The sequence below is a fragment of the Lepisma saccharinum genome, chromosome 9, assembly GCF_977018435.1.
Source record: "Lepisma saccharinum chromosome 9, izLepSacc3.1, whole genome shotgun sequence".
NCBI lineage: Eukaryota > Metazoa > Arthropoda > Insecta > Zygentoma > Lepismatidae > Lepisma > Lepisma saccharinum.
The window spans coordinates 70942058-71086236 of NC_139237.1; the positions used below are offsets into that span (position 1 = coordinate 70942058).

General features: G+C 39.9%; 2 protein-coding genes across 4 annotated transcripts; both read left to right on the plus strand.

Annotated features, from left to right (window-relative positions):
* The first annotated feature begins 990 nt into the window (after window positions 1-990).
* Window positions 991-70057, plus strand: LOC145992465 (uncharacterized). The gene is made up of 5 exons (XM_083128848.1): window positions 991-1041; window positions 58574-58796; window positions 63074-63159; window positions 68612-68741; window positions 69939-70057. The coding sequence occupies exons 1-5, from the start codon at window positions 991-993 to the stop codon at window positions 70055-70057; spliced, it is 609 nt and encodes a 202-aa protein (XP_082984974.1).
* A 5295-nt stretch (window positions 70058-75352) lies between these two features.
* On the plus strand, window positions 75353-120047 carry LOC145992724 (uncharacterized). Of its 3 annotated transcripts, none has more exons than XM_083129107.1 (3): window positions 75353-75438; window positions 116053-116246; window positions 119518-120047. In XM_083129107.1, exons 2-3 carry the CDS (start codon window positions 116060-116062, stop codon window positions 119793-119795), a joined length of 465 nt encoding a protein of 154 aa, XP_082985233.1. In that variant the 5' UTR covers window positions 75353-75438; window positions 116053-116059; the 3' UTR covers window positions 119796-120047. The 3 variants fall into 3 exon arrangements, with proteins under 3 accessions (XP_082985233.1, XP_082985232.1, XP_082985235.1); XM_083129106.1 differs by lacking the exon at window positions 75353-75438 and adding an exon at window positions 109103-109217 and having other exon boundaries at window positions 119518-120046; XM_083129109.1 differs by lacking the exon at window positions 75353-75438 and adding an exon at window positions 111435-111500 and having other exon boundaries at window positions 119518-120046.
* The last annotated feature ends 24132 nt before the right edge of the window (window positions 120048-144179 follow it).

A 144179-nucleotide genomic window follows, 5' to 3' on the forward strand; every position in this document is an offset into this window, starting at 1 on the left:
TTCTACAGTCAGCTGCGAGGCTCGAACATCACCAACGAAGAATATCACCATGCCCAGTCCATGTGGCGCGAGCTGGGCTGTCGAACTCTCGGGGGCTACCACGACGCCTATCTCAGACTTGATGTGACGCTCCTCGCCGACGTGTTCCAGACGTTCCGTGCAACTGCGAAGACCATCTACAAGCTGGACCCTGCATACTTCTACAGTCTTCCTGGACTGGCATGGTCGGCCATGTTTCTGGTGACGAAGATCGAGCTTGAGCTTCTTTCGGACGTGGACATGATGCTGTTTGTAGAACGTGCCGTGCGGGGTGGAATGGTCCAGGTCTCGCAGCGACACTCGCGCGCCAACAATCACCACATGGCCACCGGCTACGACCCCTCACAACCGTCCAGCTACATCATGTACACGGACGTCAATAACCTCTACGGACACTCCATGATGCAGCCACTCCCCTTTAGAGGCTTCGAGTGGGCTGACCCCTCCAACTTTGACGTTGAAGGTTTCGACGATTCGGAACATGGGTTCTTCGCCGAGGTGGACCTTGAGTTCTCCGAGAAGCTGCAGGATTTGTTCTGCGATCTTCCCCCTGCACCCGAGTTCAAGTGTCCACCCGATTCCAACCAAGCAAAGCTCGTCATGGACTTCGAGTCCAAAGAGCGTTATGTCCTGCACTACCAGAATCTCCGGTGGTTGATGCAGCGAGGGGTCACGGTCCACGCAGTTCACCGCATCCTCAAGTTCGAGCATTCTCCGTGGTTGCGTCCATATATTGAAGTCAACACCAACCACCGCACCGCAGCCACGTCCGAGCTTGATAAGGATTTCTTCAAGCTCATGAACAATGCGGTGTTCGGGAAAACCATGGAGAATGTACTGAATCATGTAGATGTGAGGCTAATATCAAACAAAGCACAATGTCGCAGGCTCGTAGCAAACCCGTTATTCAAATCGAGGACCATTTATAATGAACAGCTTGCTCTGGTGCATATGAGGAAGAGCAAGGTGGTGCTCGACAAGCCAATTTATGTTGGAGCCACGGTACTGGATCTGAGCAAGCTTCACATGTTCGAGACGTACTACGACGTATTACGTCCACATTATGGCCACAACTTCTCGCTTCTCTACACGGACACGGACAGCCTGGTGTACCACGTTCGCTCACCCGACGCGTACAGGGATATAGCCACAGTTCCATCTTTGGTTAACCTCTTCGACACCTCGGGCTATTCCCAGCCGAACCAGTACGGTATCCTGGCCCGCAACAAGAAGGTGCCCGGCAAACTCAAAGACGAGAAGGACGGTGATGTAATTCTCGAGTTTGCAGGTCTTCGCGCCAAGGCCTATGCCATCAAAGCCGAGGGCAGCGTTACCAAGAAGGCCAAGGGTGTAGGTAGACAGGTTGTACAAAAGCATCTCGCATTCGAGGATTATGTTGAATGCCTGAAAACTCGCTCACCTGTTCTACGAAAAGAGTATCGAATCCAGAGCGTCAACCATAAATTGACAACCAACATTATCAGGAAGATTGCTTTGGATGCGCACGATGATAAGAGGTGCATCCTGAAGTGCGGAATTCACACACTGCCATGGGGGCACTATCGCTTAGCAGAAAGCAAAACCTGCAACATATGCCCATCTTCAACAGAAGATTCATAAAAACAAAACAAAACAAAAAAAAAAAAATCATTTTGTTAGTCATTACAAAAAAAAAACAAAAAAAAAACACTGACTGTCATTACAAAAAACTTTGACCGTATTCTTAAATAACCAGCATGCCTATGAATTTGTTCGGTTTCAAAAAACAGATCATTATGGAAACCATACCAGATCATGAAGTCTTACCTTCCGTGTTACCTAAACTCAACGGTCTGTTGATCATTCACCTCAACAGCATTTGGACGAAATTGGATGAGGACGTGGGCAAAACTTTTTACGTCTTCAACAACAATTTACATTTCTACGAAATTCCGATCGGTGGGAAACTTCAAATCACTGTGAATCCGGAAAACGTAGGCGAAATCAAAATATCTACCGGCAAGAACATTTTTCGAATCAAGCACGACAAGATGCTTTCCAACATTGCGTACGATGTGTCTGCAGGAGATTATCTTTACATGGAACTCCTCGGAGATTACGACAAACTCATTCCTCTCTTCGTAGAATTACGAATCGTCTATCCTATTATAAATAACCGTTAACCAAAAATGCCTAACGACATTTTCGGCAACACCAAGCGTGTAGACCATGCAGAAGAGATTCTCATGTTGGACGTTCGAGTTAAGAAGTTGAGGACCGATTTGATCGCTTTGCAGGAGACCTTAAACAAAAGTTTAGAGTCGGAAATCGCTACGCTCCAAACGCAATGTCTCGACCCCATTCTGAAAATCGATTCCGAACTGAAAACGCTCATAAAAAATTATGTCGACGTACCTTCTTACGACAACGTTCAAAATATACAGTTGAGCGTGGATTCGCTTCAAAATGATTTGGCCAAATTACAGCAATTTCAATCGAAAAATGAAGATTTGGAAAAATTGAAACTCGAAATCGAAGAACGAACTTCCGCAATCGAAAAGAATTTCTCCGAACTTCAAACCGTGGTGAACGATATTGATATAGAACGCTTGCACGTCGTCGTTTCCAAATTACAAGAAGAATTCACCGGCACGTTGGAAGAAATTAAATCCAAGTTACAGACTTTGGAAGATACCATGACGAACCTACCATCGTCGGACGAACTGCAGGTCATCGGTAAAAGCGTCGCGAACATAAAAATTCAATTGGAGGCCTATCAAGATTTCGAACACATTCAAACCACCATCGCTACGCTTCAGGCGTCCTTGGAATTGATCAACGACGAAATTTAAAATATTCACGCCGAAGCGAGAGCGTTGACGAGCATTCAAGACACGTTGAGCACGGTTCAGCAGAAGATCGAATATTTAGAAAATTTGAACGTCGAATCCAATCTCGCTCATTTTCATCACGTACTGGACAACATACAGGGTGACTTGGAATCGTTACGGACGAGCGTACCTTCGAGCGAAGATTTGGAAAAATTGAAAACGGCGGTGGCGGCACTATCCGATTCGAGCGACGTCAAAAGTTCGTTGAGCCATCTCGAGAGTAGGGTGGCCAATCTCCCCACCTCCAAAGAATTGCACGGTTTGAAAAGGAACATATCACGTATGCTGAAACGGCTGGAAACGGAAACGGCGAACGTGGAACAGATTCGAGACGAAATCAGTTCGCTGGTGTCGACGCTGCTCACTTCGCAGAGCGTAGCCGATCTTCACACGCAGTTTACAGAGATGCGAAGCATCGTGAACGATCTTACCGAGAAGAGCTCGAAATTGAATCAAGTCGAGAACCTTCAGAACATCGTCGACAACATCAGAGATCAAGTCGGAGTGCTGGAATCCACGCAGGAATCGACGCTGGCTTCTTTCGGTGCCAAGTTACAAGAACTCAACGAAAACTACAAGCAGTTGAACGTGGAAGTGAAAATCAAACCGTCGTTGTCTGCCGTAACGGATACCATAGTCGAGCATTTGCTGCCTATCGAAAATAAACTCGGACACGTTCACAGTAATCTGCTCGGCGTCGACACTAAATTCGCTAAACTGCATTCTCTGCAAGCCATCGAAATCAACAGCGTACCCAATCAACAGAGAATCTCCACGTTCGTCGAAGGTAACAAACTGTACATGTTACATCCTTATCATCCGCACTACAAGTTTCTCCTCGATGGCACGATTCAGATAAACGAATTCTCGTACTGGTCTCACGGCAGAAAAGCTAGCGTTCCCACCATGACTTTGATATCGAATCGTGGTGTCCAGAAAGCTGGAAACATTCCTCTGGCACGTTGGAACGAAACGCGCAACATATATGAAATACACGAAGACGAAGATCTTACCGTTTTCGACGTGAGTGCCGGCGATAAGCTGATCATTCAAAACACAGGTGAGGTACCACCCTCGTTGAATCCCATCACGCTGGTGCTTCTTTTGAAACGTAATCTCTAAAAAATGTCTAGGCAAGCCATCGTCGAAGAATTGCATAAACCTGCACGCCGTAACTACGAACGTTTGGCTGTGGTAACCAAGGGCGTCGACGACCTCTGGCAAAGTGACCTCGTGGAGATGAGTAGCGGCAATTTGAAAAACGTACATAAATTGAACAAGGGCAACAAGTACCTCCTCACCGTCATAGACATATTTTCGAAATTCGCATGGGCTCTACCTTTGAAGGCGAAAACGGGAACATGCGTCACGGAAGCATTCAAGACAATTTTTCGCGAAAGCGGCGGCAGACAACCACGGTTTCTGCACACGGACAACGGTAGAGAATTTTACAACGCCGTATTCCAAAAGTTTATTCAAAAACATGACATTCGACATTATTCGACCTTCAGTCACATCAAAGCCAGCATCGTGGAAAGATTCAATCGAACCTTGAAAACACACATGTGGAAACGATTCACGCTTCGGGGAAATTACAAATGGGTCGACATCCTGCCGGAACTCGTCAACACCTATAATGATACGGTACACAGAACGATAGGCATGAAGCCAGCCGACGTTACGAAATCTGACGAGCAGCGTTTAATTTCTACCGTTTACTGTCCAAAGTACACACCCACGACAAAGAAAGCTAAATACAAAATTGGAGACCAGGTGAGGATCAGCAAATTCAAACGCACCTTCGAGAAGGGATTCACAAAAAATTGGAGCACGGAACTCTTTACGGTGGTTCGAGTTTTACCCGGAAACCGACACACGTATATAATAAAAGATAGTAGCGGCGAGATTTTGAAAGGAAGATTTTACGAAGAGGAACTCTCTAAAACGAAACACCCCGACACGTACCTCATCGAGAAAGTATTGCGTAGGAAAGGTGACAAACTGTTTGTCAAATGGCTGGGACTTCCGGAAAAGAGTTGGATCGACGCGAACGAAGTGATCTTGTGAGTACGTGGAACGTGGTGAAGCGTCTACTGGATCCGGAAAGTCAAACGAAGAAAAAGAACGGCGAGTTGCTTCCCGACAGCATCCGCTGTCTGATCGTAGGTCCTTCGGGGTGTGGGAAAACGACACTGCTCGTGGACAATTTTCTCCTCGCACCGAATTGGTTAGATTGGAAGAACAGGCACCTGTACGTGTTCTCGAAAAGTTTGGAGCAATCCAAATACCAGCAACTGATGAAAGGGTACGATGGTCTGGACATTGCAACGTTTGCTTCGGAAATAAAACCACTCGACGATTGTCGTGAAAATTCAGTCGTTGTGTTCGACGACGTCATCCTGGAAAATCAAAATGAAATTCGCAACTTTTTCACGCAAGGTCGTCACAAAGAAATGGATTGCTTTTACCTAGCTCAAACGTTTTCCAAAATTCCAAAACAGTTACTACGCGACAACGCTAATTTCATATGTTTGTTTCGTCAAGATCACACCAACCTCAAGCACGCGTACGATGACTACGTAGGCGGAGACATGAACTACAATCAATTTTCGGAACGCTGCTCTTCTTGCTGGAACAGTGACGATTTCGGATTCGCGACGATCGACATGACGAGGAAACCCATCGACGGAAAATACAGAAACAAAATCAACGACTTTCTAAACGTTGCAACGTTGTGAGAAACGACGTGTATAAATAACGTCATGACGAAACGAAAAATCGAAGACGAAAATCTCAAGCTTCGCGATTACCTCGCGAAACGCTTCAAAGGTTGGAAATCCGAGAATCGCGGATTCTACGAAGAGAAGAAACGTCAGGATCAACCCGTGATCGATGCCATCAGCGGTCTAGGTAAAGAAATTAAAAGTGTCACGGAACAAAATAAAAATTTGATCAACGAACTCGTACCACTCGCAGCTAAAAGTTACGCTGTACCCACGCCCATTTCGAGCATTCCTTCGACGCCGTTCGAACTGAAGGACGTACCGACACGACGTCGAGCCATAGGCAGCACGTCTTCGGATAAGATCGAGTTGGGACCTTTGGCACGAGACTACCTGAGCACGGGGAAGTTCGACAAGGATGAAGTGTTCGGATTGTATCCGAGCATGGAAAGCAACGAGGGCGGCGGTGTGGTGTGGAAGATTGGGAAATCGAAGGTGACCTTCGAAGGCAACGACATTAAAGTCAATTTAGGCGACAAGGATAGTTGGAACAGGTATCCGGGTACGGTGGGACTGTGGGAACTCGTCGCCAAAAAGCAGCCGAAAGATTACACCGACGAAGATTACCAAAGTTACAAGGAAATTCTGATCATGACGGATGCCTTGTACCAGAACAACGACGCCTCGCAGAATAGGGTGAAATCGAGCAGCGGCGAGAAGTACAGGAATCTCATCAAACCGATTTGGAACCAGGTCAAATCAGGCAGCGGCGTCAAACGCTACAACACGTTACCCAAAGAATTCGTTTGGGTGGACGACGTTAGGAAACTCGTGGACCGATTGTTGGTGATAGCCGGTGAAGAGAATGCAGGCAATCGTAATTTCTACAACGAGAAGGTTGGCATCGTGGACATGATCAGCACGAAACTTTCCAACTTCATCGTGAACGACGACAAGGGCATAAGTAGAGGCACTTGGCCGGTTGACAATAATCTTTTGAGGCTCGAATCATCATTTGAGGCTACCCTAACCTACCCTAACCTACCCTAACTAATCTACCCTAACCTACCCTAACTAACCTACCCTAACTAACCTTACTAACCTACCCTAACCTACCCTAACTAACCTACCCTAACCTAACTAACCTACCCTAACTAACCTACCCTAACCTAACTAACCTACCCTAACCAAACCCAACCCAACCTAACCTAACTAACCTACCCTAACCAAACCCAACCTAACCTAACCTAACCAAACCCAACCCAACCTAACCTACCCTAACCAAACCCAACCCAACCCAACCTAACCTAACCTAACCTAACCAACCTAACCTAACCTAACCTAACCTATCAAAGGGCCTGAGGGGTCCATGTATTTTTTATGTCTGGCAACACTGCTGGGGGCCTAGTGTTGGCAATACTGTGGGCCCTTACTGTAGCCTTTTATGAGGGGACTTATTGTCCCCTTTTTTACATTTGGCAACTCTATTGGATGTTCCTCCTTTGAGGCTTGGGTTTTGCCAACCCATCCGAAGAAAATTCTACTATATGATCTTTCACAGGCTAAGCTAACCTACAAATAGGAGTTGGCAGCACCGACGAGGCTCGAATCATTATTTTGAGACTCGAATCATCATTTGAGGCTCGAATCATCATTTGAGGCTCGAATCATCATTTTGAGACTCGAATCATCATTTGAGGCTCGAATCATCATTTGAGGCTCGAATCATCATTTGATGCTCGTCGGTGTTGCCAACCCACTCTACAAAAATTCTGCAATATGATATTTCACAGGCTAAGCTAACCTACAAATAGGAGTTGGCAGCACTGACTTATAAACCCACTGGGTCCTCTTGGCATGTTTTTTCATGATGTGTTGCTAGGCTATTGGGCATCTTGGCGTATACAATGTATATATTTTGAGGGGGGTTATGGCTTTTTATGCTGTACGAATACTGGGAGCTTGACAGTGAGAACCAACAGAATAGGTAAACCTACATCCAGGAACTGGCAAAACTAGTTTCTGACAGTGAATTTGAAATAAAATATTAAACAAAATACATGAGTAAGCACTGTGGGTACAAATAGTACCAGTGTTGTGCCCCCAACTCCAACTGGGGAACTGGGGGAAATAATTGTACAACAATTTGTACCTAATTGTACAATACTTGTACCTAATTGTACAACATACATATACACAGACATAAAAGAGAGAGCCTTCCCGCAACTTACTTCATGTACAATTTATATGATTTTACAACTGTAAAAAGAAAGCATATGTGTTCTGTATGTACACATTTATTCTTATTTTTTGAAGTTGAATGAAAGCACATGTTTTTACGTTCTCGTAATAGTAACCTTGCTCCACTAATTTTAAATTGCTTCCATCCGCTTTTTTTTCCGTGTTATTTCCGTATGCACGCAACATTCGAATGAAACACGGAAGGAATGTTAGTATAGCAGGCTCCGAGTTTACAATTTATTAAATTAAACAATAATTTATGTAAGAATATACTTGGACTTACCGAACACAAAATAATAAAAGCACATGTGAATGTTTGCGTGTGTTCATGTTATATGACGACTGAGTAAAAAAATAATGTTGACTCCCCGAAAGATAAAGTTCCTGGTTCGACATCAGATGCATGCAAATTTTATGTTTTGCTCTCCAAAATCTTGATTTTATGTTTGTGCTATTTGTCATACAGCAGAGGAGGAGAGGGGGAGAGAGGGGAAGTACTATCAGCGCCATCTATTAACAAACAATAGAACTATTTCCATATGCACACAACATTCGCCGTCAAACTTTTTCAACACCCAAACATTTTAAACGTCTTTACGTAGTAATACGATTAGCTGAAGATGTTTAAAAGAGTACTCTTAGTCGACGTAGCTAATTGCTAGGGCCCTTATATTACTAAAATATTCTTTAATTTACATATTCTCATACCGCCATATGTTGTTCTAGTTGACTTCTTCCAAAAAAATGCTAATTAGCGAGAGTTAATTAAGCAAGGCAAGTAAAAGAAGCAAAATAGAACAACATACGGACCGGCGTGAGGATATGTAATAATTCGATTCAGAGGTGGATGGAATTAATATCAGGGGATATTTTGCATTTTTTCCCTATAATGTACAAAACATTTACCGTACATAATCTTTTCCATTTACAACAGTATAAAATAAGAGGCATGTGTGACAATATCCATATTAATTAGGAAGGTATGTTGTATGCTAGGTTAGCTAATTGCGTTTTTTTTTTTTTACAGCTTTACTGTATAGAGGGAGGATGGAAAAAGAGAGCTCTACGGAAACTGACAATATTGTACGCCCGTGAAAATTATATATAAATAACACTTAAGCGTATTATCTGCTCTCATGTCAGATTTAGCCAACCTGTGAGCTGTAGTGTTTAGGTGACAAGCAACCTGCTCAAATATGATACTGTTGACAATATTGTACGCCCGTGAAAATTATATATAAATAAGACTTAAGCGTATTATCTGCTTTCATGTCAGATTTAGCCAACCTATAAACTGTAGTGTTTAGGTGACAAGCGACCTGCTGAAATATGATACTGTTGACAATGTTGTACGCCCGTGAAAATTATATATAAATAAGACTTAAGCGTATTATCTGCTTTCATGTCAGATTTAGCCAACCTGTGAGCTGTAGTGTTTAGGTGACAAGCGACCTGCTCAAATATGATACTGTTGACAATGTTGTACGCCCGTGAAAATTATATATAAATAACACTTAAGCGTATTATCTGCTTTCATGTCAGATTTACCCAACCTGTGAGCTGTAGTGTTTAGGTGACAAGCGACCTGCTCAAATATGATACTGTTGACAATATTGTACGCCCGTGAAAATTATATATAAATAAGACTTAAGCGTATTATCTGCTTTCATGTCAGATTTAGCCAACCTATAAACTGTAGTGTTTAGGTGACAAGCGACCTGCTCAAATATGATACTGTTGACAATGTTGTACGCCCGTGAAAATTATATATAAATAAGACTTAAGCGTATTATCTGCTTTCATGTCAGATTTACCCAACCTGTGAGCTGTAGTGTTTAGGTGACAAGCGACCTGCTCAAATATGATACTGTTGACAATATTGTACGCCCGTGAAAATTATATATAAATAAGACTTAAGCGTATTATCTGCTTTCATGTCAGATTTAGCCAACCTGTGAGCTGTAGTGTTTAGGTGACAAGCGACCTGCTCAAATATGATACTGTTGACAATATTGTACGCCCGTGAAAATTATATATAAATAAGACTTAAGCGTATTATCTGCTTTCATGTCAGATTTAGCCAACCTGTGAGCTGTAGTGTTTAGGTGACAAGCGACCTGCTCAAATATGATACTGTTGACAATATTGTACGCCCGTGAAAATTATATATAAATAAGACTTAAGCGTATTATCTGCTTTCATGTCAGATTTAGCCAACCTGTGAGCTGTAGTGTTTAGGTGACAAGCGACCTGCTCAAATATGATACTGTTGACAATATTGTACGCCCGTGAAAATTATATATAAATAAGACTTAAGCGTATTATCTGCTTTCATGTCAGATTTAGCCAACCTGTGAGCTGTAGTGTTTAGGTGACAAGCGACCTGCTCAAATATGATACTGTTGACAATATTGTACGCCCGTGAAAATTATATATAAATAAGACTTAAGCGTATTATCTGCTTTCATGTTAGATTTAGCCAACCTGTGAGCTGTAGTGTTTAGGTGACAAGCGACCTGCTCAAATATGATACTGTTGACAATATTGTACGCCCGTGAAAATTATATATAAATAAGACTTAAGCGTATTATCTGCTTTCATGTCAGATTTTGCCAACCTGTAAGTTGTAGTGTGTAGCAACAAGTTATTACGTAATATAATGATGTCATATCAGTCGTGTTGTTTTCTGATTGGCTTAGTGTCTCGACTAAAAAAACAGAGATTTTGATTGGCTAATAATTTATATGTGGTGTTTTCTGATTGGTTTAAGTAAGCAAGATTTCTATTGGCCGTCTAATTCTATATAAGCCGGAGCACAGCGCTGATTTCTCACCTCTGCTGGATTGGCAGAGGAACCCACGTGGCGGGGGATAGAACCTGAACGGACTCCACCAAAGTATAGGAGACTAGAAGCATATAATTTGGCGGAAAAAACCCAAGTAAGGTCATAGAGAATATTTCAAAAATAGATTTTTTTTAAAAAAGTTAACAATTATATTTTGCATTGCACAGCATTCGGTATTAAATAACATACCCCCAAAAAATCTGGGGATAGAACCTGAACGGGCTCTACCAAAGTATAGGAGACTAGAAGCATATAATTTGGCGGAAAAAAACCAAGTAAGGTCATAGAGAATATTTCAAAAATAGATTTTTTTTTTAAAAAAAAGTTAACAATTATATTTTGCATTGCACGGCATTCGGTATTAAATAACATACCCCCAAAAAAATCTCTGCATTATGCGTTCTGTAAAAAATTGCCCTACGTGCCAAACTGCTGTGTCAAGTAAAAATTTTCAAAGACACTGTCGTACTTGTGTGCCGGGAAAGCGAATATGTGCGACCAAACTGTGCTCTAAGTGTGGAAAAAATATTACTATTGCCAACTTCAAGCGACACCAGCTTACTTGCAAGAGCACTGAAACATCTCTACCGCAACCTTCCAAGCGAAAGGTAGAAGTAACCTCTCTCGATGCATCGCCACCTGCCAAACGCGTCAAGCTGGCGAAGAAAGCAGACCGATTTGCGTTTGAGTATTTATTAGAAGATTTTGACATAACATCAGACAGCTTCTGCGATGTGCGTAGTTTTCTGGAGAGGGAGCGAGCTAAGATAATATCCATCCTCAACGATGTATTGGCCACACACTCCACTAAATTCTATGCTGTGCTATGCTGCAAGTATAAGAAACCGACTGATGAAATATATAAATTCTTCCATGCCACAAAAGCAAAAACACTGCATCAGGCAGATGTCACTGACCTCGACAGCATCTACGACAAGTTTGTCGAGGAGCTTGTGGCAAAGCACGAGGAGCATCAGGCTGAAGGCTCGGGCGGTTCGCTGTGTGGCGACCCCCACGAACTTTGTCTGAAACTTAACAAATTCCTGCCACTGGCAGGGTCTAGCTATATTGCCCTGCCACCCGAGGTTGAAGCAAGGAAAGCGGTTCTCAATATTCAGAACAAAGACACCAAATGCTTCCTCTGGTCGGTGCTGGCAGCATTGCACCCTATACCTTGGGAAAACAGTCCACGCTATGTTGCACACTACAAGCAGTATGAGTCGGAACTGGAGGATGCAATGACCGGGATTGCCTACCCTGTAGAAGTCTCGCATATTCGCAAGTTTGAGGTTCGTGCTCGTGACTTGTTGGGCCTGCAATTAGCCATCAATGTTTACGGTCTCACCGAGGCAAACAACGTCTACCCTATTCGGGTAAGTGATGTAGATGATGATAGTGCACAGCGAATTGACCTCCTACTCATCAAAAACGAAACCCATCACCATTACACCCTTATCCGTTCCCTCTCTCGGCTTGTTTCGAGCCAACGGAGCAGTCATAGTCACCATGTTGAGGTGTGTCGCAGGTGCCTGTCCACTTTCGACAACCGAAAACAATATAAATTCAAACACTCTCGAGGACCCAACATTGCTGCTGAGAAGCTAGCTCGCCACATGCTCTACTGTGGTACCAACAAGCCTGCACGAACTATCCTGCCCGAACCTGGTGCAGTAGAGAGCTTTCGCATGCACAGTGCTATGGTGAAGCATCCTGCCTTTATTGTAGCAGACTTCGAGGCCTTTCTTCAACCTCTGTCTAACTGCGAGCCCAACCCCGAAACATCCTCTACCATTCCTTTCCAAATCCACGAGGCCTCGAGTTACTCCTATGTTGTGGTGTGGCGAGACCAACATATTGCCTCCGAGCCCTATGTGTATCGCGGTCCCGACCCGGTCAAACACTTCCTGGAGAGAATGCAACAGGAAGCCATCAAGATAGGGAAGGTGCTGTTGGCCCCCAAGCCCATGCTGCCTCTGTCTCCCAAAGACAAGCATCAGCACGAAATAGCTCTAAATTGTCCTGTTTGCAACTCAGTCTTCACTGACGATAACAAAAAGGTCCACCACCATGACCATTATGAGACCGGAAGCTACATTGGCCCGTGGTGCAACAGATGTAACTTGAGAGCCAGGGACCCGCGCTTCATACCGGTCTTTTTTCACAATGGCTCGGGATATGATTTCCATCACTTGGTCACACATCTAGGGTACGACAATGCGAGAATCAAGGTCCTGGCGCAGAACGAGGAGCGTTATATTAGCATCAGCAAGTGGGTGCCGATCCCCGACTTAAAAGACAGCAGCATCGAGCTTCGGTTCCTCGACTCTCTGAGGTTCCTCCAGGCAAGCCTGGATGCTCTTGCTGGGAAGCTCAGAGACGACCAACTAGCCATTACCACATCAAGTTTCCCGAACTTAGATGTCGCACTCATCAGACGTAAAGGGGTCTACCCCTACGAATACGTCACCGACCCTTCCAAGTTCGAAGAAAAGTTGCTGCCTCCCCAGGATAAGTTCTACAGCCAGCTGAGAGGTTCAGGTATTACCGACGAGGAGTACAAGCATGCTCAGTCTATGTGGGTCAAGTTGGGTTGCCGAACTTTTGGTGATTACCACGATGCATACCTGAAGCTTGATGTGACGCTTCTTGCCGATGTGTTCCAGGCGTTTCGGGCGACTGCGATAAACATTTACAACCTGGACCCTGTATATTTTTACAGCCTTCCTGGACTGGCATGGTCGGCCATGCTCCTGCTGACTAAAGTTAAACTTTCACTTATCTTCGATGTTGATATCATGCTTTTCATCGAGAGAGCTATCCGGGGCGGCATGGTCCAAGTGTCGCAACGCTTCGCACACGCCAACAATCACCACATGGCCACTGGTTACGACCCCTCCCAACCATCAAGCTACATCATGTACACTGACGTGAACAACCTTTACGGGCACTCCATGATGCAGCCACTCCCAACAGGACAGTTTGACTGGGTTGATCCTTTATACCACGACATCGAAAAAGAGTGCGACAAGTTTGGGTTTTTTACCGAGGTGGACCTTGACTTCCCCGAGAAGCTGCAGGATACATTCTGTGACCTTTCGCCTGCTCCGGAATTCAAATGTCCACCTGGCTCGGATCAACCAAAGCTCGTCATGGACTTGGAGCCCAAAAAACGTTATGTGCTACACTACCGGAACCTCCAGTGGTTAATGCAGCAAGGGGTCTCGGTCAAAGCAGTTCACCGCGTGCTCTTGTTCAGGCAGTCTCCATGGTTGAAGTCGTACATCGAACTGAACACCGAACATCGCACTGCCGCCATTTCGGAACTTGATCGTGATTTTTTCAAATTAATGAACAATGCGGTATTTGGGAAGACCATGGAGAATGTGCGAAATCGCGTTGATGTGAGGTTGGTGACGAAGAAAACACAGTGTCGTCGACTTGTTGCAAGCCCGCTGTTCAGGTCTCGAACAATTTACAAGGAACAGATGTCTCTGGTTCACATGAACCGGGGCGAGGTGTTACTCAAGAAGCCCATCTATGTGGGAGCTGCAGTTTTGGATCTGAGCAAGTTGTGCATGTTCGAGACATATTACGACATACTACGTGCACACTACAACCACAATATCTCGCTCCTCTACACAGACACAGACAGCTTGGTGTACCATGTTCGCACGGCCGATGCGTATGGTGATATAGCCAAAGTTCCAGCTCTTGTCAAGCTCTTCGACACATCGGGCTATCCCCAGCCAAACCGGTATGGAATTCTGCCCCGAAACAAAAAAATACCCGGCAAACTCAAGGACGAGAAAGACGGGGATGTGATTGTGGAGTTTGCTGGACTTCGGGCCAAAGCCTATGCGATCCGGGCTGAGGGTTCTGTAACAAAAAAGGCAAAGGGTGTAAGCAGGCAAGTGGTTCGGGAGCACCTCAAGTTTGAGGATTACCTCGAGTGCCTCAGAACAAAATCGCCCATTCTACAAAAAGAGCATCGTATCCAAAGCGTTGATCATGTGCTTACAACTAATATTGTTAGGAAAGTTGCTCTAGATGCACACGACGACAAGAGGTGTATTCTTGAATGTGGTATTCACACATTGCCTTGGGGGCATCGTCGTTTAGAAATAAATAAGAATTGCGCACAGTGCAAATAATTAGCACTCACCGCCACACACAAGAATTTTCACTAACTCAAAAAAAAAAAAACATTTTGTTACTCAGTAAAAAAAAAAAAACACTTTGACTGTCATTACAAAATAAAACTTTGACCGTAGTCTTAAATAACCAGCATGCCTATGAATTTGTTCGGTTTCAAAAAACAGATCATCATGGAAACCATACCAGATCATGAAGTCTTACCTTCCATGTTACCTAAACTCAACGGTCTGTTGATCATTCACCTCAACAGCATTTGGACGAAATTGGATGAGGACGTCGGCAAAACTTTTTACGTCTTCAATAACAATTTACATTTCTACGAAATTCCGATCGGTGGGAAACTTCAAATCACTGTGAATCCGGAAAACGTAGGCGAAATCAAAATTTCTACCGGCAAGAACATTTTTCGAATCAAACACGACAAGATGCTTTCTAACATTGCATACGATGTTTCAGCAGGAGATTATTTTTACATAGAACTCCTCGGAGATTACGACAAACTCATTCCTCTCTTCGTAGAATTACGAATCGTCTATCCTATTATAAATAACCATTAACCAAAAATGCCTAACGACATTTTCGGCAACACAAAGCGTGTAGACCATGCAGAAGAGATTCTCATGTTGGACGTTCGTGTTAAGAAGTTGAGGACCGATTTGATCGCTTTGCAGGAGACCTTAAACAAAAGTTTAGAGTCGGAAATCGCTACGCTCCAAACTCAATGTCTCGACCCCATTCTGAAAATCGATTCCGAACTGAAAACGCTCATAAAAAATTATGTCGACGTACCTTCTTACGACAACGTTCAAAATATACAGTTGAGCGTGGATTCGCTTCAAAATGATTTGGCCAAATTACAGCAATTTCAAGCGAAAAATGAAGATTTGGAAAAATTGAAACTCGAAATCGAAGAACGAACTTCCGCAATCGAAAAAAATTTCTCCGAACTTCAAACCGTGGTGAACGATATTGACATAGAACGCTTGCAGGTCGTCGTTTCCAAATTACAAGAAGAATTCACCGGCACGTTGGAAGAAATTAAATCCAAGTTACAGACTTTGGAAGATACCATGACGAACCTACCATCGTCGGACGAACTGCAGGTCATCGGTAAAAGCGTCGCGAACATAAAAATTCAATTGGAGGCCTATCGAGATTTCGAACACATTCAAACCACCATCGCTACGCTTCAGGCGTCCTTGGAATTGATCAACGAGGAAATTAAAAATATTCACGCTGAAGCGAAAGCGTTGACGAGCATTCAAGACACGTTGAGCACGGTTCAGCAGAAGATCGAATATTTAGAAAATTTGAACGTCGAATCCAATCTCGCTCATTTTCATCACGTACTGGACAACATACAGGGTGACTTGGAATCGTTACGGACGAGCGTGCCTTCGAGCGAAGATTTGGAAAAATTGAAAACGGCGGTGACGGCACTATCCGAATCGAGCGACATCAAAATTTCTTTGAGCGATCTCGAGAGTAGGGTGGCCAATCTCCCCACCTCCAAAGAATTGCACGCTTTGAAAAGGAACATATCACGTATGCTGAAACGACTGGAAACGGAAACGGCGAACGTGGAACAGATTCGAGACGAAATCAGTTCGCTGGTGTCGACGCTGCCCACTTCGCAGAGCGTCGCCGATCTTCACACGCAGTTTACAGAGATGCGAAGCATCGTGAACGATCTTACCGAGAAGAGCTCGAAATTGAATCAAGTCGAGAACCTTCAGAACATCGTCGTCAACATCAGAGATCAAGTCGGAGTGCTGGAATCCACGCAGGAATCGACGCTGGCTTCTTTCGGTGCCAAGTTACAAGAACTCAACGAAAACTACAAGCAGTTGAACGTGGAAGTGAAAATCAAACCGTCGTTGTCTGCCGTAACGGATACCATAGTCGAGCATTTGCTGCCCATCGAAAATAAACTCGGACACGTTCACAGTAATCTGCTCGGCGTCGACACTAAATTCGCTAAACTGCATTCTCTGCAGGCCATCGAAATCAACAGCGTACCCAATCAACAGAGAATCTCCACGTTCGTCGAAGGTAACAAACTGTACATGTTGCATCCTTATCATCCGTACTACAAGTTTCTCCTCGATGGCACGATTCAGATAAACGAATTCTCGTACTGGTCTCACGGCAGAAAAGCTAGCGTTCCCACCATGACTTTGATATCGAATCGCGGTGTCCAGAAAGCAGGAAACATTCCTCTGGCACGTTGGAACGAAGCGCGCAACATATATGAAATACACGAAGACGAAGATCTTACCGTTTTCGACGTGAGTGCCGGCGATAAGCTGATCATTCAAAACACGAGCGAGGTGCCACCCTCTTTGAATCCCATCACGCTGGTGCTTCTTTTGAAACGTAATCTCTAAAAAAAAATGTCTAGGCAAGCCATCGTCGAAGAATTGCATAAACCTGCACGCCGCAACTACGAACGTTTGGCTGTGGTAACCAAGGGCATCGACGACCTCTGGCAAAGCGACCTCGTGGAGATGAGCAGCGGCAATTTGAAAAACGTACATAAATTGAACAAGGGCAACAAGTACCTCCTCACCGTCATAGACACGTTTTCGAAATTCGCATGGGCTCTACCTTTGAAGGCGAAAACGGGAACATGCGTCACGGAAGCATTCAAGACAATTTTTCGCGAAAGCGGCGGCAAACAACCACGGTTTCTGCAAACGGACAAGGGGAAGGAATTTTACAACGCTGTATTCCAAAAGTTTATTCAAAAACATGATATTCGACATTATTCGACCTTCAGTCACATCAAAGCCAGCATCGTGGAAAGATTCAATCGAACCTTGAAAACACACATGTGGAAACGATTCACGCTTAAGGGAAATTACAAATGGGTCGACATCCTGCCGGAACTCGTCGACACCTATAATCATACGGTACACAGAACGATAGGCATGAAGCCAGCTGACGTTACGAAATCTGACGAGCAGCGCTTAATTTCTACAGTTTACTGTCCAAAGTACACACCCACGACAAAAAAAGCTAAATACAAAATTGGAGACCAGGTGAGGATCAGCAAATTCAAACGCACCTTCGAGAAGGGATTCACAAAAAATTGGAGCACGGAACTTTTTACGGTGGTTCGAGTTCTACCCGGAAACCGACACACGTATATAATAAAAGATAGTAGCGGCGAGATTTTGAAAGGAAGATTTTACGAAGAGGAACTCTCTAAAACGAAACACCCCGACACGTACCTCATCGAGAAAGTATTACGCAGGAAAGGTAACAAACTGCTTGTCAAATGGCTGGGACTTCCGGAAAAGAGTTGGATCGACGCGAGCGAAGTGATCTTGTGAGTACGTGGAATGTGGTGAAGCGTCTACCGGATCCGGAAAGTCAAACGAGAAAAAAAAAGAACGGCGAGTTGCTTCCCGACAGCATCCGCTGTCTGATCGTAGGTCCTTCGGGGTGTGGGAAAACGACACTGCTCGTGGACAATTTTCTCCTCGCACCGAATTGGTTAGATTGGAAGAACAGGCACCTGTACGTGTTCTCGAAAAGTTTGGAGCAATCCAAATACCAGCAACTGATGAAAGTGTACGATGGTCTGGACATTGCAACGTTCGCTTCGGAAATAAAACCACTCGACGATTGTCGTGAAAATTCAGTCGTTGTGTTCGACGACGTCATCCTGGAAAATCAAAATGAAATTCGCAACTTTTTCACGCAAGGTCGTCACAAAGAAATGGATTGCTTTTACCTAACTCAAACGTTTTCCAAAATTCCAAAACAGTTACTACGCGACAACGCTAATTTCATATGTTTGTTTCGTCAAGATCACACCAACCTCAAGCACGCGTACGATGACTACGTAGGCGGAGACATGAACTACAATCAATTTTCGGAACGCTGCTCTTCTTGCTGGAGCAGTGACGATTTCGGATTCGCGACGATCGACATGACGAGGAAACCCATCGACGGAAAATACAGAAACAAAATCAACGACTTTCTAAACGTTGCAACGTTGTGAGAAACGACGTGTATAAATAACGTCATGACGAAACGAAAAATCGAAGACGAAAATCTCAAGTTGCGAAAATACCTCGCGAAACGCTTCAAAGGTTGGAAATCCGAGAATCGCGGATTCTACGAAGAGAAGAAACGTCAGGATCAACCCGTGATCGATGCCATCAGCGGTCTAGGTAAAGAAATTAAAAGTGTTACGGAACAAAATAAAAATTTGATCAACGAACTCGTACCACTCGCAGCTAAAAGTTACGCTGTACCCACGCCCATTTCGAGCATTCCTTCGACGCCGTTCGAACTGAAGGACGTACCGGCACGACGTCGAGCCATAGGCAGCACGTCGTCTTCGGATAAGATCCAGTTGGGACCTTTGGCACGAGACTACCTGAGCACGGGGAAGTTCGACAAGGATGAAGTGTTCGGATTGTATCCGAGCATGGAAAGCAACGAAGGCGGCGGTGTGGTGTGGAAGATTGGGAAATCGAAGGTGACCTTCGAAGGCAACGACATTAAAGTCAATTTAGGCGACAAGGATAGTTGGAACAGGTATCCCGGCACTGTGGGACTGTGGGAACTCGTCGCCAAAAAGCAGCCGAAAGATTACACCGACGAAGATTACCAAAGTTACAAGGAAATTCTGATCATGACGGATGCCTTGTACCAGAACAACGACGCCTCGCAGAATAGGGTGAAATCGAGCAGCGGCGAGAAGTACAGGAATCTCATCAAACCGATTTGGAACCAGGTCAAAACAGGCAGCGGCGTCAAACGCTACAACACGTTACCCAAAGAATTCGTTTGGGTGGACGACGTTAGGAAACTCGTGGACCGATTGTTGGTGATAGCCGGCGAAGAGAATGCAGGCAATCGTAATTTCTACAACGAGAAGGTTGGCATCGTGGACATGATCAGCACGAAACTTTCCAACTTCATCGTGAACGACGACAAGGGCATAGGTTACCTGATCAAAATCATCAACACGCTGCCTCCGAAATTTTGGAACGTGGCTGAAGGAAAGGGACTCGTGAACGACATCATCAACAAGTTACCTTTCGAGATGCATCTACCTGGCTACCAGTACTGCGGACCGGGTACCAAACTCGAGAAAAGATTGGAGAGAGGAGGCAAGGGTGTGAATCCGTTGGACGCGGCATGCAAAGATCACGACATCGCCTACAACACCACGCAGACGAATCTGGACGCACGTCACGAAGCAGACAAGAAATTGGAACATGCAGCTTTCGAAAGGTTCGTGAGCAGAGACGCATCGTTGGGTGAACGGGTCGCCGCACTGGGTACCACCATCGCCATGAACACAAAACAAAAATTGGGGTGGGGTATATAAATAACATACAGTAAAAAAAAAACAACATGGCTTGCATAACTGATTTGCCGCACGAACTACTATCTAAAATATTCAAAAAGGTAGTTAACGGAGATGTTAATAAACTTGTGATCATAGCCGGCATTTCACATGGGATGCGAAATAGTTCTCAAGGACCGTCTTCGGGAGATCAGTGGAATGAGGTGTGGCGATCTCGACACACTTCTGTCGGCTGCAGGGGAAAAATTGAACGAGAGGTTGGACGAACTGCACGAGGCGAGGCAGGGGAGAAGACGGGGCACCGATGATTGGAGAAAATCTTAGCAGGAGACGGAAGAAATCATCACGCACATCATCGCGTTTTCGGAAGCACGAACTTTCTTCCTCTGTTAAAAAAATATTCGATACAAAAAAAAATCTCGTGAAAAAAAAATATATATAAATAACACACATTGTGAAAAATTAAAAATTCTTTAACACCCTGAAATTTCTCTTTGATATGACGAGTGAAAAAATGAGTGACCTCCAAGCATTAAAACAAATGCTAAATTTGTCAGTCGAGTATGTAAAAATTCAGGAATTGGAAGTCGACAAACCTTACACGATAACTTCTGGTTCAATCGTTTCTACCCAGTATGGTCCCAAGGTGCGTCTGTTGCTCAACGGACAATACAGTCTATTTTTACCACATCGATACGCCAGCATGTTATCCGACGAGAAGCTAGCTATCTTAATCGAGAACAAAACTCGAATCGTGTACAAGGGGACAAAGGAACTTCTTGGTAAGAAAACAAAGCATGTAATAGAATTTGTGTAACGGGGCTACGCGGAGTATATATAAAATAACATCCATTGAAAAAAAAATCTCAGAACATTTATATATAAATAACATACCGTGAAAATAACACATAGAGCATCAACATGAAGCCCAAGGGTGTCGTGTACCAGATACCATACTCCAATTTAAAAAATCTAGGTGCCCTCGATGGGTTACTCACCAAGAAACAACGCGAGAAGAAACGTTCTTGCTTGTCGAAAGGACACGGAATGAAATTGCTGCTCAGCACACCTCAATTGAAAAGATTGCAGCGTTCGCGGAAACAGCAAAAGATCGGAGGTTTCATATTCAGCATCCCGGCCATCCTGGCAGCATTGGGGGCCGTTGGAAGTTTGGCCGGCGGAAGTGCCGCCATCGCGAAAACCGTCATCGACTCGAAGAAGAACAAGGCCGAGTTGGAAGAACAGAAACGTCACAACCTGGCCATGGAGAAGAAAGGAGGAAAGGGCGTGGTGAAAAAGTTTAAAAAAAAGAAACAGCAGCACTCACCAACCGAGACATTGAATCTCTGATCGAACCGTTACGAATCAAACACTTCAGAGGAGTTTTCATGTCCGACTCGTTACCTTCAACCGTCAAAAGAAGAGAATGTGGAGTAGTCAACTTGGACAATCAAGAAAATCCTGGCACGCATTGGATATGTTACCACAAAAACGATGACAATAACAAAGCATTCGTTTTCGATTCTTTCGGAAGCGTTCCACCTACAAATTTAGCCCATTATCTGAAAACGAACAAAACCTCTATATACTACAACGACGAACGCATTCAAGATTTCGGAGACGTGAACTGCGGTCATCTCTGCCTCTCCGTGCTCGCGTTTCTCTCTAAAATAAATAACCCTACGATCGAAGATTTCCAGAAAGCACTGTGGAACCTGAAACACGATGGGCCTGTTCCATCTCACGAGCGAATCTTCAATCTTGAAACTCACGCTGCACGACGACATCGTCTATCCTAAATCCGTGGCTCTGCGTGCATTCTACAGCATGTACCTCATACCTAACGTCACGCATCACAACAACAAAATTAGTGTCGGAAGCGAACACATCGTCGTCACGCCAGGCCAATACAATCTTTCCACTTTGCAAGCTCAGTTACCCAAAGGCACGTACCTTTCTCAAAATTCGGTCACGCACAGAGTGGAAATCCTATCCGCGACGGAGACCGTGGACCTTGGCACCATGGGAGAACTTTTAGGTTTCGACAACGACACGAAACTCGAAGCTGGCATCAAGCACGTAGCAGTCAATATTCCTAAATTTCTAGCCATAGAGACTCTGAACGTACACTGCAACGTGGCGGAAGGAATGATCACGAAATCCTCGGACGGATTGTTAGGAAGTCACAAGCAGACGGGAATCATAGCCACGTTCAAACCAAGTTCCGAGTTCATGGAACCGATCATCTACACGCCCTCTTCGCCGATCTATTTTCCAGTATGTCGTAACCGCATAGACGACATAGAGTTGGTGGTGACGAACGAGAAAGGAGAGGTGGTGGATTTCGCAGGTGCAACGACCACTGCCATCGTGGAGATCAGCGTATAATAAATAACACACATAGTGAGAATGGAGCAAATCGAAAGTTACGAATTGCAATCTTTCCCTCCCAACCGTCGCACGTTCGCCAATCTCAACGAGGCGAACAGGGAGATCGAATACGATGTGGACGTAGGCGACGGGTTCGTTCATCCTCACAGAGCGGACCTCTACCTTCAATTCGACGTGGTGAAGAAAGAAAGCGGAGAAGCCTTTCCGCCCAATGCCAATTTGATACTCGTGGACAACTTCGTGCCTCACCTGTTCTCGCAGGTGGAGGTGAGGAAACACGGTACCGTCATCGACAGAATCGATTATCCAGGCATCACGTCGACGGCAGTGGGAACATTGAAATTATCCAAAACGGACGCAGCGTACTATCAGGACGGGGGCTTCGAAGCAGGAACCAAAATATCGACGACAAGTCACACGGCGCTCTTTCCCATGCGTCTGCTGCCCGGTTTCTTCTCCGACTATAAGGAGATCATGTGGAAGGGAGGACTGCGCGTCACGTTTCGAAGAGCGGCCAACGACAACGACGCACTGATGCGATACACCAACTTGAACGCCGACGGCACGCCGATAGCCAACACATTACCCGAAGCGGCGAAATGCGTCATCCGGAGCATGGAATTGAGAATGCCGATCGTGGAATACGAAACGAACTACGCCCTCAAGTACAAAGCGGAGATCTTGAAAAGTCCCCAGGTGTCGATTCACTTTCACGGTTACCAGTGCGTGCAGAAGTTAGCGTCCGGAAGTCACATGGGATTCGACGTGACGACGCAGTTCAACAACATACAGTTCGACATGCCAGATTTCGTCGTGGTGCTCTTTCAGACCGGGCGCGATAATAACCAGGAAAAAGATTCCAGCAAGTTCGACGACTGCAAGATCAAGAACATTTATCTGAAGAATGGTAGGAACGAAGTGTTCCCGCGCGAAAATTACAACCTCGACATGACCAAAGACGATTACCTCAAACTTTACGAAGCGTTCTCGGCTTACAAACGCGTGACCGAGGGAAACGTAGACATGTACTACACGCCCAGCGAATTCAAAACCCACAGGCCGATGTTCGTCATCAACACATCTAAGAGAAAGCAGGTGGTGGTCAACGATCGCACCAACATCAAGATCGTCTGCGAGTTCAACAGTCCGCTGCCCGCCGATACTCTATGCAGCGTCATCCTGGTCGCAGAGAAGTCCTTCGTCCACGACGTGAAGAACGAGAGGGTCACAGAGCAGTTTTAAAAAATAATTCGTAAAATAATTGCCACATACTAAAAAAATCAACAAAGTTATATAAAATACAATGTAAGTTAGTTCGGTGCGCAAATAAAAAAAATTAATAATTCACAAAACTCTCTACAGAGGCATTGTTGGCGGCTTTGATAGCCCCACGACCATTATATAGAACTTTTTTGGTGTTGGGCACCACGCACTCCTGGCGGGGTTATAGAGGCCAGAAATCCTAAAAAAAAAAAACAATTATTATTATTATTTTTTTTTTTTTGCTTGCGTCACAATACAGGCACGCGCGCGTGTGTGTGTGTGAGTGTGGCACATCGTTCCCGAAAAAAAGAGAGGTTTACAAAGGTCACGATATACAAACATTTGACCGGGACTTGGAAAATTACGATATGGCGCATTCGCTCACCACTGTTGCCAGCTATAGGTCTCTCTCTCTCTCTTCATCTTACAGCAACGTTGGCATCTCTCTTTTTTTTTTTTTGGTTGTAGGTGGGTTGCTAACACTCTCTAGTTAATAATGCTACATATCATACACGCACACGCACACATATACTGTGTTGCCATCCATCCATCTTTTTCTTTCTCTAGCCCTTGCCAAGTAAAAAAAGGGGGTGTAGGTAGGAGTTGGCAACACTGCAAGAAAATGGAGCTCATGCCTTACAAGAGAAAACCATTAAGGCGAGCTCCACCGAGCTCCACTTTCGGTTTGTGAACCGGGCTTATTGCACTACGACGAGTTGGAAACACTGCTAGTGGGTTTATAAGTCGGTGCTGCCAACTCCTATTTGTAGGTTAGCTTAGCCTGTGAAAGATCATATAGTAGAATTTTCTTCGGATGGGTTGGCAAAACCCAAGCCTCAAAGGAGGAACATCCAATAGAGTTGCCAAATGTAAAAAAGGGGACAATAAGTCCCCTCATAAAAGGCTACAGTAAGGGCCCACAGTATTGCCAACACTAGGCCCCCAGCAGTGTTGCCAGACATAAAAAATACATGGACCCCTCAGGCCCTTTGATAGGTTAGGTTAGGTTAGGTTAGGTTGGTTAGGTTAGGTTAGGTTAGGTTGGGTTGGGTTGGGTTTGGTTAGGGTAGGTTAGGTTGGGTTGGGTTTGGTTAGGTTAGGTTAGGTTGGGTTGGGTTTGGTTAGGGTAGGTTAGTTAGGTTAGGTTGGGTTGGGTTTGGTTAGGGTAGGTTAGTTAGGTTAGGGTAGGTTAGTTAGGGTAGGTTAGTTAGGTTAGGGTAGGTTAGTTAGGGTAGGTTAGGGTAGGTTAGAAAGGTTAGTTAGGGTAGGTTAGTTAGGGTAGGTTCGGGTAGGTTAGTTAGGGTAGGTTAGGGTAGGTTAGGGTAGCCTCAAATGATGATTCGAGCCTCAAAAGATTATTGTCAACCGGCCAAGTGCCTCTACTGGCATAGGTTACCTGATCAAAATCATCAACACGCTGCCTCCGAAATTTTGGAACGTGGCCGAAGGAAAGGGACTCGTGAACGACATCATCAACAAGTTACCTTTCGAGATGCATCTACCTGGCTACCAGTACTGCGGACCGGGTACCAAACTCGAGAAAAGATTGGAGAGAGGAGACAAGGGTGTGAATCCGTTGGACGCGGCATGCAAAGATCACGACATCGCCTACAACACCACGCAGACGGATCTGGACGCACGTCACGAAGCAGACAAGAAATTGGAACATGCAGCTTTCGAAAGGTTCGTGAGCAGAGACGCATCGTTGGGTGAACGGGTCGCCGCACTGGGTACCACCATCGCCATGAACACAAAACAAAAATTGGGGTGGGGTATATAAATAACATACAGTAAAAAAACAACATGGCTTGCATAACTGATTTGCCGCACGAACTACTATCTAAAATATTCAAAAAGGTAGTTAACGGAGATGTTAATAAACTTGTGATCATAGCCGGCATTTCACATGGGATGCAAAATAGTTCTCAAGGACCGTCTTCGGGAGATCAGTGGAATGAGGTGCGGTGATCTCGACACTCTTCTGTCGGCCGCGGGGAAAAAATTGAACGAGAGGTTGGACGAACTGCACGAGGCGAGGCAGGGAAGAAGACGATATACTGATGATTGGCGTAAGTCCAAACAGGAAACTGAAGAAATCATCACGCACATCATCGCGTTTTCCGAAGCACGAACTTTCTTCCTCTGTTAAAAAAATCTTCGATACAAATCGTGAAAAAAAAATATATATAAATAACACACATCGTGAAAAAAAAAATAATCTTCGGTATATATAAATAACACACATCGTGAATAAAAATTAAATTTCTCTAACACACACACTGAAAATTTCTCTCCTTCGATATGACGACTGAAAAAATGAGTGACCTCCAAGCATTAAAACAAATGCTAAATTTGTCAGTCGAGTATGTAAAAATTCAGGAATTGGAAGTCGACAAACCTTACACGATAACTTCCGGTTTAATCGTTTCTACCCAGTATGGTCCCAAGGTGCGTCTGTTGCTCAACGAACAATACAGTCTATTTTTACCAGATCGATACGCTATCATGTTATCCGACGAGAAGCTAGCTATCTTAATCGAGAACAAAACTCGAATCGTGTACAAGGGGACAAAGGAACTTCTTGGTAAGAAAACAAAGCATGTAATAGAATTTGTGTAACGGGGCTACGCGGAGTATATATAAAATAACATCCATTGAAAAAAAAATCTCAGAACATTTATATATAAATAACATACCGTGAAAATAACACATAGAGCATCAACATGAAGCCCAAGGGTGTCGTGTACCAGATACCATATTCGAATCTAAAAAATCTAGGTGCCCTCGATGGGTTACTCACCAAGAAACAACGCGAGAAGAAACGTTCTTGCTTGTCGAAAGGACACGGAATGAAATTGCTACTCAGCACACCTCAATTGAAAAGATTGCAGCGTTCGCGAAAACAGCAAAAGATCGGAGGTTTCATATTCAGCATCCCGGCCATCCTGGCAGCATTGGGGGCCGTGGGAATTTTGGCCGGCGGAAGTGCCGCCATTGCGAAAACCGTCATCGACTCGAAGAAGAACAAGGCCGAGTTGGAAGAACAGAAACGTCACGACCTGGCCATGGAGAAGAAAGGAGGAAAGGGCGTGATGAAAAAGTTTAAAAAAAAAGAAACAGCAGCACTCACCAACCGAGACATTGAATCTCTGATCGAACCGTTACGAATCAAACACTTCAGAGGAGTTTTCATGTCCGACTCGTTACCTTCAACCGTCAAAAGAAGAGAATGTGGAGTAGTCAACTTGGACAATCAAAAAAATCCTGGCACGCATTGGATATGTTACCACAAAAACGATGACAATAACAAAGCATTCGTTTTCGGTTCTTTCGGAGGTGTTCCACCTACAAATTTAGTCCATTACCTGAAAACGAACAAAACCTCTATATACTACAACGACGAACGCATTCAAGATTTCGGAGACGTGAACTGTGGTCATCTCTGCCTCTCCGTGCTCGCGTTTCTCTCTAAAATAAATAACCCTACGATCGAAGATTTCCAGAAAGCACTGTGGAACCTGAAACAGCATCACGACAATGGGCGTGTTCCATCTCACGAGCGAATCTTCGATCTTGAAACTCACGCTGCACGACGACATCGTCTATCCTAAATCCGTGGCTCTGCGTGCATTCTACAGCATGTACCTCATACCTAACGTCACGCATCACAACAACAAAATTAGCGTCGGAAGCGAACACATCGTCGTCACGCCAGGCCAATACAATCTTTCCACTTTGCAAGCTCAGTTACCCAAAGGCACGTACCTTTCTCAAAATTCGGTCACGCACAGAGTGGAAATCGTGTCGGCGACGGAGACCGTGGACCTGGGCACCATGGGAGAACTTTTAGGTTTCGAGAACGACACCAAACTCGAAGCTGGCATCAAGCACGTAGCAACCAACATTCCTAAATTCTTGGCCATAGAGACTCTGAACGTACACTGTAACGTGGCGGAAGGAATGATCACGAAATCTTCGGACGGATTGTTAGGAAGTCACAAGCAGACGGGAATCATAGCCACGTTCAAACCAAGTTCCGAGTTCATGGAACCGATCATCTACACGCCCTCTTCGCCGATCTATTTTCCAGTATGTCGCAACCGCATAGACGACATAGAGTTGGTGGTGACGAACGAGAAAGGAGAGGTGGTGGATTTCGCAGGTGCAACGACCACTGCCATCGTGGAGATCAGCGTATAATAAATAACATGCATAGTGAAAAAAAAGTATGGAGCAAATCGAAAGTTACGAATTGCAATCTTTCCCTCCCAACCGTCGCACGTTTGCCAATCTAAACGAAGCGAACAGGGAGATCGAATACGACGTTGACGTAGGCGATGGGTTCATTCATCCTCACAGAGCGGACCTCTACCTTCAATTCGACGTGGTGAAGAAAGAAAGCGGAGACACGTTTCCCGCAGCAGCAAACTTGATACTCGTAGACAACTTCGTGCCTCACCTGTTCTCGCAGGTGGAGGTGAGGAAACACAACACCGTCATCGACAGAATAGATTATCCAGGCATCACGTCGACGGCAGTGGGAACGTTGAAATTATCCAAAACAGACGCCGCATACTATCAAGCGGGAGGATTCGAAGCAGGAACCAAAATATCGACGACAAGTCACACGGTGCTCTTTCCCATGCGTCTGCTACCCGGTTTCTTCTCGGACTACAAGGAGATCATGTGGAAGGGAGGACTGAGGGTCACGTTTCGAAGAGCGGCCAACGACAACGACGCACTGATGCGATACACCAACTTGAACGCCGACGGTGCGCCGATAGCCAACACTTTACCCGAAGCGGCGAAATGCGTCATCCGGAGCATGGAATTGAGAATGCCTGTGGTGGAATACGAAACGAACTACGCCCTCAAGTACAAAGCGGAGATCTTGAAAAGTCCGCAGGTGTCGATTCACTTTCACGGCTACCAGTGCGTGCAGAAGGTGGCGACGGGAAGTCACATGGAATTCGACGTGACGAGTCAGTTCAACAACATACAGTTCGACATGCCAGATTTCGTCGTGGTGCTCTTTCAGACCGGGCGCGATAAGAATCAGGAAAAAGATTCCAGCAAGTTCGACGACTGCAAGATCAAGAATGTTTATCTCAAGAATGGACGCAACGAAGTGTTCCCGCGCGAGAATTACAACCTCGACATGACCAAAGACGATTACCTCAAACTTTACGAAGCTTACACCTCCTACAAACGCGTGACCGAGGGAAACGTGGACATGTACTACACGCCCAGCGAATTCAAAACCCACAGACCCATGTCCGTCATCAACACATCTAAGAGGAAGCAGGTGGTGGTCAACGATCACACCAACATCAAGGTCGTCTGCGAGTTCAACAGTCCGTTGCCCGCCGATACTCTATGCAGCGTCATCCTGGTCGCAGAGAAGTCCTTCGTCCACGACGTGAAGAACGAGAGGGTCACAGAGCAGTTTTAACAGGCTTTTTTACATCTTTTCTCGCACAATAAGGAATTTTTTGTACTAGCACAATCAGTTACAATGGCACAATACAAATTTCACTAGTTCAGATCAGTTACAAATGTCAATTTCATCAGTTATCAATTACAATATCTTTTTTTTCATCACTAAAGCACGAGACAATCAGAATTTGCACAAAATTTGTTGTTGTTTTTACACGTGAAAATTAACAATAAAATTCTTTCTTTTTTTATCGTTTCAGATGCTGTCGAACGTCAAAAACACATACACACACTAGAAAAAAAAAGCATGCAACTTTATTTGTAACACACACATATTCTCCATCTTCATCAAAAAATATTATAATAAACATAATTATTTTTATCTATCTCACAATAAAACTCTATATCCAAAAATATTACAACATCAAATAGCACTAGAGTCGTTAGTACACGTTGCATGCATTACGGAGGTCCTCTGTAGAGTTTCATGGAAGTTTGAGAAAAAAAAACACGTGAAACTCTACAGAGGTGCGGTTGTAGATAACCGCAGCCGTTAGAAAACCTTTTACTTTTTTGGTTGGGCACCACGCACCCTGGCGAGGTTATAGGGGCCAGGTATCCTAAAAAACAACAATTATTATTTGTTTGTTTGCGTCACAATACGGAAATAATGAGAGGCACGCGCGTGCGCGTGTGTGGCACATCGTTCCCCCGAGAGAGGTTTACAAAGGTCACGATATACAAACATTTGACCGGGACTTGGAAAATTACGATAAGGTGCATTCGCTCACCACTGTTGCCAGCTATAGGTCTCTCTCTATCTTCATCTTACAGCAACGTTGGCATCTCTATTTTTTTTAGTTGCAGGTGGTTTGCCAACACTCTCCAGTTAATAATGTTACATATTATACACACACACGCACACACATACTGTGTTGCCATCCACCCATCTCTCTCTTTTACGGCAGTGCCGGCTATCCTTGCCCAGTGTGTGTAGGTTGGCAAAAATTGCTTTATGCACTGTAAGGCAAGCCTCAAGCAAAGTTGCCAGCTCCTTGCTTTAGGTTAGGTTAGACCAAGAAAAAAAGGCTGTAGGTAGGCTGTCGGTTGTTTAACTCTTCCCTCTCTCTCTCCCCTCTCTTTTTTTGTAAAAGGCTATGGCAAAAGTACCAGTAGGTTGGCAACCCTGCTTTATGCACTGTAAGGCAAGCCTCAAGCAAGGTTGCCAGCTCCTTGCTTTAGGTTAGATTAGACCAAGAAAAAAAAGCTGTAGGTGGGCTGTCGGTTGTTTAACTCTTCCCTCTCTCTCTCCACTCTCTCTCCTCTCTCTTTTTTGTAAAAGGCTATGGCAAAAGTACCAGTAGGTTGGCAACCTTGCTTTATGCACTGTAAGGCAAGCCTCAAGCAAGGTTGCCAGCTCCTTGCTTTAGGTTAGGTTAGACCAAGAAAAAAAGGCTGTAGGTAGGCTGTCGGTTGTTTAACTCTTCCCTCTCTCTCTCTCCTCTCTCTTTTTTGTAAAAAGCTATGGCAAAAGTACCAGTAGGTTGGCAACCTTGCTTTATGCACTGTAAGGCAAGCCTCAAGCAAGGTTGCCAGCTCCCTGCTTTAGGTTAGGTTAGACCAAGAAAAAAAAAGGCTGTAGGTAGGTGTCTGTTGTTTAACTCTTCCCTTTCTCTCTCTCCTCTCTCTTTTTTGTAAAAGGCTATGGCAAAAGTACCAGTAGGTTACCAAAAATTGCTTTATGCACTGTAAGGCAAGCCTCAAGCAAGGTTGCCAGCTCCTTGCTTTAGGTTAGGTTAGACCAAGAAAAAAACCTTGGTGATTTTTTTCGAGTAGGTGTTGGCAACACTGCGAGCCCCACTTCCGGTTGCAGAACTCTCAAGCAGTGTTGCCAGCTCCTTGCTTTAGGTTAGGTTAGACCAAAAAAACCTTGGTGATTTTTTCGAGTGAGGAGTTGGCAACACTGCGAGCCCCACCGAGCCCCATTTTCGGGCGTAGAACCCGCCCACCACCACTACTATCTTCGAACGCAAACCACCGAACTCAACAATGATATCACCGTTACATTCATCTTTGAATTTGCCGAGAACCTTCTTGTTGCGGGAAGGAATTCCAAATTTGTTAGGTTGAGGGTAGGAAGAAGTGTCGAAATACCCAAGCATGGAAGGATGTTTAAGATCTTCGTAGAGGTTAGGTGTTTGTATGTCATAAATAAAACTATCGGTGTGCATGTACAAGATTGACATCTTATCATTATAGAAGGGTTTTATAATATTATAATGAAATTCGAACATGTACAGTTTCGACAAGTCGAGAACTGTTGCACCAACGTAAATAGGTTTTCTGAATTTTATTAATTTTATATCTAGATTAAAAAGTGTTAAATTCTCGTTGTAAATTTTTCGCGATTTGAATCTAGGATCAGATACTAATTTTCTACATTTATTGTTATCTGAAACCAAATTTATGTCTATATGCTTTCTGACGTTTTCCATTGTTTTTCCATAAACGGCATTATTCATTAGTTTATAAAAATCTTTATCTAATTCTGAAATGGCAGCTGTTCTGTGTCTCGTGTTAGTCTCAATATAAGATTTTAACCATGAAGAGTGTTTGAACTTGAGAATTCTTCTCACATTTACTACCTGAACACCCTTCCCAATCAAAAACTGGAGATTCTTGTAGTGGACATCATATCTCTCTTTTCTCTCTAGAGTTAACAGAGTTGCTTTGATTAGAATCAGGTGGACATTTAATTTCGGGAGCCGGAGGTAAATCGGAAAAAATATCATGCAAATTATTTGGAAATTCAATATCCACCTCAATAAACAGACCAAATTCACGATCGTCGAAATGATTAATATCAATTGAAATGGGATCTATCCACTCGAATCCTCCGTATGGAAGTTTTTGTATCATTGCAAACCCGTAGAGATTGTTTACGTCAGCGTAAAATATGTAATTCGATGGTCGATTTGCATCGTATTGATTATCAGATATGTGAATATTGTTTGCCTTTGCGTATCTCTGCGAGCATTGCACCATCCCCCCACATATCACCCTTTCTATAAAAAGTAACATGTCCACATCCGATATCAATTCCAACTTGATCCTGGTCTGGAGCAATATAGCAGACTACGCCAAACCAGGAAGACTGTCGAAGTATGTTGGATCTAATTTATAAATATTTATTGCTGTTTTTCTGAATACCTGAAATACGTCAGCAAGTATTGTTATGTCTAATTTGAGATACGCATCGTGATAATCGCCGAGAGTATTGAATCTCAATTCCTTCCATATTAATTTCGCATGTTCGTATTCTTCGTCCGTGATTCCGGTTTTTTTCAGTTGACTGAAGAATTCTTTTTGAGGTGGGAGAGTGTCATCGTCAAATTTAGATTCATCGGTTACATATTCGTAAGGATAAATGCCTTTACGTTTAATCAGTTCTACGTGTATGTTGGGAAAACTAGCTTTTGTAATATTAAATTGTTCGTGAGTAAGTTTACTCGCTAAAGCATCAAGACTTGCCGATAGGAATCTAAATGCATCTAGAAACCTCATCTCTATGATTTCATTCGTTCCTGGAATTTTAACTTTTTTACTTATAGAAATATAACGCTCTTCGTTTTGATCAAGAATATGTACTTTTTGCGTATCGTATCCAAGATTCCTAATTAAAAAATGGAAGTCGTAATTGGATCCAGTGTGAAAAAATATTGGTACGAATTTTGGCTTCTGGATCTTGAGCTTGCAGGTGTTACAGATTCCACTAATGTAGTTTCCGGTGAAATGATTATGGTGAAATACTTTCCGATTCTCATCCGTGAAATGTTGATCACACACTGGACACGTTTCAATGTTATTGTAAGATTGAAGTTCATCGCTGGATAATGGAAGCATTGATTTCGATTGGCATAAGAGGCTGCCAATGTTCTCAACGTCCTCCACCATCTTTTTAAAAAAGAGTTCAATAACATTCGGTCCGCGATATATATATGGTTTATCTATCCTATCCTGCCAAACAACAACATATCCAAAACTATTTGGATCATGAAAGTGGTACGGTGTTGTGGAAGAAAATTCGGGATCCGGATCGCAATAAGACAATGGTTTGAGAAAAGCCTCAAAGTCTGCAATGATAATGGCCGGATGTTCCAACAAGGCCTTGTGCATTTTAAATTCTTCGAATTCATTTGCTTTGGGCATTAACATGCGAGCATGTTCACACCAGAGTAGATTTTATGTTCAGCAAGTTTTTGTTTGGCAATTTCTTGATTTTTGAAATGTTGGTGATTACGTCGATCACGATCGTCGAATACGGTTAAACACCTTGGACAAACTGCGATGTGTGCTTCAAGCTTGGTTGTTTGGCTTCTGACTAAGCGGGAGAGTGAACGAATTAGCGTGTAATGATGAACATGATCGTCAGCAATAAGAAGCAGATTGATTTCCACGGCTTCGTCTTCAACAATATTAGTTATCCTAACATAACATAACGTAACCCACAGCGCTACAGCTTACCTACCGACTGCTGGTCTCCCTCCCACACTGTTCCGCCGTCACCTGTTATAGCGTGGAGGTCTCAGACCAGTGTTGGGGTGACGGGTGATCAGCCCGACGAACCCCCAGCCGTTATTGTAGGTCTTCTTGACCAGGTTACGCTCACTCACTCAGAGCTTCCCAATATCCTCACGATGGTGGGTTGCCACCGGCCCTATACGTAGGCTGAATAAATTCCGACCAGAACCGGATTCGAACCTACGCCGTCCCGCAGCGAACGATCTCAGGACGAGTGAACGCCTTAACCCGCTCGACTACGGAGGAGGACAGGATGCACAAAATTCTTAACTGAAGCATACGAATATACATTTGTAGCTAATCGTTTTCCTTCTCCATTTCGTACCCTGTTTTCAAACTTTGTTATGTCTGAAATAGCAACAGGGTATTCGATGCCTGTCATAGCATATTCAATCTCGTCTACATATTGTGTGTAATGACTAACCTGTTGCGGATGATTTGAACAATGAACCGGGTGAAGTGCCGCTAAAATGCACCACATAAAACACATATTGTCAGTATTATAAATGTTCAGCACAGCTTTCTTATGCTGAATTTCTACCGGAAGTGGAACATAGCTCGAAGCAGAAAAAGGTGTAAATTTGTTTACATAAGCGATTAACCTGTGAGGACTTCCGCATAGAGACCAACCTGATCCCTTAGCCTCGAATTCATCGTGTTTCCTAATCAATTCACTAGTAAGATTAGAATAGAAAATATTCAAAATAATCAATGTCTGCCAAATAAAGAACTTGGTTTTTCGTTTTGTGATAAAAAAATATTTCTTGTACCATCGGTTTTCTTATATTTACAGATTAGATCAACATATACTTTTATGGAGTTGTTTTCCAGTTTATTTTCTAAAATATTTATGATAGATGTTTTAATTTCACTCAAAAAACTAGAAATATCACAACCTGGTTTCGAAATAGAAAGAAAATCCAGGAGTTGGTTGTTGAATGCAGATCTAATCGGCTTTAGGTCATTAGACATCTTAATTTGTTTGGAAGTAGAAGCTTCAGTTTCAGGATGATCAATTTTTCTTTTCAATGTTCCATGTCCGGTTGATGCAATGGAAATTTTCATGTGTTTACTTAAATTAGCAATGCTAATTATTTTTCCACATTGAGTACAAGGCTTAGTAGGTAACGAACGATTTATTGTTGAACCTGTTTCGCTAAACGAACGATTTATTGTTGAACCTGTTTCGCTACATCTTGCCCTATGTTTGCTAATATTAGTTTTTGGAGATGAATTTCCCACAAATAGCACATTCGATGAACTTGGTAGATGACATTGTTTTAATATGCTTTAAGTAAATAACAATAAGACGCACAATCAACTCAAAATTCAATAAGATTGTATTTACTAAAAAAAACACTTTTAAACTTACGATAATTGATAGAATGTAACTTAAAAAAAACAATAGTTATAATTATAATATTTTTTTCAGCTCTGGTATTTATATATAAATTTTCTCGCGGAGTTCACCGTCTTCTATCTAGCGTGTCGGACCACCGTCTGTCATACCATAATAACATTACATAGTACACTATAATTATTACCAGTACTTGTCGTGGGTTCGAGTACCGGGACCGTCCTAAATCGTAATCGGACCTTTACCATTACCAACATTCACAGCGTTCCATAAACCATAAAAAACTTATTTTCAAAGTATAAACATTAATTATTAACATTTTATACATTACATACTTTACAGTAATGAATATAAAACCATATGCATAACATTTAGTACCTCTAATTACCTTCTATTTACATGTTTGTGATAAATATGCAAATACATAAATTTTAATTTTTCTAATAATATGCAAACATATTCCAAATACATGCAAATAAATTCTAAGTACATACAAATAAATTATGAATATTAAACACCGATCGAGCTTGGCGGGGTCCAATACTACTTGTGACTGCTGTAAATATGTATTTGTGATTGTCCCTCATCTATAGTATATATCGTACCACCATTGTTCCTCGTCTTCGCAATTAGCCAGAAATGGTAAGAAAAAACTCCCAGTAAAATAAAATAAATCGTCATTTATATATTATCATGCAAGAGACAAATGGAGTGATTATATTATTATTATTATTATTATTATTATTATTATTATTATTATTATTATTATTATTATTATTATTATTATTATTATTGCATCCAAAGTAAATATATATGCCCGACCCTGTGGCCGAGTGGTTAACACATCGCGCTGCGACGCCAAGGGTCCCGGGTTCGAATCCCGGTCGAGCTTGGTTGTTTGTGAATGTCCATTCATCAATTTCATAATTTCATCACTCATCCCCATCTTCGCAAATTAGTCAAGAGGCACAAAACGCGAAGTAAAATAAACTAAATCAATCAATCAATCAATCAAAGTAAATATATAAACGTCTGTCATTTCAGGAAATTATTGTTCTCAATTGCAACTTAAACGAAAAGAACTGACCGCAATGTATTTTTTTTCTAAATTTTCTGACCACCACTCCTTCCTCTTTACCTATTGTTTACAAGGTGTAACAAAGGATGGATTGTCGTGTATACTGTCGCAGCAGGGACTGAGTCCCGCCAACAAACTGAGTTCCAGAGCGTTCCGGCTCACTTTAAACCCTGATCATACTGTATCTTGCTTATTTAATTTTAGTACTTGGCAACTTTTCCCGGGAAGTTTGACCCCCCCCCCCTGACCCTCCCTCTATATACAACTCCAACAACAATTGCATACATATAGTTCTGTACATGGGCGTCCGGAAGGGGGGGCAAGGGGGGGCCGTGGCCCCCCCTGGAAAATGAAAGTCAACCAAAAAATATGTATTTCATACAGTAGAGAGGCAGCACTTCATTCCTACGCGTCAGCAAAAATTCGATGCCACTGGTGTTATGTTACATCCGGTCGTAGCGGGCCACGAGCGATTTTATTGTTGAGTCAGCAGAACGTGACTGATCACCTTGAAGACACCGGAAGCGGTGGGGGAGGGGGGGTCAATGGATTTGTCACGTTGTTTCTTGATGTATGCTAAACTAACACGTGCATATGTTTGTGTGTGTGTGGAGGAAATGCGCGCGCAACCATTGCGTATGATGCAAACACATGAAGAAATGATTTAAAGATGGCGCCGAAGGTGTTGTACCCCGAAAGCTTAGCGGCTAAGGTTATTGCTCTGTAAAACAAGAGGCGTCGAGGGTTCGATTCCTGGTAGAGTCAATATTGATTGATTGATAGATTGAGTTAGTTTTTTTTAAGTCCACTTTATGCACGGCAAAACTAATCAGGATTGGAGCTACAGTTGAAAAGTGGTGATTCGGACCACTATGTGCCTCCACCGAGTATCGAACCTGGGACCCCTTGATTACAAGGCGACGATGTCAATATTGAATGGTCTCGATTAGCCTGGGTGTAAATAAAGGCAACAAAATGGTTGAGTTCGAAAATCGAGTTGGGTTAGTGGTTAATGTTGTCACCTGGCAATGAAGAGGTCGCGGGTTCGATTCTCTAGGTAGTTAAATTAGGCCAATTGTTTAGTCCCGCCATTATAGGTCCCCGATTAGTCCATCTGTGCATAAATAGTGTTTGAATAAAATCAATATGGCGGCCTTTTGTTAGTGGTTATTGTTGTCGCCTGGTAATGAAGAGGTCGCGGGTTCGATTTTCTAGGTAGTTAAATGAGGTCAATTGTTTTGTCCCGCCATTATAGGCCCCGATTAGTCCATCTGTGCATAAATAGTATTTGAATAAAATCAATATGGCGGCCGCGTTTTGTGTTTAGCGGCGGCGGCGGCTGCGGCGACCGGGGCGCGGCGCGGCGCGGGGGGTGTTTTTTATTCCGCGAGATGTTTTAACCAAGTGGTTGAGGGTTCGATTCCCAATGTTGGTGAAAATTGGATATTCAATTGTATTCGTTTAAAAGTTCCGATTAGCTTTTTGTGCACAAAGAGAAAATGAACTAATTGGAAATAGGATGTTTATGCTGTAATGAAAAGGTCCCCTGGTTCGATTCACAATGTCAAATTGGCTGATAATGATGTTGTTTTTAAAATAAAATAAAAAAGAAGTGTGTTGAGTCCCCATTAGTATTTAGGCAGGAACAGATATTAAAAATCAAAACAAAATGCCTTTTGATTATAACGCAAAGACTTTACTGCTAATGTATAAAGATAAATTAGAATCTGTTGTTTTGCCGTGTGGGGCCCCAGTACCGATTAGCTTAAATGCATAAAGAGTAGGTAAAATAAGCAAGATGGCCGTCACTATTGTTTTGTGATCAAAGAGGAGTCACAGGTTCGATTCAATCAAAGGAGGCAAGATTCTATGTTTCAATTCCATGTAAAAGTCTAAAGTTATGTTTCGATTAACCTCAATGCATAAAGAAGAATTAAACAAAAACAAGCAAAATGGCGACAGATGTGATAAAAGAAAAATTGAATTAGTTTTTTATAGTGACAAGAAAAAATAGCGAATTATTGTTAGAAATAGAATGAAAATAAAGATACTTGCCTTTGCGTGTCCAGCGCTGTGCAGAAAAGCTCTCATGCTTTATCTCCGACAAGTCCACAATACACATTTTTTTTATTGTATAGTTAATTATTAATGTTGTTATTAACACAGATTCTTACCAGTGTGAAGAAAAGCTCTCATGCTTTATCTCCGACAAATCCACAATACACACTTTTTCATTATATAGTTAATTATTAATGTTGTTATTAACACCGAGTTTTACCAGTGTGAAGAAAAGCTCTCATGCTTTATCTTCGACAAGTCCACAATACACACTTTTTCATTATATAGTTAATTATTAATGTTGTTATTAACGATTGTTACCAGTAAAAATATAAACTATGAGGATTTTTAAAGGGGTGATAAGTGAAAAAAAGCCAAGACATATATTTTATCCCTGTTTATTACCAATATTTACAAAATTCAAAAGAGCCGCACACACACACACACACACACATACATATGTAAAATGTTTATATTGTGTCACCAGTTTATCAGCATGTTATTTAACAAGTTTTTATTCTTCAAGTTTGTTCACTCACCCACATAAGGAATTGTGTCACTATCATATCCATTTTCTGCTGCCACCACTGAATTAAAATGTTTCACTATTTTATCCACAAGCATGTTCTCGCAAAAAACAAACACTTCTTTGGAAAGTCTTTTATTGTATAGTTAATTATTAATGTTGTTATTAACACAGATTCTTACCAGTGTGAAGAAAAGCTCTCATGCTTTATCTCCGACAAATCCACAATACACACTTTTTCATTATATATTTAATTATTAATGTTGTTATTAACACCGAGTTTTACCAGTGTGAAGAAAAGCTCTCATGCTTTATCTTCGACAAGTCCACAATACACACTTTTTCATTATATAGTTAATTATTAATGTTGTTATTAACGATTGTTACCAGTAAAAATATAAACTATGAGGATTTTTAAAGGGGTGATAAGTGAAAAAAAGCCAAGACATATATTTTATCCCTGTTTATTACCAATATTTACAAAATTCAAAAGAGCCGCACACACACACACACACACATACATATGTAAAATGTTTATATTGTGTCACCAGTTTATCAGCATGTTATTTAACAAGTTTTTATTCTTCAAGTTTGTTCACTCACCCACATAAGGAATTGTGTCACTATCATATCCATTTTCTGCTGCCACCACTGAATTAAAATGTTTCACTATTTTATCCACAAGCATGTTCTCGCAAAAAACAAACACTTCTTTGGAAAGTCTTTTATTGTATAGTTAATTATTAATGTTGTTATTAACACAGTTTCTTACCAGTGTGAAGAAAAGCTCTCATGCTTTATCTCCGACAAATCCACAATACACACTTTTTCATTATATAGTTAATTATTAATGTTGTTATTAACACCGAGTTTTACCAGTGTGAAGAAAAGCTCTCATGCTTTATCTTCGACAAGTCCACAATACACACTTTTTCATTATATAGTTAATTATTAATGTTGTTATTAACGATTGTTACCAGTAAAAATATAAACTATGAGGATTTTTAAAGGGGTGATAAGTGAAAAAAAGCCAAGACATATATTTTATCCCTGTTTATTACCAATATTTACAAAATTCAAAAGAGCCGCACACACACACACACACACATACATATGTAAAATGTTTATATTGTGTCACCAGTTTATCAGCATGTTATTTAACAAGTTTTTATTCTTCAAGTTTGTTCACTCACCCACATAAGGAATTGTGTCACTATCATATCCATTTTCTGCTGCCACCACTGAATTAAAATGTTTCACTATTTTATCCACAAGCATGTTCTCGCAAAAAACAAACACTTCTTTGGAAAGTCTTTTTCCGTCGATGTTTTGTATAGACAAAGGCTCAGGTTTTGTACATCCATGTAGATGGGAAAGCACAAACTTCTCCTTATTACATGCATGGACAGGGGAAATATCTGTGCAACCGAAACATTGTTCGCGAAGGTCGAGAATGCAAGATTCCACACAGTTTCCAAAATATGATTTCAGATACGGCGACACTGTTTCACACATAACTTTCGGATGCTCGATGCACACAAATATCTTCATAAAGTTCCGCCACGAACTTTCTGCGATGAACACTATCTCCAGGGAACCGTAAGCTGGTTTTTTCCTTATAATGATCTGACGGCGATTGTACAGTGTGGTTATCAGCAATTCATGTTGCTCACTTAGTGGGTAGGAAACACGAGGCTGCTCCCCGCTTCTGTGTAGCCTGACCACAGGTTGGAAATCCAGATGAGAGGAAAGTCCGATTGAGATAACTTTTGTTTTCGAAGCATTCAAATAGTAGACGTGATCAAATAATATCGACTGGCGTATAAGACTAGTTACTTGTTTTTGTTCTTCAGGTAAATGCTGATCGCTCTCTTTCTGAAGAACCCCCTTGAAATTAGTGTACGGTTGAAATCTTTTTTTCAGCGGCATCGAAATAGAGGATTCCATGACTAAGAACTGCGAGATACTGCATGTCGCAGCGTGCAGGTATACATTTGAAGAAATGCGTGGGTGTGTTTTTGAGACGCATGCGCGCGTAGCAAACCAAGCATGTGCTGGACAAAAAGGTGGAGGGGGCGGGGCATTACAAAGATCAATGGTGAGAGAAAAATCAGCAGAATATCATAAACGTCATATTGAGGAAATATTGGATAACAAATATTAATTAATTTAATTAAAGCATCAACCGCATTGTCGATCTGAAATTAGGTTTATAGACAGGGGGCAAAATGGAAAATATCGACGATGTTCTAGTATTGGATTGTTTCTGTATTTCCATCGGTATAATCCTCCACCACATTTGAAGCATACTGTTTTATCCTCTTTTTGAATGTAAAATAATCCTGCTTCGGACAGAGCTTCTACAAACGGGAATTCTTTTGATTACCAGTTTCTGAAAGAGGACAATCTAGCATTGAAAGACCCCATCTCTGGATATTGCGTCATTGTTCTGTAAAGACACAAAACAAGATAAATATTATAAGTAAGCTGTTGTAAACTGTAACGCTACAAAATTATTAATATACTATTAGGACTATATGTAACTTGTATAAAATTTCAAACAGTATTTACTGTCAATATTTTCTAGTATACGTACCGAGTATTATAAATTTAATTTACGAGTCAGCAAATAAGTTGTTATAATATTGTCGTTTTTTATCGGTACTGGGAATAAAATTTGAAATTTATGCATGGGTTTACCAGAGGCTCTATGGAATAAATACAGAAAACAGTAATGCCCACAGTACACAGACCCGTAACTTTGTATCTGATGAGTGTTGTACGTATAGAATTTAGAGTTATTTTCCAAAAATCGCAAATGGTTATGCACATGTGGAGGTTTTCCGTAACTATCAAAAAATTCCCCCCGGGAGTTACTGTCTATGTAAATTGCTACCCAGTGCTTCCCGGGGCTATCTTTGGGATCTGTATTTACAATCAACGCTGCTGGTAGTTCCACATGTACAGGTAATTCATTAGCTGCGAAAACCCCAACATGATGATTGTCAAAGGCTCTATTTGATATTAACCCGTGAAGCAAATTTAAAGTCGACAGCATTGCTGGACACTAAATAGTAATATTGTGCAACTCACCTTTTTATACTTCAAAGTAGACGGTACACGTCACAGTAGATTCCAGAACCAATTTGATCTGGGCCACCAAACTGTTTATCGTTGTTGAAACAATGGAGATCTATCTAACACAACGCTGATGCTCGGAATATGTAGGCGGGGTTTACAAACGCGCATTCGTACAATGCTATCTGGCATTTGTTGTGCTGTTGTAAAATGAATTTTGTACTATAAGAAAATTGTCTGTATGTGTGTGTGTGTATATATATATATATATATATATATATATATATATATATATATACAGACACACACGCATATTTGTTTATTGATGAAGTGTATATATATATATATATATATATATATATATATATATATATATATATATATATATATATATATATATATATATATAATGCAATACAATATAATATATATATAGGTATATAATTTGAGGATACAACATATCAGTAAAATCTAACAACTAGAAAAATATTCATAACATTCGACTTTTATATTATATGTAATTTAAAACATTCTTCACAGTTTGAGAAATGGAGTGCTTGTGGAAACACCCGTTCTCTGTAATATTGGCTGGTCCATCAGGATGTGGAAAGACATATTTTGTGAAGCATTTTCTCCAGTGTTTACCCCAAATGGTAAATGTAAAATTCAACAATATTTTGATGTGCTACGGGGAATGGCAATCTGCATACAATGATTTCCCTGGTTTTGTACAATTTCGGGAAGGAATGCCTAATATTGACCAATTTGTGCCAAATTCTGGACCTCATCTTATTATTATCGATGATCAGATGAGGGAATGCGATCAAAGAGTCACAGATTTATTTACAAAAGGGTGTCATCATCGTGATATTAGTCTTTTCTTTATCACTCAAAATCTATTCCATCAGGGAAAAGGGAATAGGGATATATCTTTAAATAGTCATTATATTGTATGCTTCAAAAATCCCAGAGACAGAGCCCAAATTAATTATTTATCTAGACAAGTATACCCGGAGAATCCAAATTTTATAAAAGATGCATATTACAATGCCACCGCTGAACCCCATGGATATTTGCTGTTTGATCTGAAGCAGAACACTCCGGAAGAAGTACGTTGATATTTCCCGACGATGATATCAATTATGTATATATTCCTACAAAAAAAGCAAGCATAATCACTAGTCGTTTATTCTGTCATCATGGCTCCAAGAGTGAAACACGCTAAAGTGCTCCAAGTTTTGTCGGATGCTAAACCAGCTCTTCGCACAGCGATATTACAAGCTGCTGATTCTTCCTTAGTTAATTCAATCTGTGAGTGTTGTTACAATGTTCTAAAAGGGAATGTTCCTCTTTCAACACCTCAGAAAACAAGATTGAGCCGGTACAAGAAGGTGATACGTAATCTCTCTGCCAAAGGACATTCTACAAAGCAGAAGAAACAGATACTAGTGCAACACGGAGGATTTCTACCTGCGTTATTAGCCCCTTTAATAGGAGGTGTGTTATCAAGTTTATTTAAGTAAAAAAAAAAATCTGAACATGGAGCATGCCAAAAAAATGGTTATAATACCTCAAGAATTTATGGATAACATGAGACATCCTGTTATGTCTGCACCGTCTACATCCTTATCGCAATTGGATCAGGATATGCAAGTAATTTTGAATCTCAAAGGTCTTTCGGATGATGAAAAATGGAATCGTTACAGTATTGTGCTCCAAAAATTTCTGTCTATTACTCGAAAACAAAGAGAACCTGTGTCGCTACCGATTACAGAATCTACTGAGAAGTTGACTGATATGAAAGAAGAAATTCTAGCTGCTACACCTAGCATGTATCGTAGAAAAGCCGAACTGTTGTATGAACGTCTTTTACATAATAGTAATATTGATTGGGATAAATATGGGACAGTTTTAATTAACAATAATAAAATTGAAGGCTCAAATATTGTCGATCTAGTATCGGATATAATTCGACCACGAAAAACAAGCAATCCTGTTGGGTGGCAACTATTCAATAGAGCTCTGGCGTTATCTAATATTCCTCAAGGATATATTGGAAACCCCCGGAGACAGGAGTTTATTCAACAGATTGTTTTTGGCAACCCCGGACGCCATGTTCCGCTGTCCGGAGCTAACCAAGAAGAGGCACAAGAATTAACAGAAGCAGAAGAAGAAGAAGAAGAAAAGGAACCAATTTCTTTTGTATCATCATTTCCAGGGCACAAACGTAAACGTACTGTTCCAGTTTGGTCAAGATACAAACCATGAGCGAAAAAATATTAGAGAATATCTGGTACAATCCATCTCATCCAGCATCCTATTCTACAGCTTCAACACTATGGAAAGCTGTAAAAAAATCCATACCATTGTCAACAATCAAACATTGGTTGACAAAGCAAACTGCATACACTTTGCATAGACCTGTAAAGCGTCGATTTCCGAGAAACTTTTATTTTGTGCATAACATCGATGACCAATGGCAGGCTGACTTGAATGACATGCAGAGTTTGCGGAATCACAACAAAGGGTACAGATATATACTCACAGTTATCGATATTTTTAGCAGGCATGCTTGGGCTGTCCCTGTAAAAAATAAAACTGGTGTATGTATAAAAAAGGCTTTCCAGCAAATTTTCAAACAAAGCAAAAGAAAACCTTTGAAATTACAAACTGACAAAGGCCGTGAGTTTACTAACAGTATTGTGCAGGAATATCTCAAAAAACAAAATGTAATTTATTTTACAACAAAGAATCCTGATATTAAAGCTAGTATTGTTGAAAGATTCAACAGAACTTTAAAGGAACGCATGTGGAAGTATTTTACTAAGCAAAGAACCAGCTGTTATGTTAATGTACTCCCAAAGCTTTTGAAAGCTTATAATCATAAAATTCACTCGAGTATTAAAATGGCACCAGCAGATGTTACTTCTGAGAAGGTTTTGAAAGTATGGCACAATATGTATGACAAAAAACTCAAATCTGATTCATCTGCACTATTGTCATTGAAGATGCCATTCAAAATAGGAGATACAGTGAGAATAACAAAAACCAAAAAACGCTTTGACAAAGGTTATATGGAAAATTGGACAAGAGAAATATTTGTGGTCGAACGTATTTTGAAAAGAAATCCTCAAGTGTATGAATTAAAAGATCTACAAGGACATAAAATCGATGGAACATTTTATACGGAAGAGTTGCAATTGGTCCGCTTACCGGATATGCATGAAATTGATAAAATCCTTGCGACCAAAGGTAAAGGAGCCAGTAAAAAGTTGTTAGTTCATTGGAAAGGTTACTCCAGATTATTTGACAGTTGGATTAGCGCATCGTTTTTGGAGTCAAAAAAGGAGAGAGAGAGAGGCATAAATTTTTGTAGGTATTCTCATCAGTGGTACAAATAACCTTCATAACACATCATGAGAAAAGCAAACGCTTTCTACCTTACTTTGCCTAGTAACAGTTCCATGAAATATTTCCCAAGTAATACTCTAACTAATTACACCACAAAGCTTCAGAATCGTGTGGAGTTGGACACCAACAAATGGGAGATGGCATTGGTAGAAGTGCATTATCCTTATTCAATACTAAACATTACAAGATTTAACAACTATATTCAATATAAATCTATGGATGATGTCAAATGGAACGAACTTCGAATATCCGAAGGCTATTACGCATCTATAAACAGCATTGTTGCAGAAATCAATAAATATTCTGAAACATTAAATTTTAGTCTCCGAAATCATCCTGCGTACAAACATGTGACTGTTGATATATCTACCAAGCAGAGAAACATAAATGTACGATTGTCACCTCAACTGTCACGGATATTAGGTTTTAAACCGACCGATGATATATCAGAAGTAAAAATTGGACGCTCGCCTCCAAATGTTGTGAGAGAAATTCCTTCCCAGATGTATATTTACACAGATATTGCGGAATCACATATGGTGGGAGATGCTGTCGCCCCTCTATTACGTATTATAAACATTAATCCTATGGAACATACTTTTGGAAGTGATGGTGTGCAAATTTTCGATTCACCACATTACATCCCAGTGCAGAAACATAATTTCGAACAAATAGAAATTGACTTAAGGGATAGCACTGGTGCACACATCCCATTCTCCTTCGGACTAGTGTGTTTGAAACTTCATTTTAGACGTTGTGGTGAAAAGCTCTGATTATGAATGACCCATATTTTCAATACTACCATCAACAAGCTGGATCTGGTGTGGGTAACATATATTACGGTGCTGCCTATCAAAAAGGACATGGCATTGGAAGTTTTCTTGGAGGACTTTTTCGGTCAGCTTTGCCTCTTATCAAAAAAGGAGCGAAAGCTGTAGGGAAAGAAATGTTAAAAACAGGGGTAAATGTGTTAGGTGATGTTGTAGACAAAACACCCCTAAAACAGTCACTACAATCCAGAATTTCGGATGCCAGATCAAATCTTAAAAGAAAAGCTGAAACAAAGCTAAAGGAAATGATTGGTTCAGGTTATCAGGGGCATAAACATTTCAAAAGGAATCACTCTGCTTCGGGACAGCGAACTGGAAGGATCGCTCAGAGAAAGAAGAGATCCAGTGCCAATACAAACACCAACAAAACAACCAAACGCAACCGTAAGAAAATTCAAATAACATCAGATATTTTTGATTAGATATGGCGCTAATTAGGGAGAAATCATGTGAGTGTTTTAAAAGTGAATTGGATATTTTCTCGGTAAAACCTTGTTACGTACCCAATAGGACCAAGTAATGTGAATAGTTTGCCAAAGACGAATAGAGATGGCAGCACCAGGCGTGCAAGGTTAAGAATTGGCATAATATATGTGAATAACTTTATAAATAAGAACAAAGCAAATCGGAAAGATGAAAAACAATAGAATATATTATAAGAAGACAAAAAATAAATATGAAAGAAGTAAATTAATATATATATCTTATAAATCAAATCAATGATCACATGTAAGTTAATATGAAAATTAAGGAAGTCAAAGCACTGATACAAGTTTGTGTCTTTGAACAGATATTGCATCTGTTTGGTTGATTTACCATTCCTATAGGGGAAATTTTGTTTACATCAGTGGCGAGCGCGTTCTGATCGACGCCCCACAGCACTTTTTGGTTGCGCAGTTTAACTGTAGCACCTACTTGGATGCGCATGTCAATCGGCTGCACCAAGTATACACTCTGTTGTACCTAGTTAGTGGTGGCGCGTTCCGATCGAAGCCCCAAGGGAGGATATTAGTATTATTCCCAAAGCTTAGAGGAAAAGGTTGGAAAAGGATAAAGGAATTCGTTAAATAGTCAAAACCGAAATAAATTGAAATCCAGAGGGAAGTCCAGATCCTCCATATTGAGAAGGAAGTCCAGATCCAGACCGTCCATTGAGAAGGAAGTTCCGATCCAGACCGTCCACCAAGAAGGAAGTCCCGATCCAGAACGTCCATTAAGAGGGAAGTCCAGATCCTCCATATAGAGAAGGAAGTCCAGATCCAGGCCGTCCATTACGAAGGAAGTCCCGATCCAGATCTGCGCATTACGAAGGAAGAATATTGAGATGAAAATTGACTGTAAACGAGAAAATTATAGAAGAATGTAGCTTATCATGTAAAATTCTTATTCCATGTATCCTGTGTTTACATAATATATTCGTTTAAACGTCTCCATTGGAAGGCATCCTGTCTGGTTTCGTTGTCTACAAAGAACCATACCCTGTAGATAAGATAGCTGAGTTTTAAGATTAAGGTTTATGTACCTTTGCACCAAATGAAGGTAGCATAAATAAATGGCGACCAACTTTTGGGGCTAGAGAATTAGGAACCAGACAGCGAAGAGAGAAAGAATAATTGAAAATGGAGGAAAAGGATAAAGATGGAAATGAGAATGGAGAAGCTACAATGAAGGAAGACGGAGAAAAAAGGGAAACTTTCATTTGTTGCGGAGAGGAAGGAAACAAGGAAGAAATTATTTTCTGTGTCACATGTAAGGAAATGAAACATTGGACGTGCGAAGGAATAAGAAAGGAGAAATACATATCAATAAGTAAAAGGGAAGAAGACTATACATGTAAGGAATGCAAGAAGGAAAAGCTAAAAGAAAAGCAGAAGAAAACAGAAGAAATAAACTTGATGGAAATGTTCCAAAAGCTGTCAATGCAGATAAATGAAAATAACAGAGAACTGAAGAAGATTGAAGAAAATAACAAGGAAGTGAAAGAAAAGTTAGAAGAAAATAACAAGGAAGTGAAAGAAAAGTTAGAAGAAAATAACAAGGAAGTGAAAGAAAAGTTAGAAGAAGTAAGAAATGAAAGCAAGAAAATGTACGAGAAAATAACCGAGACATGTGAAGAAAATAGAAGATCATTGGAAAAGAAGATAGAAGAAACAACACTGCTAATTGAAAACAAAAGCATGGATATAAATAGGACGATCAAGGAAGAAGTTTCAAAACTTAGAGAGGAGAATATACACAGAACCAACAGTATGGAAATAAAAATTGTTCAAAATAAATCGCAAATAGAAGCAGTATCTTCCAGAATAGAAGAACATGAAAACAAGATAGAATTAGCCGTTTCAAGAACAGAAGAAAATGACAGCAAGACAGAAGTAGATGTTTCCAGAATAGAAGAAAACGAAAACGAGATAGAAGAAGGGAAGGTCCTTATAGAAGATAGAAGTTGGAAGATGAAGGAGGAAAGTTCCAATGACGAGCATGACAGCAAGGTAGAAGAAGATGCTATAAAGTTAAGCGAAGTAAACAAAGAAGAGACAGATAAGAAAATAGAAGAAGAAGAAAGAGGAATAGAAAGAGATGAAAAATTTAGTTGTCAATATAATGAAGAAATCCATGTCAAAATGAAGATGAAAGAAGAAATTTCCAGTGACGAGTCTCTGACGGAGGAAGAAAAGAAGCATACGCCTAACCGAAGATGTAAACAAAGAAAGAAGAAAAGTAAAATGAAATTTAGATATATTCACGTAAAGACATGGAAGAAGAAGAAGATAAAGAAATTAAAAATAGAAAAGAACCTGAAGAAAGCTAAGAATATGCTAAGAAGGGTCGACATAGATCAAACGGATTTTGATTCTACTTCGCCAAAGAGAAGGAAGAAGAAGACGAGACGGAAAAGACAAGGAGAGCATGCATTTGATGAAGATATAGAACAGAAGAAGTCTTGGCAGAAACCAGATTGGAAGAAGAGAGAAATGAAAGTAATTTCTTTATTAGAAGAAAGTTGGAAGAGGAGGAAGAAGGATCTTGAGAAGAATAGAAAAGAAAATAGAAGAAAGAGAAGAAAAAGAGGAAGAGAAAAAGAAAACAAGATAGTGACAAGCCACGAGTATTTGGAAGAATTGGAAGAAACAAATAAGACTGACTAGTGCAAAGGAAGGAGATGTTATGATTTACAGACTGGCAAGCGTACGTTTCTAAAATCATTAAAGTTCTATGAAGAAGTTCCAGTTCATCAGAAGAAAAATTCGTGGAATTATTAGTTTGGGCAAATAGTAATGATCTATTTGAAGGAAGAAAATTTTAGTTCTTTAATGTTAGTTCCTGTAAGAAGATATATAGATATGATAGTCATCGTTGGAGGAAAATCTATTCTGCAAGTTATATCTAAAAAAGAATAATGAATGCTAATTTATGTCACCACTCCATTGAACAATGAGACTGATAGTGAAAGATCAAACCTGTAAAAGAAGAGATGCCAAAGAAAGTAAGAAAATTATATGGAAAATGGATGTAAACTTTTCAATTGTACGAACAGCAGAGAAAGAAGAGAACAGTTAGGTACAGAAGGAAGTTAATTACGAAGAAAACTCTCAGGAAAAAGGAGAAGACAATATGAAAGAAGATCGAATAGTATCAGTAAAATATATTCTTTGTAAGCTTAGACGATTAAAGGTCATCGTGTATTTAGAAAAGTGCAAATGAAATGGGCTGTAATCCCAGAAGTTGAAGAAGAATCTGTCATATTCCGAGAATTGGGTTGTAATCCCAGGAAATAAATATATCTAGATACATGCTGATATGAAACTAAGGCTGATGTGAAGAATTATTGTAACTGATGGAAACACGTAGATGGTCAACTTGGAGAAGAGAGAGAGTTCTTTGAAACGGAAAAATCTGAGCTAACTGATAATCTGTAGAGAGATTGCTGAAAGAAGAAAAGGGTGAAACGAAAATTACTATTTTTGCAGGACATCGTCAAGTAAAGACTATCTTGGAGAGAACAGACGAGCAGACTTGCAGGAGATGAACTATTGAAGAATTATATTTTGTATCTAGAAATAACTTAAGATGTCACGAATATTTCCGGAACGGTGAAAAGATATCTAGGAACGAAAACAGAAAGAAGAGATAAATCGAGAGATGAGGAAAAATGCTGCATGCCAGGAGATATAATTTCACAGTGAAAGTGAAAAGCAATGTAATCAGAGAAAGCTATCAAAAAGCTATTTTTCATATTTGAAGGCCCATATGAAGTGATAAGTACTTTTAGAAATACAGTTCTTCTAAAGCACATAAAAACAGATGTAGAAAGGAGAGAGAATTTATATAACATTAGAAGATATAATTGTACAGAAGAGAAGAAAGAAAGCATCAAGAAGAAATAATAGAATTGTACATATATAATTTGAAAAAAAAATGTATCTGCATATATATATATATATTACGACAATTTTTTTTTATGGCCAACGGGGGGAATATTGTGTTACGTACCCAATAGGACCAAGTAATGTGAATAGTTTGCCAAAGACGAATAGAGATGGCAGCACCAGGCGTGCAAGGTTAAGAATTGGCATAATATATGTGAATAACTTTATAAATAAGAACAAAGCAAATCGGAAAGATGAAAAACAATAGAATATATTATAAGAAGACAAAAAATAAATATGAAAGAAGTAAATTAATATATATATCTTATAAATCAAATCAATGATCACATGTAAGTTAATATGAAAATTAAGGAAGTCAAAGCACTGATACAAGTTTGTGTCTTTGAACAGATATTGCATCTGTTTGGTTGATTTACCATTCCTATAGGGGAAATTTTGTTTACATCAGTGGCGAGCGCGTTCTGATCGACGCCCCACAGCACTTTTTGGTTGCGCAGTTTAACTGTAGCACCTACTTGGATGCGCATGTCAATCGGCTGCACCAAGTATACACTCTGTTGTACCTAGTTAGTGGTGGCGCGTTCCGATCGAAGCCCCAAGGGAGGATATTAGTATTATTCCCAAAGCTTAGAGGAAAAGGTTGGAAAAGGATAAAGGAATTCGTTAAATAGTCAAAACCGAAATAAATTGAAATCCAGAGGGAAGTCCAGATCCTCCATATTGAGAAGGAAGTCCAGATCCAGACCGTCCATTGAGAAGGAAGTTCCGATCCAGACCGTCCACCAAGAAGGAAGTCCCGATCCAGAACGTCCATTAAGAGGGAAGTCCAGATCCTCCATATAGAGAAGGAAGTCCAGATCCAGGCCGTCCATTACGAAGGAAGTCCCGATCCAGATCTGCGCATTACGAAGGAAGAATATTGAGATGAAAATTGACTGTAAACGAGAAAATTATAGAAGAATGTAGCTTATCATGTAAAATTCTTATTCCATGTATCCTGTGTTTACATAATATATTCGTTTAAACGTCTCCATTGGAAGGCATCCTGTCTGGTTTCGTTGTCTACAAAGAACCATACCCTGTAGATAAGATAGCTGAGTTTTAAGATTAAGGTTTATGTACCTTTGCACCAAATGAAGGTAGCAACCTACTCAGACAAGCATCTTAGAACACCACACCATCGGATACAAACCTGTTAGTTCTCTGGCAGATAATGCCCCACCGAGTTTGTAATACCTGGACATGGTGATGATTATATGGATTTAGCACACACAATGTTGAATATAGATGCCAGAATTGTAAAAGCGAATGGTCAGTTATTGCTACCCACAGATAAAACAATTGGACCTGTCAATGATTTTCTCAATGCAATGTTCAGCGAAGTACAAATCTACTTAAATAACAAACTCATCTCGTTTCCATCTCACATGCACCCATACAGGTCTTATTTTGAAAAAGCACTGAACTATGACATATCTGCAAATCATCTCATCTCCAAAGTGCACTGTGGTACAAAGATACAGCAGGCGCTTTTGATAACGTTTCGGAAGACAACAAAGGCTTTACAAAACGTAACCAACTAACAAAACAGAGTAAAACATTTGATATGTTTGGGTACTTGCATTCTGATATTTTCAATCAAGAGAAATTTTTGATCAATGGAGTGGAAATGCGAATAAAACTGATTCCTTCGAAAAACACTTTCTGCTTGATGGGATTAGATGACGGTGAAGGCAAAGTGGAAATTCTGGATGCTACACTATATGTGAGAAAAGTATCGGTCAGTTCATCCATCAAACTTAGTCACAATCGCATATTGCAAAAACATACAGCAAAATACCCTCTAACAAGAGTACAACTTAAAGCTGTAACTATTCCAAAAGATATTGTTTCAAAAACAATTGACAATGTGATACTTGGACGTCTTCCGAAACGATTAGTTGTGGGGTTTGTTACCAACGATGCATTCAACGGCACTCTGTCTACAAACCCATTCAATTTTCAACATTTCAATTACAACTTCTTTACTTTATATGTTGATGGAGTCCAAATTCCCGGCAAACCACTTCAACCAGACTTTGAAAACAACAAGTACATAACAGCATATCACACATTATTCTCTGGAAAAGGAATACATTATATGGATGAAGGAAACAATATATCGCGTGAGGAATACCCCCAGGGATACGCATTACTTGTTTTCGATATAACACCAGACGCAGCTGCAAGTGCCATATCCCACTGCAGTCTTCAACGGCAAGGGGCTGTTAGCTTGGAAGTCCACTTCAAATCGGCTTTGGAATCTACTGTGACTTGTGTTATCTACTCTGAATTTGACGCTCTCATGGAAATTAATAATCAAAGAGATATTCATCTGGATTAATTGTATAACAAGGTGAGTTGCACAATATTACTATTTAGTGTCCAGCAATGCTGTCGACTTTAAATTTGCTTCACGGGTTAATATCAAATAGAGCCTTTGACAATCATCATGTTGGGGTTTTCGCAGCTAATGAATTACCTGTACATGTGGAACTACCAGCAGCGTTGATTGTAAATACAGATCCCAAAGATAGCCCCGGGAAGCACTGGGTAGCAATTTACATAGACAGTAACTCCCGGGGGGAATTTTTTGATAGTTACGGAAAACCTCCACATGTGCATAACCATTTGCGATTTTTGGAAAATAACTCTAAATTCTATACGTACAACACTCATCAGATACAAAGTTACGGGTCTGTGTACTGTGGGCATTACTGTTTTCTGTATTTATTCCATAGAGCCTCTGGTAAACCCATGCATAAATTTCAAATTTTATTCCCAGTACCGATAAAAAACGACAATATTATAACAACTTATTTGCTGACTCGTAAATTAAATTTATAATACTCGGTACGTATACTAGAAAATATTGACAGTAAATACTGTTTGAAATTTTATACAAGTTACATATAGTCCTAATAGTATATTAATAATTTTGTAGCGTTACAGTTTACAACAGCTTACTTATAATATTTATCTTGTTTTGTGTCTTTACAGAACAATGACGCAATATCCAGAGATGGGGTCTTTCAATGCTAGATTGTCCTCTTTCAGAAACTGGCAATCAAAAGAATTCCCGTTTGTAGAAGCTCTGTCCGAACCAGGATTATTTTACATTCAAAAAGAGGATAAAACAGTATGCTTCAAATGTGGTGGAGGATTATACCGATGGAAATACAGAAACAATCCAATACTAGAACATCGTCGATATTTTCCATTTTGCCCCCTGTCTATAAACCTAATTTCAGATCGACAATGCGGTTGATGCTTTAATTAAATTAATTAATATTTGTTATCCAATATTTCCTCAATATGACGTTTATGATATTCTGCTGATTTTTCTCTCACCATTGATCTTTGTAATGCCCCGCCCCCTCCACCTTTTTGTCCAGCACATGCTTGGTTTGCTACGCGCGCATGCGTCTCAAAAACACACCCACGCATTTCTTCAAATGTATACCTGCACGCTGCGACATGCAGTATCTCGCAGTTCTTAGTCATGGAATCCTCTATTTCGATGCCGCTGAAAAAAAGATTTCAACCGTACACTAATTTCAAGGGGGTTCTTCAGAAAGAGAGCGATCAGCATTTACCTGAAGAACAAAAACAAGTAACTAGTCTTATACGCCAGTCGATATTATTTGATCACGTCTACTATTTGAATGCTTCGAAAACAAAAGTTATCTCAATCGGACTTTCCTCTCATCTGGATTTCCAACCTGTGGTCAGGCTACACAGAAGCGGGGCGGCCGGTGTTGAACTACAGCTGCAGGAGTGGCACGCTCTTCAGGAATTGTTTCCAGTAATCGACAATTACATCGCTATTCCAGGTGAGCAGCCTCGTGTTTCCTACCCACTAAGTGAGCAACATGAATTGCTGATAACCACACTGTACAATCGCCGTCAGATCATTATAAGGAAAAAACCAGCTTACGGTTCCCTGGAGATAGTGTTCATCGCAGAAAGTTCGTGGCGGAACTTTATGAAGATATTTGTGTGCATCGAGCATCCGAAAGTTATGTGTGAAACAGTGTCGCCGTATCTGAAATCATATTTTGGAAACTGTGTGGAATCTTGCATTCTCGACCTTCGCGAACAATGTTTCGGTTGCACAGATATTTCCCCTGTCCATGCATGTAATAAGGAGAAGTTTGTGCTTTCCCATCTACATGGATGTACAAAACCTGAGCCTTTGTCTATACAAAACATCGACGGAAAAAGACTTTCCAAAGAAGTGTTTGTTTTTTGCGAGAACATGCTTGTGGATAAAATAGTGAAACATTTTAATTCAGTGGTGGCAGCAGAAAATGGATATGATAGTGACACAATTCCTTATGTGGGTGAGTGAACAAACTTGAAGAATAAAAACTTGTTAAATAACATGCTGATAAACTGGTGACACAATATAAACATTTTACATATGTATGTGTGTGTGTGTGTGTGTGCGGCTCTTTTGAATTTTGTAAATATTGGTAATAAACAGGGATAAAATATATGTCTTGGCTTTTTTTCACTTATCACCCCTTTAAAAATCCTCATAGTTTATATTTTTACTGGTAACAATCGTTAATAACAACATTAATAATTAACTATATAATGAAAAAGTGTGTATTGTGGACTTGTCGAAGATAAAGCATGAGAGCTTTTCTTCACACTGGTAAAACTCGGTGTTAATAACAACATTAATAATTAACTATATAATGAAAAAGTGTGTATTGTGGATTTGTCGGAGATAAAGCATGAGAGCTTTTCTTCACACTGGTAAGAATCTGTGTTAATAACAACATTAATAATTAACTATACAATAAAAGACTTTCCAAAGAAGTGTTTGTTTTTTGCGAGAACATGCTTGTGGATAAAATAGTGAAACATTTTAATTCAGTGGTGGCAGCAGAAAATGGATATGATAGTGACACAATTCCTTATGTGGGTGAGTGAACAAACTTGAAGAATAAAAACTTGTTAAATAACATGCTGATAAACTGGTGACACAATATAAACATTTTACATATGTATGTGTGTGTGTGTGTGTGTGCGGCTCTTTTGAATTTTGTAAATATTGGTAATAAACAGGGATAAAATATATGTCTTGGCTTTTTTTCACTTATCACAACTTTAAAAATCCTCATAGTTTATATTTTACTGGTAACAATCGTTAATAACAACATTAATAATTAACTATATAATGAAAAAGTGTGTATTGTGGACTTGTCGAAGATAAAGCATGAGAGCTTTTCTTCACACTGGTAAAACTCGGTGTTAATAACAACATTAATAATTAACTATATAATGAAAAAGTGTGTATTGTGGATTTGTCGGAGATAAAGCATGAGAGCTTTTCTTCACACTGGTAAAACTCGGTGTTAATAACAACATTAATAATTAACTATATAATGAAAAAGTGTGTATTGTGGATTTGTCGGAGATAAAGCATGAGAGCTTTTCTTCACACTGGTAAGAATCTGTGTTAATAACAACATTAATAATTAACTATACAATAAAAAAAATGTGTATTGTGGACTTGTCGGAGATAAAGCATGAGAGCTTTTCTGCACAGCGCTGGACACGCAAAGGCAAGTATCTTTATTTTCATTCTATTTCTAACAATAATTCGCTATTTTTTCTTGTCACTATAAAAAACTAATTCAATTTTTCTTTTATCACATCTGTCGCCATTTTGCTTGTTTTTGTTTAATTCCTCTTTATGCATTGAGGTTAATCGAAACATAACTTTAGACTTTTACATGGAATTGAAACATAGAATCTTGCCTCCTTTGATTGAATCGAACCTGTGACTCCTCTTTGATCACAAAACAATAGTGACGGCCATCTTGCTTATTTTACCTACTCTTTATGCATTTAAGCTAATCGGTACTGGGGCCCCACACGGCAAAACAACAGATTCTAATTTATCTTTATACATTAGCAGTAAAGTCTTTGCGTTATAATCAAAAGGCATTTTGTTTTGATTTTTAATATCTGTTCCTGCCTAAATACTAATGGGGACTCAACACACTTCTTTTTTATTTTATTTTAAAAACAACATCATTATCAGCCAATTTGACATTGTGAATCGAACCAGGGGACCTTTTCATTACAGCATAAACATCCTATTTCCAATTAGTTCATTTTCTCTTTGTGCACAAAAAGCTAATCGGAACTTTTAAACGAATACAATTGAATATCCAATTTTCACCAACATTGGGAATCGAACCCTCAACCACTTGGTTAAAACATCTCGCGGAATAAAAAACACCCCCCGCGCCGCGCCGCGCCCCGGTCGCCGCAGCCGCCGCCGCCGCTAAACACAAAACGCGGCCGCCATATTGATTTTATTCAAATACTATTTATGCACAGATGGACTAATCGGGGCCTATAATGGCGGGACAAAACAATTGACCTCATTTAACTACCTAGAAAATCGAACCCGCGACCTCTTCATTACCAGGCGACAACAATAACCACTAACAAAAGGCCGCCATATTGATTTTATTCAAACACTATTTATGCACAGATGGACTAATCGGGGACCTATAATGGCGGGACTAAACAATTGGCCTAATTTAACTACCTAGAGAATCGAACCCGCGACCTCTTCATTGCCAGGTGACAACATTAACCACTAACCCAACTCGATTTTCGAACTCAACCATTTTGTTGCCTTTATTTACACCCAGGCTAATCGAGACCATTCAATATTGACATCGTCGCCTTGTAATCAAGGGGTCCCAGGTTCGATACTCGGTGGAGGCACATAGTGGTCCGAATCACCACTTTTCAACTGTAGCTCCAATCCTGATTAGTTTTGCCGTGCATAAAGTGGACTTAAAAAAAACTAACTCAATCTATCAATCAATCAATATTGACTCTACCAGGAATCGAACCCTCGACGCCTCTTGTTTTACAGAGCAATAACCTTAGCCGCTAAGCTTTCGGGGTACAACACCTTCGGCGCCATCTTTAAATCATTTCTTCATGTGTTTGCATCATACGCAATGGTTGCGCGCGCATTTCCTCCACACACACACAAACATATGCACGTGTTAGTTTAGCATACATCAAGAAACAACGTGACAAATCCATTGACCCCCCCTCCCCCACCGCTTCCGGTGTCTTCAAGGTGATCAGTCACGTTCTGCTGACTCAACAATAAAATCGCTCGTGGCCCGCTACGACCGGATGTAACATAACACCAGTGGCATCGAATTTTTGCTGACGCGTAGGAATGAAGTGCTGCCTCTCTACTCATACATATAATTTCATTTTAGCCACAATAATATGTGTTATTTATTGCATGAACACCATAAATTCAAATTTAAGCATTGTTTTTAGGGAACAACACTATTTTGGGGGAAAATTTGCCTTCGTTTGCCCCCCCCTGGAAAAAAAATACCTTCCTTGCCCCTCCCTGGAAAAAATCCTGCGGACGTCCATGGTTCTGTATACTAATTGAAAACATTCGTGCCTCCAATGCGCTTCCATGTAAAAAGACTGGCGAAGGAAGGCAAGTGCTTCCGCGAGGACGTCACAGAATTCTCGACCCGGGGTGTTGTTAAAAATCCCAGTTATGGCGGGACCTTCCCAGACAGGGAGGAAGACTGATTCCACGGACCTTGCATTTTATCTAGTGTAAACCGAAAACTTTCGGGAGGTGCTGAGCCTCCTAAGCCCCCCCCTCCCCCCCCCCCCTTGGATACGTGCCTGGTCCAACACTTAGGCCTATATCATGTCTGTAATGTTTACTGTTAAAGGAAGAAATATAAAAAGAAACTGTTTGCTGTAAAATTGAATTTTTTCCCGAACAGAATTCTTTCCGGAACTGAGGACAAGAAAGCTCGCTCTTACATGATCCTGAAGTCAGGACTTACATAAGTATCGGCAGAAAACATATGTTGACTATTAGTATTTTTACATTTTGTTTCTTATTTTCAGATTTTAAGTCTCCTTATAGTCGGTGTATGTGGTGTTACTGTCAGTTACCCAGACATACTCACACCAGACATTGCTGCTGTTATAAATCCTGCAAGTATCAATCCTGGCTCTGTGGAACAAACTGAAGCTCCAGCAAATCCCAAAACGGACGTACATGATATTGCTGTTGGTTTGAATCTGGAAATGGAACTGGAACTGAATAAAGAGAAGCACTTACAACTCAGTAAGTTATCAAGCACGTATCTACAGTAGAAATACATTTCGGTGTCTCAATAATAATAATAATAATAATAATAATAATAATAATTGCCCATTTACCTTTTGTGTGCATACTGTATACCACGGCTAATCTCGAGGGTTATGTGTTCTCTTCTTAGGAATGTAAATCAGAAAGCAGAGATATATGACAATGGATATAAGAAAGAGAATCTATATTCTGAAACCCTTTTTAATTACAGATATTATATGTGGAAATTTTCCATACAAATTATATTCTTCTTCTGAGAAAGAGGTTAGCTTCTTCTTTCTTCCATAGAGTTGTTACCTTATTTTTCTTTTGGAAAGGATGAACTTCATCTTCTAATTTTCAGATCATCTAGTACTTCTTCCATTCTTTTGTACAAGGATCAGCTACTTCTTCTATTCTTCTGTAGAAGGATTAAATATTTCTTCTATTATTCTGTAGAAGGAATAACTACTTGTTCTATTCTTCTGTAGAAGGATCAACTGCTTCTTCTATTCCCCTATAGAAGGATCAACTATTTCTTCTATTCTTCTTCTGTAGAAGGATTAAATATTTTCTATTCTTCTGTAGAAGGATTAACTACTTCTTCTGTAGAAGGATCAACTGCTTCTTCTATTCCTCTACAAGGATCAACTATTTCTTCTATTCTTCTCTACGAGGATTAACTATTTCTTCTATTCTTCTGTAGAAGGATCAACTATTTCTTCTATTCTTCTGTAGAGGGATTAAATATTTCTTCTATTCCTCTGTAGAAGGATTAACTACTTCTTCTAGTGGGAAAGATTTAACATTTCTTCCTTTTTCTTTGACATGAAGCTCAAATATCCCTATCAAGACTCAGATGTATTTTTGGGGCGACAAATCTGGATATAGCACCATCAAGATAACGACCAAGAGACAACCAAGGATCGGTAATATAGGAGTGCTACCTATGGTCCGGTGCGACTAAAGTCAGCTAGCGCAACCGCAGTGGTTTGGGGCGACAAATATCAATAGCGGCGTGCATTCAGGATACGCAAGGTACGCACTGCGTACCCACAACACAGTAAGAAAAAATAAACATTTTTTTCGTCTTCCCCGAACATGAAAATTCAACAATTATCGCTCCGAAAGCAGTTCCACTGCAAGAAATTCCAATTTCCGCACGAACACGCTGTTGCCTTCCTAAAGGCAGTCCCGAATGATCCCGATTGTGACTTCGGCACCCACCGGATCCGCGTTCCTGCCGATTTCCGCAGAAAGACGCTGTTTCTTCTGCTTGGTACCCTAGAAATTCGGAAGGTAGCCCCATTGGCTCATATCATCCCCGACCACGTGTTTGGGTCTGCCCGCGCTTACCCTCTCTCTCACTTCTCTCCCGGTTCTACGAATCGAGGGTACCCAAGATTTTGACAGCGTATGCAGTGTTGACAGTAGTCAACATATTTTTTTTCTGGAATGCTTAGCTTACTAGCATTTAGCAACCACGCGTAGATAGATCACTGTTGGGTTGCAATAAAAATACATTATAAAAAGTGATACAGGAATCAGACAGGAGGGCAAGAATATGTAGTGGTGGAAGATCATATTTAATATACCCGTAAACTATCACATATAATATATTTATGTGAGGTTAAAGTTACACTAGCATGTTTTTTTTTTCGTATAGGGAGGTGAGGACCAGAATGGACTGTCACTGTGTCGAGGGGAAAATATGTGAACAATTTGCAAGTTTCGCACAATTCTCAGAGTATGAGAGTATCTGTTTATCTCCTTTCGGGATCAACATTTCCTTTGAGTTCCATAGCATGGGTGTTGATTGTTGACCCGACGATATGAATGAATGATAAAAGAAAAACATAATAAAACACAATGCTTACAATGGGATTAGAATGAGCCCCCCCTCCCTCCCGCCAGACATTGCAAAGTGATGTACGGTAGTTTAGCTTTTGAAGTGTTCTGGGATGTATGCTGACGTATTTTCTACTTGTCCTTAATTATCTTCCTTCTACAAAATACTTTGTCGACTGGCAACTCCGATTCATTCGTCCACAAGAACGCGTGGTTTTCGGTCATAGCGGGAACGGACACAACGCACCGTGGGAGGTTGACTTTTGCTTTCTTCTGTCGTGTGAAATTTGCAGCGAGTGTTTCGTTCATATTATTTACATTACAGGATCTCTATTGTTTGTCGGTGCTGTGAAGTGATAAAATAGGGGGACCGGGAGTTATTGATGACATTCTGGAGAAGGGATTTTCGGAATTTACGAAAAAAGTGTAAACAATCCGAAATGGAAGGTCTGTTCCTGATTTGGAAGAATTGTTTCAGGCAGGAGTTGTGAAGGATGGTAAGCAGTATATTAGGCATTTTGATTTTTGAGAAGAAGAAAAAATATCTCTACAGAGTGATTGACTGAGTAGAAAAACAGTGAAACTTTATTCTTGGCCTTATTCGTTGGTTTCCTCTGCGAAAGGTGTTGTGAAATTGTACAGGATACTGAGATTTATCAAATTTATTACATGAAATTTGAAAGGGCGGAAAATGATTGTGCCATTTCCTTCCCGTTCAATGTTCATCACACTGCATGAAGGAAATAATCGAAGTTGAATTGTTGGCCTCTACGTAGCTACTATCAGAATATATTTGCGAATATAAAATATCATACATATATTTTACCTCGTTACATTTGGATATTGATACAAAGATGAGAAATTTCCCATTATAAAATTGTAGAAAAAAGTTATTTTCTGAATAACATGATGGCCAGGGAGGGGGGGGGGTTCTGGCCCCCATAATTCATTTCGGTTGGCCCATGTTGCATACCCTAGTTTAAATGTCACCGCACGCCACTGCAATATAGCGCCACCAAGGGGAAACAACCAAAAACGTAACGAGCCATTCCTCCTCGCCGGAATGAAAAAAAGACACGGATTTGCATTGGCATCTTGACTTCTTTAATCCCCTATAGGTACAGTTCGTGATTATTATGTTAATCATTATATTTACTCTATTACTTTATGTTTCTTATTCTATAATTTACAATGATTTAATGTTCACTCACTATCTTTCATTTGTTTTATCTAATTTCAATCACTTTCTGCTCCTTTTATTTCATTAGTAAATTTACTTTCCGACTTTCAGTCGCACTGCCATCTATTGTTGTTTCCACCAACTGTTTCTCCCTATGTTTATCATTGGGTTCGGCCGATCAGGCACGTAACATAATAATAATAATAATAATAATAATGATGATGATAATATAATGAGCATAATTATATTTAATTAAATAATATTAATTATGTAAATTAAGTAAATAGTAGTGTGCATAAATCTATGGAACTGTCCTTGAAAGCCGTATGATCCCAGTTCCTTGCTGCGTAAATATATAATTATCGATTACATAACAAATGCTAAACAAGTATATTTTGAAGATTTAATTGTAGTATTTGGTCTTTCGGAAGGGAAGGGGGTCCGGACCCACTGCACCCCCCTTAAATACGTCCTTGTAAGCTATAGGTCTATAGTGTGTCCATTTTGGGTGTGTGTACTATTCATAACTAAATTAGAATGTTGAGTGCAATAATGCAAATCCACACACAGAATTTCGTTCAGTATCCAGTTTGATGACTCTCGCATTAGCGCTTTTGTTGATTATTGTTGCTTTGCTTTTCAGACACTTTTGGCTAATCGCAACGATGAGGATGGGTGATGTTATGATGAAATTAATGAAGGGACACTCACAAGGACCAACCTTACCCATACCGGAATTCGAACCCGGGACCCCTGCCGTAAAATGCGACTATAAGGAAGTACAATGAAGGTGAATATATTAGTGATTAATTTATGTCTTTTGTTAATCTCAAATTCGTATTCTTTAGTATCAAATAAAAATACTTTTGCCACGGTGAAAAAACAATGCTACGAACTTATGCATCAACCCAATACATAAATTTTATTAACGTACAGTATATCATGGATGAAAATTTGGCTGCATTTTCAGACTTATGCATCAATATGGTTTGCGTCGCCTTAGTATGTACAATGACTTATGAACAGTGGTGGAACCTTTCCTCTAAGTAAAAACTTGTGTATGTGTATATGTATGTGTGTCAGTGTGTGCGTATGTATACATATGAAAGTATTCATACAGAAATGCTTTGCGATTCTCCCTCGTTCCCTCTATAGCTACTTTATGTTGAACTTGAATCTCTTTCAAAAGTATTTGTCTGAACCGCTAGTGTTTCCATCCAATAATTATTTTCATTTTCTTTTTCAGGTGTTAGTATTGCAGCAGTTGTCGGTCTAGTGTGTGGCACAATGAACGTGAAAGCTTCAATATTCCTCATTGAAGGAGCCGCGAAGGTAACATACGTTTCACAACAGTCTTATTGCTGGTACAATCAATCATTTGCCTCTTTGCGACTGCAAAACTCAGTTTACAATATTTTTTAATTGTGTTTTCATTTGGGCTTTTTGCGATGAACAGTTCGCAACACAGGATTGGCGTCAAACTTTTAAACAGCGCTCGTAGCACTTTCGTGAAAAATAAAGGGCAAATTTTCAAAATTTGTTATTGCAATAACTTTTCGCTACATGTTGTCGGAAGGAAAAATGGAAAATAAATATCAGGATTTTAAAATTATATCTTAGCAGTTTCAACAGAAGAAACAAACGAATACAATAAAAAAAAATACACAAACGTATTTCACTTCAAGCCCGTAGCCAGAATTGATCTCCAGAGAGGGGGGGGGGGGAGGTCACTGGTTATCAGCGGGGAGTTTACAAACCAAGCCCATTTTAAAAAGTTTAACAGTATTATATGAAGGTAAATTATGTGTGAGGGGGGAGGTGGCGCTAATTAACTTAATATAGAACACAGAAAATGTAGAAATATCGCTCAAATACATACAGTTTATTCTCAATATCATGCACACACCACTTCTTCCCATTCATGAAGCCGAGTGAATATTCCAATTACTTCCGGCTTGTAAATCAGATGAACGAATGTGATATTTGTTCTTTTCATTCTGCGAATTTAACCTTTATGAAGTTTTGATCAAAATAATATCTGTTGCCTATACATTTTCACTCGTCACTGCAAACAAATTTTGTAATGTAGTTTTACCAATTTTCAGAGAAGTCTGAGCCTGCCTGGCTACGGCCTTGTTTCACTTTCTAAGCAGGCATGTCCTATGTTTTCTGCTGCGAGCTTTCATCCCTCTGATGTCAAACCAGCTCTATCCATTTCTAAAAAGAGACTTTATAAACATACCTCTTACAGCAGGCGAAGAGCAGGTCAACGGCCCTTCGTTCGATATATGCCCCCCCCCCCCCCAGATTCCCTATGAATAGAAATAAAGGTCTCAAGATACTTTTATTTTTATTTCCTCCCAAACCCTCCCAGAGAAGGGGCGTTGCAAATTTTGCCAGATTTTACAGCTAAGCCAAAGTACCAACAAGTTTCAAGACAATGAAGTCATTCTTGTTTGAGACAGTAGTGCGTGCGTATGTCTAGAATCGCGATTATGGGCAGAAATGAAATGTCTAGGAGACAGGGAAAATTTTCGTGAATTTTAATCAGGATTCCAAAAGGCTATAAAAAAGGACGTTTTTAAAAAGTCATAAGGGTGCCTTCGAAAAATTGTTACTACGTCTAAATACCGTTTGCTTCAAATTTCGCCAAAATCGATAAACGGAAATAATAGTGAAATCCTGGGGTTTAGTGTTAGTGTCAGTGTTGTTGTTGGTGTTAGAGTCGAAGCCGTGAGTGCCAGTGGAAATGGTGATCTTGAATTTAACACTTCTGTGAGCCAGGTGACAATGTAGCAACAAATTGCGAGGAAGGGTGTATTTTATCTTCTGCACCAGATGACAGATTAGTCCTGCTTCTGATTCTAGACTCAGGTGAGTGACCGTCGGTTTTAAACAATGGATTTCCAGTACATGGCTGCAAACACAAAGGGAATTTTTTCAAGGGTTAGGCTATATCGCAGAAACAAGGTCTCAATCAGAAAAAGTCATTAAGAGAAGTTGTTTGTCTTGATGTCACCTTCGCTTCCTCTACAGGGTGTCAAAGTTTAGATTTCATTGGTGGTAAAAGGGGATACTACGAACAAGCGCGTGGGTAACAATATATAATAATTACATAATAGCTACTAATAACCATGTTTTCTTTCGATAAACGGACGATGTCGATATTTTCACTTTTCATAATACAGGGGTTTCGCGGATATAGTTCGCACAGGGCCTCGCGTTCCCTAACGGCGGCCCTGAAGGTGTGATGCCAAGACAGCATGTAGCGAATGGTGTCGTGTCGTGTCGACGGAATAAGAAGTTCAAGGCAGGCACGTATCCAGGAATTCCTTTCGGGGGGGCTCAACACCATTTTTTTAAGGGGTATAGTAAGAACCTCACAATTGTGTGTTTAAGACCAGTGGTGGCAATTGTATTCCAAAACGGGGGGGGGGGGGGGGTGCGGAGGACGTTGCAAGGAAAGTTTACTTTCTCTTGGTAGCCAAGGCTTAACATTAAGAGGCCATAATTTTGAAACAGAAAAATAAAAAATGGGGAGCAACTATCCCTTAAATCGTTGCCACTGTAAGGCTATCATTTTAATCAGAACGTGAAATCGGAACATTTTTTACCACTCGACTCCTCTGTTTCCATGCATTAACATTGTGTGCCGGAACCATCTCAGTATGTGTGTTTGTCCATTTCTTCTCATCAGGTATAAAAACATCTATGGTATCTTTGAGTGTTTTTACGAAGCTGTTACACAAAGAGAGCTGTTACACATGCACGGGATGGACAATCCACTCGACAACGCGAGATTCAAATTGTGGGTTGCGAACTGGACGCAGACAGCTCTCGAATATTTCTCTCTGATTCGAGCCTGAACACCACTACATGTCTTGTCCTCCCATTTTTTCAGCTCTTATAAAATCCGAAACCCACCAAATTGTTCAGATTCAGGCCTGTCACAGCTTCCGTAGTCTTGTTATATATCGGCACGAAACAAAGGAAGTCTTCTCGAATACAGGTGGATCACTAAACAATTAATGCACAATGAAAACCCTTTCGTTCCAAACACATCTAATGTTTCGTCTCCCAGTATGATCAAATGCTTACTCATTTATCTCCAGTGACGTGCCCAAAGGAGGGTTGGTGAGGTAATAACCCCATTTGACCCAGTATTCCTTTTTTTTTTTTTAAAAAAAAGAGGAACGTCAAAGACAGGGAAAAAATGGCAAAATCAGGACTGACTACCAAAAATAGTATGCGTAACCCCACTCCCTTCCGAAAATCCTGGGCACGCCTCTCTTTATCTCGGACACATTTTTTAAAATGAACTCACCAGAAGTTTTTATCATCGTATTGGAGATTGAAGTAAGATGCGTTCTTCCTGCAGGTTTGGATATGATCCTTTAGGGTGCTGTCGTCTGCCTGCCTTCACACCTAACCTTAACAAGACACTAATTTTCCATCCTTGGGACTTGGACTTTCAAGACTTAGGAAGGTTTCAGACCGAAGGGACACGCGATACATGTCGATTGGAATGGGCCAATCAACAGCAACGTTTCACACCGTAGCGACACAAAAGGCCGCACAAACCTAATCTTCAGGCGACATGGTGTGAAATCTCCCTTATTAGGCCACTGTCATTGTCACCTTGAAGTAGTAGCTCTTGTTGACCACAGAAAAAAATTATCCTCAACCGGTGATAATGCTCTTCAGTTTTCTTCTCTCTCCTACATTTTCTGTGCTTGTTCACTATACAGGCAACACCTTACGATTTGATATACATAGGACATGTACTATGTAGACATTTTAACGAAAAATCGGTTGAAGTCAAGGATGACTAGGTGGCTCAGTTGGTAGAGCCCTGATTTGGGTCCTGGTAGAGCCTGCAATTGCCGCCTAAAATGTCTAGATATGCAACATCTCCTTGCTTTCTCTTCTCGACATTCATAAAATTTTCGGCTGTCTCTTTATGGTAGTTAAGTGTTTGAATGTATTTCGAACCCAGTAGGATTAAATAAAAGTATTTTTTTATATCATGAAATTCTCAGACTGCATATATGAAGTTTAGTTCTGGCAAAACTAAATCATCAATCAAAACTTTGATTTTCAGTTGATCTATGCAGTTTAATATCCGGTACTGATGAAATATTCACTTTAGAGAGAGAGAGGGAGAGAAAGAGAGAGAGGCCTTGATCTCTTCGGCACTCGAACCGAGCTAGCACTACTCTGAGGCCCCGGATGTTCTGCTGTCGTCAATGTCTTCATTTTCGAATCACTATATCTTATAAAGCAACCAGATGACGCTGACTGATCTGATCACCAATCGACTGTATGAATTGTCACACTTACCTCTGATATCTCATTAGCCGATTCTTTGTACAGATCAATCGAAAAATTGAATCGGCGTATTTATATCCTCATTATATTGTAGAACGTTCCGCAGATAAAACGATTCGTTAATATCGCCAGTAATTGACTCCTTCTCTTATTCAAGAACGCACCCTCTCCCGCCTTCCAGAGATTAGAAATTACAACGAATCGCCCTACGTGTGGCTCTACCTTTGTTGTGCAGCTTCCAAATGCTGACAAGTCTCTACATAGTCCTCAAGTGCGCTGAGACATCACCGAAAGCGCAAGAAAAGTGTACGTGTAATATTACCAACAACAGGGTTATAGAACATTCTCCGTCTTACCTCGATAATTGTCTATCTCCTTAAATCATCGTCACATTATTCAAAAAGCCAAAAACCTAATTTTATCTAGTGTAAAATAAAATAATCCTGGGGGGGGGGGGCTCGAGCCACATCAACCCTACCTTGGATACGTGCTATTAACAATAACAGGGTTATAGAACATTCTCCATCTTGTCTCGATAATTATTTCTCCCAAATTATCATGACATTATTCAAGAAGCCAAAATCCTAATTTTATCTAGTGTAAACAGAAAAAAAATCCTGAAAGGGGGCTCAAGCCTCCTGATTCCCACCTTGGATACGTGCTATTGACAATAATAGGGTTATAGAACACTCTCCGTCTTGTCTCGATAATTATTTCTCTGAGATTTATAAATTTATTATCTTCACATTATTCAAGACGCCAAGAATCTAATTTTATCTAGTGTAACTTTAAAAATTTCCTGAGGGGGCGGGCTCGAGCCACCTCATCCCTACCTTGGCTACGTGCTATTAATAATAACAGGGGTATAAAACATGCTCCGTCTTGCCTCGATAATTATCTCTCTCCTTACATTATTTTCACATTATTTAAGAAGCCAAAAACCTAATTTTATCTAACGTAAAGTGAAAATTTTTTTGGGGAGAGGGTCTAGCCCCCTGTGCCCCATCTTGGATACGTGCTATTATCAATAACAGGGTTACGGAACATTCTCCGTCTTGCCTCGATAATTATTTCTTTCCTTAAATTATTGTCACATTATTTTATTTCACACCACAAGAAACAAAAAAAACTCATTTTATCTAGTGTAAACCTAAAACTTTCGGGGGGGGCTCGAGCCCCCTAAGCCCCCCCTCTGGATACGTGCCTGGCCACAGATAAACGTATTATAATAATAGAGCAGTAATGTACCCACTTTCACCGCACATACTCATTTTCAGACTATAAACAGCACCTTGTCATTCGTAGTTTTGTAACTTTTTCTGATCACTCCTCGTACAACAACATACAATATAAATCATTCAACTCCATTTTGAATGGTATCAAGTAAATTTTGTACAAAATAATATCAATTTTGACAAAGACACTAACCAAAACGTTATTATTATTATTTTTTCAGAATAATCCATTTCTACTTCTGCCTAGTTTGATCCTGAAGATGACTGGAATGGCTATAAATGTTTTACGTGACATATATATCATTTCCTTGGGACTCTATCCAGCTGGCTGTGGTGCATTACTTGTTGAAGGTGAGGTTATTTTTTTTTACTTCATTTTCAATATTTTTTTCCTCCAGTATGCCAGTAGCGGATGACGACCTTCTGTCGTGGGGATATGGATGATTTTTTTTTGAACTGACGCTTGCTAGGCTAATCAAAGTTCATTGTTATTGGTTGATCAATCAGGGGAAGTGATTGTTTTAGACTTTAGATGGCCGATCGGCACTTATACTTATGTTCCCTGATGATTTTATTTTTTTAAGTTTAAACGTCTCTGTGTGCGGTGACCAAACCTAAGTTTCTATTCGTTTCTTCGTCATTCCTTCTATTTCTATATCATTCTCCGTTTTACCCTAACTGTGTTTATTTTTCTATTTCCCCCTTCTTCCTTGGGGTAAAAATATTTTCAAAGCCGAAATTCATTTCATTATAAAGAAAAAGTTGTAAATGTTTATTTATTGAACGGGTGGGTTGAGGAATTTTCGAGCAACGTGATATCACCAAAATTATATCAGTAACAGAATACTTTTTCAAAATGTGTTTTCTCATTTATATTATTTCGTTGGATGAACTTTTTATGTAAGACTAAAAAAACGGAGGAAGTGAAAGGTGAAATTTGAAAATATATAGTCCCGTTTATTTCATTCCAAACTTTACTAATATGCTGGGTTATTTTCACTTATGCTTGTTAGTTCATTTTATGAGAATTGAATTGCAATGTTCTTTGTGCAAATTTTCAAACGTCAGCCACAAAATTTAGTATAGAATTATTTCATTCTACTTGGACTGACAAAGGCAAGCAAATGTAATCTTCCTCGGAAATGGCTACTGTATAAACGAAGGTCTTTATGCAATCTTGAAATAACGAAAATATTAACACGAAACGCTGCACGTGTTGCTCGGACTGGGCCGTTTTCTCAATACTGTGCATCTTGTCGCCTCGGCCTGTTGTTCAAGCATGCTCGGTGAATATTTCGGACTGAAACGACACGCGACAGGCGACACGCATCGCTTCGGAGCGAACCAATTAGCGGCAACAAGGCTCCCCTGTCGCTTGTCGTTTCGGTGCGAAATCCCCGTTTCTCCTGCAGCTTGTCACTTCGCTCTAAAAGCTCTCATGACCGGCCAACGTTGAAGAAACAAAAGAAGGTACAAGTTAGGATGATAACGAAAGCAACGTAGTGTTCTGTAAATATTTGTGTGCATTACGTTGAATTTGTATTTCAGGGTTGAATTTCTACTTCTGGTTTGTGGTCCTGAGTCTGTACAAGGAACTTCGGAAGAATCATTGTCCTCGTGATGAATCCAAAAATACAGCAAGAGCTCAGGCTCTTCAAGTCCTATGATTCCATTGTTAATCTGAGGGTGCCGACAGGGCGGTGTCATGACGCGTCTGCGTCATGGGAATTTTTTGGGGAGACAAAATTTTATACCAATTCTATATATCTTCACACAAAAATGGGGGATCATATCGTTTGATTGAATTGTTATTGATTTTTAGTTTTGGTTATTATGTACAGTTTTTCTATGTACCTGTGGGTGATAGCGACGATAGGGTTGAAATGAAACACCACCTCTTATGCCTTTAAAATCTGTTTGGATGGAGGGGGGCGTGGTATTAACGAAGAGCTTATGATGTATTTAGCTAGTGCAGTTGTAGATTTAGGCTACATCCATCAGCTGTGGTATAGTTATTTAGTTATGTTGGGCCTCTATATCTTTAAAATGGCAGAGTTCACCTAAGTAGAACTGTTTTGCATTCCTGATTCAATAAGACAGCTTGGTAAAGACATATGGAACTTCCTTTCTCTTTTCTGGGAGTATTACTATTTCATATGAATATTAAGTTTATTGACTTATTCTTGAAAAGCACAAGTGCGTTTTTATATCACTGAAAAAAAATGTGTAGAGTATATCTGACGTAATTGGGAATTTTAGTGCTGGATACAACAAACGATATAAGAATTAAGTTATAACCTATAAGTTAGTTTTACACTTCAAATACATTTTTATATATATTTAGCAGAAGTAAGTCAGTTTTATATTAATATTGTGCTTTTGCATATACCTTTTATATTGATTTTGTATTGCTATATTATTTTTATATCTTCACTGGGAAGTCTTATTTAATTTGCAACTTTTTGTAATTTGTAATTGTTACGGCAGACACACTTTTATATATCTTTTGTATGTTTTGAATCGCATCTTTGTGGAATAAAACAAAATGCAAGAATGATAGCATTATTTTACATTCACATTCACAACCCTCACCTTTGTGAGTATCAATTTCAGGTTGCGTTGGGATCTAACCCTCACACTAGTGAGCATATGTAAGTATTATATATAGAGGATGACTCAAAAAGTCACTTAACACCCCCGGTACAAGGCCACTGCAGCGATTGCTGATGACCAATCGTTATCAGGCCAAAGGGGAACCACATTGACGCCACCCGCACGGTTGGCGGCCATCTTGATGTCCGCCATCTTGAATTCAACTTTAGAATTTTAAAAGGGAAGGGGGTGATATGATATATCAAATCAGGCTACAATTTCACGAGAAATCCAATGGTGAAGGTTTTATTTTGTGTATTTTTAACCAGTAAAAAGTTATGACTGAATTCTTGTACCAATTTGCTCCTTTTCGAGGTGTTACAAAAATGCCTTAAAATTTGTTTAGCGCATCGGTAATGCATCGAGATCAAAGTAATGTCTAGGGAGAGAAGTTCGCATGCCATTGCACACGATTTTAATCTGATACATGAACTTCCTTATGAACATAAACATTAGCCTTGTCACTGTCTAGGACTTTTTTAATTTAATGGAAGCATCACATTGTAATTGTTCGCGACAACCATTCATAATGCTCAGCTCTTCATGGATGTATCCGATTAAAATCTTGTGCAATGGCATGCGAACTTCTTTCCCTAGACGTCACTTTGATCACGATGCGTTACCGATGCGCTAAACAAATTTTAAGGTATTTTTGTAACACCTCGAAAAGGAGCAAATTGGTACAAGAATTCAGTCATAACTTTTTACTGGTTAAAGATACATAAAAAAAACCTTCACCATTGCATTTCTCGTGAAACTGTAGCCTGATTTGATATATCATATCATCCCCTTCCCATTTAAAATTCTGAAGTTTAAGATGGCGGACATCAAGATGGCCGCCAACCGTGCGGGTGGCGTCAATGTGGTTCCCTCTTGGCCTGGCAACGATTGGTCATCACCATTTCCATGTTGCGCGCTGCAGTGGCCTTGTACCGAGGGTGTTAAGTGACTTTTTGAGACACCCTGTATATATATATACACATGAGAAAATTTTGAAACCCTGGTAATTCTATTATTTAAAAGGTATTGTTGTAGAAAATTGAATTGCATAAACAGAAAGTTCATCAATACATTCTCAGGTCTGTAAGGGTTAAGCTATAGGGATAATTGTAATTTTGAATATTATTAATGTTTAAGGAACTTGATATTTGCATTTTTATTATTTGAAGTACAAATATGGAAGATAATTTTAAAATATGCCTGTATCCAGGTAGAATTAATAATGAAGAAGTAATGACTGTGCAGACAGATATTGATTTCATTCTCTTATATTTTGAATTCTTTTTTGTTCAGGAATTTTTGTGTGATGTAGACTGGTAATTTTGAAATTATGGAATATTGCATCTTTTAATGCATTTATCAAAAATATAATAGGCTACAACCACAATACATTGACTACTTTTATTCTGGACAAATGTAAAAGTAAAAAGTAAGCAAAACTGAAACACGTAACTTTTTGTAAAACAATAAACGTTTAGTTATTATTGTTTATTTTTGGAGTTTGATAAAGTATAATGGATGAAGTATTTCAATATTAAAATGTGTTTAGTTTTTCGACATACACAAATTTAGAGTTGAAGCGCGTCACTGCTAATTAAATAACCTGTGCTCAGATGCATCGTCAAATCTTTCTTGTTAACGATTGCATATGAAACCTGCTAAACCGCAAGCAAAAGTGGTGTTAGAATTTTATTTTGCATTCTCTTTTTTCCATTTTTGGCGTGAATTATGATTAGATAAATTGATGAAGGGATAATTAAAAGGTACCTCGGTACCATTCAACGATCTCGACGTAAAGTTTTATTTTCTAGCTCTATTTTTAATTAATATACTTCCTTATTTCTAATGTAAGATTCCAATGGAAATCAGTGAGAATTAATTTAGAGTGTTGTCAGGGGAGTCTGAGTATAATACTCATGGATCCCACTGTATCAGGCGCGGCTCGTGCATTATTTACCCGGGGGTTCACTGAAGTCATGTGACATATATTCAGTTTCCGCAAAATAAACTTCCTTCGCCTAACAAAAGGATGGGGGGCGGGCTTAAAAGATTTGTCCAGAATTTTTTTTTATATGGGAGTATAAGGTTTTGTATTAGGGGTGTGCGAATAAATTTAGGGCTGAAACTACAATAAATTGTGCCTTTATGAAAAAAGTTGAGTTTTGTTGGAATGGACATCCTCAAGTAGGGGCAAGTAATATATTTTTCCTCAGGAGGAGCAAAAAACACTCCTTCAGTCTGAAGTTACTGCAACGCTTTTATAATAATTACCAAAAATTACTGTGACTGAAATTAAATTATATGCGTGTAATATATAATTTTTGGTTTACATTCAATTTCCATGGGGGGCTGCCCTTTTTCCCCTTCCGGACGTCCATGCCGACTAATCAGAACTGGTCCTACATTTATTAAAGGGAAATGGCAACTAATGGCATGTGCATACTAGAAATCGAACCTGAGACCCTTTCATTGATACAAGATAGCTTTGTTCAAATTTGGGGCTGGTCGACCAGCACACGCTTTTTTTCAGTGGACAAGGAAGTTCGTTTACGTTAATTACGTGCATTTCTATCGGTCATTTCTTACCTGCGCGGACTGCAACGCCTACACTGCATCATGTGACATAACCTAGGTAAAGTCCATCCCTCGCTTCACTCGCAGCATCACTTAATACTTTCCAACAAGTATCCAAGCACTTCAAAAACTAACAAACTTGAGACGATTGACACCGAGCGACAGCGAGTCACGTCTTCGCGCCATTCTTTCTCTTTCGCGAACCCGAAGTGTTTCCACCTTTAAGGAAAAACCTCTGAATGCATGCACGAGCTATTTTGGTAATGTATCTCCTTTATTTTAATTCATCGCATCTAATTCCAGCTTTTATTTGTTTCCACTCATCCATCTCTGCCACAATTTTGCATTTATTCCAAGAAGTTCAGTACAAAAATGATACAAAGAGAATATTGAATATGTAATGTGTGCGCTTCAAACTTGAACCGCACACAGCAACACTGGAAGGGAGGAAACAGCGAGATCGGAGCCTTGTCCCGCGCCTTCTGCGAGAGAACGAACTGCGCATGACCGTTGGGTTGAACATAGGTTCTGCAAATCTCATCTTCCATGTATTTTGTCCTATACCCTCCTCGAGCTTCTGCTCCCGCACGAAGCTTTCACAATGGCAAGAGCTGTCCTGTGGGGGTTCAACTGAGGGTCTGTATCAGGGCGGCCGAATCGCGGTTTCTTCTTCTCAGCAAAAGAGTTCACCGTATTACGGGCACAAATACATGACTTATTGTGTAGAATTTTTAGCGAAATAATGTGAAAATGTAAAGACATTATTTATTGTTCATTCTTGAGGTGATTATCGTATATTACTGGGGGTTCACTGATCCTGTGCGCTATAGGGCCAACCGCGCCTGCACTGTATATACTCCATAATAAGAATCTCTTAGAAGCGTTGCAGAGAATCTAATTTTGAGGGCGCCTAACTCCATTCACTTGGTGTTCTGCGCACGCAACGAAACTCCTTGCACAATTAGACAATTCTTTTTAACTATCCATTCTGACGCGAGAAAGACTGCTTATTGCCGTTCTCTGTGGTTTCTGTTCCTCGATTTATGCTTTTCAACTGAAAATACCGGAAAGAAAGTATAAATTTACAGATGTATTAAAATATGTGTTTTCATTTCTGAAGAAAAGTTACAAGTTGGGTGAAAATGATAAAGTGGAACGTACAATTTGTGTATTATCATTTATCACAATAAGTGATAATACTAGAAAATTGCATTAAAAATGAACATAATTTAGTGTCAAAAGCTCCATAAATACAAGTTTCCTTACCCTATCTTTATTCATAGAAAATATAATCAGTTGTTGAGCTTTAAAACAAGGTATAACATGTTCCGTTAGAAGGTCGTATGTGCATCGTAGTCCTTGAAAAATAAGTGTCCACATTTTTTTTTTTTTTTTAATATCTGGGAACCCTAGTCTTATTTAATGTTAATTCGTGAGCATTCTATTTCTTTCCGGTTGACAGGTGGCTGGCTCCACGTGCATGGGATGTACATTGTGTGTATTTTCGTAGCTGACTGCTTTCGTTCGACTCTCGTTCTTGCAAGCCTACATCCCCAAGATGCAGGAAATCATGCTCTACTTCCATGTATGTTATGCTAGCCTATTAAACCCGCGGGCAGGGAAGTTGGTGGACTGGAAGTGGGTGCTACGTTTCGCCGCATTCGCCATGCTTCTGCTTGCTACCTGTGCGGACGGGTACAACCTTCTAACCCAGAGATGGCGCGAGTATCATCGGCCAGCCGTCACTTGTTTACCAAAAGTAAAGGAGTTTCGTCAACTCACAATTGTGCCAAGTTTAGGATTACCAATATCAAGTGCTGAAGTAAGTAAACCTTTTTCGTACGAGATAAAGCATGTATTTACTGATTCACTTTAGATATTAGTTCTCTCTGCTAACTTGTGTTACAACAGGACCTCATTTTTGTGTTACATGTCGTTGGTCTAGCTACACCCGTATCGTATACACATAGTTCCCGCCAGAGTGCGTGCGCCTCGCTCTGCCCCTAAATGAAGCGCAGATTCCCCCATAGCCGCGCGACCTTATTAGGCGAACATGAAACGTCAGACATTGGACTGCGAGTTCGTGAAATCGAACGTGGGCTTCTCAATCAAAAAAAGAACATTACATAACAATTTATTTTTACTACAAACAAACAGGATCTTCTCGTAAGTGGACAGTATAACCAGCTGCATTTGGAATGGAAGGTAAGTAAAAATTGCACTCTTTCTTTTTTGTAAAACGCACAGAAATGGTACCTTGTGCGGGTGGCCCTGGTTCGCATACTGGTCGAGCATGCATTTTTCGCTTAAATCTATAAAAATTGTACTAAAGCCTTGTTATTAGTGGCGGCGAATGGGTTCCAAAACTTGAGGGGCAAGGTGCCTAAGAAGAGGGGGGCAAGGACACTACTTTCCCTTGCTACATAAGGTTTAGCATAGTGTGGGGGCAAAAGTGGGGGGGAGGCAACTGACCACCACCCCCCTTAATCGCCGTCAGCCGTCACTCTTCGTTATTGTTTATCAGGGATGCATTCCTGTAATCTTTACGGTATTTGCAGAGGTTTTACCGACTATCTATCTGTCTATGCAAAATATCAATAGTTTATTCATAGCAGCACTAAAAAATTCATATGACAGTTACCGTATTTCACCATATAATCGTCGTCGCAGATTTTATGCTAATTTTTTCTGCAAAACAAAATAATTGGTGCGGAAATTACTATGTGAAGCCTATTTTTTTAAAAAAATATATCGATGTTACCGGTACTTTAAAACAACAATTGTCTTTGATGCAAGATTAGAATGCACCGTCAATAGGATCCTTTAAAATTGAATGTAGCCCAAATTGACGTACGTCATTTCTTCGAAACAGTTTAGCGAACAATTTTTCCGTCCGAAAAGAAAAACACAATATCTATTGATATTATTATCAATTATTATATATATAGTCGAAATATTACACTTGAGACAATTTACTATACAGTGCGAAGTACGGACTTTAAAAATAATAATCTGCATCCGAAGATCCTGTATACCACTGTCATTCGTTTCGTTATCTGACGTGATGTAAGGTTATGTTATAAACCAACTTTTGGATTGAAAGAAATAGGGTGCGACGATTATGCGGTGAAATACGGTATTTCTGGTTCTGTGTCGTAACCCTATATTTTTTATAACAATAAAATATCACAATACGTCCGTTACTAAGATAATTACCGTTTAGAGCGTTCTACAATTGATTTCAATGGTAGCAAGTAAAACTTATCTTACTACTAATGTACGGTGTACAGTGCTATACTTGTTCCACGTATAGATTGGGCATGGTACCAAGACGGAACTTGGCCAGAGGTCCTGGGTTCGATTCCCGACCGGGCATGAATATTTTTTTGTGAGTGTCACTTCACCAATTTCATCATATCATTACTCATCCTCGGCTCGATTAGCCAAAAGTGGCAGAAAAGCGAATTAAAATAAAACAAACCAATCAATCAACCGAAACGAAACTTAGGCAGGGTGCGAAATCATTTAAGACTGGTGGGGGGAGAAAGATCTTCATCTACAAACCCCCCTCCCCCCACAAACATACATATAAATTATACGATATACATATTTATAATGTTATTAAAAGTAAAAATAAACTACTAAATTAGTAATTAAAAATAGTATTATTATTAATTACACAAATAAATAAATTTGTTACTTTTATGTATATTAGATATTATAAAGTAGCAAACTACTTCCTTTACTAACTGGTTAAATACTTGAAGTGGTTTTATTATATGTAAGTTTTTATTAAGTTTTTGCTTTATGTTAATATAAAACATTTAGATTGCATAGTTATTATTGTTTTGCATTCTTGATTTACTTTTATTGTGTGTATTGATGTAGGTTTGTTAATGATCTCTTGATAGAGAAAAAGCATTGAACACTCACAATTACACTAATTTGTGTATGTTTTCGGTATCATTCTTAGTACAGTATATTTGAAATTAAAAGTAATTGCTTATCTTTTGTTTGTTGTAACAAAAACTCTACCCCCCGGAATTTTTTGGTGGGGGGGTATTTTTGAGGTCAAGATTGTTGGTGGGGGAAATCACCCCCGTCCCCCTCAGGATTTCGCACCCTGAACTTAGGCACACTTTGTAAGTGACTGAGGAAGCTTGTCTTGCCTCGAGTTGTGAATCTCCAATCTCCTTGTGGTCTCAGTGTTAGAGAAAGTCTCGAGTCTGGAAAAATATAGTTACAAAAATGTAAAACGATATACTTATTAAATCATAGCAAGTAAAGTTCGTGCATATAAATATTTAGTCCTTCACTCTCTTGATGTCTCAGATAAGTTGCAGTAAACTAATTTCGATTTATCCTAAATTTTCATATAATTTACATTTTACTTTGCTAAATTCTCGAACGAGACGTAAATTCTCGAACGAGACATAAATTCTCGTACGACACTAATATCTCGAGAGCAAATCTCGGTCTCGCGTCGACTCTACATATTCCTGTCTCGCCCTGGTTCTCAACATCTTCCCGACATTTTCTTCGGTTGGTTTGCACGTCGAGGTCTCTAACTACCGACGGTTCATGGTTTGAATCCTGACATGGGCATGGCTGATTGATCCTTTATGATGATCATCATCATCATTTTCATCGTCGCGATTAGCTCAGTGAACAAAAAAAACACTTATAATAAAAAGAGAATATGTACTTTGCCTGAAGAAGTCACGTCTTAAAGTAAATTTTTCAAATAGCATACAATAATCTCGACCGAGAGTTTCGTTCTTGTTTTGATTGTGCAGAATTCTCGATCTCGTCTCGATAAATTTCGAATGGTCTGGCCTCTTTCTAAATTTTTACAAGACCATCTCGGTCTATGTATCCATACAGAAATCTTCCATACCTGCATCTGAAAAGACAAGGAAATTTTGAATGATTTTGTGACGTGTGTCTGTACCGAGGGCAATAGCAACTAAATGAGCACCATTAACCATGGTAAGAGATTGATTGATGTGGCTTATTTTAATTCGCTTTTCTGCCACTATTGGCTGTAATCTCGAAGATGAGAATGAATGATGATATGATGAAATTGATGAAGGACGCTCACCGAGACCGGGATTTAAACTTCAAACTTAGGGACGAGACCAAGTCTCTCTTGTTCGAGAGTTTAGTAAAAGCACAGTAAAAGCACGCTGTTGAAGTTACCCTGTAAAATGTACAATATTCTACCGCTAAAATTTTACAATCTGTCTGCCTGCTACTTTACAAAAACGACACACAACAGTTTCTTTTACATTCCTGATTCATGTGATGTAGCTTATAGAATGAAAAGTAAGCATGACGTCCATAGATGCTTTCAGGCTCTGTATAGGCCTATGTACAACATTTGAGACAAGGAAAATAATCCAGATTTAAGTTTGAATATTTCATCTTGCATAAAGAGAATGATCATAGGCGTAAATTGCATACATACCTATGTACCACAAATACATTTTTAGAAACCGAATCATCAAAATCACATTAATTACGGTTAACTATGTAATATCCCATATAGGCGTTAATACTTTTAAAATTATTCCGGTAATTTTTTACTATAGTTGAATGGCAGCAGAAATTGACGATCTTGGGCTATTATTTCTTCAGTTATGTTTTTACAGTGTAGAATGCAAATCATATGAAAATCTCGGACAAATTAAATTTGTGTTACTGCACAAATCACATTTTACTCACATTTTTCAGAACATTGTGTATCTATTACTTCGAAATTCTAAGGAAAATCGAAAATTTCTATTCGAGACCGTAACTGAAGTAAATATATCGATGTGACCGAGAAAAAGACTGGTCACGAGACGAGAATGTGTGCCATTGTCTCTACAACGGGAAAATGTTATTCGCCAATTGCCAGAAATTGTCGAAGGGGTAAGCGATTATATTTACAAATTAAAATAATGTTAGAATAATCGTGCACTATGATTTATCTTTATTAAGGAAATTAGTACTTGAAGTGATGCTCGCGAAAGCGGCGATATTTTCGTGCAAGTGCGACACTAGCTTCATGGTGACAGACCTCCGCACTAAAATGCCACTTGTGGCCTGATTATGTTCTGCTAGTCATCCTGGGATCTTTGGAAGAACCTGCAGCCGACGATGTGGGGACCCTCCACGGAGCGCAACGAAACACACAATACACGCCACTCCACACCGCATCTGCTCTGAATCGATTGACTCAACCAACGAAACTGCATTTGCGTCAATCTACGTGTTCAAAACGAAACAGCAAAGCTCGTTTACTAAAGAACATACGATATTCTTTCTGGTTTCGTCGTTAACTATCTTTGATCGAAATGTTGATCATTTTACTCCATGATTAATAATAGACAATTGACACAATACCAACTAACCTGTTCACGCGTTTCTTTATAACTAAAAGAGAGATAAAAAGAAACAAACAGTAATACTACAGTTGCTATTGAAATATAAAAGTTGTAAGTGATTCGAGTAACTTGCGATAATATGTGCCAAGTCTTTTGACTTCCAGAAAAATCACCAACCTACGATAGTGCTACGTTGCAGTTACGTTGCGTGGGTAACAAAATATGTGTTGTACCCCTTTATATACTTTTTGTGTTATGGATAGATTACGTGAGTCTAGACCTACACGTATTATTGACTGCGGAACTGTAGACAGACCTACATGTATTATATTGACTGCGGAACATTTTGGGAAATAATGAGTTCTCCCGTCTTTTGCCGATGTCGCCACTTACCGCCGCCCTGTTCTGATGAGCTCAGGATTATTAAATTACCAAGAATGTTTTGATTTCTGTGCTCATTGATTCGACATATTTTTTTAAAGAAAATTCCAACCTTTTTTTAAAACCTTTTTCATTCCATGTTAGGTATAAATTTTTACATTCCATCTGAGTCTTCACAATAAATTTATATCAAAGTTGATGGATTGTGATGAGATTTGTTGTGACCAATCGTTTTGGGGAGGATTGAAATAATTACGGAACTGAACAATTAGGTAGGGATTGACTGTTTTCTATTGTTTATATTTCAATTACAGATTACTTTCAGTTTCTGAAGAAGAGTTAAGAGACAATGTGAAGAAATAGCAAAAACACAAGAGACAGAACAAGCGACAAACAAAGTGCGTGCGTATGTTGTATACGATACATACATGTTTTGTTTGGTTTGTTCAGCAACCGAAGAACAGCGATGTCGCCAGAGGACCACTGCGTCAAAATTGTCGATAACTATCAAGAATACATAACTATATGGTAGGTGGCGCTAAAAGAGGTAATAACTATCTACCCAATGCTGTTCCGCTGAAAAGAAGAAGTATTCCGTGAGATCTGAAATCTTTCTTGTCCTGAGACAATTTTTTTGGCACTTGTAAGTCAATAAGCAATAAAGGCAAAAATTCTAAAGTACGTATGTAAACCATGTCAACGAATAAAAGAGAGTTAGTGCTTTGGTCTCAAGGTAGGGGAAATGGAACCCCATATCTAATCCCACCGATTTATGGCTTAGGTCTTCATTGGTTCGCCAGTTTGGCTTAATACATACTATGACGTATGTCATTTGAGATAGAGAAGAGAAGAAAGAATAAGAACGATAGAGAGGTACGGGAAAATACAAAGAAAGGAAGAATGTGAGTGAGAGGATATAAAGAAAGAAACAAGACAGCAAGGCAAGTAGGAAAGAAAAATGTAAAACAAAAGACACCATGAAAGACTGAGAAAGGAAGACGGAATTACAGAAAGAACTTAAAGAGAAGTTGAAGAAAGAATCAATCATAAGAAGAAATGAAAGGAGAAAATGTGGGAAACTGGATTAAGGACCTTTAAGAAATAAAAGTATACCCTCCGCTTTCTTGGTTCTCAGAGCGTTGAGATGTCAATTCACAATCTTGATGCCAAATGTTCCAGGTTCGAGTTCTGGTCTGAGCGTTGGTGTGAGTGTCCCTTCGTTAATTTAATTTAATCATCGATTCATCTTCATCGTCACGATTATCCTAAAGAGACAGAAATGTGACATGTAATATGAAAATACAAATACAATACAAAATACTACGAAGCCGAATTTGTAAATTGTTTCACAAAACAATATTAGCATAGTTCACGGATTTAAAAACAGAAAACTTTATTATTTTGCACGAATCTCGGAAGAAAAACTATACAATATGTTTGTTTTAAAAACTATTATTTATTTTCGCCTCTGTGGCTGAGTCCGCTCAGTGCTTCATCATGCCCCAACGGTTCTGGATTCGAACCACGGACAGGACATCTTGGGTATCTTGTTCTATCACCTGTGCTATAACCATTCATCCTCATCGCCGTGATTAATCTAATGAGATTGAAATGTGACTTTAAATATAACATCGTCGTTTATCACCAAACTACAAAAAATTGTACATAAGTACAAGTATAAGTAATGCTATTGTGACGGAGCTCTGATTAATATCGGTACTGTTTTGTTTTGTTGTTTTTTTTTAACATTAGTTTGCTATTATATATCTTTTTAAGTTTTAAAATGGCTTCTGCTATACTGATAATTCCATTAAATAAATACATATTTGAATGTGTTTTTCTTTCTGATTTGAATACAAAGGTAACATTCCCCGAGCCATGAAGGCACATTTAGAATAAAATAATAAATATTCTCTTGGACTTATTAAACTGAACGACAACTTTTCTCACAGTCGTTGTTAGCAGGGAGACAAGGGGGATATAATATAATAATATTACTATGTATGGTACTTGTACATTATACAGAACCTCCCCCAAAAATCGAATAGTATTAACTAATAGCGCTATTTTTCCTTAAATATGATACCGAAACGAGACAGAGATAGGCATATGCAAAGTCGATCCAAATATAATAACAAGTTATTTGCCATGTTTTTATTCTTCTCATGCCCAGTGTGGTATTTAAGAAATTTTCAGTGGGGGGATTCTACTGATTGTCCAGGGACAGCATGAGATAATGACTTCAAGCCATATAACATATCCCACCGGATAAAATTTAGCAAGCACGGGGTGGACACAAGTACCCAGAGGGGGGTACCCCTTACAAATACCACCCTGCTCATGCCAGCCCTAATTGCACTTTTACACATGTGCGCGTATTTATGTGTGTGGACATATGAATATACATGTGTGTGTGTGTGTGTGTGTGTATTCTTAGTGTGTATATTTACTGTTCGTAGTTCTGTCTTGATTTTATGATTATCAAAATTACTTGTCTTTTTCATCTTTGTCTTATTTTTATTTTATAGAAATTTTATATTTATTTTGTTTGAACTAAATATATGTTGGTGATTGATTTGGTGTTTTAAGTCCACTTTATGCACAGTAAGGCTAATCGGGACTGGACCTACAGTTTAAAGTGGGATCCGAACCACTCGTGACTCCACCGGGTTTCGAACCCGGGACCCCTTGATTACAAGGCGACGACGCTACCATCGGGGAGGCCTAAATATATGTAAACTGTATCCTGACAAGGTGGAAGAAAAGCATATGCTGAACGTCGCCCACTGAATAGAGATTTATTATTGCTATTTTATTATTAGTATTAGTATTATTACGGGTTTCCCTGATGGAATAATGGTATCTCCACACACACGGGGGTTTGAATTCCATTTTAAACTGCATGTTCAGACCCGATTAGCTTACCTTGGCATAAGATGGGCTCTAAAAACAAATACATGGTCTCCTTTCGCACACACATATCTGCAAATCCTTTTTGTGTGTGTGTGTGTATGTGTGTGTGTGTGTGACAGACAGAGAGAGTTCTTAATTTCCTCCCAAACCAACGCAACGGAGATGTATTCTTCGCACCGTTTCTATGACATTATATTCTCCTGATCGAGGCGCGCGACGGTAGGCGAATTGGCACTGCTGGCGGGGGCAGTCAAGTAGCGACCGACATCTACGCGGGAAATTTTGTTAGCGACTGACACGACGAAGTTTGCAATGCTCACTACCGGAGCCAAGTCCAACCCTGGAGTTTGATTTGTTTCAAAATCTCCATGCATAGTACGTGCTGCATTGTATTGTCAGAAGATTGCAACAGTCATACACAGTCCGTCCAGTGGGAAAGGTGACTAATGAGAAATGAAAGACAAGACGTTGTGGACTGGTAGTTTACAATAACGTTTATACCTCGTAAGTCAATACATGCACTGAAGCGGTTGTAGAACTTTGTGAAGCAGTCTTGGTACTCCTGTTTCGGAATTGCCTCCAAAATCGCGATCGAAGCCTTTTGGATCTCTGGAATGGTGTCGAAACGCCTTTCTTTGAATGCCAATTTCAGTTTTGGAAATAGCCAGAAGTCGCATGGAGCTAAATCGGGAGAATATAGGGGGTGATCGAGCTCCACTATCCCTTGTTTTGCCAAAAACTGGCGTACCAATCTGCTCTTGTGCACGGGAGCATTGTCGTGCAACAGAGACCATGAGCCCTGTTCCCGATATTCAGGCAGAACTCTACGAATCCTGGCCAATAGACACCCACGTAATAGTCAGCGTTCACAGTGTGACCCTCTGGAGTGAATTCCTTGTGGATGATGCGTACAATCTCCGCCACTTTTTGCACATTTTCGTCAATCACTGATGGTCCTGGTCGCGGATCGTCTTCAATGCTCTCCCGATCATCAGGAAATCTTGCATACCACGTTCTTACGAATGCCTCAACACCGTAAACAGTTTGAATCATTTGAAACGTCTCTGTTACACTTTTACTCAATGTGAAACAGAATTTAATGTTGGCACATTGCTCCGTTTCCGACCGACGTTCAGCAGGTACTGTCAGTCACAAGATCCGTATGCGTCGACCGTTGACGCTATAGTGCTTTGCAACTTTGCCGGAAGAAAGTCGAAATGTGTCGCTACGTAGTACATATACTTCTCCATAGATCGCACTGGTGGTTCCGTGGCAAAAAAATCTGTCACCTTTCCCACTGGACGGACTGTGTAAGTGTAAACAAAGTTTCTGTCTATTCATAAGGTTATTTCAATCAAGGTCTGGGAGTAAAGAGATTGTCACTCGGACCGAGACGGCCTTGCAAAATCGAGACGTGATCGAGAAAAGTCTCGTCTTGTCTCAATACCGTTCGTATAGTTTCCACCCTCCTCCCGCAATGTATTGGTTCCTTTTTTTTTTTTTTTTAATATTGCAAATTATGTTCACAATATGGTGACAATTCATATAAGCATGGATACATTGTACTGAACCATTGAATTTTATTCATAATTATTGCACAAATTAATGAATATATTGAGTAAACTAAGTGTTGAAAAGTTACCCGGATGAGTGGAGTGATAAAACAATTATTGAAACATATGAGTGTACAAAGGGAGTAATATAAACGTCACCAGACTGGGAAAGTGGATGGGACGCCTCTCCGAACCAACCTTAAACAAGCAAGAAAAAAATTAGCCCAAATATTCACTTTTTTAATTGTACTTAATGGTATATGAAAGTAGGTGAAACAGGCGATCCTAGAAGTATCTTTTGACCTACTTTCTCACCTTAATGGATTTCTCTCGTAAGGCGTGAGCAGTGTTGCCAACTCCTCACTCGAAAAATCACCAAGGTTTTTTGTTTTATGCACTAAACTAACCTACAATGAGAGAAAAATGGACAGAAGAAAAGCTCTGACATCACTTTTTAAGCTATATTTTATGCTAACTCGTTTTTTGACCTACATTTGAAATGACTTACGATATTTTCCTATAAGGCTGCCTCTCTTTTACTGTAAGCCGCCCCCCCCCCCGTTCCCCCAGTGTAATCTACTACGACCTGCTAATAGGCTTTTGCTCTCAGCGTAATTTGTTTTACGCACTAAACTAACCTACAATAAGAGAAAAATGGAAAAGCTCCGACATCAGTTTTTATACTATTTTTTACCTTCTGCAAATCTTGCTTTTAGGCCAACTCGTTTTTGAGCTATATTTGAAATGACTTGCGATATTTTCTTATAAGGCTGCCTCCCTTTTACTGTAAGGCCCCCCCCCCCTTTCTCCCCTCCTCTTTTTTTAGTGTAATCTACCACGACCTGCTAATAGGCTTTTGCTCTCAGCGTAATCCGTTTTACGCACTAAACTAACCTACAATGAGAGAAAATTAGACAGAAGAAGAAGAAAAGCTCCGGCATCAGTTTTTTTAAGCTATTTTTTACCTTCTGCAAATCTTGCTCTTATGCTACCTCGCTTTTTGATCTTCATTTGAAATGACATACCTATAAGGCTGCCTCTCTTAGTGTAAGGCCCCCCCTCTCAGTGTAATCTACTACGACCTGCTAATAGGCTTTTGCTCTCAGCGTAATCCGTTTTACGGGCTAAACTAACCTACAATGAGAGAAAATTAGGCAGAAGAGAAGCTGTGGCATCAGTATTTTAAGCTATCTTTTACCTTCTGCAAATTTTGCTAATATTGTTCTTTGACCTACATTTGAAATAACTTACGACATTTTCCTATAAGGCTGTCTCCTCTTACTGTAAGGTCCCATCAGTGTAATCTACCACGACCTTGCACTCTCGGCGTAATCTGCCACAATGTTTTGTTATTAAAACTCTCAGGTGTGATCTTCTACAATGTGTGTGTGTGATAATCAAAATTTTTATTTTTTGTTAAGGAAATCCCTGGCCCCCAAAAAAGAAAATATCCCGCCAGGGGTGCGTGGTGCCCAACACAGTTCTAATGGCCACGGCTAACAAAGCCATGCCTTTGTAGAGTTTCACGGGTTCTTTTTTTTTAAACCCCCCCATGACTCCCTACAGAGGACCTCCGTGTGTAATGTGTGTGTTTTATGATTGAAGAGAAGAAAATTTTTTTTTTTGGTTAAGAATAGAATGTGTAAGAACTAAAAAAAGTTTCCGTAGGGGGTGCAGCATCTGAAAGAAATAAAAAAAAATATCCTCAAAATAGTGTACATAATATGCTAGAAAAATATAAAAAAAAGTGTGAATGCAAAAATTAATGTGAATGATTGTTTTTTTTTAAAAAAAAATAATAGAAAAATATAAAAAAAAATGCGAATGCAAAAATAAGTGCGAATAATTGGTTTTTTTTAAAAAAAAGTGGTGCAAGAAATAATACGTACTTTTTTGATGAAGAAGTCTAATGGTGCGAGCAGGTTTCTTCCTCGTCATGGCACCCCCATTCTCGGGTGTGGATGTTGCAGTCCAGCAACCTCAATTTGGTGTCGTGGGGATCAAGCGCCACTTTGTTGATCGCGGATGTATGCAACTGGTCGATGGTGCTCGTGATCCGATGTTCGGTCATGCGTTTGATTTTTTTGTCGAACAAGCACGACTTGTAATCTTCTACGGTCAGTTTGTTTGTGCTCGAACGCCCCACCCCCTTTGCCTTTTTTATTTCGGTCTCATCCTGAATTTTGATGGCGTACATTTTCGCTCGAAGACCGGCAAACTCTGTGATGATGCGGCCGTTGACTTCATCCTTCATCTTCCCGATCGTCATTTTCTGGCTGTCGTCGAAGAGCGCGTGATCTTTCGGATAGTTAGAGAAGTCGAAATGCTGGCTCATGTTTTTCAGATCTTCGTATAGATCATCGGTGTGGATGCTGTACACGAAGCTGTCCGTGTCGGTGTACGCCACCTCGATCGCCTCTCCATAGCGTGGTTTCATGATGTCGTAGTGAAACTTGTACATGGCCAGCTTCGACAACTCGAGGATCGCGACTCCCACGGCGATTGGTTTGTCGAATGTTATGTTTCTGAGAGCACGTTCGATCAATACCAACGTGTCGCTCAGTATCGTAAAGTTCTTGTACGTGGGCTGAGCGACGAGCTTGTTTATTTTCTTCGGGTCGGAGACCAAGTTGATATTTCTTCTTTTCCTCACATCTTCCATGCTCTTGCCGTAGATGCTGTTATTCATTAATTTGTATAGGTCTTTGTCTGCGGAAGAAGAAGCTGATGCTCGACGTTGAGTGTTGCCGTCGATATAGGGTGCTAGCCACCTGGTCTGTCTAAACTTCAATCCCGAGTGTATGCGCTTCAAAACCAATCCATGCTGGAGGTAGAATTGTAGGAGACGATAATGCACCACGTAATTCTTCTTGCTCTTGAAGGTGAGCATCAGCTTCTTCTCCGGAGCCGTTTCCATCACAGGTGCCATCGCAAATCCATGGTGTTCTCGATGAAGCGATGCAGGATATTCCAAATCTACTTTCAGGAAACATCCATTTTCATGATCATCGCTCCATTCCAAACAATCTTGAAGTTCCTGCTCGCTCATCCATTCGTATTCCCCGATGGGCAGAGGCTCGGACATGGCATAACCATACAGGTTGTTCATGTCCCAGTATGCCAAGAAGTTTGTCGGTTTCCCCGCATCGAAATCGGCAACATATGGATTGTTGGCTTTGACGTATCGAAGGGGACACTGGACGATTCCACCACGTTTTGCCTCTTCGACAAACAAAAGTTGATTGACGTTCTTGATGAGTTCTATCTTCACCTTCGTGGATTTTAACATTGCCTGCCAAGAATAACCCGGTGTGGTGTAGCTGAAAGCGGGGTCCAAACCATATGCTGCCATTCCTCTCGAGCGATGGAGATGAAAACGGTCGCTCAATAGCGTAACATCCAGTTTCAGATACAGATCGTGATAGTCACCCATGGTTTGACAAGAGAATGTAGACCACACGAGCTGAGCATGATGGTAGTCCTCTTCGCTGCAACAGGTGTCGCTAAGACGACTGTCGAATGCTTCTCTCGGTGGTAATGATGTTTCTGAGAATTTGGAAGCATCCGTCATGTATTCGTACGGGTAAACACCCTTGCGTCTCAACAGTGCTAAATGTTGGTCGCCGAAACATTTCCTGGTGGCGATCAAATCATCGTCGGTGAGTTGAGACGCGAGTGTCGCCAAACTCGAAGACAGAAAGTTGTAGGAGTCCAAGAAGCGAATTTCTACGTGATTGCCATTTCCAACGTCCACCTTCTTGCTGAATGAAATGAATTTCTCATTGGTGCGAGCTATGACGCTAATGGGTTGAGCGTCGCATCCCATCTCCTTTATGAAGATTTTGGCGTCGTAGCCCTCCAAATTGTGAATGAATACTGGAATAAAATTCGGTTTTTTGATTTGTAGATTGCAGTTGTTACACAGGGGGGCCACATATTTTCCCGTGTGATGATTGTGGTGGCGAACTTTGACATTTTCGAGGGTGAAGTTACTTTCGCACACACCACACTGAGAGGCAAGGTCGTATGCTTCCTTCTCTTCCTGGGTAAGAGGCTCCATTGCTTTGTCTTCTCTTAGTAGAGGAGCGAATTGTATGGCCATCTGCTTCAAGGTTTGAAGGAATTTTTGTGGAGCATCATTGCCACGATGTAAAATAACATCGCCTGTGTTGTTGACCATCAATCCAAAAGCGCAGGCTTCGTGATGTAGAATTTCGGTGGTGCTCGATACGCTGGGATTCGGTTCGCATGTGGCGAGTGGAAGTTGGAAACTTTCAAAGTCGGCGCATATCACCACGGGATGCCAGAGTAATGCCTTGTAGTTGGAAAATGTCATGTCTCGAGAAGGCATTTTGATAGCCGTAGCCGGATGTTTACTACACATTTCATGATGATCTCGGAGTTCTTCATCGGCATTTTTTTTCCCTTGACCGTAGAATATACTCAGGCATCTGTCGCATACTTGAATTTTATGTTGATGTGTGGTAATTTGACTTCTTGTTAATTTTGGAAGATTCTGAATTAGACAATAATGATAATTATCATCATTTTCGATCAGAAGTAATCTGATGACACGATTACTTTTAATGTTGCTATGTCTGAGAACGTAGATGGTGTTGTTTTTGTCTAATCCGAAGATGTGTACTGCTATACTTTTGTTTTTATCTGTCTTGTACTGTGTCTCAAATTTACTAATGTCTCGTAGATTTACGGGGTAATTAATGTCAGCCATAGGTTTTTCAAATTCTGAGAGATATTCTGGCTTGTTGTAGTGGTATAAACAATGTTTGTTATTATTGGCTGGGTGATGATCGGCAATGATGCACCACAAAAAGCATCTGTTATCCTCATTTTGAATGTTGATGATGGCTTTCTTAGCGGCTATTTGCCGAGGCAAATCGATGTAGCTGGATGCTCCCATCGGGTTGTATCGTGCCACCTTCAATGTTAAAGTGTGAGGCGAACCGCAAAGTGTCCAACCCGATCCGCGTTGTTCGAAAGTCTCGTGCTTGTTCAACAAAGCGTCAATCATCTGGCTGCAAATGGCATCCACCTCATCGACGTCGGCGGCGTGGAGGCTCTTTACACCAGTGTAATGATGGAAAGTTTCTCGCTCTTTTTTTACGTTTTCATACATGACGGAAACGATGAGGTGGATTTTCAACGAGCATTGCAACAAAGCTTCGGTGATAGATGAAATTAACTTGTTTTTGACCGAGCGAAAAAAGTTGTTTAGATCAGTTGTTTCTTCAGATCGGAAAGTCTCCTCGGTTAAAATATTACGAATACTTTCGCCGGCACTCTTCTGCTTCTTTCGTGGCGCTTGATCGTCAACATCGAGCTCTCTCTTACTTGATCCTTCGCCATGCACATCCTTCCGATGTCTACCCAAGTTAGAAATGGATATATATTTCCCACATTGGTTGCATGCACGTTTCGCTTGCTTCTTCTCCATTTTTTTTGCTAAGAAAAAAAATGAAGTTACTAAATTGCACACATTTTTTTTTGTGGTGTTATTTATATTAGACCCCGAAACCCATAAATGATCTACCATAGATAAAGTTACTATTTGTAGTAATTATTTATATTAGACCCCCAAGCATAAATAATCTACCATGGATGAAGTTACTATTTGTGGTGTTATTTATATTAGACCCCAAAACCATAAATGATCTACCATAGACGAAGTTACTATTTGTGGCGATGTTTATATTAGATATGTTCTTAATTTTTTTCTTAAATAACCAGCATGAATCTCTTTGGTTTTCGAAAACAAACCAACATGGAGGCTGTACACCGCGCGACGACAGATCTACCTTCCATGTTAACTAAACTCAACGGTCTGTTGATTGTTCATCTCAACAGCATTTGGACGAAATTGGATGATGATGTGGGCAAGATGTTTTATGTTTTTAATAACAATTTACATTTCTACGAAATTCCGATCGATGGGAAACTTCAAATCACCGTGAATCCGGAAAACGCAGGCGAAATCAAAATATCTACCGGCAAGAACATTTTTCGAATCAAGCACGACAAGATGCTTTCTAACATTACGTACGATGTTTCTGCAGGAGATTATCTTTACGTTCAACTCCTAGGAGATTACGATAAACTCATTCCTCTCTTCGTAGAATTACGAATTGTCTATCCTATTATAAATAACCGTTAACCAAAAATGCCTAACGACATTTTCGGCAACACCAAGCGTGTAGACCACGCAGAAGAGATTCTCATGTTGGACATTCGAGTTAAGAAGTTGAGGACCGATTTGATTGCTTTGCAGGAAACCTTAAACAAAAGTTTAGAGTCGGAAATCGCTACGCTCCAAACGCAATGTCTCGACCCCATTCTGAAAATCGATTCCGAACTGAAAACGCTCATAAAAAATTATGTTGACGTACCTTCTTACGACAGCGTTCAAAATATACAGTTGAGCGTGGATTCGCTTCAAAATGATTTGGCCAAATTACAGCAATTTCAATCGAAAAATGAAGATTTGGAAAAATTGAAACTCGAAATCGAAGAACGAACTTCCGCAATAGAAAAGAATTTCTCTGAACTTCAAACCGTCGTGAAGGATATTGATGTAGAACGCTTGCACGTCGTCGTTTCCAAATTACAAGAAGAATTCGCCAACACGTTGGAAGAAATTAAATCCAAGTTACAGACTTTGGAAGATACAATGACGAACCTACCATCGTCAGACGAACTGCAGGTCATCGGCAAGAGCGTCGCGAACATAAAAATTCAATTGGAGGCTTATCAAGATTTCGAACACATTCAAACCACCATCGCTACGCTTCAGGCGTCTCTGGAGTTGATTAACGAAGAAATTAAAAATATTCATGCTGAAGCGAGCGCGTTGACGAGCATTCAGGACACGTTAATCACGGTTCAGCAGAAGATCGAATATTTAGAAAATTTGAACGTTGAATCCAATCTTGCTCATTTTCACCACGTACTCGACAACATACAGGGTGATTTGGAATCGTTACGGACGAGCGTACCTTCGAGCGAAGATTTGGAAAAATTGAAAACGGCCGTGACGGCACTATCCGAATCGAGCGACATCAAAAGTTCGTTGAGCGATCTCGAGAGTAGGGTGGCCAATCTCCCCACCTCCAAAGAATTACATGCTTTGAAAAGGAACATATCACGTATGCTGAAACGATTGGAAACGGAAACGGCGAACGTGGAACAGATTCGAGACGAACTTGCTTCGCTGGTGTCGACGCTGCCCACTTCGCAGAGCGTCGCCGATCTTCACACGCAGTTTACCGAGATGCGAAGCATCGTGAACGATCTTACCGAGAAGAGTTCGAAATTGAATCAAGTCGAGAACCTTCAGAACATCGTCGTCAACGTCAGAGATCAAGTTGGAGTGCTGGAATCAACGCAGGAATCGACGCTGGCCTCTTTCGGTGCCAAGTTGCAAGAACTCAACGAAAACTACAAGCAGTTGAACGTGGAAGTGAAAATCAAACCGTCATTTTCTACCGTAACGGATACCATAGTCGAATATTTGCTGCCCGTACAAAATACACTGGGACAAGTTCACAGCAACCTCGTTAGCGTCGACACTAAATTCGCTAAACTGCATTCTCTGCAAGCCATCGAAATTAAGAGCATTCCCAATCAACAGAGAATCTCCACGTTCGTCGAAGGTAACAAACTGTACATGCTACATCCTTATCATCCGTACTACAAGTTTCTCCTCGATGGCACGATTCAGATAAACGAATTTTCGTACTGGTCTCACGGTAGAAAAGCTAGCGTTCCCACCATGACTTTGATATCGAATCGTGGTGTCCAGAAAGCAGGAAACATTCCTCTGGCACGTTGGAACGAAACGCGCAACATATATGAAATACACGAAGACGAAGATCTCACCGTTTTCGACGTGAGTGCCGGCGATAAGCTGATCATTCAAAACACGAGCGAAGTGCCACCCTCTTTGAATCCCATCACGCTTGTGCTTCTCTTGAAACGTAATCTCTAAAAAAATGTCTAGGCAAGCCATCGTCGAAGAATTGCATAAATCTGCACGCCGCAACTACGAACGTTTGGCTGTGGTAACCAAGGGCATCGACGACCTCTGGCAAAGTGACCTCGTGGAGATGAGTAGCGGCAATTTGAAAAACGTGCATAAATTGAACAAGGGCAACAAGTACCTTCTCACCGTCATAGACACGTTTTCGAAATTCGCATGGGCTCTACCTTTGAAGGCGAAAACGGGAACGTGCGTCACGGAAGCATTCAAATTAATTTTTCGCGAAAGCGGCGGCAGACGACCACGGTTTCTGCAAACGGACAACGGTAAAGAATTTTACAACGCCATATTCCAAAAGTTTATTCAAAAACATGGCATTCGACATTATTCGACCTTCAGCCACATCAAAGCCAGCATCGTGGAAAGATTCAATCGAACCTTGAAAACACACATGTGGAAACGATTCACGCTTCGGGGAAATTACAAATGGGTCGACATCCTGCCGGAACTCGTTGACACCTATAATGATACAGTACACAGAACGATAGGCATGAAGCCAGCCGACGTTACCAAGTCTGACGAGCAGCGTTTAATTTCTACAGTTTACTGTCCAAAGTACACACCCACGACAAAAAAAGCTAAATACAAAATTGGAGACCGGGTGAGGATCAGCAAATTCAAACGCACCTTCGAGAAGGGATTCACAAAAAATTGGAGCACGGAACTCTTTACGGTGGTTCGAGTTTTACCCGGAAACCGACACACGTATATAATAAAAGATAGTAGCGGCGAGATTTTGAAAGGAAGATTTTACGAAGAGGAACTCTCTAAAACGAAACACCCCGACACGTACCTCATCGAGAAAGTATTGCGTAGGAAAGGTGACAAACTGTTTGTCAAATGGCTGGGACTTCCGGAAAAGAGTTGGATCGACGCGGACGAAGTGATCTTGTGAGTGCGTGGAACGTGGTGAAGCGTCTACCGGATCCAGAAAGTCAAACGAAGAAAAAGAACGGCGAGTTGCTTCCCGACAGCATCCGCTGTCTGATCGTAGGTCCTTCGGGGTGTGGGAAAACGACACTGCTCGTGGACAATTTTCTCCTCGCACCGAATTGGTTAAATTGGAAGAACAGGCACCTGTACGTGTTCTCGAAGAGTTTGGAGCAATCCAAATACCAGCAACTGATGAAACTGTACGATGGTCTGGACATTGCAACGTTCGCCTCGGAAATTAAACCACTCGACGATTGTCGTGAAAATTCAGTCGTTGTGTTCGACGACGCCATCCTGGAAAATCAAAATGAAATTCGCAACTTTTTCACGCAAGGTCGTCACAAAGGAATGGATTGCTTTTACCTAGCTCAAACGTTTTCCAAAATTCCAAAACAGTTAGTACGCGACAACGCTAATTTCATATGTTTGTTTCGTCAAGATCACACCAACCTCAAGCACGCGTACGATGACTACGTAGGCGGGGACATGAACTACAATCAATTTTCGGAACGCTGCTGCTCTTCTTGCTGGAACGGTGACGATTTCGGATTCGTGACGATCGACATGACGAGGAAACCCAACGACGGAAAATACAGAAACAAAATCAACGACTTTCTAAACGTTGCAACGTTGTGAGAAACGACGTATATAAATAACGTCATGACGAAACGAAAAATCGAAGACGAAAATCTCAAGCTTCGCGATTACCTCGCGAAACGCTTCAAAGGTTGGAAATCCGAGAATCGCGGATTCTATGAAGAGAAGAAACGTCAGGATCAACCCGTGATCGATGCCATCAGCAGTCTAGGTAAAGAAATTAAAAGTGTCACGGAACAAAATAAAAATTTGATTAATGAACTCGTACCGCTCGCAGCTAAAAGTTACGCCGTACCCACGCCCATTTCGAGCATTCCTTCGACGCCGTTCGAACTGAAGGATGCACCGGCACGACGTCGAGCCATAGGCAGCACGTCGTCGTCTTCGGATAAAATCGAGTTGGGACCTTTGGCACGAGACTACCTGAGCACGGGGAAATTCGACAAGGATGAAGTGTTCGGATTGTATCCCAGCATGGAAACCAGCGAAGGCGGCGGTGTGGTGTGGAAGATTGGGAAATCGAAGGTGACCTTCGAAGGCAACGACATTAAAGTCAATTTAGGCGACAAGGATAGTTGGAACAGGTATCCGGGTACGGTGGGACTGTGGGAACTCGTCGCCAAAAAGCAGCCGAAAGATTACACCGACGAAGATTACCAGAGTTACAAGGAAATTCTGATCATGACGGATGCCTTGTACCAGAACAACGACGCCTCGCAGAATAGGGTGAAATCGAGCAGCGGCGAGAAGTACAGGAATCTCATCAAACCGATTTGGAACCAGGTCAAAACAGGCAGCGGCGTCAAACGCTACAACACGCTACCCAAAGAATTCGTTTGGGTGGACGACGTTAGGAAACTCGTGGACCGATTGTTGGTGATAGCCGGCGAAGAGAATGCAGGCAACCGTAATTTCTACAACGAGAAGGTTGGCATCGTGGACATGATCAGCACGAAACTTTCCAACTTCATCGTGAACGACGACAAGGGCATAGGTTACCTGATCAAAATCATCAACACGCTGCCTCCGAAATTCTGGAACGTGGCCGAAGGAAAGGGACTCGTGAACGACATCATCAACAAGTTACCTTTCGAGATGCATCTACCTGGCTACCAGTACTGCGGACCGGGTACCAAACTCGAGAAAAGATTGGAGAGAGGAGACAAGGGTGTGAATCCGTTGGACGCGGCATGCAAAGATCACGACATCGCCTACAACACCACGCAGACGGATCTGGATGCACGTCACGAAGCAGACAGAAAATTGGAACATGTAGCTTTCGAAAGGTTCGTGAGCAGAGACGCATCGCTGGGTGAACGGGTCGCCGCACTAGGCACCACCATCGCCATGAACACGAAACAAAAATTGGGGTGGGGTATATAAATAACATACAGTAAAAAAACAACATGGCTTGCATAACTGATTTGCCACCCGAGCTACTATCTAAAATATTCAAAAAGGTAGTTAACGGAGATGTTAATAAACTTGTAATCATGGCAAAAACAATGCCGGAATTTCGCATCCCTTGTGAAATGGTTCTCAAGGACCTTCTTCGGGAGATCAGCGGCCTGAGGTGCGGTGATCTCAACATTCTGCTTTCGGCTGCAGGGGAAAAATTAAACGATAGGTCGGACGAACTGTACGAGGCGATGCAGGGAAGAAGACAGTATACTGATGATTGGTACAAGTCTATGCAGGAGAAGGAAGATATCACTACGCACATCCTCGCGTTTTCCGAAGCACGAACTTTCTTCCTCTGTTAAAAAAATAATAATATATATACGTGTCAAAAAAACTTGATATATAAATAACACACATCATAAAAAAATAATCTTCGGTATATATAAATAACGCACATCGTGAAAACAATTAAATTTCTCTCTAACACTTTGAAATTTTTCTTTGATATGACGACCGAAAAAATAAGTGATCTCCAAGCATTAAAACAAATGCTAAATTTGTCAGTCGAGTATGTAAAAATTCAGGAATTGGAAGTCGACAAACCTTACACGATAACTTCCGGTTCAATCGTTTCTACCCAGTATGGTCCCAAGGTACGCCTGTTGCTCAACGCACAATACAGTCTATTTTTACCAGATCGATACGCTAACATGTTATCCGACGAGAAGCTATCTATTTTAATCGAGAACAAAACTCGAATCGTGTACAAGGGGACAAAGGAACTTCTTGGCAAGAAAACGAAGCACGTAATAGAATTTGTGTAACGACTGCGAGGCCTTGAAAATATATAAATAACATACCGTAAAAACTACACAAGAAAAAATCTCAGAATATATATATAAATAACATACCGTGAAAATAACACATAGAGCATCAACATGAAGCCCAAGGGTGTCGTGTACCAGATACCATACTCCAATCTAAAAAATCTAGGTGCCCTCGATGGGTTACTCACCAAGAAACAACGCGAGAAGAAACGTTCTTGCTTGTCGAAAGGACACGGAATGAAATTACTTCTCAGCACACCTCAATTGAAAAGATTGCAGCGTTCGCGGAAACAGCAAAAGATCGGAGGTTTCATATTCAGCATCCCGGCCATCCTGGCAGCATTGGGGGCCGTTGGAAGTTTGGCCGGCGGAAGTGCCGCCATCGCGAAAACCGTCATCGACTCAAAGAAGAACAAGGCCGAGTTGGAAGAACAGAAACGTCACAACCTGGCCATGGAGAAGAAGGGGAAGGGCGTAATGAGAAAGTTTAAAAAAAAGAAACAGAAGCACTCACCAACCGAGACATTGAATCTCTGATCGAACCGTTACAAATCAAACACTTCAGAGGAGTTTTCATGTCCGACTCGTTACCTTCAAGCGTCAAAAGAAGAGAATGCGGAGTAGTCAACTTGGACGGTCAAGAAAATCCAGGCACGCATTGGATATGTTACCACAAAAACGATAATGATAAAGCATTCGTTTTCGATTCTTTCGGAGGTGTTCCACCTACAAATTTAGTTCATTATCTGAAAACAAGCAAAACCTCCATATACTACAACGACGAACGCATTCAAGATTTCGGAGACGTGAACTGCGGTCATCTCTGCCTCTCCGTGCTCGCGTTTCTCTCTAAAATAAATAACCCTACGATCGAGGATTTCCAGAAAGCATTGTGGAACCTCAAACAGCATCACTAGGATGGGCGTGTTCCATCTCACGAGCGAATCTTCAATCTTGAAACTCACGCTGCACGACGACATTGTCTATCCTAAATCCGTGGCTCTGCGTGCATTCTACAGCATGTACCTCATACCTAATGTTACGCAGCACAACAACAAAATTAGCGTCGGAAGCGAACACATCGTCGTCACGCCAGGACAATACAATCTTTCCACTTTGCAAGCTCAGTTACCCAAAGGCACGTACTTTTCTCAAAATTCGGTTACGCACAGAGTGGAAATCCTGTCGGCGACGGAGACCATAAACCTGGGCACCATAGGAGAACTTTTAGGTTTCGAGAACAACACAAAACTCGAAGCTGGCATCAAGCACGTGGCAACAAACATTCCTAAATTTTTGGCCATAGAGACTTTGAACGTACACTGCAACGTGGCGGAAGGTATGATCACGAAATCCTCGGACGGATTAGGAAGTCACAAGCAGACGGGAATCATAGCCACTTTCAAACCAAGTTCTGAATTCATGGAACCGATCATCTACACGCCCTCTTCGCCGATCTATTTTCCAGTATGTCGCAACCGCATAGACGACATAGAGTTGGTGGTGACGAACGAGAAAGGAGACGTGGTGGATTTCGCAGGTGCAACAACTACTGCCATCGTGGAGATCAACGTATAATAAATAACCATACATGTAAAATGGAGCAAATCGAAAGTTACGAATTGCAATCTTTCCCTCCCAACCGTCGCACGTTTGCCAATCTAAACGAAGCGAACAGGGAGATCGAATACGACGTTGACGTAGGCGATGGGTTCATTCATCCTCACAGAGCGGACCTCTACCTTCAATTCGACGTGGTGAAGAAAGAAAGCGGAGACACGTTTCCCGCAGCAGCAAACTTGATACTCGTAGACAACTTCGTGCCTCACCTGTTCTCGCAGGTGGAGGTGAGGAAACACAACACCGTCATCGACAGAATAGATTATCCAGGCATCACGTCGACGGCAGTGGGAACGTTGAAATTATCCAAAACAGACGCAGCGTACTACCAGGCCGGGGGATTCGAAGCCGGGACCAAAATATCGACGAGAAGTCACACAGTGCTCTTTCCCATGCGTCTGCTTCCAGGATTCTTCTCGGACTACAAGGAGATCATGTGGAAGGGAGGACTGAGGGTCACGTTTCGAAGAGCTGCCAACGACAACGACGCACTGATGCGATACACCAACTTGAACACCGACGGCACGCCGATAGCCAACACTCTACCCGAAGCGGCGAAATGCGTCATCCGAAGCATGGAATTGAGAATGCCGGTGGTGGAATACGAAACAAACTACGCCCTCAAGTACAAAGCGGAGATCTTGAAAAGTCCGCAGGTACCGATTCACTTTCACGGTTACCAGTGCGTGCAAAAGATGGCCTCGGGAAGTCACATGGAATTCGACGTGACGACGCAGTTCAACAACATACAGTTCGACATGCCAGATTTCGTCGTAGTACTCTTTCAGACCGGGAGGGACAAAAATCAGGAAAAAGATTCCAGCAAATTCGACGACTGCAAGATCAAGAACGTTTATCTGAAGAATGGACGCAACGAAGTGTTCCCGCGCGAGAATTACAACCTCGACGTGACCAAAAACGACTACCTCAAACTTTACGAAGCGTTCTCGGCTTACAAACGCGTGACCGAGGGAAGCGTGGACATGTACTACACGCCCAGCGAGTTCAAAGCACGGAGACCCATGACCGTCATCAACACATCTAAGAGAAAAAAGGTTGTGGTCAACGATCGAACCAACATCAAGATCGTCTGCGAGTTCCACGATGCCTTGCCCGAGGATACCCTATGCAGTGTCATCCTGATTGCAGAGAAGTCCTTCGCCTACGACGTGAAGAACGAGAGGGTCACAGAGCAGTTTTAAAAAATATCGCCAACAAGCAAGAATAGCTTTTCTACATTCCCCAATTACAAAATTTTTAATCTAAAAACACATCCAAAGCACTCCAATAGGATGCAGAATGTTTTTTAGGATCAAATCGAATTTCTTAAACAAATTGAGGGGGGGCTTGCTTGTAGTTGAGTAGTTATCATCAAAACCTATCCAACAAACCCACAATCATCATCCTAGCTCAATTAGGAGCCGAGAAAATCAATGTCTTAGAAAACGTCTTAAGATAATTGTCTTAAGAAAATTTTCTTGACAGACCGGAAGTAACATCTTGACAGACCGGAAGTCGACTTTCTTAAAGATTAAGATATTTGTCTTAAGACATTTTCCAAGACGTTGATTTTCTCGGCTCCTATGGGGCCTAGAACCATGTAACTTTGATCTATGTATATACCAACACTTGCCCGACCCTGCGGCCGAGTGGTTAGCACATCACGCTGGGACGCCAAGGGGCCCCGGGTTCGAATCCCAGTCGGGCTTGGTTGTTTGTGAATATCTATTCATCCATTTCATCACTCACCCCCAATCTTCGCAAATTAGCCAAAGGTGCAAAACGCGAATTAAAATAAACTAAATCAATAAATCAATTAATATACCAGTACTTTTCCTACATGTTCACTCACTCACCTTACAACCCACCTGATCAAAAAATAAAATTTACCCCCTGCGCGCATGCGCACATGTATAAATTTAAATATAAGCTCGATATTGAAACAAAATATTATTCCTGCAATTATTTGCAATCTTGGTTAGAGAGAGAGGAGGAGAAAAATAATATTTTAGAGTGTAGGTCTGGGTCACCCGAACCGGACAACATTTAAGTTGGTATATTTTTTTTTTTAAGTCCACTTTATGCACGGTAAGACGAATCGGGGCTAGACCTACAGAGTTTTAAAATGTTATCCAAACCACTTGTACCTCCAGCGAGTATCGAACCCTTGAATACAAACCTACCTACCACTGCACCATGGAGGAGGCCGCAGACAACATATTTGCACTACAACAAGTAAAAAATAAATTCATATCTGCGCATATGGGAAGTCCAATACATAGTTGGTAATGTGTGATGTGATCAGCACCAAACATTTAATTTTTATGTATGTCCGTGTTTGCCCCGACCCTGTGGCCGACTGGTTAGCACATCGTACTGCAACGCCAAGAGTCCCCGGGGTTCAAATCCCGGTCGGGCTTGGTTGTTTGTGAATGTCTATTCATCCATTTCATCACTCACCCCCTATCTTCGCAAATTAGCCAAAACATACAAAACACAAAGTAAAATAAACTAAATCAATAAATCAATCATTAAGTTCCGCGTGTTGCAATCATGAAATTAAATTTTAATTAATTTTTTTCCTATCCATCTCTCTCTCAAATCTATATAGCCTGTTCATATTTGCCATGTCGCCCCCATTTTGTTTACGTGGTAAAAAAAAATCTCAAACCACTTTTTGCGAATGCTCGTTCTGTAGCCATAAGTATAATTGGATATAGTTGTCAGATTTTATTTAATTTGAGGTTTAATATCAATAAGCATGCATAAAAACTAAATATTTTAAATAAATAAGATTCGAATAACTATGTACTTTCACTAGACTTTGCGATGGCACAGCGGTAGCGTCGTTGCCTTGTAATCAAGGCTTCGATACCCCCACAAGTAGTTCTTGAAACTGTAGGTCCACCCCCGATTCGTCTTACTGTGCATAAAGTGGACTTAAAACATCAAATCAATTAGTACTTCCACTAGCCTCTGCGATGGTACAGTGATAACATCGTTGTTTTGTAATTAAGAGTTCGATACCCGGTGGAGGTACAAGTGGTTCTTAAAACTGTAGGTTTAGTTTCAAAAATTAATTTATAAAAACAAAACCACACTTATAAATTAAAGTTAATTTGTATAAGCTAAGAAACAAAGTTACTTACCTTTGGAAAATACTGCAGAAATGCTCTTCACTATCGTTTAAAATAAAAACAGAACTTTCTACACCAGTGCTTTAAGTTTTATACGGTTTTCTAATAAGGTCAAAAGTGAAATGTTAGCCAACGCAAACGTGGACCAATAGAAATCCGACACAATCCGCTCTAGAAGATTCTTCCCCCACATTTCACCCACGTCATTTTGAATAATACATCGCATTGCATTACTGCTATCTATGCTGCTAACTAACGTCACTATATATACTTCCGTCATCCCAAGGCCTACCCATTGTTGAATTTGCATTATTGCGTCAATGTTGATAGCACGCGAAATCCCCCTTTCGCATTGCAGGTATTTCAATGTAATGAAATTCTAAAGCTTTAGAATTTCATTAGAGATAAGAGGACTTGCATCACTGGCATCTATGCCGCTAACTGACATTACTATATATACTTCCGTCATCCCAAGGCCTACCTATTGTTAAATTTACCTTATTGCGTCAATATTCATAGCACACGAAATCCCCTTTCGCATTACAGATATTTCAATGTAATAAAAAGCTTTAGAATTTCATTAGAGATAAAAAGACGGTATTTCGAAACCAACACAATGTAATTTCCTGCTCATTCTCGTAACCTACTCCATATTCGAGTGAACATATTTTTGTTTAATGTCGCAAGTCATTTCAAATATTGGTCAAAAAGCGAGGTACCATAAGAGCAAAATTTGCAGAAGGTAAAAGATAGCTTAAAATACTGATGCCACAGCTTCTCTTCTGCCTAATTTTCTCTCATTGTAGGTTAGTTTAGCCCGTAAAACGGATTACGCTGAGAGCAAAAGCCTATTAGCAGGTCGTAGTAGATTACACTGAGAGGGGGGGCCTTACACTAAGAGAGGCAGCCTTATAGGTATGTCATTTCAAATGAAGATCAAAAAGCGAGGTAGCATAAGAGCAAGATTTGCAGAAGGTAAAAAATAGCTTAAAAAAACTGATGCCGGAGCTTTTCTTCTTCTTCTGTCTAATTTTCTCTCATTGTAGGTTAGTTTAGTGCGTAAAACGGATTACGCTGAGAGCAAAAGCCTATTAGCAGGTCGTGGTAGATTACACTAAAAAAAGAGGAGGGGAGAAAGGGGGGGGGGGGCCTTACAGTAAAAGGGAGGCAGCCTTATAAGAAAATATCGCAAGTCATTTCAAATATAGCTCAAAAACGAGTTGGCCTAAAAGCAAGATTTGCAGAAGGTAAAAAATAGTATAAAAACTGATGTCGGAGCTTTTCCATTTTTCTCTTATTGTAGGTTAGTTTAGTGCGTAAAACAAATTACGCTGAGAGCAAAAGCCTATTAGCAGGTCGTAGTAGATTACACTGGGGGAACGGGGGGGGGGCGGCTTACAGTAAAAGAGAGGCAGCCTTATAGGAAAATATCGTAAGTCATTTCAAATGTAGGTCAAAAAACGAGTTAGCATAAAATATAGCTTAAAAAGTGATGTCAGAGCTTTTCTTCTGTCCATTTTTTCTCTCATTGTAGGTTAGTTTAGTGCATAAAACAAAAAACCTTGGTGATTTTTCGAGTGAGGAGTTGGCAACACTGCTCACGCCTTACGAGAGAAATCCATTAAGGTGAGAAAGTAGGTCAAAAGATACTTCTAGGATCGCCTGTTTCACCTACTTATGAAATGTGCTGCGCCTTTTCCCACGTTTGCTAGAACATGCTTATCTTTAAATAATTGTTACGTGTTAACCGCTTAGTAATTTATAAAATAATCGTTTCGTTTCGTGCCAAGTTTGTTCCTCCACCCAGGTAGCGTAGTGACTATAGAGACGAACACTATTCTCGGTGGAGGCACATATCACGTTAGTTCACATTCTACTTGAGGTCCGGTGTCCTGCAGTTCCGATCATCCTATCCTTAGGATAAAGTGGATTTAAAATGTACAATCACCAGTAATACGGCGGTGGCAGAAGTTGCCATTGAATATTTGCTATTAAGATCCACTTCTCGCCGTAGAGTTATGCAACACACATAACGCCTAGCACCGAAGCGAGTATTTCAGTATCAAGGTGTCCCACTTCTATTGCCGGTGATTGTACCTTGCCAATCTTCCCGCCTGGGCCAGTTAGTGCAAAATGACAAAGAAAAAATATAAATTGAGCGAAAGACATTGAGAGACAAAACCACTGACATGCATTTTCATATTTTTCCCTTATTGTACGTTGCATTTGGCTAATCTCCACGATGAGGATAAATTTATGAAACATGACGATTGATTGATTTGCTTTATTTTACTTCGCTTTTTGTGCCACTTTTGTCTAATTTGTGAAGATGGGGATGAGTGATGATATGATGAAAATTGATTAATGGACACTCGCAAACATCCATGCCCAGGCCAGGATTCGAACCCATGACCACTGGCGTCGTAGCGCGATGTGATAACCACTCCTCAACGGGGGCCGGGTAAGATGAAACTCACGAAGAGACACTCGTAAATAACGCCCCTAACTTCAGGAACAATTCGAACCAGAAAACTTCGGTATGTGAAAGTACACCCAACGGCAAAAGAAACAGTAAGCGAATTGTCCACCTCCATTTTCATTCGCTCTGAATTACACAGTGTGATGACAATGAATTGAAATAAAGAAGTCAATTAGCAGAGAACAATGCCTGCTTCGAACCAACATAGTTTCATTCCTTAAAACAACACAGGATGTAGAATAAAATAAGTAATGAAAATAGCGGTGGACAATTTTCCTACCATTATCTTTGCCGTTGACTGTACTATGTGAATGTATACGTTTACCTCTGCCTTTTCAATGCCTGCACCAGTGGTGTATGCTGAGTCTAAGAGCTATGGAGGAGGTAGAAGACTAGGCTCATTCTTGACGTCTTCAAGCAAATCACGGTGGTAATCTCAACGGTAGTCAGGTGTTGCCAACTCCTAAGAATTCAGGTTGCCAACTCCTAAGAATTCAGATTGCCAACTCCAAAGAATTCAGGTTGCTAACTTCAGAATCGCCATTATCGTCTTTCTGAAATCAGGTTAATTCATAGTTTCTAATAGATTCTTCCTCAGTATTTTACTTTCTAGGCTTCAGGCTTCGCAGATAGCCTACATAGCCTGAAATATACGCTCCCGGCCTGCACAGCTGGTATATAAACAGTATACTCTCAGTCTTGGAATCTGAATTATGAATTCAACAAGGCGGACCTCTATGCATTATCTAATAAAGGATAGTTCGGCTACCTATCGTAATGGTAAGCATTAAGAATTACCAAGCAAATTGTCCATCACCATGCTTATTGTCTTTATTTTACGCTGTGAGAGCTTCAAGAATTGGGACAAAACGCCATACAAGCAGCTGTCATCTGCACCAGCACACAGACCATTCCTTAAGAACATGTATAGGATGCAAGATTAAAATGAATGAAAACAGTCATGGACAATTTGCTGAGTATTACTTGTGTACCTCACTGTACACACACCGGCAAAAGTAATAGGCGAATTGCCAATCACTCTTTTCATTCAGACTGTTTTCTCATGAATTGAAATAAAAACGTCAATAGAGGATTTCATTTGCTTCGCATCAACAAAACAGGAAGCAGAATTAAAATAGCGATGGACAGTAGTGTTGCCCACGAGACGAGACTTTGGCCTGTCTCGTCTCGTGGAGTCTCGTGGAAATGCTGTCTCGTCTCGAAAATATTCGTTTGTCTTATGACACATGGTCAATCTCGTCTCGTCTCGAATTTTTAAAAGCCTGTCCCGTCTCGTCCCGTGGGCAACACTAATGGACAGTTTGTTTACTATTATCTTTGCGGTTGACTGTACTTACGCTGGTTTCTCACTAGCGCTGTCTAGAAGGTGGATTACATCAAAGATCATGCACAATTAATATAGGCCATTCGATTGGTCCACGGCCGCGTAACTCGTGAAATGATTGCATAAATTCAATCGATTTAAGCTACATTTCAAAATATTTTATTTCTGTTACACAATGTGCATTACGCCGTATTGAGTTATTTGAGTCATATTTAATTTTTCTTCACGAAGAGAAGAATGGAAGTTCATTTCATGTTTTTCGGCGTGGGGCAATTTGTAGGAGTAAAATGTGATTTTCTGAACGGCTTTGAAAGTCTCGAAATTGTACATTTTTCAAACATTATATTTTAAATTAAGATATAATTAGGGCAAATTTACGAAGATTAGACTTTCATTTACGTTACCTAATGGTTAGTAGCTTAAAAAAATAGCAAACATTGTATGTATTGCACTTCGAAAATCGTTCTTTTTTGTGCCAGTCATCACCACTTCATCGCAGTTGTAATCGGAGTTGATGTAGAATTATTATATTATTACTACAAAGGAGTTTTTCTCTGCTTTGCGTACACAGAAGTGAATAGCTATTCTGATCAAGTAATACTTGTCTTGTAATAGACAATACACTTTTTATTGTATATTTGAAAATTTGAAGTCAAAATTAATGGCTTATCATTTGTTGTTCTAAATGCTCTCCCCCCGGAAATTTTTGGTGATGGGATTGTTGAGGACAAGGTTGTTGGTGTGGGGTTTCACACCCTAACCACGGTGGACTGGACAATCGACACGTTTTACAAACACGAAAGTTGAAATGGATTTTGCACGCGATCTGCGACGCACGTCCTTGTAATCTGCGACCATCTCCTGTCCAGTCATTGGCCCCTGGTTCTAAACCATGGCTGGGAAGAAGGACTGGAATGCGAACCTCGTGCATCGTTCTTCTTCGTCTGGTTTCTTCTTTCCTTCATCTTCCAGACAAGAATGTAGCCAGGATTTTTGTTTCGGTTATTGATCAGCAGAGCGCGGGTTAAGCTGGAAGCGGGTATTACATGCGATTACAATGACATGTTGCAAGCAAACGCTATTAATAAACCAGCATCCAGGGTTCAACCTTTCCTCAAGATTAGCGTTTGTGCAACTTGTGCAGAACAGTTTTAATAAACAAACAGAAAATTGAGTTGAGTTTTTGTTTAATGTTCATTTGATGCGAAGATACTCATCGGGACAAGACCTAAAGTTTAAAGTGGGATCCTAATTACTACGTTTCTCCACCTTGTATCGAACCCGGAATCCTTTGATTACAAGGCGACGACGTTACCACAACCACTTCGCCATCGGGGAGACCAAGTTTCGGTGTTGGTCCAGCAATTGGGAGCGGTACATGGGCGTACACAGACTTTTTCTATAGACAAACTTTCTTCCATGGAGGGGCAAACAACACTAAGGAAGACATTTTCAAATGTATTTTTTTCTTTCCAGCCAGAAGCACTACTATTTTAATGTTTGAGCAAAAATTGGCATTCAAATGAGCAGTCAAAATGATCGAATCTATATTAAAACTTTTGCCCCTACACAAAATGTTGGGGAACAAATTTTGTAAGGGGCTAATGCTCCCATGGATATCCCAGGGTGCGGTACAGAGGCGAGGCGAGATTTAGCAGTCTCGTCGTGTGTGAGGACGTCTGTCCCATTGCCGTTGTCTCGGCATCGTCTCGACATACACACACACACGTTACATGAGCAATATTGTATACAACGTATTACCGCATAAACGTTTACAATATATACAGAGGTCATAAGTGAAACACTTTTCTTAACTTGCAATAATAACTATGCAATATTACATTAATATTTTAATTAATATTATTTAAATTTAATTTAATGTCATTATTTTAATTTAAACATTTATGTTATTATTATTTCTGAGACCCCTTGATGTATTATTGTAGATAGGTCTCCAAAGCAAACGTCTAAATCGCAATCTCTGGTTGCAAAGAATTCCAGCATTTGTATGACATTGTAGCTGACCCGGATTTATATACTATATAATTATATACTATAGCTATTACTATACTATATGTATCATGAGGATTTTTCTATATCCAATTTCAGTGATCAAGTCGAGTGAGATTGTTATATTTTTACCATATTTCAAAATTTATTTTCTTCATGTTGTGGCCCTTTTTAATGTTCTCCAGTGTGGAACCCTTTCCAGATGGAAACGAGGAGCTATAGCACCCCAAGGCTATCTATCCTCTCTGCCAAGGCCCCCCTCTCCCTCCTGCAACCCCGCGTGCAGACAAGACTGTGTATTTGTTCTACGTCTTTGAGCCTCATGCATCCCTGTTGTTTGTTTCTGTCCCGTGATGCAACGCGCCTCGCATCTTTTACCTCGTTTCTGAAGTCTTGTCTGTTCGGTTCGTGCTTGAAAACGATTTGGCGGTTAGAATGCATCTGCATCTGCATTTGTCGAGCGCCCCTGACTTCGCGCAATATGCTTCACAAAGAAGGGCTGTGGAAATTTAACTACAAAATTGAATTAGAGAAGTGTTGGTAGAAAAAGAGAGAGATAGATGTATGTAAGTTAGAACATTTTTAATCAATGCATTTAAAGGAAGAGTACCTAGTGGTTCGAATCCCACTTTAAACTGTAGGTCCAGTCCCGATTAGCCTATCTGTGCATAAAGTGGACTTAAAACTCCAAACCAATCAACCATTTAAAGGAAGAGAGATAGAGAGGCTCATGAATTTTGTCATCAAAAGAGGCACGTAAGACTATAGCTTTATAAATTAACCAGCAATTACAAATTATTATAAAGACCACGGCCCCCCCCCCCCCCCCCCGCGCCCTGTCCAATTTTTCGGGCCCTGGTAACAAACATAATAGCAAGCCGCTGGCAAACACAAGTATGTTATTTTCCATTTGGAATACACGATAATCGCACGCACACGATGAAAATGGGTAGGTAAGTTATGGACAGAATCTTCATTATAAAGAAAATAATTTGACATTTTCAATTATTTCAATACTGACTATATATTTGACATTGTCCTCCTCCGTGGCTGTGCGGTCTAAGGCAACTTGCTTTGGACGGCGGCTGCGGGACGGCATGGGTTCGATCCCGGGTTCAGTCTCCGGGAATTTTCGGCCTGTGTATAGGGCCGGTGGCAACCCACCATCGTGAGGAAATTGGGGAGCTCCGAGTGAGTGAGCGAAGTCCTACAACGGCTGGGGGTTGGTCGGGCCGACCACCCGTCACCCTAGTCTGGCTGCAGATCTCCACGCCCCCTTGGTGGCCTGCGTGGGAGGGAGGCCAGCAGTCGGTAGGTAAGCCAGAGTCCAATATTGGGCTGTAGCGCTATAGGGTTACTACATATTTGACATTAGAAAAAAACGAATGTTTGTTCAAACTTGTACAGAACACCTAAGGTGCTTTCAGATTCAGAGAGATAAGAGTATTTTTCGACGGCCCAAATTACGAATTGCTTACGTGCAAAGGTCAGATTTATACCTAGCCAGGGTCTACTGGCTCATATTTTCCTTTGGCTTCTTGTATTTTCGCTTCAAGCTATTTTCTTTACTTGATGTGACAGTTTCTATTTCGTACAGAAATTATGTGGTTAATCTACTCTTCAATGAACATTTTTTATCTACAGCCAGACATTCGTGCATATTAATCAATAATAATCCTTCCTCCAAATAGAGAAAAAATCAATTAATATATGCTACTATAACTGGTGTAATGTTCTCACCGCTCAGCACTCAAGATTGATCAATTCACGCGTATACTTCGACAAAGACGCAGTCTGAACGCACTTTCCATTCCTGCCTTATTGGTCCGAATCAACTTCCGAAAGGTGGAGACTCTCCTACAAATCAGCTTGTGCTGCCACCTTGCGGTGTTTTCTGGTACACCTACAAGTAGCAACCAGACACAACTCTGTCCAACTTGAAAGCAGTGCACCTGGTTTCGTCGACATCTGCAGTTCGAATAGGGTAAGATAAGGCTTTGTTGCTTATAATGTAAAAGAATTGAGGCATCTTTTTCACTGAAAGAGAAGAGGTATGACGGTTTTGTTTGTAACATAACTTGCTGCGCTGTATAACAGTATAAGATTTATAATTAAGTTTTACCCAACTGAATTCTATAATATAGGCAAGAGACACAAGGTTTTAAACAATACCATTACGTTCATTTAGGGCAAGATAAATCAATTTTGACCCTCCGCATCCCCGCGAGAAACGTGAAATTTTTTAGTGGGTTAGGAAGATTATCATTCACATGAACGTTTGTCGTTTTTATATAGCTCGCGGAAATGCGTTACAAGTGAGTAATTAACGATTTTATGTGTACGATTTATGACTAGACCTTGGATTTTTAGGTTCTTAAAATAGGCTCCAAAAATCCTAAAATAGGTTCTAAAAACACTAAAGTAGGTTCTAAAAATCCTAAAATAGGTCCTAAAAATCTTAAATTAGGCTCGAAAAATCTCGAAGTAGGTTAAAAAAACTTAAAATAGTTCAAAATTCCTGGAAAATGTTGATTAGGTATAGTCACTGTCAATGAAATGACACGGCAATGACACCTATCCTGAAATAAGCACTATCTTGCATAACGTTGTGTGTTACCTAACCCTACGGCGATAGCAGATCTTAACCATTAGAAATTTGCTATTGAAATCCACTCTTCGCCATATAGTTATTTAGGCAAAAATATTTTTTCATGTTATCCACAGTCAATCTCCACAATTTTGTCTTTGAGGATCACAGACAAAAAATAATAAATATAATCTTTCAACAAAAACATAGACAGTGGTGCAAACTTCAATGCTGAAATGTTAGTTTGCAAAGCGTGAATGCCACAAAGCACTGAAATGACGTGAAAGTGAGCAGGACAGCACAGATAGACCACTTTGTATTGTACAGGTAACAGTGGCACCAGACATTTTGCTTTGTTTAGAGCTTTGAAAAATCACCATGGATTTGGAGGAAGGGATATCGACAGAGAGTACGTTTCAAACACGTTCGCCATTGAATTTTCTTGTGACCAAACAAAGCAAATGCCTCTGTGCGACGTAAAAATCCTATAAAACCTTTAAAAATATATAAAAACCTTAAAGGCTTGATTTAGGCGCATAAACCTAAAATAGTTTTTTAGGCACTATAAAACTTAATCAGTTGTTTTTTTTTAACGAAACGCTGACATAACTTATTATTTCTTGCATACCTGTAAAGGAAAGGGTAAGAATTTACAATATAGAGAAAGTCTGTAATTTTGTTAATTTTCGGTATACTAACTAATTTTGGCCTCCTAATCACGAATCGATTGTAAAAAACCGGGGGTCACGTCTGGAAATTGTACATTTTGATGAAACATTGTTCGTTAGCCCCAAAAACCCTCCACGGGTAGCCTCACGAACCATTCACATGAGGTTAGGTTAGGCCTGTTAGGTTAGGTTCCATTAGCATTCATTTCACCCCTAAATTGATCGAAAAATAGGGTTCGTACTAAAATTGAACATCATAAATAATTTTCTTGTAAAACAAAGGCTTGGTTAGAAACAATGACAGGAGATTACATTTTCGTTCGTAAAACTACGCATATAAAAAATTCAATCGGCTTTATTTCAAATTTCCAGACGTGACCCCCGGTTTTTTACAACAGATTCGTGATTAGGAGGCCAAAATTAGTTAGTATACCGAAAATTAACAAAATTGGAGACTTTCTCTATATTGTCAATTCGCTCCAAGGATAGAAATAGGTTAAAAACCTAAAATCTGAGGTCTATATATGACGTCACGCAGAGTGATTGACAGAGACCGGGTCTTCTTACTCTCCCTTATCGCACAACACTATGGCAACCTCTCGTTCAGAGGGTAAAATTTCAGTAACCACCAAACGTCTGAAATTCCTTTATTTTCTTCTTTTTCACATTGGTACTTACGTATTCTGCATTCCTAAGGATTCTTCAAGGTGGCATTTCGTTTTTTTTTTTTCACGCAAATAATCTCAACTTTCGACATATCGAGTAATTCTTGTTTGTTAGTTTTCGCCTGCGTTACACGCAATATGGCGGAGAAATCTTGACTAGCGTTGTCGATGATCAGTGGTTATGCAGTGTTGCAACCTCCTTCATCGAAAAATACCTACTTTCGTGTTACTGATTCTATACTTTTTTCCAGGTTCGAAAACCACACGAGCCATTCACGGATAGCCCCGCGAACCATTCATAAATAGCCCCACGAACCATTCACGGATAGCCCAACGAACAATTTCCGGTAAGGTTAGGTGGGTCACGTCTAGGTTACAATTGTTAAAAATTGGTTTCGAAATAAATATGCGTAGCTCCACACACCATTCTCGCATAGCCCGGGAGCCCCTTGAACCATTGACACATAGCCCCTTGAACCATTGACACATAGCCCCTTGAACCATTGACACATAGCCCCTTGAACCATTGACACACAGCCCCACGAACCATTGACACATAGCCCCACAAACCGTTTGCGGAAAGTACATTCTTCAGATACAAAAACACGTGTTTTGGAAACACTGACCGGGATTGACCGGGATTACGTCATCACACACAGGCTACATCCACTTGGAAGTAAATGGATGCAAGAGCTTTCGTGCATCGGTCACACATTTATATCGAAAAATACATGATTTACCGGTAAAATTCAATAAACGATGCGAGAAAACACTTCCCTGAACTTCCGCAATTATAAATAAACTGCATTCGGTAAGAAATTTCTCCTGTAAAATTGAAGAAATACGTTTTGCGGATACGAAAATTTTACCCCCCACATAAAATTATACTGGCTGCGAGTCCAGACGCCAGAGCAGTCCAGGTTGCATCTAATTCTCTTATTAAATACAGCTTCAGTTTTCATCTCATCTTTGCTTTTGGTAAGGGGTTTTCATTAAATAGATATTTATTTTCATAATTGCTAATTTCCAACTTATGTAGAGGTCAAACAAATAAAGATCAAGAAAAACTGAAAAAAGGTCAAGAGAAAGTCCCGAAAAAGTCAAGAATTTTGGACTACTTCTTTTGGTAGACTTCTGTTATTGAACTAGAAACTACCCAATATGAAATTTCTGGAACCCTTTCAAATTGCTGAATATTTGCTTGCATTACAGGTCATAATGGAAGACTTACATCAGAGCACATAATACTCTTCAGCACCCTCCACCTCTCCTTCAACGGAATTTATGCCAACCTCTTCGTAATCCTTTTCCAAAGCGGAAAGATCCTCACGAGCCTGAGAACTCTCCTTCCTCCATACCTTCACCTACTTACAGTCAACGGCAAAGATAATGGTAAGCAAATTGTCCACCGATATTTTCATTACCTTTTTATTCTACATCCTGTGTTTTAAGGAACGAAATTGTTGGTTCGAAGCAGGTATTGTTCTCTGCTAATTGACGTCTTTATTTCAATTCATTGTCATCACACTGTGTAATTCAGAGCGAATGAAAATGGTGGTGGACAATTTGCCTACTGTTTCTTTCGCCGTTAGGTGCACCAGTGTACGAAGGCTCGCTTGGCGTACTTGAGATCAAACTTGTGATTCAGACGAGCCCATGCCTCGGCAATGCCAGTCGTGTTGCTCAAAATGCAGACGGCGCGCTGGACCTTGGCGAGATCTCCACCGGGTACAACGGTCGTTGGCTGGTAGTTTATTCCAACCTTGAAGCCAGTTGGACACCAATCCACGAACTGAATAGTATAGACGGGATCAAATGAGACGTACTTCAGTTTTCCTACCAACTCTGAAGCTAGTTGGAAACTCTTCATTGCTCCTGTATAGATAAGAAAGTGAGGGAGGGCAGTAGCAGACAAGGCCATCACGCAAACTTGTTTCCGGCAAGCTTTCTGTTGGAGTCTTGACAGTTTGTGGAAGGATTTTGTGTTCCTAACCCCCTCCCCCTCCTCTCTCTTTGGATTGAAAAACACGGTGCGACGATTATGCGATGAAATACGGTAATATGTAACGATAAAGCTTTATTTGAAGATGGTAATAATAATAATCCGTGGCGCAACAGTCAGTGAGGGCCAGGTCCTACCTACCGACTGCCGGCCTCACTTCCACCTGCAGAGGTGGGAATTATGGGGTGACGTGTGGTCAGCAAGGCAAGCCTTCAGTCGTTGTAGGTTTCCGTGACCCCGTCACGGTACTCATTTGTAGCTCCCCAATTTCCTCACGACGGTGGATGGCCAGCGGTCCCATACACAGGCCGAAATCTCAGGACCAGATGTTCCGGGTTCGAATCCCGGCCTGGGCATGGATGTTTGTAAGTGTCCATCAATTTCATCGTATCATCACTCATCCCCACCTTCGCAAATTAGCCAAAAGTGGCACAAAAAGCAAACTAAAATAGAAGTAAATCAATCAAATTGTTAGGGCAGAACCATATATATCACAATACAGGTGAAAGTGTTGTTGGTTAACGTGAATTGTTAATATGCCTAAACGCTTAAAATACTCTAATATCAGGTTTTCTGTTGCAATTATTATTTCAATCTTGAGGGCCTCCATGACCAATTGCTTTGCATACTGCTCTATGAAACCGGAGACCCTATGTTCTATTGATTGATTGATTTGCTTTATTTTAATTCGCTTCTTGTCACTTTTGGCTAAACGCGACAATGAGGATGGTTGATGAAATGAATGAAGGGACACTCACAACACCGAATGAACACAATGCCATTGCTAGTGTTTATAAGCAAGCTGTGCTAAGCACACTATCACGGAGGCCGGAATTATTTTTAGTTCGACAACGGACTAAGAACAGTTAATATGCGTCACGTCGGAGTTGTTATATTTATATAAATTTCGAACAATCAATTGAGATTTATTCTTAACCATTCTTTTGCCTACATCAAAACTTCCACACAATAAGATCAACAGCGTTAGAGTCTATGCTTTAAGGAATGATTAAGCACACGATGATGACGGAAAATAATTCACATGATTATAGTGATGCATTACATCAGTGAAACATTAATTTTCGGTCATGAAGGAAAATTGAAAAACGCAGGGACTCAATAACCTATTGATTAATTTATTTCATTTCGCTTTTCTTCCACTTTTGGGTAATCACAAAGATGAGGATGAAAGGTGAGTTAAGATGAAATTTGTGACTCTTTTACAAGGTTTTTTTTTTTTCATTTAGATCGATCGGCATCCATGGCCGACTCCTACCGCTCCCTACCTACGGCTCTGAACTTGACAAGACTAGGCATTGTGAGCGAAGCGAGCAAGAAAATTTTACGAAATGTATTTTTATTTGCATAAAATTTGAAATCGAAGAGGGTAATCGCTCCTCTGTGCCCCCCTACAGGTGCCTTGGCCGTTAATGTTTGCTCCCTTAGAATTGACTTCCGTCGAAGGTTGGGGGAGCAATGCCCCCCATGTCCCCCTGGGGTTGCGCCATTGAACGCAGTATTTCTAGTGTGGATAAAGTACGGTGATATATTTTAACTGTGACATTGCAATCCATCACCTACCAATGATGACGTTGCGTGTAAACGATAGAGTCGGCAAAGGTATTCATTCATTCTTCCGTACAAGGAAGTATTGGCAAGGAAAACTAAATTCCACTTCAATCCTACGGCAGTCTTGCTCAGCGAGAGATCTCCTTCCATAACATGCGCTCCTGGTGGTGGGATGTACTCGAAAGGGAACAAGTGGTACCACCGCACTCACCTCATGCCGCCGCCATTCCACTCGGGGGCAACGCGTTCAATGGGGGAGGAGTTTGATGAGGAACGCTCCCGCCTGTGACCACAGAAAATGCACACGTGGCAAACTTCGTCCGCATGTATTGGAGAATCCCTGAAAAGTCATGCCCCTACGTAAAAGGCTGAAACAGAGCCGTGCGTGCCGCGATTTATTTTCTTGATGTCTTTTTAGAACTGGATCTAAATAGGGTAGGATTTGGTCTCGCAAACTCCATTCGGGGCACACCACTACCCACGAACTTCGGAAGAGACAGTGGCGTCAAGCTACAGTCGGGCCGCGGTATTAACACGGCGTGGAATCACAGCACAGAATGGTTATTTTGACAAAATCCTGTTTCCCTACTGGCTGCTTTGTGGAGGAGGACTTTTAACTGTCTGTTCTTACAAAAACGGTGGGCCTAATTGGCTGTTTGACCGCGAGTTCCTTCGCAGGTAGATGCGGCAACACAGTCAATCATACTGCAAAAAGTGAAAAGTTATATTGATGAATATAGTACAGATACCAAAAGGAAAAAAACAAACATTCTTTTTCGAACTAAATTAACAATGCCAAGGCTGAGAAAGAAAATCCGGAGGGTTGGGGGGGGGGGGTGATCTGTGCTTTCCCCTGCAATTATCTATTATTGCAACTACAGTAGACTGCGATTATCCGAGCTAATTGGGACCGAGATTACCTCGGATACGGAAAAACTCTGATAATACGGAGATAATGTGCTAAAAGGTCGTAAATGACGAAACAACACTTAAAACTGTATAGTATAATTTATTTCTAGTACAACATAGATTACTTTTTCCGCTTAGAATAGGCCTACACAGACTTAAACACCACCGTAACAATCGGATACACCGACAATGTAACGAACACCTGCAGCGGGGACGGTGACTTTGACTCCACAAACAAACAGGGGGTTGCGTTATGAAGCGCGATGTTTTCCAACCACTCCCTCGGCTAACCCGGAGCCTCGGTTAATCGGGTCTCGGTTAATCGCGAGTCTACTGTATCTGTTATAAGTGCACAATTAGCGTAATAATTTGTCGACGGTTTATTTTGGAATTAATATAGACACTTTTCTTAATTGCAGTGCTGGAATGGCCAACTCGGAAGTCTCAGTGCTTGAAAACCTGGCATTTTGCACTCGAGAAACATCGTACAGGCTGCACCCAAAGAAACCCACGAAGCGGTTTCCGTATAAAATACTGATCCAGAAAGCCATGATGGATATCTCTGCTGCCCAAGGCCCGTTCTCCATGAACGACCTGTACAAGTGGATCTTGAGTATGTATAGCCTATAGTCACCTTTAACACTCTTATAAGTTTCCGTAAAATTTGCAATTGTACCGTTAAAATTTAAGTGCCTGTTAATTTGCGGAAATTAAACGCAAGAGATCCGTATCATCGGACCACCGAAGTTTGCGGGTTCGAATCCCGGCATGGGCGTTCTTCAAGTATTCCTGTCATCGCGATTAGTCAAAAGTGGCAGAGAAGCGGAGAAAAATACAAAACAAAAAATGCATTTATGTCGTCACCTCTGTGCTGCGGCATGATAAGTATTTTAAGTTAGTCAATGATTTATCCACACATACCTCCAAAATTTCCTGAACATACCCTAAAATTGTTAACAAAGGACCAATTTCTGGTGGTTTTTTAATCTAAATTTACACTTACACCCCATAAATATGAACTTGCACCCTCCAGATGGAGAATTCTAGATAAACTCGTGTTGGAAACCGGTAACCACTGCAGTTATGAACTATACGGGGTCATTCCATGTTAATTCGCCCAATAATGTATTGAAATGTCACCCATTGACACTGATATCTATGAAATTTTGTGAACTTGTAGCCAAGACCAGTGATGTGCGTCTACGCGTAAACAACGATAGTCTACATTCTACACGTAGACTATTTTATACACGTAGATTAGGTAATCTATGTAAACAACATGGCGAAAGGTGATAACTTAGCAAAGGGTGCCATGGAATTAAGAGAAAATTATACTGCGTATCAGTTGCTGATGTGTGAAGGGAACGTTTCATACTCTTTCTTCCAAATTCGAACAATTTCTCACCTAGGAAGAAACCTAATATAGGAAATATTCTAGTGTTTTATGGGGAAAAGACCACTCTTGCCTCACGACTGCCATCTGTTGTCGTTTTTTGTATACTATTTATCTTCTTCCATAGTTGATGAGACGAGAAATTTTGTTGTAAATAGTATTCCTTTCATTTCGTTAGGAACTAATATAGTTGAAAATGTCACTTTCCCTTAATGAAACCCTTGAAAATTAATTTTAATACACTTTAGGTTGTCTACGTAGTCTATGTAAACTACAACCCAATGTAATCTAAGCGTAGATTACGTGTAGAGAACGCATGTAGACGTAAACTTATAGTCTACTGCACATCACTGGCCAAGACATATAACTTATTTCTTTTATGAGCATTTTATACAGTTACAGGAGGCTAAAGTTTTCAGGATATTGATCCTGACTCATCGTTGCAGGAGTGAAAAATTATCAGCATGTAACCTTCGTGTCTCCTTGATTTTTTTTCTGTAAACTAATCAAAGTACACAGATTTTACATAAACAAGTTCTTACTACATAAAGCATTCTTCTTACTGCAAACAAACACCAAATTGCAGAAATTAATATTTTAGCCAAAGGCAGTAATTAAACCCCCTCTGTGTTTATTTTCCAACATGCTGTGACAAACAGTCGTGTGTTTCACTGGCTTATGTATAAAATTTAAGCTAATTTTAATTTATGAAACATGGCGGCGTCAATTAAAAATACTGATATTATACACATTACAGAGACTTTCCTTAATTTGATTGTCAAACAGTGTGTGATATTAATTATATTTACGAATATCAAAGAAAACTAACTGCATAAGTTTTCGTGTTACGATATAGGCCTATATATTTACAAGAGACCCGTACTTTCGACGTGGCCAAGGCCACGTCTTGTACGTTCGCATGCGTGACCTTCGGCCACGTTGTGGGCGCAATCATATTATAGATGGGGTAAAATGTCTGCATGTTGTATTGGATGAAGGGGAACAAGTGTATAAGTTCGCTAATTTGAAAAGTTTCGAAAGTTACTTTATGTGTATATGAGCTCTAATAAGGTACAAATATTCAAAAGAGTATTGTCTAATTTCTTAATAATAAACTGAGTAAGTAATAACCGTTTCAAGATAATTAGTTGGGTGTTTTCGCATAAACGAATTCAATAGCGACACTAAATTGAAAATATATTTCCGTCTTTTGTCTTTTCCACATTTTTGAACGTAATTGGATAATAACTGTTTTCCGCCATTCCCCCCAAATTCCTACCTTGCGTCTGTAATAAATTCTGACGCTCGTATTTTGAAATACGAAATGTCTAGTATATTTCACTTACAGTAGTTTTTGGGGTGAAAATAAACTTTCTTTAAGTTCCCTAGAAACGTCCGTTTCCATGGTGAACAACAAGCACGGCAAACTCTCTAAATAAGTGTTTGTTATTATACCTCTAAACATTTAGTTAAAACAACCACGATGTAGATAATAATTTCGCATTGAGTTTACCAATATATACGTAATTGTATCTGGGCTGAAACTCCTTATTATGTAGATGTCACCCTTGTTTGAGCCACCTTTTCAAAGCCAGGAGCTGATTCATCTGTGTGTTGCAGATCTGTGAGAAATATAATGTATCTCGACAATTAAGAATTGAAGGAAACAATGTGTGCTGCAAAAAATGCCCGGCAACGGTTGCTAAGGACGTGAAAAAAAGGGCATTTTCACCCTTAAGGAAGGGCAAAGTGGGCGATTTCTTAATTTTCTCGGCCTTTTGAGACGATTTCATGGGGGGCGTAATCGGGCATTTTTCGCCTCCGGGGCTTCCTTCATGGAGAACTTTTATGTCAGTGAGTCAGTCAGTGGTGGGATTGGGGCTTTATATATATTGGATTTGCACATGTATACAGGGTGGCCAAAGGTGTGGAACCAGCCCTGTAAAAAGACAGACGAGCTGAAGCAAACCAAACCAGAGTCTCCAAACGTGAGTATTTTGTATATTTGTCATAAGTGCCTATTCGAAGACTAACTGTTTTTTCAGTGCCTAATCCTGGAAAATTACGAAAAATCAGTCTTATTAATTTAGTGCCTCTTTTGCCTACATAATTTTGAGATTGCGAGTCCTAGTTATGAGTCCTTATTCTCCCGTATTTTCCTAATAACTATGTGAGCACGGTTAGTGTAAACTATACAGGACACTAAAAAGTGCCATATTGGAGATTTAACTAACTTTTGTGAAATATTTTCATAAGACCGTCAGTAATTAAGTTGAGAATTCTTTAAGCGTGTAATGAGCAACCATTTTGTTTTCTTTAGCGCGGGAACTTTTATTTTTAAAAATAAAATAGGCAAATAAAGGGGTGGGCTGAATCCCCACAAGCCCATATAAGTTGGTGCCACTGCCTTCAAGTGCCGCCCTGCTTTTAATTTGTAACCTTCCAATCCCAAGTAGAGTCTAACCTTCCAAACAATGATTTGTTGTTCCAGATCATCATCCAGAAGCTACCAAAGTAAGGTTCCATGTCAAGAAGACTTTTATGAAGCTGCATGGTTTGAAATTTGTAAAAACTGTAGGAAGTTCGGCACACGACTCCGAGGCACTGTTCGTGCTGTCCGAAAAACAGATGCTGCCATCTAGGCGACCTTTCAAGCACATACTGGCGTCCATCACGGAAGAGGATCTTAGAGAGTCGGGCGATGCGACATCTGTCGATCAAGACACGAACGAAGCAGCTTCAGATGACGTGTTAAGGTTTGAGGAATAGGTGCCAAAGAACAGTGCACATGGCAATTTAACATGCTACGATTGTAATAAGATTCCTATTTTGTTGTAGATTCTAAAATAATTTCTTAAGCATTCTTTTTCATGTAGTTTTTATTTTGAAATTTTAAAGTATATATTATATTATATTATTGATGTGGGAGTTGTTGCATGCCAGTTTTTTTTAAACGTCACTGTACATATATGTATAATAAAGCAGAAGACATAATAATTTTTCATGGGATATTACTTTTCTCTAAATAGTATTTCCAAGTACTATTACACATATCCATATAGGCTATATATAATATATAAAATAACACTGCACTGACATTATTGAAATGGGTAGATTTTTATGGTTATTATCGTGCAATATAAGTATAGAAGTCGAAAAGAATATTTTCTCTAGACTATATAAAAGATTCTGCCATGTCAAAAAGGGAACATAATCACCTTTTCATGCTCGAAAGGTGCTTGAAAAAAAAAGGGGGGGGGGTATACGGCCCTCTGGTTTCCATTGCTTCAAAACAAGTCACAAAAAATGAAAAAAACCAGATATTTGAGATGTAATAAAATATTACAAATATATAACTAACAGTCTGGAAAATTTTGGCTTAAAAATACAACTGAGAATTACATTTCTTAGTTAACGATATCTTTACTCCTGGCCTCCACACAAATAAATCCAGGCATTCATCTTTTACGAACGTTGTTGTTCACCCTGCTGCCCACTTCTCTGAATTTTGTGGCCTATCAGCCTACATGTCTCAGATGTCCGTCCCGGACCGTGGCCATGCAGTCGAAGACTTCAGATTTTTGTGGGGGAGGGGGGGGGGGCAACAACCTTCCGCTGAATTCGGACAGTGTATAGTGCCGGCGGCCACCCTTCATGATGTGGAAATTGGGGAGCTACGAATGAGTAGCATAACCCGGTCGTGGGAACCTAACAAAGACTAGGTGCATTGGATATTTTATTCTATTCCCTGCTTCATCGGATCACCTTTATCCTCGCCGTGAAAAGCCACGTGAAGTTTTTGGGTCACTAGGGAAACAGCTCTGGGCACCGAACGATCTAAATGAAAATAAGTTGTAAAATTGATTGATTTACGCACAGAAAGGCTAATCGGGACTGGACCTACAGTTTAAAGTGGGATACGAACCATTGAGCCTTATGCCTCCACCGGATATCGAACTTGGGACCCTTTGATCACAAGGTGATGTTGCCACTACACCATCGGAGAGGTACAAAACTTGTATTGGCGTCCCGTGAAATTATTTGCACCCTATTAAATCAACATTCATTTCAGCCTGCAAAAAAATTGAATCCAAAAATGTTCTTGCTCGCTTCGCTCTTAATGCGTCATTGTTCTCTGTAATGCATTGTAAATTACCAGACAGAGAAATAGGACTTGTCCTAATTGATTTTGTTCTAAATGCAACGAAAAAATTGTTTTGAGGAAAGGGAGCGTGCACATTTGAGAGACAATTTATATAATTTTTGGTGTTGGTTTATTGTGAAATGCATGAATTAATTGTGTAATGTATTTCAGTAATATATATTGTAAGTATATAATATGTATTAAAGAGACTTTGAATATGTACACAATTTAGTGTCCACCTCGCTCCATGTTGCATATTGTGAAGCATATATCGTGCATCATAGTTATACATGTTAATGTAAAAAAAAAAAAATATATATTTGGAATGCATTTATCAAGCATTTTCTGTGTTTCAAAAATAGTTTGTGTGCTTGTTTTCCATTATTAATGTGAAAATGAATGTGTTGAAAAAATAATTCAAATCGTTTGTTCGAACACACATGCTATAGCACCGACTTCTATCCCCATTTTGCAAAATTTATGAGGGTAATAACGTCTTTCATACTACTCTACTACTACTAATAATAATGTTGGTCCCGGGTTCGAATCCCGGCTTGGGCATGGATGTTTGTGAGTGTCCATTCATCAATTTCATCATATCATCACTCATCCCTATCTTCGCAAATTAGCCAAAAGTGGAACAAAAGCGAAGTAAAATATAGCAAATCAATAATACCAATAATAATAATAATACAACATTATTATTATTATTAAAATTATTATTTTAATTAATTATAATTTAATTCGTGGTTGCCGTCCCCTTCATCAGGAGGCGACAGACAGAGTTATCCACTACGATATCGAGGAGGACTGAAAAGTGGCGTTAAAAACAGAATACAGGTTTTGGAATTTGTTGGTAACAACACGGAATAACCATCACCAAAACAATCGCACATAGGAAATTCCAACCCAAGCAGAGTCGCTGGAGGGCTAATACTACACGGACAATTTCAGTAGTCAACCTTGCCTCAGGGACAGACAGAAATCAAAACAAAAGCCGTCTGAGCGTGTTCGTTGAATGTTCTGTGAGGAAGCAATTTACAGTCCGGAGAATGGGGAGGATTAACTTATATTTTAGAAAAGGAATCAAATGGTGACGTTGCACACAGAGAACACCATAACACTTCCTTGTAGTACGAACATTCAATTACACCTTTATTTTTTTCGCTATATCAAATTGAAATGTAAAACAACCTTTCGCATCTTGTCTAGTCTAACGCATAACATACGGCCAAAGTACATCAACGTTTCGTGTGCTGCACTAAGGATGGGTAAATTGTAGAGGAAGAACTGCAGTGACGGAGGAAAATGCAAATGATACCGGGAACTATATTCCATCGCGGAATAAGCCACACTCTTGCGTTGGACCCGCTCGTGAAACTATCGTCGGTGGCTGCTAGTAATTCGGAAGTTTCACCACCAGATGTCTCAGACGTAAGACTGTCAAACTCGTCTCCTTGATCCATCGCGTTAACATTGCAGTTGAACATTGAACTCATTCCGATATCTATCTTAAGATCGGTAATAATACGTTTTGCCTTCATTTTTTATAACATTTCCCTCCTTTATGACTTCTAACGGAACGTTCGTTTGTGTAAAAAAAATCTTTACAAGTAGGGATATATCCTTTTAGTTTGCAGCACTGCGTCTATGCTGTGCTCACGGAATCATTCCTGCGCAAGGCTTCCTATATTTTTATGTTCGCCTGGTTGCGCGGCGGGCAGGTTGGTCGTTCCTGGCATTCCATTCCGTTTCTTGCACATGACTGGAACGCCGTCGTTGCCTGCTGCATTTTCCTCGAGATGATTACGAATATAAAAATTCCAATTTACTGATTGGTGTGGAATTATCACTTTTCAAAGTGAAATGATGTCACCTTGAAGTGTCTGGTGCCATCTCTGTATTGATTTTTAGCAATCATCCCTCCTCAATCCAATTGTCAATTATCCTTTGGCTTTGTGGAAGGACCGAGATTCAATTCAGCTTCAGGCTTTCAAATGTACGAACTAATTGCAAGTAGCAAAGTAATATTTCCACTAAATACAACTGTATTTGTACATAGAAGTGCCCCAGATGATGTTATAATGTCACCCAAAATAGTTTGGGTGAAATTGATTTTTATTTTAATACATTAGCCTGTTAATCTGCCCATATTTTTTTTAAGTGTTCAAATTTGCGAAGTACGGAAAGCTAGCACATTGATTGCTTAAATAATTTAGTTTATCTCAAATGTTATAAAGGAAACTATTAAACCGTGTTTGTGGGCGGAGAATAAGATTCACAAACCCACAATATGAGTGTTCAAAACAAATTGTTGTACAAGTTAAAATAGAAAATTCGCTCTGGGCAAACCAAATATCGTGCTGCAGTTGTGTGTTAAGTTTACTCAAACAGGCTCGTTCGTCGTTCGTGTGCCCGATTCAATTATTGTTTCACGAGACCTTTTTTCCAGATCAATTTCAATACTGTTCAGGAACCTCTTTTCCGTCTGAATCTAATTTAAAACCGGGAAACTAAACCTTGTAGGACCAACACCCACCGACTTTTTCTGTAATTTGAGTATGTTTTTGTGTGTGTGTTTATGTTTTACGTGTATTTTTTTTACTTTTCTTAGAGTGTATGTATTTTTCTGTTTTTATTTTTTCTTGTTTTTCTTTTGTTGGTATCTTAATGTTCTTAGTTTTTATATATTTCATTTTTTGGTATCTTAATGTTTTTAATTTTTATTCACGATGGTTAAGTGGGAAAAAAGGCTTGTGCCTTAAGGCTCGGCTGGATCTTTGGCATGCAAATGGCCGAATTTTCTCAAATTTTCCTCTCCATTCGAAAACATCTTGGATATTTCAAAATATGAAACGTTACATCAGCTTAGAATTCCTTCTAGAGCATTGACGTGAATTTTCACGTAGTTTTCTTTCATTGTTGTCTAGATATTATCAATAGTTTAATAGACTTATGTAATCACAAAACTATTGATAATATCTAGACAACAGTGAAAGAAAACTTACATGAAATTTCACGTCAATGCTCTAGAAGGAATTCTATGCTGATGTAATGTTTCATATTTTGAAATATCCAAGAAGTTTTTCGAATGGAGAGGAAAATTTGAAAAAAATCGCCCATTTGCTTGCCAAAGGTCCAGCCGAGCCTTAACTTCGCCATCCAAAACAAGGAATAAGGAAATAAATACGATCCAGGAACCTTTTTTCCGGGTCAATTTAAATTCGGTCCAGGAACCTTATTTGAATGAAACAATACGCAACTTGGACAGAACTGAAATTGTGCGAGAAAAAAGGTTTCGGTCTTGCAGCGGAACCCAATTAAACCCATTAGAATGTATGGGTTTCTGGGCCTTTAACAACCCTGAAACTCGCCCCTCTGTTTGGGGTAAATATTATTTATTATATTAGTAATCCATATCAATAATTAAATGAATTTTATTTATCTTATGTGCAAATTTCACTTCATAAAGTAAAATTGTCCTACGACAAGAAGTTAAAAATGCGAATCTGAGATTCTTAAATTTTCTTTTTCATCGGGCAATGCGAAGGTGCTACCATCAAAATGATGCACCTGCTTTAAATTAAGCAGTATACAAACGCTGGCCTTTCAGAACTGATATCATTAATCAACATTCGAAATACTGTTTGTCTCGTAATGCAGCTATAGTGTAATTCTTCACAATCCCCTCTTCAAAACGCCAAACACGCACAGACGCACTTTTGTAACGTATTGTTGCTCGTTTAGCTCGCAAGAAAATTTTTACATCCATTTTTTTGAAGGCTTGCAAGAACAATACTTTCATAGGATCCCGCAATATTTACTCTTTTCCATCTTCTCTTTTAGCACGTTCGGCGGCGAAAACGTGTGCATCACCCAGGAAAGAAGTGAAAGTTGATAAAATATAATGGTAAAGTTGGTAAAAAATAAATAAAGACTCGAATAACCCTTTTCACAGATAATTTCAGCGCTGGACTGACAAACGCCAGAAGGGTTTGCAAGCCTCCGATTAATTTCTTAATTAACATTTTTCATGTATGAAACACGGGCTGGGGAATATACTATGACCTACTACCATAGGATATTTGCGAGGGCCCAAAGCTATACCCTGTCCCAGCTAACTGTGGAGCAGGGTCGGGCATAGTGGCGGAGGAGGATGAAAATCGAGTGTTGAAATGCAATGAAAGTGGGTAATTCCAGTCGCCCATTACGCACTCCCGTTCCTCTCACTGTTCATTGGTGGAGCCGTCTCGCATCACTACTTGCGCAGAGACTTGATCCCGTTCGCCTGCTCTACAGTTAGCTGGTATAGAGTATAAGCAAACATAAATACCGATTTTTTTCGTTTGGGAGGGGGGGGATTTTTTCCAGTAGGATAGGTCCAAGAATAAATACACTTAAGAGAAATCTGAGCTGAAATATCTACGTACTTAAGAGAAACTTTGGAAAAATTATAATTAAAATTAAGTAGCTCTGAAAAAACACACACATTAAATATATATATCAGGGTACATCGAACTTTATTAGCTAGACAGAAAATCTACTTAATTATTAGACGAAATATCAAATTTTTAATCAAAAGCCACATATAAAGTGTTATCACATTCTGTTTATGTACTTATTCACAGTATACTTTTTTGGAGTTAATATCTTCACACATGCTCACACACGCGGGCACTCGTATTTTTTGACGTTAGTTTCGCATCGTATAAATTCATAAAATGTAACTTCCAGTCACGCCAATGGAATATCAATTATCACATATACTGTTTACAGGTATAATTGTTGTAATCCTGATCTAAAAAAAAAAAAACAGTGCCATATTTCTCCGATGATGGTGGTTTTTCTATCAGTGGAATCTTTTATTATCTCTTTAGTGTTATCCTGTGTATCCTTATGTGCTTGACTCAGTTTCCACAGAGTTAGACACTTTTGGATCATTGTAGCTACTTCACAAATTATTCTTGATTTGATTATTTGCAATGGTTTATTTTAATTCGCTCCTCTGCCACTTTCGGATAATCGCGAAGATGAGGATGAATGATGAAATTGATGAAGGAACACTCACAAAGATCACCTATACCCAGGTTGGGATTCGAACCTCGACCCCTGGCATTGTAGCACGCTGTGGTAACCACTGTACCAAATACGTAGTTCTTGAGGCGACACAAAGCACTGAAACCACGCGCAGCCTCGTACGAAGAAGCGAGCAACACCAAAAGAAAGTTCACTAGCCTCTTCACCGGCCATGTTTCCGCAGTCTTGAAACAATGACCTGCTATGCTTTTCTGTTTACCTTGCAAACTTCGGTTAAGATTTTCCAAAGCATCAATAGAATTTTGCAGGCCAAGAACTGTATTTTCTTGATGAAACATTTCCGTAGTCCAGAAGCCGTTCTGTTGCCCTTTTTCTTCATAAGTTCAAGGGCGGAGAGAAAGGATCCATATTGCTGCATTGTCCTTAAAATTGGTGACACGAGCGAGGCATCTTTGGGAGGCCACTGCAAGAAGACGATGCTATGGGTGACGTTCCCGAGTAAAAAAAACAAAACAAAAAAAACATATGACAATTCGATTGTCCAAGGCGGAGATGGAACTTCCGGTTTGGTCAACTTCCCAATTTAAACAAGTGGAATACAGATTGTCTTCGAGTTTATTTGTTATAAAAGATTGGATACAAATTGGATTATTTAAAATTTTTAAGTCATATAGAGAAACAAAAGTACCTTGAAAAAATTGGGAAGTTCCCTGATCTTTGGATGCAGATATAAGGGACAATACTAATATTTTCCAAGGCAATGTTGATCTTCTACCAACAGTTTCGTTCTTGATAAGACTTCTGCAGGTTGAAATGAAACTTACATTAATTATAAACATAGAAATACTTCGATTACAACAATAAAATAAATAATAATAATAATTACTACGGTTATAATTGTAATTATACACTAATAATATAACCTAATTAAATAAATTTTATTCGAAATTTATTATTATTGTTGTTTATTATCATGTTATTCGATCCACAAACCGAATGAATATCTAGCGCAACTATTTTCATTAATTATTTTAGATTTCATAGTTACTATACTGAAATGCACAGTAATTGTATTTTGATATTAAATTTTGCAAGTGTCATTGAAGAAAGGACTTTAGAAGTTAGGAACAAATAATCACAAAGTTTATAGTGTGACCTCATCTAAAAGTATAATCTTTTCAATTCTGAAAACTGTGGCACCATTTATTCTTTGGATTAAATGGTAGAATATGAAACTATAACCTGGTTCCTGTATTTTTCACTGATTTCTTCGATCTAATGTATTTTTTACATTAATTACTCTGTTCGAATACTAACCAAGTAAACTTTACTGTTTCCATTTTATTTACAATAAAAACAACAAACTTTCTGCTTTTTTGCAACTTGAAATGATCGATGCCATTTTCCCGGGGGAGGGGGTGGGGGTTGACTGACTTGTTCGACTTTCTTTCACTGTGTTCGAAAGAAAGTTACACTAAAAGTAAACGCACAGCACTATAAAGATTTAGTCATTTCTTTTCCGTCGATCCTTTGTGAGAGGGAATGGAAAGCGTCATATTACATCTTGTTACAAAATATTACCCTGTATCCCTTACAGGTTTATATAAATTCGTAAATTTACATTCATGTATAGATAATGCTATAGCTACAGCTATGGAATTATGGATTTGCATCATTACAATATGTTATGGGTTCTGCATTTTCCCTTCACACTATGAAAGTTTTAATGATTTGATAGAAATTCAAATAGATATAATGTATGTATATAAGTCCATAACCGGATACATTTGGCTACAGCATTACATTTAAAATTTACACTATGTAATAGATATCTGCATTTTCACTTGCTTCTTAAGTGATTAGACTAAAAAGTGTAAGAAAAGATAGTTTGGCTATGCACAGTACTTGTACTGTTTCTCAAACTTCTACTATGTTCCTGGAAATAGTGTTTGTTTCATTGCTAATGTACATATTTAAGAAGAGAATTCTGCGTAATGTACAGTCCTTTTTGATGCAAAGTTCTTATGTGCAGAATTTTTAAACTCTTAATGGACCGTGTTAAAAATGTAAACATAAACATTGGTGAGGTCTTGCCCGGTCGGCCCGGAACTTCCGGTTTAGGCCAGTCCCCGTTGTTGCCAGTGCAGATTCACCGGCATACGAAGTAAGAAATGAGCGCTTGTTTTCATCAGTTGTGCAACGATAGTCAAGAAAGGTATTTGTTAAAGTTCTATTATGAAGGAGCGGACGTCTAGAATCCGTAGGATGATCAACTGCAGAGCAGATTATTAAAATATGACGTGTCCTTGTGGCCGCCACTTGTATAGCATACTACCCCTACAAGCATCTCATGTAGACGAACGACGAACTCAAAACGTACGAAAGTTTAGATATATTCAATTCTCTTGTAAATGGAAAAGTGAGGGAAAGATAATTCTATAAAACTAGTGACATTATTATAGCCTATTAGTGAATCTTTGCCGACAAATCTGCAGAAGTAATGACACATGCAAATGCTAGTAAATATGTGTGCTTTCAACTTCGCCTTTCCGCCTGAGGGATTTAGGGAAAACCTATGATATGGCATGCCACTTTCACTTGCACGAATTTACTTCAAACAGGAAGGGAGTTTTCAGACTGAAGCGACAGGTGATACCGGGATTTCGCACAGAAGCGTTCGATCTAAAGCAAACCATTCACCAGTCACGCTTGCGCAAATAACAGGCCGGGGGCAGTGATGTGCCGTAGACTATAAGTTTACGTCTACATGCGTTGTCTACACGTAATCTACGCGTAGATTACATTGGGTTGTAGTTTACATAGACTACGTAGACAATCTAAAGTGCATTAAAATTAATTTTCAAGGCTTTCATGAAAGAAAAGTGACATTTTCAACTATACTTGTTCCTAACAAACTGAAAAGAATCCTATTTACAACAAAATTTCTCTTCTCTTCTCTCATCAACTATGGAAGAAGATAAATAGTATGCAAAAAATAACAACAGATGGCAGTCATGAGGCAAGAGTGGTCTTTTCCACATAAAGCACTAGAATATTACCTATGTTAGGTTTTTCCTAGGTGAGAAATTGTTCGAATTTGGAAGAAAGAGTATGAAAAGTTCTCCTCACACATCAGCAACTGATACGCAGTATAATATTCTTTTTATTCCACGGCGCGCTTTGCTAAGTTAATACCTTTCGCCATGTTGTTTACATAGATTACGTCATCTACGTGTATAAAATAGTCTACGTGTAGAATGTAGACTATCGTTTTTTACACGTAGACGCACATCACTGGTCGGGGGTACACAATGCACGGTATTGATAAAACGGCCCAGTCCGAGCGACATGAAAGCGACAAGCGACAACTGCAATTTGTCGTGTCGCTTTAATTCGGAAGGTGTTGTTTATTTTTGAATGTTGGTTTCCAAGAAACACTTATCGCTGCAGTCTGAAAGCTTCCTTTCGAACCAATTCGCCACGAGAAAATGCACGTGTCGCTCGGACTGGACTGTTTTCTCAGTACCATGCATCATGTCGCCTCGGTCTGTTGTACTCGTAAGGTGAATTGTTTCCTTTAGAGTAAAGGGGCCATTGCTTGTCGCTTTGGTGTGTAATCTCGGTGCCACTTAAAAATGAATCCTCAGTGATCAATGAAATTTTTGGAACCGAAGCGACACGTCAAGCTGCACGTGTCGCTCAGATTCCCAATGACGTGTATTGTGCCGCCTGAGACTTGATTTCCCATGAGCGGTAAATGCTTATTTATAGACTAAATGGGCCTATGTTGCTTGTCACTACGGTATGAACCACTGCTGTCGCGTGTCGCTTCGGTTTGAAACCTCACGAAGAGGCGTGATTTTCACCACAACACAATACAGATAAAAGATCAAGGTAAAACTCCGATAACGTCCCAATACCTCTCACTCGTTTATTTCGTCATTTTTAACATTCGTACTTACCTATTCTGCATTGCGAAAGATTCTTCAAGGTGCTATTTTGCTTTTTTCACGAAAAAAAGTTCAATTTTTGACATAAAAAGAGTAATTATTAAACCATTGACGTTAGCCCCAAAAATTCACGATAGCCCCACGAACCATCACGGGGAGGAGGTATGCCTACGAGGTTAGGTTAGGTTCCATTAGCACTCCTTTCGTTCCTTTAGCATATACGGACAACATCGGTTTTTCTCGATGAAAGAAAATGCCAACAAGAACTTTTAAATGCTACAGAAACTTATTTCGGCAAGTAGTTTCTTGTGTAAAAATGAAGAAATTTGTTGGGACGCTATCGAAGATCAACATGCTTGTAACAAAATGCAAGTCGTACAAATCCTTTCTTCGTTCTGGATGTATCCACAGGTTTCGTGTGTCTACGTGCTTCGGAAACCTACGAAGTGATACTTGACTCAATAAATTTGTTCCCGATCGAACTGTGCAACCATATGCTACACAGCTGACACCCTTTGCCCTATCATATTAACGTCCATAGCACCGTGAGCGTAACCGGATGTTTGAGGGGAAACAGACGAGTGCGCATGCTACGCACCTATAACACCGTCTATAAATGATTCGAATTCGAAATCTGAGGAAATAAATGACCTAAAATGTTCTCACAAAGAATCCTAATTAATTTATGAAATTATCATCACACAAATAATATTTTAATGCAAAATGATGTAATGTTGAAAGTTTTAAATTGGGGCTCAAATGAATTTGGTAGGGCCGACCCCCCTTCCCCCGGTTTCGGCGCCTCGGCGTACTACTTAATAGGTGAAAGATCTGTGGCAACACTGTGGTTCGCCTGCTCCCTCTGCACTGCTTTTCAAGATGGCGCAAACTTCAATACAAGGTATGTACAGTGTCTTCAATATTCAAGGCGTTGTGGCGTTGTATATACGATAAACAACTGTTTTGATTCTGATTTAATGGTGCGTATGTCAAGAAAGCTATACTATAAATTTGTTTATGTAATATCTTTAATATATTATAGTGTACAGCCAACGGCAAAGGTAATGAACAAATTGTCCATTAGGTTACTAACAAAATCTATAAAAAACTATGTACAGACCGTAACTGGAGTAACTTAATCCTTAATTTCAAAGTGTAAGGTGTTTCCCCGATGGCGTAGTGGTAACGTCTTCGCCTTGTAATCAAGGGGTCCCTGGTTCGATGTACAATATTCAATGACAATTATTCTCTTTCAGCCCTCTTTGGCTCACTTGACTGGAGTTGAAGAACACATGGTATGCAATAGAAAGATGGTGTTTTGACACACATTAGGAAAATCCTATGTAGTGTGTGCAACTTGCATTAAATATCAATTGTACCTTTTGAGCCATACCATGTCACTTCTACAAATTGAGTGTAAGGGGTGAACCTTCCATGTAGTACACCCAATTGTCAACCTCACTTCCACATTGCACATCCTGGAATGCATTTTGCAGACTAACGAGACTCTGGCGTCTGGACCTAAGGCCAGTATAATCTTCGGTACACTGCTGGTCCTGAACGTATCACCAGTTCGGTATCTTTGACAGTACCCCAGAGGAAGCCGACCGAACCCATATCTGGTTTCGAGCCACCACATGTTTTTCGGCAAAGCGCTGTTGTCACTTTTACCTGCATTGTTTAGACCAGTGTTCCGCAACCTTTTTTTACTCACGGCACACCCCAGACGGGCCTAGACTCAACACGGCACACCAAAATGTGTGTCCCCTCAAAATCATATGAATCTTAATATAATTACGAAATATTACGTACGTATATTATGTAATCAATTATTATTATTATCGTTATTTTTATTATAAAACATGAATAGACTTATGCATTTATTAAAAATTTATTAACTTTAATTCACTGTAGAAAATACACATTTCTAATACGAATTTTAAAGTAAATAACTCTACTCATACCTTCAATGTGATACTTGAGCCTGCTTAGCTGCGCACAGACAGTTGATTCGTGACGGAATCGTTGACAAAGCGAGCATCATTTCTTCATCGATGGATTTGAGTCTCTCTCTATCTCTCTTATGTTTTAATTGCAGTCAAGTCAACGTCCAGAAGCCCAGTTCACACAAATAAGTAGTTGAAAATGGTAATAACAATTAACTGCCATCTCGGAGATAGCCGGGTATTCACTGCTTATTGACAACCAAAATGTATCCAAAGGCACTTCGAAAAATTTTAATTTCAATGTTCTGTCTGCTTTCAAATCTGCCAGTTCCTCTTGTAAGCATAAAATTTTCTCCTTCATAATGTCTTGGATGTCACTAACTCGGCGGCTGATTGTGTCAGCAGAGAGAGGAATTTTTGAAATTTCAGTAGCAGCTTCTGAACCCATAATATTTTTTACCATTTCTTTACACGCGGGCATTAACAACGTTTCTGCTATTGTGTGTGTTTTTTTGGCCTTTACGATAAGTTCGGCTACCTTATAGCTAGCTTCCTGTACTTTTTGTGAAACACGTACCTACGTAGTCATGAGCGTCACTTGTTTTTTTTATTTTGTTCCAAAAACCGACGAAAATAATTCACATCTTTACTTAAGAGAGAGGAATGTTTTGTTGACAAATATCGTTTTAATTTACTGGGAACCATAGCAGCATTACTGAGTTTTTTACGACAAACAACACACTCAGGGATTGGGCATGTTTTGTCACCACACCAAAAAAAAAAAAAACTTAAGATAAATAGTTATCACTATATTGCCGGTAAACTACTTTCTGTTTCTTTTTTTCTGGCTCGATGGTTTCACTACTTGCACTCGAGGACGGACCACTCCGTACAAGGAATTTATCCATATCGAAAAAATAAAATAGTAAGACTGTTGTAGCAATCCAATATTCGCACTACTGCACTGCACAGCTGCGATAGAACTGAACTGAAATACTGTAATTGTTGTCTGACAATGTGTGGGTCCTTTGGCGAAGGAAAAGAGCAATAAAGTTTAAGAAGCGCTGAGAAACAGGCACAAAACAGCCAGCCGTACAAAAAAGATACAGTGTTACAAAGAACTCGCTTGAATAGCTCTATTGTATGATTGGTGCGGGCCGCTAAAAGGCTTGCTAAAAGTCTTACGCGGCTTTCTTTGTGGTGAACACAAAGCTTGCCGCCTGTAACCCATCAAACCGGCCCAATATTACAGGCGAGAATACATATAAGATGAGCAAACTATAACAATATTGAGTAAATAAATTACATTTAATTTCTATGAAAATATAACAGTTATCAGCAAGAATAAACAAGCACCTTCTTATTTAAAATCGACAATTAATGTCTTACAATATTACAATAGTAGGTAAAAGTTCGCGTCACACCATTCACCTTGTGACGGCACACTTGCGGAACACTGGTTTAGACATCCATCATTCGCTGTGACGTTTTACTGCCAATGTCTTCATATTGCATAAAAAAAAAATAGCAAAACACAATAACACAACCTAGCAAAGATAGAGAACCGCAAGCTCGCGTTTAGAAATCTCTAAAGAAACTGAATTAGCAACATCTCATTTAGTCCACGTGGACTTGACGAGAGCTGCCATTTCTTGGACGGACGCTATTGGTGGGAAAGGTTTCAGGGGACGATTTATTGCACTGCACGTGGACCTGACATGTGGTTGTTAGGGGGAAAACTGATCTTTCGGAACTTTCTTTGAAGTAAAGTGAGGACGAACGCTATAACAGTCTGTTATAGGGAAAACAGATTTCTTCAATTTTACAAAAGAAAGTACTTATGGAACTGAGTTTCTGTAGACTTTTGAAAAATCGTGGAAGTGTTTTCTCCCTTCGTTCAATTTATTTGGCCGGTAAAACATGTATTTTTCGACATTAATGTGTCTCCGATGAACAAAAGCTCTTGCCTCCATTACCTTCGACTATGTGATCCAAATGTTCCGTGCGTTTGATGACTTAACCCCCAGTCAGATTTCCAACGACGCCATTGTTTTCCCAGAACATGACAATTTTAACTATGTTTGCCTAACAGAACCTAACCTTGCCATGCATGGTTCGTGGGGCTATCTGTAAATGGTGTGTGGGACTATCTGTAAATGGTGTGTGGGACTATGTGTGCATGTTTCATGCGGCTATCCGTGCATGGTTCGTGGGGGTTTTGGAACCTGCAAAAAAACAAAATCTGTAACACGAAAGTAGGATTTTTTCGGTTAAGAAGGTTGGAAACACTGCATACCCAAAGATGATAGACAATGCTAGTCAAGATTTGCCCGCCATATTGTGTGTAACCAAAGCGAAAAAGCAACAAACAATAAATAGGGGAGAGCGGGGTCAATTGTAACACGGGGCAAATGTAACAATCGCTACTGTGCTGCTCTCGTGAGGTATTTTTTAAAACTATTCAAACCTGTAGAAAGGGGACGTCAGTTGGGAGTGACTCATGTGGCGGTGGTACGTACGTAGCGATTGTTCCGGCTATTATTGGGAGTTTTTCAAATTTTCAACACGTAAGTAAAAACATAAGGTTCCTTTTTATTTTTTAATAGTGATTTCGCGATGTCGTCTGATCAAGGTTTGTATATATCATCGCAGTACACAATATTTTAAGTATTTGTTAAGATAGTTGTGATCAATTTCTGGTGTCGGGGTTAGTAGCTGCAAGCCAGCAAACAATATGCCGTCAGGATGGGGCAAATGTAACCGGGGCAGTTGTAACACTGTTACAATTGCCCCTTATGCGTTTCTTATGTAAAATATTCACTTGCATTGTAATAAAAAACATTGTTCAACGATCCTGAATTATTACATTCTGTATGTTTCGGAATGGTGAGAGACAGAAAAAGACCTACCAAACGAGGCCCTTCACAAGATAAGATGGAAGAAGCTGCAAAGTTAGTTTTGGATAGCAATGCTTCCATCCGACACGCAGCAAAAGCGCACAATATTTGTCATGTGACATTGATCCGTTTTGTTAAGAAGAGACAAGAAAAAGGGAATCCTGCAATGGGTTATAAACCACACCTACTAATGATGACAATGAAGTTAATGAAACATAACAATCAAGTAACTTGGAAGAAACTAGGGTAAATTTCTCGTATGGGACAAACAGCTGAAATTTGCTAGTTTATTTAATTTGAATATTCGTATTCTGCATTGAGAAACATTGCTGAAGGTGGCATTTCGCTTATTTCACGGAAATAAGCTCTATTTGCGACATATTGAGTAAGTTTTCTTCGTTTCTTTTTGCCTTCGGTAACACGCAAAATGGCGATCACAGTTTCACTACCGTACTCAGCATGCAGTGTTTCCACCCCACTGCACCCAAAAATACCTACGTAGCCCACAAACCATTGACGCATAGCCCCACAAACCATTCATACATAGCCCCACGAACCATTTCCGGTAAGGTTAGGTTAGGTAGGGTCACTATAGGTTACAATAGTTAAAAATTGGTTTCGAAAAAAATATGCGTAGCCCCACACACCATTCTCGCATAGCCCCACGAACCATTGGCGCATAGCCTCACGAACCATTGACGCATAGCCCCACGAACCATTGACACATAGCCCCACAAACCATTTGTGGAAACGTATCTTCTTCAGTTACAAAAACACGTGTTTGGAAACACTGACCAGGATTACGTCATCACACACATGCTACATCCACCTGGAAGTAAATGGATGCAAGAACTTCCGTGCATCGGTCACACATTTATATCGAAAAATAGATGATTTACCGTCAAAATTCAATGAACGATGTGAGAAAACACTTCCCCGAACTTACAGAAGTATAAAGAAACTGCATTCGGTAAGTAATTTCTCCTGTAAATTTGATGAAATCCGTTTGTCCCTTACGAGAAATTTACCGAAACTAGTTGTACCCAGAACAAAGAGCAATGCAACCCTTGTAATTTGAATTTGAATTTGAATTTTATTTTTCTTCCGTTGACCCTTGTTTAAAAGGGCATGGAAAACGTCAAGATACATAATGAAATAATAATTAGTTAAATACATCATAACAAAAAGAAGAAACATTGCGTAGTACATTACATCACTACACCAAAGTAAAAATGAAAAAATACACTTCATTACACTACAATAAAAATAAAAAAACACATTATCATTGTTGCATGATTGAAATAAGAATACAATTAAAATACACCTTTTTTAGTACATTGGCCTTGTATTGTCTTGTTCCATGAATTCTCCGATACTGTAGAGAGCTCTATCTGTCAAATATTTTTTTATTGATTGTATTTGATTATCTTTTGGAGATATCAGTTTTATGTCATGAGGCAGCTGGTTGTAGAATATTTTTCCGGCATTCATTGGTGATTGTTTTGAGATATTGAGTCTGTGTTGGTTCTGGTAATAATTATCTTTCCCCCTTGTATTGTGGTTGTGTAATTGGTTATTTTTAGTCATGCTTCCAGTATTTAGAACAAACGTTATAGCCTTATAGATGTATAGGGAGTATATTGTCATTATTTGTTTTTCCCTGAATAACTCTTTGCAAGATTCCCTACAGACTAGTTTGTACATTATTCTAAGTGCTCTTCCGTCCACCTCAATAGCTGCTTCTCCGGCTGACATTCGACCTCTGCCTCATGCAGAACCTAAAGAATCAGCACCTCGAAGGACAAGAAAGAAAAGTGCAATATGGACAGATACACCTGAAAAAGAACTACTTATGGCACAGCAAAGATCGAGACAAGAAAACAGCAAAGGGAAAAAGAGGCTGTTCGACAGAAGTGATAGTCGTCAATCAAAAAAGAAGAGAACTGCAAGCAGAAGCGCCATAAGGTGTCAGGAAAGCAGCTCTGAAGGCGACGAAGGTTTTTGTTTAATTTGCCTTGAAAAGTGGTCCAATAGTGCATCTGGTGAGCAATGGGTGCAGTGCTTAACTTGTGACAACTGGTCACATGAGGAACGCACCAAAGGAGACAGCTTTTACATTTGTCATAACTGTCAGTCAGAATGATCAGACATATCTTTGTTAGAAACAGTGTTTGGTACCTGGTATGGTTCGATTAGCCTACTTATTAACGAAAGCACAGTTAGCTAATTCTTAATCATTGTGTAAGGCTACATGTTATTTCCAGCAAAAAAATAAATTGTATTTCTGGTAAATGTTAGTATGTTACATTTGCCCCTGTAGTGTGTTACATTTGCCCCCGAGCAAGGGTCAATTGTAACATTTGTCACACATTTTTAAAATATTAATTATGATTAGCATATTATATATGGCGGGATCGTGACTGCATAATATCAATAACAACATATTGTAGTGTTTCCATGCCGATTTTCACGCTGCAAAGATAAATAGTTTTATAGAAAATGCATCATTTGTCAAAATTGTTACAATTGACCCCGCTCTCCCCTACTCGTAAATTACAATTATTTCAGTGAAAAAAGCAAAATCCCACCTTAAATAATGTTTCGCAATGCATAATAGGTAAGTATGAATGTAAAAATGACTAAATGGACGAGTGAAATGTGTTTTCCCTATAACAGACTGGAACCTAATCTTCATATGACTGTTTGTGTTTTGAGTGCCCATTTACAGCCTCAGCTTTTAACACAGGTAAGGATATTTTAGATACTTTTTTTTTTTTGTTAACGGGTTGGGCCCTGTACCTATAGTGTGACAAGTGCACCCACAATTTTTAATTCAAATTTCAACTTCTCACTTGTACAATTCTTACATCTAAAACATTTTTGGACTTGCAGGCAATTAATTTCCCAATTATTTTCCAATCCATTTGCATTGCACTCCATTCAGGGTGGTATTCCTCTGTCTGGTTGCTAATTTTTGTCACCACTCAGGGACTATATCATATATATAATATGGGTACTAGTTTACTATCCTTCGGACAGATTTCTTCATTTCTACAGAAGAAAATACTTACCGTAATAAGTTCCTGTAGTATTGTCTAACATCGGGAAGGTGTTTTGTGTGAAATTCAGGAAAGTTTCCGTATCCTGGAAACGGATTTCTTCAAATTTAAAGTTTGGGGCTCTTTTGGGGGCAGGTGACTCCGGCCAATTGCTAACATGCCTTTAACAGGGAGTCTATAGAGAAAGCCGGGGAGCCGGAGTGGAGGCGGGGCTGCATTAATGGTTGGGGCGGTAGGTCAGTTACCCCAGGAGCGGAGCTTGGAATCGGTGGGAAATTTGTACTCAAAAACGTCAAACAAAAATATTTTTTTAGTTTAAATTTCCCACCGATTTCGGGATGGATAGCCCCAAAAACCATTCATGGAATGTTCCACGAAGCAGATAGGTAAGTATGAATGTCAAAAATTGACGAAACTAAGAAGTTATAGGTGTCCGAAGGGTAGTAAACTGTTACCATGATTACATTAACTGTAAGTAGATTATGCACATCATGGTACTCTTGGCATTTTTTTGCTTGCATGACATACAATACTAGCCTGCACAAAAATATTATCTCACCACCACTCATACTATGTTGTAATGCATCTTTGCAAGCTAAAACAAGAATACTGATGAAAGAAAAGACAACGGCCTCTGATCTTTATAGAGACTGCTGACAGTACAGTAAAATATATGCAGCTTCTCTATCAATGCTTGGCTGTTGCATATAACAGCGGCCTCACAACAATATCTAACATTTGTGCACTCCACGTGACTACGACATATGACACAGTAACTATGTTCTGAACGTAGAATAGGGGCTGCGGAAGAAAATTAGGGGGTGCGCAAGCACCCCTTCATGCCTCCTGGTGCTGCCACTGCTTGAGCTGTCTTATCATCGCATGACAGCTGATACATTACAAATATTTTGGGAATTGTTCTAAATGAACATTTTTTTATTCATACTGCAGTACAGCATGACAAAAGTGAATTCCATTATTGAATGTTATTCTAATTATACCATATGTAAATCTACAAGGTTTTGTCTTAGAATAACCATAGACTTACATATTGGATAATTAGAATATTAATGTGAATAACATTTAATCGTGGAATCCACTTTGCCATGCTGCATTGCAGTATTAATGAAAGATTGTTCATTTTGGACAATTCCCAGAATATTTGTAATCATCTGGCATGGGATGAAAGACAGCTCAAGCCTAATTGCCATACTTCAGAGCATAATGTTTAATGAAGTAAATTGTACCTATTTTCCAGGACCCTGTTTCCTGAGATGGCTCATCAGGAGATCCACGCTTCTGAAAGCTGGTTTTGTGGAAGAATTTAAGGCAGCCATCATCCATGGAGATAATGAATGAGTAAGTTCATTCAATAATAGTGCTTTCATTTTAAGTTTCAAACATTAGCCTACTTTAGACACCATAGATCTAGAACATTCAGACTCGACTTGTTAAGTGGAAGGCATACTTGTCAGCATAGATGCAAGTTGGTAGGGTGGAGGGGCCACATGCCACCCAGGTTTATTAAATTGTACATATTATGGCTATATTTTTTAACCTGAAACTTCAGGCTCATGTTCTAGCCCCCCTTCCCCCCTCCCCCCACACACAAAGTTAAGCCTCAAGTTACGTTGCTGCTTGTCAGCTTTTATTTAACACTTTGTGGACTACCCTGAAAATAGTATCATGTTTTTGCATGTACACTGTTTTTTTTTCCGTTCTTCGAAAAAATCAGAGAAAATATGTGTAAAGTTTATTATTTTCAAAATCTTTCTGAAATCTACAAGACGTCCTCTTTTCACAAATATATATATTTTGTTACAATTTATAAACATTTATGAATATTTACCTGTAACAATTTTTTGAAAGAAAAAAAACATTGTGATAAAAGTTACCGAAAAAATATTTTTATTCAATATGCAATATAGAAATCATTCATGAAATATAAACATTTTTTTCTTGAAATAGTAGGAGTAACTTAAAAATCCTAAGCGAAGAAAAATTTATACAGTGTGCATATATATTTTTCAATGCATTTCTCAAGAGCATAAGCAAAAGTGCAACGTAATATGACATAAGTAAAAATCGGACACAGCAGCAATGAAAACTACACATGCACAAGAGACGCAGTGTGAATATAGCCCGTTGTTAATTCATTACAAGTGTATAGGTAAGCCCATTGTCTGTAGCCAATCGTAAGTCCAGAATGTGTTGAGTCACTAGACTTTCTAGCCTATTAATTCTGTAAAATCGCTTGATAAGTAGTAACATATTTATATTCCTAAAATTTAATGATACCAAATCATCACATTATTGAATTTTATTTTGTAGTGCTAAAATTGTAAGTAACCACCAGACACAGATGGATAAGAGATACTCTCAGGCTTTGAACTATTGCAGAACATAGTTTGTATTCCCAACATCACACAGTTCTGGAAATTGATTGAAATTTGTTATTTAACGTCACTCTTCTTCTACTTTTGGCTAAGCACGAGGATGAGTGATGATCTGATGATGAAGGGACACTGACAAAGAACACTCATGCCCAGGCTCGGACCCCTGGGATTGTAGTGTACCATGCTAACCACCAGTGACGTGCACTGAGGAGTAGCTAGTCTAGCAGAGATAGATCAATCAATATCACATTTCGAATTATATTCAAATCACAATATTTATTGTCTTGTTAAAGCCACAGTTCATATGCAACACTTTCTTTTCCACGCGCTTCTCGTCCATCGGTGTGATCCGCGGGCAAAGCTGGCTGGATACCCTAGCTCGCTCTTCCTCCGCCTGACCAGTTTCCAGGTAGATACGGCCGCCCGAAGGAAAAATGAAAATTTTTACCTCTACCTCCCTTGTCCCCTCACCCCTGCTGCAATGGTTGAAAGACCAGGCTTTCAGGTCCCCTAGTCTATCTCCTATAGGACAGATAGGGGATTGGTTTCTCATAGATTTTTTTTGTAAATCATCTAAAGAACTCTGGGTAAAATTTTCTGCAGTACTTATGTTCTCTGTATTTACACAACCTTTTACACGTTGTACAATATATATGTATAATATGGGATGTAGTTTTATTATTTATGAAATGGGAACGTGTTATGTGCAGACAATAATATTATGCTTTCTTTCTTTTTTATTTTTTCAAATATGGATTATATAATGATTAAATTACAAATATGTGCTCGGGCTCTCTCTCACTCTCGTTTTAGTAGTGTTTTATTTAAAAATACTACTCTTGGCCTCTTAACAGTCATAAATACGGATGTATTTATTTGGGCATATTGTTGTTGGTTTGGTTTATTTTACTTCGCTTTTCTGCCACATTTGGTTATCGCGAAAATGAGGATGAGTGATGATATGATGAAATTCATGAAGGGACCTCATAAGAACAATCCAGGTCAGAATTCGAACCCGTGATGAGTGCGCATTCTTGTCCTATGTGTTGTACTCTGCAGTGAATAATGAAATATTTTGAAATGAAAAATGTATCTCAGAACTCAAGAAGCCAAACAAATATTATTGAATAAACTACAAAAAACTGTGTTTTGTTACCTGTTTTGTTTCTGCGCATAAAGTGGACTTAAACCACCAAATCAACCAACCGTGGGGGAGCGGGTATCACAGCCCGCTAGGACACCAGGAGTTCCGGGTTCGAACTCCGACCTGGGCATGGGTGTTCTTTGTGTTTGTCCATTCATTAATTTATCGTATCATCTTCGCAATTAACCAAATGTGAGAAAAAAGCGACGCTAAGTAACAAAAATGAAATCAAATCATTAATTGATTGCTTGATTTGGTTTATTTTAATTCGCTTTTCCGCCACTTTTGGCTAATCGCGAAGATGATACGATAAAATTGATGAAGGGACACACACAAAGAATACCCATGGCCAAACCGAGATTCGAACCCAGGATCTCTGGCTTAGTAGTCAAATCAAATCGTTTTTTATTTTCGAATGTGGGTGGGGTTTACGTGTACTTTTTTTTAGTACTCTTTCATCATTTTGCAATCTATTCCTATTTTTGACATTCTATTTTTTAGGAATAGGGGTGTGATCCACACCAACCCCACCCCCCTTGAGCACGCCACTGACTGCTACCCCAAGTGTCGACGTCACCGCACGTTACTGCTAACCACTCAATTCCAGAAATTGATTTTTCAATTTGACTTTTTTCACCTACTGTACTTTTGACCCTCACAGCTTGCTTACAGTTGACATGCATCTTTCAAGTACTATGACTAGAGTTGCAAGAAAGCAGCTTTTTGAGTGGACTTTTTTTTTTTTAAAAAAAAAAAAAACAACCCAAATTTAGTCTCTTTTGACTTTTTTACCAATTGCGGTTAACCCATTTCACTTTCAGGGTTAGTTAAGAGTTTAAAGGTTCGTAATGTCACATTTTAGAATTAGTGAAATAATTTTACATGGTGTAGCAGCCAAGATACACATATGTGCCATTTCTTCTACAGGGTGTCCAAAAAGTCACGCAACCGAGACTGAATGTAGGTAAGTTTTTGCACAAAAAGTGATAGAGACATGAATTTTCCACTGGGTATTAACTTTGTCCATATGGATATATGAGTTAGGGTTGTCCTGCTGATGGTGAAGAATACCGCTGCATTTTATCTGGGTATTCCAGGAAAAGTAAACACATTTACGACAGTCAGTGATCTGTGAAGTGCAAGCTCCTCACCGGTGCGCTGTGCCTCAAGCAATACCAATAAGCAGCAGCCACACTTCACTCAAAAGTACAATGGCCAGAGTTTATCCAGAGTGTTGCCACAACCAGTAAGCACATTTTTCATACAATTTTTTGCAAAACTTCAATAAATTATTAATATTATAATTCTTCCATTGGCCCCGTTGGAAATATAAATGAAAATACTGGAATTGGTTGAAATAACAAATAAAAATTGATAGCAAATTGTACACTTTGTGAAAAATGCATGAACATTTCCATGACAACAGATAACAGTAGGTTAACATAAGCTGTGTAATTATGATAGTTTTAGAAGTTGCATAATGCAAATGTATTGAATATTCTCAAAACAAATTAATTGACATGTACTTGGGTTCAATATATTACCCGAGAAGAAAAAAGGTTAATGAAATATTCCAAATATCATCAAAATTCCCTGCAATTTTGATATTTTCATAAAATCTCTTTTCACCCGGTTCATCTAAAATTTTACCTCAATTTTCCTGCACCAAGGGAAATTTCCCTTCATGTGGCAACACTGATTTATGAAAAATGCCGCCTCAATCGTGTAGCTACAACATTACTTCATTGCAATCAAGGGATCCTGGATTTGATTCTCTGTGGAGACTCTTAGTGGTTCAAATCTCACTTTAAACTGTAGGTCCAGTCCTGATTAGCCAATTTGTGCATAAGATGGCCTTAAAACATACTTCAAGTCCACTGCACTAACGTAACTGACTGTCTCCTGCTTTCCCAACCCTCTTTTAGTTCTCCAGTATTGCTGTTCATTCTGCAGTCTAATGTGCTTATGAGAATGCTCTTTTGACAATACAGCTGGTTGAGCAGGCCTATTATAAATTATTTTCATGTTATGCACTCAGACATCAGAAATTATGAAAAGTGGCTTTTTCACTTTTTTTTTTACCAGATTGAGTTTAAGATGAAGAATATTAATGTTCTTGTATGGCAGAGTGGTTCATGTAGATTAAAATCCTGCGTAAGACAAGGTTGTATAATTGTGTTCATGAATTCACCATTCCAGTGGCGTACGCAAGGGGGGGTTACGGGGTTTAAACCCCCCCCCCCCCTTGAGCTTGTGAAATATTATGAAAAATGCTGTGGAAAAAAATTTAAATGGCCAATTTACCACAGTCAAAGATCTGGGACAATACTATTACTACAGCCACTACTACTACTACTACTACCACTAATAATAATAATAATAATTTGAATTATTATTTCCATGTAGCATGGAGAAAAGCACAACATTCCAAGCACACGCGTCTTTCAGAGTGATGCCTTGAAAATAAGCACAAGTTCTTGAAAGTGAAATATGAGGGTAACTATGATTTAAAAGAGAAATAAAATGTCTTGTATTTCAGTTGCAACAATGTTCAATACTCTGGCGTACGCAGTTTTTTTT

What these genes read in the sequence shown, in the direction of transcription:
- LOC145992465 (XM_083128848.1), top strand. Translation starts at nt 991, where the DNA reads ATGAGGAAGAGCAAGGTGGTGCTCGACAAGCCAATTTATGTTGGAGCC. An exon ending in AGAGAAGCACTTACAACTCA is followed by an intron (nt 58,797 to 63,073) that starts GTAAGTTATCAA and finishes TTTCTTTTTCAG; the next exon opens with GTGTTAGTATTGCAGCAGTT. An exon ending in TCATTGAAGGAGCCGCGAAG is followed by an intron (nt 63,160 to 68,611) that starts GTAACATACGTT and finishes TTATTTTTTCAG; the next exon opens with AATAATCCATTTCTACTTCT.
- LOC145992724 (XM_083129107.1), top strand. Translation starts at nt 116,060, where the DNA reads ATGGCCAACTCGGAAGTCTCAGTGCTTGAAAACCTGGCATTTTGCACT. An exon ending in CCTGTACAAGTGGATCTTGA is followed by an intron (nt 116,247 to 119,517) that starts GTATGTATAGCC and finishes TTGTTGTTCCAG; the next exon opens with ATCATCATCCAGAAGCTACC.